This window comes from Bos grunniens, chromosome 1, assembly GCF_055505025.1.
Source record: "Bos grunniens cultivar Pamir isolate PY7600 chromosome 1, Bosgru_T2T1.0, whole genome shotgun sequence".
Taxonomy (NCBI): domain Eukaryota; kingdom Metazoa; phylum Chordata; class Mammalia; order Artiodactyla; family Bovidae; genus Bos; species Bos grunniens.
This window is the reverse complement of record NC_141165.1, coordinates 128500534-128644712: the sequence shown is the minus strand read 5'-3', so window position 1 is coordinate 128644712 and position 144179 is coordinate 128500534. Positions and strand designations below refer to the sequence as shown.

At 37.8% G+C, this 144179-nt stretch overlaps 1 long non-coding RNA gene across 1 annotated transcript; it reads right to left on the bottom strand.

Moving 5' to 3' along the window:
• Positions 1 to 45329: 45329 nt before the first annotated feature.
• On the bottom strand, positions 45330 to 142546 carry LOC147380208 (uncharacterized). Its single transcript, XR_015134992.1, has 3 exons — positions 142357 to 142546; positions 52380 to 52654; positions 45330 to 46752 (listed from the first exon to the last, which is right to left on the bottom strand). It is a non-coding gene; the product is annotated as an uncharacterized LOC147380208 (long non-coding RNA).
• Positions 142547 to 144179: the final 1633 nt, after the last annotated feature.

Sequence of the window (144179 nt, the reverse complement as noted above, 5' to 3'; positions counted from 1 at the left end):
TCAACTCTTCCCATGAGGTGGCCAAAGTGCTGGAGTTTTAGCTTCAGCATCATTCCTTCCAAAGAACACCCAGGACTGATCTCCTTTAGGATGGACTGGTTGGATCTCCTTGAAGTCCAAGGGACTCTCGAGAGTCTTCTCCAACACCACAGTTCAAAAGCATCAATTCCTTGGTGCTCAGCTTTTTCACAGTCCAACTCTCACATCCATATATGACTACTGGAAAAACCATAGCCTTGACTAGACAGACCTTTGTTGGCAAAGTAATGTTTCTGCTTTTGAAGTTATATATATATATATATATATATATATATATATATATCTTCTATTTTTACTGAGAAGAAATCATACTTCCTTACAAGATTTATATATGAATATCCTTAGCAGTTCTTTTTGTAATAACTGAAAATGAGAGAATAAACCAAATGTCTATAATCAGGTATATAAGTAAACAAACTATGGCATAGCCATGCAGTGGAATACAACTTAGCTATAAAATGAAATGAATTGCTATAAACAATATAATGTGAATGAAACTCAAAATAGTTACCCTGAGTTTAAAAGTCAGACAAAAATGTGTATGTGCTGTATGATACTCTTTCTGGAAAACAAGAAAATGCAAACTAACCTAGTGACAGAAAATAAAATATAATGACAGAAAGCAGATCAGCTGCAGCTGGGGTATAGCTAAGTGGAACAAAATGGAATATCTACAGAAGAGTATAGGATAAATTTGATGGCTATAGTATATGTTCACTCTCATGATTACAGTGATGATTTTACAGTTATATACTTATATTCAAACTTATCAACCTGTATACTTTAAGTATGTACAATTTATTGTATGGCAATTATATCTCAATAAAAGCTGTTAAAATTTTATTGTTTTATTTCAATTCCACTATCATCCCAGAGCTGTGGCTGCGCGGGGAGGGCCTAGAGGAGCTATCCCACATTGAAGGTCAGGAAGGGCAGCAGTGAGGAGATACCCCTCATCCAAGGTAAGGAGCAGTGGCTGCACTTTGCTGGAGCTGCCATGAAGAGATACCCCACACCCAAGGTAAGAGAAACCCAAGTAAGACGGTAGGTGTTGCAAGAGGGCATCAGAGGGCAAACACACTGAAACCATACTCACAGAAAACTAGTCAATCTAATCACACTAGGACCAAAGGCTTGTCTAACTCAATGAAACTAAGCCATACCCATGGGGCAACCCAAGATGGGCGGGTCATGGTGGAGAGATTTGACAGAATGTGGTCCACTAGAGAAGGGAATGGCAAACCACTTCAGTATTCTTGCCTTGAGAACCCCATGAACACTATGAAAAGGAAAAATGATAGGATACTGAAAGAGAAACTCCCCAGGTCAGTAGGTGCCCAATATGCTACTGGAGATCAGTGGAGAAATAACTCCAGAAAGAATGAAGGGATGGAGCCAAAGCAAAAACAATACCCAGCAGTGGATGTGACTGGTGATAGAAGCAAGGTCCGATGCTGTAAAGAGCAATACTGCATAGGAACCTGGAATGTCAGGTCCATGAATCAAGGCAAATTGGAAGTGGTCAAACAGGAGATGGCAAGAGTGAATGTCAACATTCTAGGAATCAGTGAACTGAAATGGACTGGAATGGGTGAATTTAACTCAGATGACCATTATATCTACTACTGCAGGCAGGAATCCCTCAGAAGAAATGGAGTGGCCATCATGGTCAACAAAAGAGTCCGAAATGGAGTACTTGGATGCAATCTCAAAAACAACAGAATGATCTCTGTTCATTTCCAAGGCAAACCATTCAATATCACAGTAATCCAAGTCTATGCCCCAACCAGTAACACTGAAGAAGCTGAAGTTGAACAGTTCTATGAAGACCTACTAGACCTTTTAGAACTAACACCCGAAAAAGATGCCCTTTTCATTATACGGGACTGGAATGCAAAAGTAGAAAGTCAAGAAACACCTGGAGTAACAGGCAAATCTGGCCTTGGAATACTAATAGAGTTTTGCCAAGAAAATGCACTGGTCATAACAAATACCCTCTTCCAACAACACAAGAGAAGATTCTATACATGGACACCACCAGATGGTCAACACCGAAATCAGATTGATTATATTCTTTGCAGCCAAAGATGGAGAAGCTCTATACAGTCAGCAAAAACAAGACCAGGAGCTGATTGTGGCTCAGACCATGAACCCCTTATTGCCAAATTCAGACTTAAATTGAAGAAAGTAGGGAAAACCACTAGACCATTCAGGTATGACCTAAATCAAATCCCTTATGATTATACAGTGGAAGTGAGAAATAGATTTAAGGGCCTAGATCTGATAGATAGAGTGCCTGATGAACTATGGAATGAGGTTTGTGACATTGTACAGGAGACAGGGATCAAGACCATTCCCATAGAAAAGAAATGCAGAAAAGCAAAATGGCTGTCTGGGGAAGCCTTACAAATAGCTGTGAAAAGAAGAGAAGCGAAAAGCAAAGGAGAAAAGGAAAGATATAAACATCTGAATGCAGAGTTCCAAAAAATAGCAAGAAGAGATAAGAAAGCCTTCTTCAGGGATCAATGCAAAGAAATAGAGGAAAACAACAGAATGGGAAAGACTATGGATCTCTTCAAGAAAATCAGAGATACCAAAGGAACACTTCATGCAAAGATGAGCTCGATAAAGGACAGAAATGGTATGGACCTAAAAGAAGCAGAAGATGTTAAGAAGAGATGGCAAGAATACACAGAAGAACTGTACAAAAAAGATATTCGGGACCCAGATAATCACGATGGTGTGATCACTGACCTAGAGCCAGACATCCTGGAATGTGAAGTCAAGTGGACCTTAGAAAGCATCACTACGAACAAAGCTAATGGAAGTGATGGAATTCCAGTTGAGCTATTCCAAATCCTAAAAGATGATGCTGTGAAAGTGCTGCACTCAATATGCCAGCAAATTTGGAAAACTCAGCAGTGGCCACAGGACTGGAAAAGGTCAGTTTTCATTCTAATCCCAAAGAAAGGCAATGCCAAAGAATGCTCAATCTACTGCACAGTTGCACTCATCTCACATGCTAGTAAAGTAATGCTCAAAATTCTCCAAGCCAGGCTTCAGCAATATGTGAACCGTAAACTTCCTGATGTTCAAGCTGGTTTTAGAAAAGGCAGAGGAACCAGAGATCAAATTGCCAACATCTGCTGGATCATCGAAAAAGCAAGAGAGTTCCAGAAAAACATCTATTTCTGCTTTATTGACTATGCCAAAGCCTTTGACTGTATGGATCACAATAAACTGTGGAAAATCCTTAAAGAGATGGAAATACCAGACCACCTGATCTGCCTCTTGAGAAATTTGTATGCAGGTCAGGAAGCAACAGTTAGAACTGAACATGGAACAACAGACTGGTTCCAAATAGGAAAAGGAGTTCATCAAGGCTGTATATTGTCACCCTATTTATTTAACTTATATGCAGAGTACATCATGAGAAACGCTGGACTGGAAGAAACACAAGCTGGAATCAAGATTGTCGGGAGAAATATCAATAACCTCAGATATGCAGATGATACCACCCTTATGGCAGAAAGTGAAGAGGAACTCAAAAGTCTCTTGATGAAAGTGAAAGAGGAGAGTGAAAAAGTTGGCTTAAAGCTCAACATTCAGAAAACGAAGATCATGGCATCCGGTCCCACCACTTCATGGGAAATAGATGGGGAAACTGTGGAAACAGTGTCAGACTTTATTTTTCTGGGCTCCAAAATCACTACAGATGGTGACTGCAGCCATGAAATTAAAAGACGCTTACTCCTTGGAAGGAAAGTTATAATCAACCTAGATGGCATATTCAAAAGCAGAGACATTACTTTGCCAACAAAGGTCCATCTAGTCAAGGCTCTGGTTTTTCCTGTGGTCATGTATGGATGTGAGAGTTGGACTATGAAGAAGGCTGAGTGCCGAAGAATTGATGCCTTTGAACTGTGGTGTTGGAGAAGACTCTTGAGAGTCCTTTGGACTGCAAGGAGATCCAACTAGTCCATTCTGAAGGAGATCAGCCCTGGGATTTCTTTGGAAGGAATGATGCTAAAGCTGAAACTCCAGTACTTTGGCCACCTCAATAGTTGACTCATTGGAAAAGACTCTGATGCTGGGAGGGATTGGGGGCAGGAGAAGAAGGGGACGACAGAGGATGAGATGGCTGGATGGCATCACTGACTCAATGGACGTGAGTCTGAGTGAACTCCAGGAGTGGTGAGGGACAGGGAGGCCTGGTGTGTTGCTATTCATGGGGTCGCAAAGAATCAGACACAACTGAGTGACTGATCTGATCTGATCATCCTGTAAAGTAGTATTTTTGTTTTATGATTATTTAAAATGCTATTTATAAAAGTTGTATTATTTTTCCATGATTATGCTCTAAGTATCTATCATATAAGGATTTCAATATTTTAATAGTTTGTTAATATTTTATCTGTTGGATATTCCTTCTATATCCATATTTTTCCTACAGAAGAGCATGGTGGACTTAGCACAATCTTTATCATACTCAAGAATCTTCGTGACTAAATCTGAATATGTGTCTTATACTGTAATAGGTGTGGAGTAGGCATATAGCCATGGGCACGAGGCCATTGCCCAGTGACCAGTGTGGGGAGACCAGTAGTGCAGGCTCCTAGCAAGGCAGTTAGAGGTTCTACTTGGTTAAATGTAGGTCAGGTGGGTAGTGGTCCTTGCAGTGGAGAGTGCAATGAGAGGAGTGGTCATGGTGTTCTCCCTGGGGCTTTCTAGGCCTTCCAGCCTTGGGCCAGCAGTTGATCTGGGGGGCCTAAGGAATAGGCTGGGGGCTATGTCCTGAAGGGTTCCAGAGAAGCTCTCTGCTACCCCCACCTCACAACCTAGTGTTGGGGGCAGTGTGCCTGAGTTCATTCTGTAGGACCCAGCAACCTGTCCCTCCATTCTGGTGGCTTGAAGGACTCCATTGCGTCCTAGGTCCCTGGCTCCCTCAGCAATGATAGCTGGTCAGGGACTGGGGACCTGGACCTGATGGAGTGACCAGCTAAGATCTGCCTCTTCAGCCTGCCTGGGCACTGGCAGGAAGACCCAGACTGGGTGATGGGCAAATGCTCCCAGAGAGGGTAATTGGCCACAAAAGGGATCACTTCCTCTTAGCCTGAACCTGGACCTTGGAAGGTGTAATAATTGGATTGCAGCGAGAAGAAAGAGAAAATTTAGAGATTTTAAAGAGGTAAAACAGGAAAGAATGAAAAGAAATATGGAAGAAGTGAGTAAAAATAAATGGACAAAATTCAGATCAACTGAAACGAATGTAAGTGAATATACCATTTTAGTATGTCATACTAGCTAAAGATACTTTATAAAATGTTTCCATGGAATGCGGACACAGGAAGTTATCTATGATATTGAGAATGTTTGTATTTTCCTTGAAGACCTTTGAGGTCAAGTGAGATGAGGTCCCATGAGAAAGCTTTTAATGATCAAATATACTTCATCTCAGAACTTTCCTTAAAGGGCAAATGCAGGTGACCAAGAAACAATGTCTGAAAATTGATTGAAAGAGCCAAGAGAATTATTTTTAAAATTAGTCATCAAAGAACAATTAACTTCTCTTTTTCTATACTAAAATTTATAATACAACCATAATAAATAAAATTATGTCATATAAGCACTCACACACGCGCACACACACACACACACAAATTCCAGACTGAACAGTGTAGAAAATAGTAAGAAAAGAATGAGACAGATAGAAATATATAAAAGAACACAAAACTAATGGTGATGCACAAACTCACTGAGAGAGAATGGATTGATTACTAAATAGTATTTGGAAAATAAGGCATATTAGGGAGAAATCCAATAAAATATTAATTTTACACCAGTGATTTACAAACTTTTGGCATTTATGGAACATGGTCAACAAAGCAGAAGTAGATGCTTTTCTGGAATTCCCTTGCTTTTTCTATGATCCAGTGGGTGTTGACAGTTTGATCTCTGATCCAGCTTGTACACTCCTACATCTGGACGTTCTCAATTCACATACTGTTGAAGCCTAGCTTGAAGGATTTTGAGCATTACCTTGCTAGCATGTGAAATGAATACAATTGTTTGGTAGTTGAAACATTCTTTGGCATTGCCCTTCTTTGGGATTGTAATGAAAGCTGACCTTTTCCAGGCCTGTGGCCAATGCTGAGTTTTTCAAATTTGCTGGCATATTGAGTGCAGCACTTTAAACAGCACTATCTTTTAGGATTTGAAATACATCACCTGGAATTCCATCACCTCCTAGCTTTGTTCATAGTAAATGCTTCCTGAGGCCCATTTTACTTCAAGGAAAGAAGAAAATTGTTAAATTTAGTGATAAAAGTTGATATAGAGATTTAAATGGTGTTTTAAAGAATCTTTTACTTCTACCAGAAAATACTAACCATGTGCTAAATGAAGTGAAAGTGAAAGTCACTCAGTCATGCTCAACTCTTTGCAATCCATGGACTGTAGCCTGCCATGCTTGTCTTTCATGGTTTCTCCAGACCAGGATACTGGAGTGGGTAGTCAGTTCCCTTCTCCGGGGGATCTTCCCAATCCAGGGATTGAACCCAGGTCTCCCACCTTGCAGGTGGATTCTTTACTGTCTGAGCCACCAACATGGTATTAAAATAATAGCAATTTATTAGTCTACTCTTGTTGCTTTGCCCCATTTGCAGAAAATAATCTTATTTTAAACCAGTTAGAAAACAGTGAGACTCTTTTCTTCATGGAGACACAATTATTTGACTGTAAAATTACCAAAGGTACATATAGCATGGAGTTTTTCACTTCAAATTCACAAATTACATTGTTTGTACTATGGTGGAAATAAATGATTTGTTGAAATGATTGGAGATTCATTTTTAATAAATGTGAGAAATAAATTACAACATATTTATAATTTTGAAGTCTCTTAAATTAATTCTTCTTGGAGTTTTGTGAATGAAACTCAATTCCTCTAACTTTGGGTAAGTGAAAAAAGGCTTCACTAATTTGCCAGAAGAGGGCAAGATCATAATAATTAGAACTTAGCCATTCTCTAATTAAGACCAGGATAATAAAAGGTTTTATTATCAGAATTACTAAGATATTATATTACCAAGGTATTTAGGAAACATTTGTTCAACAACACGCATTTTGAAAGAGAATTTTGTTCAGTCCTATCATTAGAAGAAGCAATTACATTATTTAGTCACTTAAGAAAATTTGTGAATGATAGATGTGATTTGATCATGATAGAATCTTTGTGATTTCATGCCACATTGGACTTTCTCCTTTCCATTGCATCAAGAATATCATTTCATATTGATGGAAACAGGACAGAGATCATTACAGGTCACATTTCAATAGCACAAGTTGAAAATCTAATTGACATTTTATTGGATCCCATCTATAAATTACTTTACTATAAATGACAAATTCCCAAGCAATCTCTTGGAACAATCATTTAAATTGAAATATCTCAGGGATCAAGTTCACCCAACATGGCATCTTCTGTTTATTTAACTTTATTGTTCATTGCCATAGTTAAAAACTCACTACCACATCATATTTTGATATACTTCAGATAGAAAGTCTAGTAGGAATACTAATTTCATGGAAAAAGGAAACTTTTAAATTTTATTTCAAAGAAAACCACTGTCAAATTGTAAACATCCAAAAAGTACCAACAGCTTTGTGGCCAGGATGGCACAGTGAGAAAAATATAAATTCATCTCCTTTCATAAATATGTTTGCTCCTTGTGAGAAAAGCTATGACAAATCTAGATATTGTATGAAAAAGCAGAGACATCACTTTGCTGACAAAGGTCCATATATTCAAAGCTATGATTTTTCCAGTAGTCATGTACAATTGTGAAATTTGGACCACAAAGAAGGCTGAGCACCAAAGAATTAATGCTTTTGAACTGTGGTGTCAGAGAAGACACTTGAGAGTCCCTTGGACTACAAGGAGATCAAACCAGCCAATCCTAAAGGAAATCAGTCCTGAATATTCATTGGAAAGACTGATGCTGAAGCTCCAATAATTTGGCCACCTGATGCAAAGAACTGACTCATTGGGAAAGTCCCTGATTCTGGGAAAAATTGAGATCAAGAAGAGAAGGGGATGACAGAGGATGAGATGGTTGGATGGCATCACCAACTCAATGGACAAGTTTGAGCAAACTTCAGGAGATGGTGAATGACAAGGAAACCTGGCATACTGCAGTTCATGGGGTCACAAAGAGTTGGATACAACTTAGCAAATGAGTAACTAAGAAACTATTGATGAGAAAAAGTAGAAAAGTAGCAAAGATCTTCTACAATTAAAGATATAAAGAGAAAACAACAATGAGGCAAAGATGAGAGGCAGAAGCACAGTATAGTCAAGACTCATACTCCTGGGTGCTGCTGCTGCTGCTGCTGCGTCGCTTCAGTCGTGTCCGACTCTGTGCGACCCCATAGACGGCAGCCAACCAGGCTTCCCCTCCCTGGGATTCTCCAGGCAAGAACACTGGAGTGGGTTGCCATTTCCTTCTCCAATGCATGAAAGTGAAAAGTGAAAGTGAGGTCACTCAGTCGTGTCCGACTCTAGCGACCCCATGAACCGCAGCCTACCAGGCTCCTCCGTCCATGGGATTTTCCAGGCAAAAGTACTGGAGTGGGGTGCCATTGCCTTCTCCGATACTCCTGGGTGGGTGATCACCAAACGGGAGGATAATTATAACTGCAGAAGTTCTCCCCATGTAGCAAGGGGAGAACCCCATGTTCAAGCCCCACATCAGGCTCCCCACCAAGGATTCCTACACTGGGAAAATGAGCCCACTTAATATTTGGCTTTGAACATCAGTTGAGCTTATTTACAGCCGAGCTGGAAGGCTGTAAGAGACAGAGATTCCATTGTTAATGGGTGTACACAAAATCTCAGCCATTCCAAGACTCAGGGCAGAAGTAATAATTTGAAAGGAGTTTGGATCAGACTCACATGATGATCTTGTAGATCCTCCCAGAGAGGTAGAAAGCATCTGGGCCTCACCTTTGGGAAATGGAGACTTTTTGTATGAAGCTTGTTTTACTACATGGACACTGTTGGTTGGAAGCACTATTTTGGAACTCTCTCTCTAGTTTATTTGTAGCAGGACCCAAGCCAATATACCAGCCTGTTAGCACCCATACTGAAACATCTCAGGCCAAACAATAAGTCAGGTAGAAATACAACCCCACTGACCAGCAGATTTGCTGATATAAGACACTCAGACCACAGCTCAGAATGAGACTCCACCCTGCCCAAAGGGCTTTCCTGGTGGCTCGGATGGTAAAGAATCTACCTGAAATGTGGGAGACCTGGGTTTGATCCCTGGGTTGGGAAGATCCTGGAGGAGGGCATGGCAACCCATTCCAGTATTCTTGCCTGGAGAATCTCCATGGACAGTGGAGTCTGGTGGGCTGCAGTCTGGCCTACAGTCCATGGGGTCACAGAGTCAGACACAACTGAGTGACTAAGCACACTGCCTACAGAGGGCCTAGGGTACATCCCCACATATCAGTGCACCAGTCTTGGCCCCAGGACCCCCAAGGCCCTGCAGCCAGAGACCCGGGGGCCTGAGTCTGTCCACAGCAGGCCAACACCAGAATGAGAACATGCCAGACTTCACAGCCAACTATGTCAAGAGCTGGTGTCTTCCACTTGTAAGCCAGTATTAGCCAGTGGATCACAGCCACCTACCAGCACCCAAACAACAGCCTGAGACCTACCCAGACCCCAACTGCAGTCACTTGGATCCCTAAAGACAATAATCTCATGCCCCAGCCTTACCCACCAGTGGCTGACAGCCTCTGTACAACACAGGATATGGCAACCAGCTAGACTGGAAGCCAGCCCACCTTATCAGACCATCCACAGTAGTCAGGCACCAAAACAAAAGGATGTGCACAGCCCAAATAAGGAGCAACCCTAGAGCAAATACCTCTGGTAACCTGAAAGGAACATATGGCTGAGAACATATGATGTCTCCTACAAAAGGACATTTCTCCATTGTTCAGAAACATGACCAACCCACCAAATACATAGAAATAAAAACAGCAAATCAGGCAAAATGATGCAACAGAGAAATAAATACCAAATGAAGGAACAAGGTAAAACCCCAGAAGAACGAGTTGAAATGGAAATTGGCACAACTTTAAGAGACTAGAAATCAACTATTGAAAAAGAAATACTACCAAAACACAAGTATATGGAGGCTAAACAGTATGCGACTAAAAACCCAATGGTTAACTAAAGAAGTCAAAGAGGAAACAAAAAAATATCAGAAGGCAAATGAAAATGAAAAGACAATGATCCAAAATCCATGAGATGAAACAAAAGCAATTTCCAAGAGCAAAGTTTATAGCAATAGAAACTTAACTTAGGAACAAGAACAATCAGCCAAAACTAATAAATAAACAACCTAAAGTGCCATTTAAAGGAAGTAGAAAAAAAGTACAAACACAATATTAGTAGAAGAAAAGAAATCATAAAGATTAGAGAAGAAATAACTGAAATTGAAACTAAAAAAACAATAGAAAATATTAATGAAACTGAGTTGGTTCACTGAAAATTGATAAATGTTTAGCCAAACTGATCAAGAGAAAAAAAGAGAGAACCCAAAGCAATAAAATTTCATTTTTCAGAAATGAAAAAGAAGTTAAAAATCAACAGCATAGAAATACAAAGGACCTTAAGAGTTTACTGATGACAATTATATGACAACAAAATGGAAAAGCTAAATGAAATGGACAAATTCCTAGTAGTGTATAATCCCTCAAAACTGAATCACAAAGAAAGAAAATATGAACAGATGCATTTTCAATAATTATCAGGGAGTCTTTATGTTGGCAGAAGTTTATATTTATTTTTTAAAAAAACTAGTGGCAAGACTAATTTTAATTTGCACTTCTGCTTAAGAAATAATGTGCTTGTGATAAAGTACTTTTAAAATAACTAATGCAAAAAAGATTCAGCTTATTGCTTAAGTATCACTAGGAATATAAAGAACTTTTTAACTTAACTAACAGAAGAGACTAAGGAAATACTAAGCAATAACCAAATGCAGGTATAAGAAAGATTTAGATTTTATGACAAGGACAGAAATACTATGTTATCTAGGATTTTTTTCACCTTTTAATCAATATTTGTATACTACTGACCTATAGTTTTACTCTTCAGATATTAGATGATTTTTGAGTGAGAAATGAGAAAGATCATATCAGCCACATATTTTGATTAGTTGCTTTCAATACAGATTGGAGATAGGAGAGTAACAGAGACCAAATTTTTCTGTTTGTTAAGGGAATTTCCTAAAAACTAATGCTAAGTCAATGGGCATAGGTATATGATGGATAGATAGAGAGAAAGATAATGTACTTCAATTTTTTAAAAAGTGTATTGTTTAGAGAACACTCTTCTGGGTTGCTAAGTCTGATTATACAGGAGCTCTATGCCTTCCGTTGCCTTTCAGCTATTTTACAACTCTGTAAGTTGTAAATAACTGATAGCAATGCAAAATAATTCCGGTCTACAGACAGGCAAATAAATTCTGTTAGGCAAAGGTTCAATTGATTTTCCTCCCTCATAGTGGAAAAAGTCAGTTCTCTGTCATTTGCTCATTCATTTCAATATTCCTGATTTATAAATATGTCTGTTCTCTGGAGTTTGCCTTGAATCAACTGTTACATCTGCTTGATTCACTCGTTAATAATTAGTTCAACAAAATGCCTAGCCTATGTTTATTTTTTAACTGTGTGAAAAGAGATTTTACCTTTTTAAAAATAATTATCAATGACAGAGAAAGAAAGAAAGAGGGAGGATGAATTTGGATTTACCAAACTATCTCTTCGTTAATTTTCTCAAAAACTGATATCTGAAAAGAAGTCAACGTAAAAAAAAAAAAAAAAAGAGTTTCACTTCTTATTTTTGTTCTGGCATTTCTCCTCCATTATCGTCTTTCAAATACTAAAAGATATCCATATTTTGGTACTAAACACAACAGAGATTGACAGAGAAAGAGAAGAGACAAAGACATACAATAGAATGGTAAATTGTTCCATCTCTTTTCTTCTTAACTGTTTCTGTAACCTAGTTTTCATGCCATATTTTTCTGCCTCTATTCATGATTCTTATATGATAACAGTATTTATCAACACTTTAGACTAAAATTAGGGAAAGAAAGGAAAAGATTAGCTAAATATTTGTTTACTTTTGTAATAGATAATTCTCAGTGAAATTCTTCAATTAACCCCAATCTGAGCTTCAGATCACTAATGTCTGATTCACTGTGACTGATTCATGTTGATATTTGGTTGAAACCAATACAATACTGTAAAGCAATTGTCCTTCAATTAAAAATAAATAAATTTTTAAAAAATTACTAGGTGATCTATAAGTTCACTTCCATTTTTAAAATCTCCATGACATAGAATTACCGAGCAAAGGCCAGTGTGTAAAAGCCACATATTATATAATCATTTAATATCATATCTCTGTTGTATTTCACTGTTTTAATTATTTTACAGTTTCTTATAAGAAAACGTACCCAACAGGTCAATTTTTAAAAGCATAAGACCTAGTATTCCTGTTCTTCCCACCAAGTTTGTTTCATTCTCATGCCATCATCTTTTCCCATCTACACCAATCAACAGTGAGTGGAGTATCACAAGATCTCAATGTATATTTTTTCCAACCTTGCAGTCTAAACTGCATGGCCAGCACCGTTTAAACCAGTGAAAGCAGCTCAATCATGTCTGACTCTTTGTGACCCCATGGACTGTCCATGGAATCCTCTAGGCCAGAATACTGGAGTGGGTAGCCTTTCCCTTTTCCAGGGGAACTTCCTGACCCAGGAATCGAACCGGGGTCTCCTGCATTCCAGGCAGATTCTTTACCAACTGAGCTATCAGGGAAGCCCTTTAAAATGTATATGTTTAAAGTTAGAACATGTCATTTCTGTATTTAAATCTCTTCACAGATATCCCATTTCACCCACAATAAAAGCTAATGCGTTTATTATATGACTAGAACAGGATCTACCAGGCCGTAGAAACTAGGCCACCAGCTGGTACTATTTTCCCCCTCATTGGCTCTCCTTGAACACTGTTGTTTTGAGTCCCCTGCATTGGCTGCTCCCCTAGAAATACACATGGCTAATCTCTTCATTTCCTTTAAAGCTTTACTCAATCTTCACCTAATTCCTGACAACTTACTTTAAATTTTAACTTCCTCTGCACCCCTACCAAATTCCCAGTTCTCCTTACCCTTCTTTAGACTGTTTCTCCATAGCACTCATCATGATATGAAGTATTTTACAGTGTACTTTTTTTGAGGTTGCTTATTGTCTGCTACATCCCACTAAAATATAAGCTATACAAAGGAAAGGGATTTTTGTCAATTTAGTTCACTAATGCATCTCAAACACTTGAAGAGTGCCTAGCAAAAGATAGATGGTCAACAATATTTGTTGAATAAATTTAAAAAGCAAAATAAATTATGGAATTGATAAATCATCCTCATTTACTTTTACTGTGTCCCAAATAAACTATTTAACTGTGTCCAATTTAATACAGCTATAGATGATAGCAAGGGAAAAAAATGTACACAGGAGATGTTGTGAACTGAATGGTTGTTTCTATCCAATTCATATATTGAAATCCTAACTGTCAATGTGATGGTATTAAGAGATAGGCTTTTGGGAAGTAATTAGGTCATGAGAGTGGATCAGTGTTCTGATATAAAGAGACCCCAGGAAGATCTCTCATCCCTTCCACCATGTGAGAACACAGGAAATAGCTGTCTAGAAAACAGATCTTCCCTGGTGGCTCAGACAGTAATGGCTCCGCCTCAGTGCAGGAGACCCGGGTTTGATCCCTGGCTTGGGAACATCTTCTGGAGAAGGAAATGGCTAAACATTCCAACATTCTTGCCTGGAGAATCCCATGGACAGAGGAGCCTGGCAGTCTCAAGTCCATATGATTACAAAGAATCAGAGATGACTGAGTGACTAACACTTTCACTTTTCACTTTAGGAAGCAGGACATAAATTCTTACCAGACACCAAATCTGCCAAAACCTTGATCTTAAACTTTCCAGTGCCCCGAACTGTGAGAAATATATGTGTTTTGTTTATAAGCTGTCTGGTTTATGGCATTCTGTTAAGGCAGTGCAAATGAACTAAGACAGGAGGTCTTTTTTTTTTTTTAAAGCATCCCTAAATCATCAACATACATGTTAGAATCAACTTATTCAATAAAAGTATTTTAAAAACACAAAATGTCTTTGTGCAATACTTGTGTTAGACACTGAAGACGACAAAAGAAAGACCTGTTCCTGTCCTCGAAGATTCTAAACATTTTGATCAAACAGGTAAGTCAAAAAATACTAAAGAGGACATGAAGAAACAAATAAAAATTAAGAAAAGATTGAAATTGATCCCATCAAGCCTTTAGATCCTGAATAGAATGTTGATGCTGTAGAGTGGGCCTCTTTTAAACTCCATTGGCAGTAAACATTTTCATTTCCAGTAAGTATGGGGGCAGAAGAGCACATTATATGGAAGAAATTTTATTAGCCCTAATATCTCAGGGAAATGTTTCACAGTGTTTTATTGTAAGAATAGCCCTTGTTCAGAACTTAGAAATCCCTTTACTATAAAAAGCAATTATTTATCTTGTATAATGGAGTGCTGATATCTTATATTCACCTTTACCTTCTCCAGTCACCAGTTAACGTGTGTCTCCAGTTGCATGCCTCCTTCTCCGTTTTCACTTTAAATAGCACTTATGAAGATCTTGCTATTACTTTACAAAACTTTCTGCATAACTCTTTGTTTCCTCAATCATTTACAGTTAACTCTCTCAGGTTTTAATCAAAGGAAAACTCTCTCATTGAGCTCTTCCGGAAGTTTAAAGCAGTTATTCCACTAACATTTTAAAGCGCTTGTGCTGCTTTCACTGTCGTAATGGGTACTGTTATGACTTCTAGATTATGTTAATAGGGAAACTCTCCAAAACTGAACACTCACAAAGCTCACCATTGTTCCACCTGCAGTAACCCATGCATTTACTCATGGCAGTAAATTCAATCACATTACTTCAGTTATGGCAGATTTATACTCACTTGCTATCAGTCAGTACATTGACTTTAAAATTTGGCTCAGAGTTTTTCATTACCTCTGTGGAACTTCCCTTTCACTCCTATCAGAACTGGCCTCCATTTATACATACCTTCAGTCCTTACTTTCTAATAATAAATCTCAAATTCATCAACCCCTTGTCAGGTCTCTCATCCTTGGGCAACAGAGCATTCACCTGTTATGCCCCCAAGCTATGGAATTCCCTGAATAGAACACTCCTCTCCAAATCCCTTGAGCTTTATAAATCCCTTTTTGAGTCTCACTTATTAAAATTTGCTTTTACTATTTGATCCGCCACTGACAAATGCTGTAGGCTTGGCAGTTATAAATATATATATATATAAGGAGATGAAAAGAGTTTTTATTTTCCTCACTATTTGTGAAAAGAACTAAAATGGCCTCTCTTCTGCTGGTGTTTTATATTTTTCATCATTTTTTTCCCTTTATTCCTTTCATTATTAGCAGAACAATCACCCTTTGGCTCCTGGCTTTGGTCACTAGCCAGGGTTTAGAGTTAAAGATTTCATGTATTGTGAGATTATAAATAAACTGGTGGCAAAATTGTTAATTATCTGGCACCCTAGTGATTGGTATAGATTATTTTAGGAGACAACATGGGCTTTGGAGAAAAACAACTCTTTCCTTGTATTAGATTGGTACAAATGTAATTGTGGTTCTGGACTGAATTTTAAATCATTATTGCGAATCTGAATGAAGTTTGATATTGGAATATATTCTTAAATAAATACAAAATATTTAATATTTTATATTAAATATATATTCTTAACATATTTAAGAATATATTCCAATATCAAACTGCAAAATTCAACAATGCAAAACCGCAATTACTTTTGCACCAACTATTAGCTACCCTCCTCCATTGCCTGTCCTACATAGCAGCTTTCTCTTGTATTTTTAATTCATAAACATTCACACTTAATGTCACTCTCGTCAAAAGAAAAGCACATTTAGTGGCATTAAAAAGGACATATGATTTTTGTACTGTGATGGTGATATTAACAATAACATCAGACTCTGTGGGTATAGATAGCCCTGTTCCAAAGCAGTCTGTTCCCAGGATTAGCTCATATTAAAAGAATATTATTTATATTTGCACTTTCCTTGACACATAACTGAGAACTATGCATACAGTGGGCATTTAAAAAATGTTTGTAGAACATTGAATCAATTATTTTTATCTCAGTTCTGTAATTTTTATTTCCATCTCCGTTTGAAAAGGATCCGTTTTCTGTCTGTTTCCCTACTCATTAGAGTACATAGTTTTTCAGTCACACTTGTCCCTTCTACAGCTGTTGATCAGCCTATTGATTAGGAGCCAGAGGCTAGCTGACAGCAAGGAAAGGGCATCATATTCTGGCACAATTTCCCTCTAAGTGCTTAATGTTCTTTAAACCCCTCATTCAATTAGATGGCACAAGCTATTACACACAAGTGCCCCAACACAGAAAATTACAAGCTCATATCTGAGAGATACGGAGAAAGGAAGGCAAAGAGTAAGTTAATAGGACATTGTCTGTATGTTTGGTAAATCCTGTGGAGTTTAGGGCTCAAGGTTAATATCAGAGTGCCAGGCTATGGAATTTAAACAGCAGGTAGATTTCAATAGCACAGAATATGAGAGAGAACAGAGTATAGCTTGATATATTATTCTGTTATTTGAAATGGGTACTGTGTAAAATTCAGCATTTTCTCTGAAACATTTTGAAGACAATTTAGGCCATTGAAAATAATAGCAAAGTTAAAACTTTTTAAGTTTGAAGTAACGTTATGAAAGTAGGTGACCTGATTGAATGTCACTAATGGGTGGAATTTCAAGAGTTCTGATATGCTTACAGACAGAAAAAAGAAAGCAATCCTTTTTCTTTGTGGGAAGGATGACAGAATTAATCTCATAAACTGTAAAGCTTAATATATGAAGACTATTAGTTGTTATACATGTAGGAAGACACTGAATTTTACTTGCGAATGAATCCTATGGTGCTTCTGCTAGCTATTGGGAGCCCTTTCACCGGGATAGCACATGGCTGGTAAAATACAGTGAAGGTTTGTTTTAGCCACTATTCACCCCTATCTCTGACGCCTTTGTATTTGCAACAGAGCACAAGAGTATCTGACCACGGGATAAATGCTTTTACAGTGGATATGAATACATAAGCAGAATAGAATCAGTTTAATCATCTATTCTGGATAATTTTGAAGTTTCTAACTATGATACAACCTTTAACTTACATAAAGTGAAGTCACTCAGTCGTGTCCAACTCTTTGAGACCCCATGGACTGTAGCCCACCAGGCTCCTCAGTCCATGGAATTTTCCAGGCAAGAGTACTGGAGTGGGTTGCCATTTCCTTCTCCAGGGAATCTTCCCAGGGATCGAACCTGGGTCTCCCACACTGCAGGCAGACACTACCATCTGAGCTACCAGGGAAGCCCTTAACTTACATAACAATAGCTCATATTTAAAGCAAAATCAATAAATGGCTACTACAGCTATGCCTGGTCTCAATTTTCAAACAAACTAGCTTTAGGAGATAGGTAAATGTACTTTCTTCATTTTATAACAAAAAACTTAAAATGAGACAATAAACAGTTTGATATGGCATACAGTTAGGAAACAGAGATAGGATGGGAAATCAGACAGTATGATATCAGAAGTTTTAGTCACAAAACAAACTATCAGTCTAAAACATATCATAGTATTTGTTTTATTCTTAAATAAAGGATCTGCTGTTTTTAAACATTTGGAATCAATAAACCTGGAGAAGAAAATTCAAATTGCCTGTAATATCATTACAAAGGAAACTACTGTAAATATTTTGGAGAATATATATTTCAAATTGTCTTGAATAATTTATAATGGATATATATATAATGGATAAATTATACCTTGCTTATAACCAGCTTTTTTCAGCTACCAACTTTTCCACAAAAATAAAATTTCTATGACATATATTACAAGCATATATACAACTTCTCAGTTGAGTTCAGTTCAGTCGCTCAGTCGTGTCCGACTCTTTGCAACCCCATGAATCACAGGACACCAGGCCTCCCTTTTCATCACCATTCCCCAGAGTTAACTCAAACTCACATCCATCGAGTCAGTGATGCCATCCAGCCATCTCATCCTCTGCCATCCCCTTTTCCTCCTGCCTCCAATACCTCCCAACATCAGAGTATTTTCCAATGAGTCAATCTTCACATGAGGTGGCCAAAGTACTGGAGTTTCAGCTTTAGCATCATTCCTTCCAAAGAACATCCAGGGCTGATCTCCTTCAGAATGGACTGGTTGGATCTCCTTGCAGTCCAAAGGACTCTCAAGAGTCTTCTCCAGCACCACAGTTCAAAAGCATCAATTCTTCGGTGCTCAGCTTTCTTCATAGTCCAACTCTCATCCATACATGACCACTGGAAAAACGATAGCCTTGACTAGACGGACCTTTTGTTGGCAAAGTAATGTGTCTGCTTTTGAATATGCTATCTAGGTTGGTCATAACTTTTCTTCAAAGGAGTAAGCGTCTTTTAATTTCATGGATGCAATCACCAACTTCAGTGATTTTGGAGCCCAAAAAAAGAAAGTCTGACACTGTTCCCACTTTTTTCCCATCTATTTCCCATGAAGTGGTGGGGCCGGATGCCATGATCTTCGTTTTCTGAATGTTGAGCTTTAAGCCAACTCTCTCACTCTCCTCTTTCACTTTCATCAAGAAGCTTTTTATTTCCTCTTCACTTTCTGCCATAAAGGTGGTGTCATCTGCATATCTGAGGTTATTGATATTTCTCCCGGCAATCTTGATTCCAGCTTGTGCTTTTTCCAGCCCAGAGTTTCTCATGATGTACTCTGCATATAAGTTAAATAAGCAGGGTACAGCCTTGACATACTCCTTTTCCTATTTGGAACCAGTCTGTTGTTCCATGTCCAGTTCTAACTGTTGCTTCCTGACATGCATATAGGTTTCTCAAGAGGCAGATCAGGTGGTCTGTATTCCCATCTCTTTCAGAATTTTCCACAGTTTCTTATGATCCACACAGTCAAAGGCTTTGGCATAGTCAATAAAGCAGAAATAGATATTTCTCTGGAACTCTCTTGCTTTTTCGATGATCCAGCGGATGTTGGCAATTTGATCTCTGGTTCCTCTGCCTTTTCTAAAACCAGCTTGAACATCAGGAAGTTCATGGTTCACGTATTGCTGAAGCCTGGCTTGGAGAATTTTGAGCATTACTTTACTAACATATGAGATGAGTGCAACTGTGCGGTAGTTTGAGCATTCTTTGGCATTGCCTTTCTTTGGGATTGAAATGAAAACTGAACTTTTCCAGTCCTGTGGCCCTGCTGAGTTTTCCAAGTTTGCTGGCATATTGAGTGCAGCACTTTCACAGCATCACCTTTCAGGATTTGGAATAGCTCAACTGGAATTCCATCACCTCCAGTAGCTTTGTTCGTAGTGATGCTTTCTAAGACCCACTTGACTTCACATTCCAGCATGTCTGGCTGTAGGTGAGTGATCATACCATCGTGATTATCTGGGTTGTGAAGATCTTTTTTGTACAGTTCTTCTATGTATTCTTGCCACCTCTTCTTAATATCTTCTGCTTCTGTTAGGTCCATAAAATTTCTGTCCTTTATCGAGCCCATCTTTGCATGAAATGTTCCCTTGGTATCTCTAATTTTCTTGAAGAGATCTCTAGTCTTTCCCATTCTGTTGTTTTCCTCTATTTCTTTGCATTGATTGCTGAGGAAGGCTTTCTTATCTCTTCTTGCTATTCTTTGGAACTCTGCATTCAGATGCTTATATCTTTCCTTCTCTCCTTTGCTTTTCACTTCTCTTCTTTTCACAGCTATTTGTAAGGCCTCCTCAGACAGCCATTTTGCTTTTTTGCATTTCTTTTCCATGGGGATGGTCTTGATCCCTGTCTCCTGTACAATGTCACAAACCTCATTCCATAGTTCATCAGGCACTCTATCAGATCTAGTCCCTTAAATCTATTTCTCACTTCCACTGTATAATCACCTTCTATGTACCATAATTTACCCAATAAATCACATAATTTTAATTGTTTCCAATTGCATATTTTGTTGTAGTTAAAACCTTTTTATGAGTATCTTTATTATTAAATGCTTAGATTCATGCTTAGAAGCATACTTGGTTATTATCCTAGAAAATTATACCAATTTATACTAACAATACATAACAGTACTCATTTATGCCCACACTAAGCAAAAGTGTCATCTTTTAGTCCAGTTTTACTGAGATATAATTGACATACAGTATTGTATAAGTTTGGGCTTTCCTGATGGCTCAGACAGTAAAGAAACTACTTGCATTGCAGGAGATCCGGGTAAAATCTCTGGGTTGGGAAGATTCCCTGGAGAAAGGAATGGCAACCCACTCAAGTACTCTTGCCTGGAAAATCAAGGACAGAGGTGCCTGACAAGCTACAGTTCATGGGGTGGCAAAGAGTCAGACACGACTGAGATATAAACACTGTATAAGTTTAAGGTGTATTAGCATAATAATCGGAGAAGGCAATGGCAACCCACTCCAGTACTCTTGCCTAGAAAATGGACAGAGGAAATGAAAATGCTCCTCCTGCCATGGACGGAGGAGCCTGGTAGGCTGCAGTCCATGGGGTCGCTAAGAGTCAAACACGACTGAGCGACTTCACTTTCACTTTTCACTTTCATGCATTGGAGGAGGAAATGGCAACCCACTCCAGTGTTCTTGCCTGGAGAATTCCAGGGACAGGGGAGCCTGGTGGGCTGCCATCTATAGGGTCGCACAGAGTTGGACATGACTGAAGCGACTTAGCAGCAGTAGCAGCAGCAGCATAATAATCTGACTTTGATACATCACTGAAATATTTACCACAATAAGTTTAGCAACTATCATCTCATATAGACATAAAATAAGAAAAAAAAAAGTATTTTCCTTGTCATGAAAACTCAAGATTTACTCTATTAACAACTTTCATATATAACATATAGCAGTATTTATCATATTGGTCATATATTACATCCTTAGAACTTATATATCTTACAACTGTAAGTTTGTACATTTTCACCACCTTCATCAAATTCCATCTTCCCAAACATTCCACTGCTGGCAACCACAAATATTGATGCAAACTCTTTTTCTGTGAGTATATTTCTTGTTTGTTTGAATTATAATTGACCCACAATGCTATGTTAGTTCCTGGGTTCTATGTGTGCAACATAATGATTAGATATTTCTGTTCACTAAAAAATGATTAGTATGGTAAATATAGTTATCATCTGTCATTACACAGACATTACATTATTATTAATCATATTCCCTACACTGTACATTTCAGCCTCCCTTCTGGCACCCACCTGTTTGTTCTTTACATCTAAGTTTCTGTTTCTATATTGTTGCATCTGTTTATTTGTTTTTTTTAAGATCCCACATAGAAGTGATATTATACAGTATTTGTTTTCCTCTGGCTCATTTCACTTAGCATAATGCTGTCCAAGTCCGTCCATGTTGTATTCATCAGTTTATAGACACTTATGTTGCTTTTATATCTTGGCTATTCTGAATAATGCTGCAATGAGCCTAAGGATGCATATATCTTTTGGAATTATTATTCTGGGTTTCTTTGGAAAAATACACAGGAAAGGAATTGCTGGATCACGTGATAGTTCTACTCTTAATTAAATTTTTTTAAAAACTTCCAAACTGTTTTCCATCATAACTGCACCAGTTTATATTCCCATCAAAATGCAAGAGAGTTTCCTTTTTTCCACATCCTCACCAACAGTTGTTATTTGTTATCTTTTTGATCATAGCCATTATGATATGTGTGAAATGACATCACATTGTGGTTTCAATTTGCATTCCTCTGATGTTTAGAGATACTGAGCCTGTTTTCATGTGCTCCTGGCCATCTGTATGTCTTCTTCAAAAAAATGTCTATTCAGGGACTCTGTCCATTTTTTAATCAGATTGTTTGTCTTTGGATGTTGAGTCATATGAGTTCTCATGTATTTTGCATATGAATCCCTTATCAAATTTGTCATTTGCAATACCTTCTCCTATTTGGTAGGCTGTCTTTTTCATCTTGTTGATAATTTTCTTTACTATGTGAAAGCTTTTTATTGTGATGTAGTGCCATTTGTTTATTTTTGCTTTTGATTCCTGTGCCTGAGGATACATATCCAAAAACTTATTGCTAAGATTGGTTTCAAAGAATATATTGACTGTGTTTTCTTTTACAAGTTTTATGGTTTCCGATCCTACATTTAAGTCTCTAATTCAATTTTGAATTTATTTTTGTATATGATGTGACAAAGTCCAGTTTGATTTTTTTGTATATAAGCTGTTTAGTTTTCCCAAAACCATTTACTGGAGAGGCTTGTCTTTTTCCAATTGTATATTCTTGCCTCCATTGTAAATTAATTGACCACATGAGTATGGGTTCATTTCTGAACTATCTATTGTGTTTCATCAATTGACATGCCCATTTTTGTGCTAGTTACATACTGTTTTGATTAATGTAGCTTTATGTACAGTTTAAAAACAGAAAGTGTGGTACCTTTATCTCTGTTCTTCTTTCTCAAGATTGCCTTGTCTATTTGGATCTTTTGTGGTTCTACACAAATTTAAAGAGTAATTGTCCTAGTTCAGTGAGAATACTATTAGAATTTTTATAGCGATTGAATTCAATATGCAGATTGTCTTAGGTAGTATGGTCATTTTAACAATATTATTTATTCTAACTTATGAACATAATATATCTTTCCATTATTCATGTCATCTTCAACTCCCTTCATAAGGGTCCTTAGTTTTCTAAGTACAAGACTTTTACTTCTTTATAGTTACTCCTAGGCAATTTATTCTTTTTGATGAAACTTTAAATGGGATTGTTTTCAGAATTTCTCATTTTAATAGTTTGTTGTTAGTGTATATAAATGCAGCAGATTTCTTTGTATTAATTTTGTGTCCTGCAATTTTCCTGAATTCATTTACTAGCTCTAATAGTTTTTTTTAGTATCTTCTTCAAGATTTTCTGTATATACTATCATGCCATCTACAAACAGTGACAATTTTATGTCTTCCTTTCCAATTTAGGTTCATTTTTCTTACATTTTCTTGTCTGACTGCTGTGGCTAGAACTTCTGATACTATATTGAATAAAATGGCAAGAGTGGACATCCTTGTTTTGTTTCTGATCTTAGACAAAATACTTTCAGTTTTCAACTTTGAATATAATGTTAACTTTGGACTAGTCATATATGGCCTTTACTGTATTCAAGTATTTTCCCTCTATACTCACTTGGTGAGTTTTTACCTAAATATATGTTGAATTTTTTCAAATCTTTTTCTGTATTTGTTGTGATGATTTTTATTTTTCAATGTGTTATGTGATGTATAATTTGACAGATTCAGATACAGATCCATCTTCATATCCCAAGTATAATTTTCATCTGATCATGGTATAACATTCTTTTAATGTATTATTCAGTTTGGTTCTCTAACAGTTGATTGAGGGCTTTTTCATATATGGTCATCAATGGTATTGGTCTGTAATTTTCCTTTTTTGTATTGTCCTTGTCTGGTTTTGATATCAGGAAGATCCTAGCCTGGTAGAGTTAGTTTGGAAGAGCTCATTTTTCTTCAATTTTTGGAATAGTTTGAGAAGGATAGGTGTCAATTCTTCTTTAAATATTTGGTAGAACTCACCTTGTGAAGCTGTCTGGGCCAAGATTTTAGTTGTTGGAATTTTTTTTTTTTTTAGCAATTAAGTGAGATGCTCTAAGACCCAGCCCAGCCTATCAGTGGGATGGTCTCAGCCCACAGGATCCCTGAAGTCCCACAACCAGATGAGCTGGGACCCAGCCCCATACACCAGTGGGCCAGCAACAGTGCCGGGACACCTGGGACCTGCAACAAGCTGCCCCAGAAACTGATCCCACTCGCTAGGGGCCAGCACTAGACTTAGGTATACAGACAATCATGCGGGAACCCAGCCCTCAACCACCAGCAGCTGGCAGCCTCCATACTAAACAGGGCCTGCCAGCCAGCTAGGCTGGGGACCAGCCCAGACTACCCACACACCCACAGTAGTTAGGCCCACCACAAGAGAAGGACACACGTTGTCTACATAGCGGCCAGAGAATATAGCTCTGGCAACAGTTGGGTAGCACGCTGCTGGGTCCCATAAGGCATCTCCTAAACAAGGCCACTTCTCCAAGATCAAGAAATGCAATAAACTACCTAATATGTACAAATAAACACAGAGAACTAGACAAAATCAGGCAGCAAAGGAATATGTTCCAAATGAAGGAACAGGATAAAGCCTCAGAAGAAGAACTAAGTAAAGTGAGGATAAGAATATACCAATAAAGAGTTCAAGGTAATAATTATAAAGATGCACAGTTAATTCCAGAGATGATCTGATGAACACATTAGGAGGGTTAACAAACAAAAGTAGCAATATCATCTATATCCTCAATACACAAAAGAATGTAAAATATGATCTCAAAAACTGTAATCATAGAGGAGAGTGAAAATGCATGGTTGTAAAAGATCAATGACTAAGAGATCATTGAAAAAGAATGGACATATATATATAACTGACTTACTTTGCTGTACACCTAAAATTAACATAACATTGTCAATGTTATGCTCCAATAAAAGTAAATAAATATTTCTAAAGAAATTAAAGAAAAGGAAATTAAAAGATCAACAAATTAAATAATCATAGATTTAGATATATAGTTTTCTATATATAAACCTTAAGGCAACCACAAACCAAAGTCTATAATAGATATGCACACACAAAAGAAAAAGGAATTACAACATAACACTAAAGATATTAATCAAATCACAAGATAAGAGAGCAAAAGAAGAAAAAGACTTAAAAAGAACTATAAAAATAACCAGAAAGCAATTAACAAAGTGGTAATAAGTACAACCTATCAGTTATGTAAATGAACTAAACATAAATTTAAATGTAAATGAACTAAATGCTCCAATAAAAAGACACAGAGAGGCTCATGCTTGTGCTCAGTCACTCAATCATGTCCAACTCTTTGCAACGCCATGGACCCACAAGGCTCCTCTGTCCATGGGATTTTCCAGGCAAGAATACTGGAGAGGGTTCTCATTTCCTCCTCCAAGGGATCTTCCTGACCCAGGGATTGAACCCGCCCCTGTATCTTGTGTATTGGCAGGTGGATTCTTTACCACTGAGCCACCTAAGAAGCCCCATAGGGTGGCTGCTGCTTCTGCTGCTAAGTTGCTTCAGTCGTGTCCGACTCTGTGTGACCCCATAGACAGCAGCCCACCAGGCTCCCCCATCCCTGGGATTCTCTAGGCAAGAATACTGGAGTGGGTTGCCATTTCCATCGATTTAAAAAATAAGGTGACATGTAAGCTACAGAATTCAAAAGGTAACTTCAATTTTGGAATTTTTAAAGTATTTTTAAAAAATAAAACCAATGATAGTTGGATCTATTGTTTGGATAATCATACTTTAGTACTTTTTAAAAAGTGCTTAGCATGATTAAATAATGTAAAACTTATCCTGGAGACATGGTTAGGAATAATCTATGCAGGATATAGAAAATATAAGAAACATTTTATTAAAGCCACTGTGCTACTACTACCTCTAAAACTAGGTGGATTACTGGCAGCATTGAGTAAAGAAATGTAATGTAATCAGACAAATGTAATCAGACCCACTTTGAGAAAATTAATTGACAATGGAACTCAAAGTTTTGAGACGTTTCTAAAGTAGTAAAATTTTAATTGACATTAAAGGTACAATATAAATATTCACTTAAAAGCCATATTCTAGCATATCCTGTTTGTTTGCTTTTTTAATATAAAACTTTTATAACAGAAGCAGTTATTTAAGTGATTAACTTAACAATGCAGTACTGGTATGGGGAGGTTGGGAGGGAGGAGGGTTCAGGATGGGGAGCATGTGATTTTTTTAAAATTAATAAAAAAAAAAAAAAATGCAGTACTGGAAACGATTCCCCAAGAGGTTCACATTGTCTATTAGAGAATACATTCTCTTTGGCTCTCCCAGAAAATGCAGCTCCATAGTAAATGACATTTGTTCATTAGAAATGATGTATTTCTCTCATTATCCACTTGAGAAGTGGTAAAGATATTATAAAGTTTTGCCAAGGTTAAACACGATACTATCAGAGTTGTTCTAGGAAAAGCAAAAAGACAAAGAGAATGCTCATTTTCAAGTATCCCTTATTTTGCAGCCACTTGAGAAATAGAATGCCTTCTGCACCAAAAGTTTTTCCCACCTGCTAAAGTTGTGAGACAGAGATTAGTCAGCCAGCTTAGATTTCACAAGACAAGTCTGGAGTAAATAAGCCATTCTATTTAGCTTTGAAAAAAAATCTATTGGAAGTGACAGAGTGGTTAATGAATAGAGATTATTTTGAAGTGTACTGCAAAAATTGGCCTTAGTACAGGACTCTTTTTAAAGGACTTTCTTCCGTTTTGTTGCTAGAATGGGGAAAATTGTGCAATTTTCCCATAACCACTTGATTCTTTTCCTCTGTTATGGAGATGGAATTTTGCAAGGAGGGAACTGCCCCAGTGTGAGCTAAAGCAAGGAAAGAAAAGGCAGTTGATCCCCAGGAAAAATAGTATATTCTTCACTCTTTCACTCATAAAAAGGAATCTATGGTTCCATTCCTGACTTAAGAAGATGCCATTTACAGATGTGGCAAATGCATGCTTCAAGATAAAGTGCTGAGATCTCTGCCCTAAAGAGAGGTTTACATTTCACTGATTACTTCAGGGAAAACAGCTAATTCACCAAGACCACCCATATTCCTTTTCTTTAGGGTAGAATGATGATAATTAAACTAGCAGTAATATTTAAAAACTTTATATAATATTAGTACATACCAGGCCCCATTCTAAAAACTTAATACACATTAACATATTTAATTCCCATAAAAGCCTATAAGGCAATGCAGGTATTAGAGGTGCTGACCCTCCATGCAGTTGAAAATCTATGTACAACTCTTCACTCCTCCCCAAAATTACTACTTATAGCCTAGTGTTGACTAGTAAGTTACCAATAATAAAAACAGTTGATTAACACACATTTTATATGTTTTGTACATTATATTCTTACAATAAACAAAAATAGATAAAATAAAATGGTATTAAAATCATAAGGAACAGAAAATATATTCACAGTACTGTACTGTATTTAGTAATACCATAAGCTTACATCATCTGTTTGCAAGATAAATTGTCTGTCAGTCAATGCCAACATCAATATTGATGACTGTACAGCTCTGTGAATATACTAAAATTCATTGTACCATATACTTAAATGTGTATAATCTGTGAAGTGAAGTATTAGTCACTCAGTGATTTTCGACTCTTTGTGACCCCATGGGCTATAACCGGCCAAGCTCCTCTGTCTATGAAATTCTCCAGGCAAGAATATTGGAGTGGGTTGCCATTTCCTTCTCCAGGGGAGACCAGGATCAAAGACAAGGGATCGAACTCACCAGGTGTCCTGCACTGCAGGCAGATTCTTTACCATCTGTGCTGCCAGTGAAGCCTACCTATAAAGTATACACCTAGGAAAATTTTATGGTATGTAAATTATATCTCAATAAAACTTTTAGGTCAGCATATTCATCCTAACTACTCTACAAGAAAAGGTAATGCTATAGTTCCCCAATAATGATGACAATATTCTTGAAAAATCTCATCACACAGGAAATCAAAGAGGAAAAATTTTATGTTTAATTGGAGTAAAGAAAGTTGCAAAGGGCTTGCCTGGTAGCTCAGTGGTAAAAAATCCTCCTGCCAGTTCAGGAGACATGGGTTCGATCCCTGATCTGGATAAATCCCACATACCCCTGGGCAACTAAACCCATGCACCACAACTATTGAGCCTCCACTCTAGAGCCTGGGAGCCATACTTACTGCAGTCCACAGACCCTAGAGCCAGTGCTCCACAGCAAGAGAAGCCACCAAAAGGAGAAGCCCAGGCACCACAACTAGAGAGCAGCCCCTGCTCACTGCAAATAGAGAAAAGCCCGCACAGCAATGAAAGCAAATAAGTAAATAAAATTATTTTAAAAACAGAAAGTTGCAGAGAAGAAAGTATGACTATGATGCAAAGATCTCATTACTATTTTATATTGCATGTGTTAACAAATTGGAAAGCATGCCCGAAACAGAAAAATGTGGTGCTTGTGTACATGAAAGAAAATGTCAGTGCCTTCATCTAGCCCATTTTGAGAACCATTAATAACAGATCAGATCAGATCAGTCGCTCAGGCGTGTCCAACTCTTTGCGACCCCATGAATCGCAGCACGCCAGGCCTCCCTGTCCATCACCAACTCCCGGAGTTCACTCAGACTCACGTCCATTGAGTCAGTGATGCCATCCAGTCATCTCGTCCTCTATCGTACCCTTCTCCTCCTGTCCCCAATCCCTCCAGCATCTGAGTCTTTTCCAATGAGTCAACTCTTCACATGAGGTGGCCAAAGTACTGGAGTTTCAGCTTGAGCATCATTCCTTCCAAAGAAATCCCAGGGCTGATCTCCTTCAGAATGGACTGGTTGGATCTCCTTGCAATCCAAGGGACTCTCAAGAGTCTTCTCCAACACCACAGTTCAAAAGCATCAATTCTTTGGTGCTCAGCCTTCTTCACAGTCCAACTCTCACATCCATACATGACCACAGGAAAAACCATAGCCTTGACTAGACGAACCTTTGTTGGCAAGTAATGTCTCTGCCTTTGAATATGCTATCTAGGTTGGTCATAACTTTCCTTCCAAGAAGTAAGCGTCTTTTAATGTCATGGCTGCAATCACCATCTGCAGTGATTTTGGAGCCCAGAAAAATAAAGTCTGACACTGTTTCCACTGTTTCCCCATCTATTTGTATTTACCTTTTTCTTAGCAATATCCTTCACCCAATTTCTACATGAATTTATAAATATATTTTGTAGAGCCTTAGATAATATGCAAATCAAAACATCTTTCCTGTGTGTGGTTCTTCCTCTAATTGTTCCAGCTCAGGTAGCCAGTTAGTGATCCAAAATTCTAAATGTTTAAGGTCAGGAGTGATTGAACAAAACCACCATAACATTGAAAGGATAGCCATATGACCAATACAATGATTAAAAGGTAATATAAACAATCCTTTCTTAACAAATTTATTTATGTCATATCATAGCAGTGAAAATTTCTTTAGCATTTTTGCCAGCCACAGAATCATGATTTTAAGGATGCGGAGAGTCATGAGTCTTCCTTCATCTTACTTTTGGAAACAATCCACTGTCCTCCTTCTCTGATCTATTGTGTGAAACCAGTACTTCCTGCATTATCAGTAGTTTACCTCTTAGAGAATTTAAGGGTTTAACTCTTCAAGAAGATTTTTATTTTAATCCTGTTTAACTAGAATTCCAAAGGAATCTGCCTCCCCAGAAAATTTAAAATTAAGCAACTTTTTGTATATTGTGCCAACTCCTATATTAACTTCAGTTAGGTTCACATCGAAGGCATCCAATAAATGAGAAATTTATCTCCCGTTCTGTTTTTCCAGGATTTTACTACTTAGTTCAGTAAATCATTCAAGAATCAAAAATCTTTGTGATTATTTTACAACTAAATTAGCCCAACGAAAATAAATCCAATGAAGATACTAAGGGGTTTTAAAAGACCAGAGAGCTGAAAGTGAAGAACATAGCAGATGTCCCATAGCACTAATATAGAAACTAGGACTCCATCTAAGGGAGCAAGAATAGCATCGCACTTAGGAACACAGAGGTCTTCCATGGTGGCTCAGATGGCAAAGAATCTGCCTGCAATGCAGGAGACCTGGGTTCAGTCCCTGGGTTGGGAAGATCCCCTGGAGAAGCAAATGGCAATCCACCCCGGTATTCTTGCCTGGAGAATCCCAAAGACAGAGGATCCTGGTGGGCTACAGTCTATGGGGTCACAAAGAGTTGGGCATGACTGAGTCGCTAACACTAGGAGCGTAGACCTGGGATCCAGAATATCTCCAATTTGTTTCATGCTTCTGCTACTAACGAGTTTTATCATCTTGGAGAAATTACTTATCCTTACTGTGCCTCAGTTTATCCATCTGTAAAATAGACATACATAGAATACCCATATTATGTTTAGTCACTCAGTCGTATCTGACTCTTTGTGACCCCATGGACTGTAGCCTGACAGGCTCCTCTGTCCATGGAGATTCTTGAAGAATACTGGAGTGGGTTGCCATGCCCTCCTCCAGAGGATCTTCCCAACCCAGGGACCAAACCCAGGTGTCCCACATTGCAGGCAGATTCTTTACCACCTGAGCTTCCACCAGGGAAGCTCTACAAGTACCGATACCATAAAATATTTGTCAGCATTAAATGGGTAAACACACATACAACATTTCAAATATTGTCTGAGATAAGTGTTGAATATTACTGTCTTATAGACCATTGATTCTCAATCCAGGAAGGAAGGCACATGTCTGAATCACCTGGCAAGGTTTCTACTTATTCCATTTACCCTTTCCCACTCCCAAGGACTATACTGTGTGTTAGGGAGCCTCAAATATTTTTATTCAGGGAAGTGACATGATATCTGCTCATTACAAAAGTCTTTCTGGGGGCACTATACAGAGAGAGAGGAAAGAAAGATCTCAAAGCCCTCTGCAGATGTTCAGATAATGATCTGAAAGCCATAGGAACAGAAAAGGACAAAATGGCTACAAGATATGTTTACCAAAGTAAAAGTGATAGAGCCTAGTCACCTGGTGAGTGTAGGATGCCATCCGTGTTTCTGCTTTAGGGTCTGCAATGGACAGAGCTAGCACATCTAAGAAGGAATTAGAATAAAAAGCATTTATCTTCTTCACAACTAGTAAACTAGTAAATCTGCACTCAGCAGTACACTCATTAGGAGTAACTGCAAAGCAGACTCAACAAGAGTCTATTTATTACTTTTGCCTCTCTAAAGAAAATTTGCATCTCTTCTTTAAAGCACGCAAAATCTACCAGTTGCTCCTCTTCTCCAAGATCATAGGTATCTTTCCTGTGTCTCTTATTAATACCAAAACCTTGGCGTTAGTAATTCTACTGGCAACAGACTCCTAAGGATGTTGACATAGTGTTCAAGTCATCCAGCTACTAGTTAATACTTCTGAGTTAACATTCTTAACTGCTCTTCAAAACTGAAACTTAAGAGACAGAACATGATGGAGGATGACACTGGGAATATGCCCTCAGCCTGCACATCCAGACCCACTTTGTCCATGACAGCAAGCTTTGATGGAGAAGTCATCTTGCACAAACCAAATGATCAGTCCTCTTCCAGTGTAAAGATATGATCCCATAAGGATATTACGGGATGAAAGAAGAATCACAAGTAAGTAAGCAAAACTGGGAAAACTAGGTCATCTCAGGGCTTGAGTTGAGAAAGAGTCAAGAAACAATGTATTTCAATAGTTCAGGTGCCATCCCACAATGTGCTAGAACAATTCGTATAGCAGGGTAACAAGATCTGAAATTCCAAATCAGTCCAGGGGGCACCGGTGCCTAGAAATTGTACATGATTCTTAGAGAAAATTGATGTAATGTGCCACATTGATGGAAGAGCCAACAAGGTTTTTATTTTAATGATCGAACTGAATTCTGAAATTAAGCACAGCAGGTAGGAAATGGATCTAGCACAGATGTCAAAAGCTATCATTGGCTTTTTGTAATAAAATACTTTCTCCCCTCCTATAGCCCAGGCCAGTGGTCTATGTAGGTCACTGATGTTGAACACAGAGAAAAACAAAATTACAAGTGTGAGTGTTTTTCTGAGGAAAATTTGAAAAATTACTGATATTCAAAGATCCTTTTATTTTAGCATATCTTTCATTACTACATAATAATAGCAAAGGTACCATATTTTCCAGTGATCATATTATTGCATCACAGGCAAAATATAAAAAAATAAACAGTTGAAATATGCACCAGATAAAAGAAAAAAATAAATGGTGCCAGAATTCTATCCGGCACCTGACCATTCAGCAAACTTTGAATGGCAATGACTACAGCCCTAACCTGGGGCTAATTCTTATTTTCACACAATTTAGATAATCTTTTCTCTGATACATAAGTTTTTCCTCCAAAAATGGCTTTTTCCTTCCCATTTTCCAGCTTTCTACATAAGAAGGTCTAGAATAATTTTGTAGGTGATTTTTTAACTGATTTCTTATGGAATTATTTGCTCATCTTAGTCACTGCTATCTATATTGAACACAGAATGGCAAATTTTTCTGACATTTATCATTATTTCTAAAGATAAGATCAACAAAGAAGAAGTTTGATCTTTTAATCAAAATTATTTTCAATCACAGAAAACCCATGAACCATTTCTATTTTTATTAAACACACCTGATTCTTTATTACTAGTGAAAACATTTACCTATGTGGTATAATTCAAAGGACACCAGTAAGCCTTTGTTGCACTCAAGTCTTCCAAATCATCAGTAAAACACTAAGCCATTTCACAACTAAATGTTCAGATTAGATTCAGATTAGTTGCTCAGTCATGTCTGACTCTTTGCGACCCCATGAATCGCAGCACGCCAGGCCTCCCTGTCCATCACTAACTCCCGGAGTTCACTCAGACTCACATCCATCAAGTCAGTGATGCCATCCAGCCATCTCATCCTCTGTTGTCCCCTTCTCCTCTTGCCCTCAATCCCTCCCAGCATCAGAGTCTTTTCCAATGAGTCAACTCTTCACATGAGGTGGCCAAAGTACTGGAGTTTCAGCTTCAGCATCATTCCTTCCAAAGAAATCCCAGGGCTGATCTCCTTCAGAACGCACTGGTTGGATCTCCTTGCAGTCCAAGGGACTCTCAAGGGTCTTCTCCAACACCACAGTTCAAAAGCATCAATTCTTCGGTGCTCAGCCTTCTTCACAGTCCAACTCTCACATCCATACACGACCACAGGAAAAACCATAGCCTTGACTAGACGAACCTTTGTTGGTAAAGTAATGTCTCTGCTTTTGAATATGCTATCTAGGTTGGTCATAACTTTCCTGTTAGGTACTTTAAATCTTTACATGGGCTTCTCCTTTAAATGCAATCTGTTAAATATAAATAACTCTGGGAAAGGCAGTGTTTCAAGGTAATTAATTTTTCATAGTTTTAATAAGTCATTGAAACTGACCTTTGGAATATAGAGAAGTTCAATGAAATCATAAGCAAAATGAAAAGACAACCAACAGAATTAGAGAAAATACAAATGATGTGACTGTCAAGAGCTTAATTTCCAAAATATACAGATAGTTCATACAACTTGACAACAACAACAACAAGAAAAACAGTTGAAAAATTGGCACAAGATGTAAACAGACGTTTCTCCACAGAAGAAACACAGATGGCCAATAAGCATGCGAAAAGGTGCTCAACACTGCTAATCATTAGAGAAATGCAAATCAAAACTATATTGAGGTACCAATAAAGGACCATCATTAAAAAGTCTAAAAATTTCAAATGCTGGAGAGGCTATGGAGAAAAGAGAACCTTCCTACAATATTGGTAGGAATGTAAGTTGGTGCAGCCACTGTAGAACACAGCACACAGGTTCCTCAGAAAACTAAAACTAGAATTACTATATGATCCGGCAATCCCACTCCTGGGCATATAACCAGACAAAACAGTAATCCAAAAAGATATGTGCACCCCTATGTTCATAGCAGCACATTCACAATAATCCAGACATGGAAACAACCTAAATGTCCAGGGAAAAGATGAATGGATACAGAAGATGTGGTACATATACACTGTGGAATACTACTCAGCCATAACAAAGACCAAAATAATGTCATTTGCAACATGGATGTAACTTGAGATTATTATCCTAAGTGAAGTTAGCCAGAAAGAGAAAGAAAAATATTATAGGATATCACTTACATGTGGAATCTAAAATATGACACAAGTGAACATATCTATGAAACAGAAACAGAATCATGGACATAGAGAACAGATTGGTGTTTGCCAAGGGGGAGAGGGATGGGGAGGGAGGAAGTGGGAGATTGGGTTAACCAGATGCAAACTGGTACATACAGAATGTATAAACCACAAGGCCCCACTGTATAGCAGAGGGAGCTATATTTAATATCCTATGATAAACCATAGTGGAAAAGAATAAGAAAAAGAATCTGTACATTTATTATTTATATATATATAGCTGAGTCACTTTGCTGTACAATAATAATTAACACAACATTGTAATTCAATTACACTTCAATAAAATAGTAAAAAAAAAAAGAAAGAAAGAAAAACCTCAGTGTATAAATAAGGTGAAGCAAATGGGATTAGAACCTTGTCCATATTTCTTTCCTCAAATCTACATGTCCCCTGAGGTACCTCTATGAAATTTCAATGATTCTTGACAACAAATTTGAATACTCTTACAATTGAGAAAGGAGTATGTCAAGGCTATATATTGTCACCCTGTTTATTTAACTTATATGCAGAATAAGTCATGCAAAATGCGAGGTTGGATGGCTCACAAGCTGGAATAAAGAGTGCTGGGAGCAATATCAACAATCTAAGATATGCAGATAATACCACCTTATGGCAGAAAGGAAAGAAAAGAGGAACTAAAGAGCCTCTTGATGAAGGTGAAAGAGGAGGTTGAAAGTGATGGCTTAAAACTCAACATTCAAAACACTAAGATCATGGAATCTGGTCCATCATTTCATGACAAATAGATAGGGGAAAAGTAGAAACAGTGACAGACTTTCTTGGGCTCAAAAATCAATGTGGATAGTGACTCCAGTCACACAATTAAAAGACCCTGCTCCTTGGAAGAAAAACTATGACAAACCTAGCCAGCATATTAAAAAGCAGAGACAGCCCTTTGCTGACAAAGGTCCATATACTCAAAGCTATGGTGTTTCCAGTAGTTATGTATGGATGTGAGAGCTGGACCATAAAGAAGGCTGGAAGCTGAAGAACTGATGCTTTTGAACCGTGATACTGGAGAAGACTCTTGAGAGTCTCTTGGACAGCAAGAAGATCAAACCAGTAGTTCTAAAATGAAATCAACCCTGAATATTCATTAGCAGGACTGATGCTGAAGCTACAGCTCCAATACTTAGACCACATAATGCAAAGAACTGACTCATTTGAAAAGAACAGGATGCTGGGAAAGACTGAAAGCAGAAGGAGAAGGGGATGACAGAGGACAAGATGGTTGGATGGCATCGCTGACCCAATGAACATGAATTTGAGCAAATTCCATGAGACACAGAAAGACAGGGAAGCCTGGCATGCTGCCATTCATGGGGATGCAAAAGTTGAACATGACTTAGTGATTGCACAACAGCAACAATGCAAAAAAAAAGCACTTTGAGGAATACCAAAAACTATGTCAAAATGGATCATAGATTTCAATTTGAAACTTAAAATTATAAATCTTCTAGAAGAAAACAGAACTTTTTTTAATCTTTTAGGAAAAGAATTTTAAACATAACATTGAAACCTCCTTTCATTAAAAAAAATAATTGACGGGACTCACACAAAATGCAGAACTTCTGCTCTTTTAAAGGGCTTCCCTTGTAGCTCAGTTGGTAAAGAATCTGCCTGCAATGCAGGAGACCTGGGTTCGATCCCCATGTTGGAAGATCCCCTGAAGAAGGGAATGGCAATCCACTCCAGTATTCTTACCTGGAGAATCCCATGGACAGAGGAGCCTGGCTGGCTACAGTCTATAGGGTCGCAAGAGTCTGACACAACTTAATGACTAAACCACCACCATCAAAAATACTTTTAAAAGAATAAAATACTATTTGCAGCCTGGTTGAAATATTTGCAAATCATATCAGATAAAGGATGTACATCCAGAACAGATAATTCTCAAAAACCAATAATAACAAAATAAAAATTGGACAATATCCTTTAATAAACACTTCATCAAAATGCAAGGATAGTAACTAAGCAAATCTGACAGCAGCTCAATGTGTTTGGTCATTAGGCATTTAATATAAATTAAATCAATGAGATACCTTTAGCTGCATGCATCCTAAGTTGCTGCAGTCATGTCCAACTCATTACAATCCACTGGACTGCAGGCTCCTCTGTCCATGAGATTCTCCAGGCCAGAATGCTGGAGTGGATTGCTGTGTCCTCCTCCAGGGGATCTTCCCAACCCAGGGACTGAACCAGCATCTCCTGTCTCCTGCATTGGCAGGCAGGTTCTTTACCACTAGCACCATTTCAGGAGCCTGAGATACCTTTGCACAAATGTCTAAAAAGACTGACTAATTAGATCAATTGAAAAGTGGAGCAACAAAAAATCTCATAATCTGCTGGTCGGAATGAAAATTGATAAAACCACTTTCAAAAACAATGTGGCTATTTCATTTTTTTTAAGTTAAATATATAACTCCTTGTTGGAGGAGATCCAACCAGTCCATCCTAAAGGAAATCAGTCCTGGGTGTCCATTGGAAGGACTGATGTTGAAGCTGAAACTCCAATATTTTGGCCACCTGATGCGAAGAGCTGACTCATTTGAAAAGATCCTGATGCTGGGAAAGATTGAGGGCAGGAGGAGAAGGGGACAACAGAGGATGAGATGGTTGGATGGCATCACCGACTCAAGGGACATGGGTTTGGGTGGACTCTGGGAGTTGGTGATGGACAAGGAGGCCTGGTGTGCTGCAGTTCATGGGGTCGCAAAGAATTGGACATGACTGAGCAACTGAACTGAACTGATTGCATCCCTAAATGACAACCCACTTAGTATTATTATTCTTGCCTCAAAAATTCCATAAACAGAGGAGCCTGCCAGGGTACAATCCATGAGGTCACAAAAGAGTCAGACTCAATTGAGCAACTGAGTATGCATGCACACATTATCCAGTCATTCAAATCTTAGACATTCAGCCAAAAGAAATAAAAACATATGGCATAAAGTCACAATTATGCAAGATACCATTCTAGAGATCATCTGTATAACATTGTCCTTATACTTATATTTTATTATACACAAAAATTTGTCATGAGGGTTCATATCATGCTAAACATTCATATCACAACTATATCTATCTATATATTTAAAGTTCACACATTGTTTATTAGCGGCTTTATATTTGAATAGCATATTTGTAAACAACAATCAGGTAAATGGCTAAATAAACTGCTATTTCATACATTAGACTATTACTTTGAAGTATAAATAAACTATTAATTCACATAATATTATCAATAAATGTAAGATAATCAGATGGAATGAAGCCAGAAAAATAAATACATATGACCCCATTACTATAACATTCTATAAATTGAAAGCAAAACTGAAAAAAAAAAAACTGATCAAGGGCTTCCTGGGTTAGAAGGAAAGAGCAGAAGAAAGTGTACAAAAAGTACAGGGATCTTTTGGGATGATAGATATGTTAATAATCTTGATTGAGATGATGGATTCATGAGTGTATATGTATGTCAAACAGCACCTTTTGTTTTCAAAATGTGTGCAACTTACTGTATTGGGTTGGTACAAGCATAACTGTGCTTCCCTTGTGCCTCAGCTGATAAAGTATCCACCTGCAATGTGGGAGACCTGAGTTCGATCCCTGGGTTGGGAAGAAACCCTGGAGAAGGGAACAGCTACCCACTAGAGTATTCTGGCCTGGAGAATTCCATGGACTTTATGGTCCATGGGGTTGCAAAGAGTTGGACACGACTGAGTAGCTTTCACTTTCACTTTCAAACATATCTGTAGTTTCAGAACATGAATTTTAATTCATTATAACTAGGATCAAACACATTTATTAATCAAAATAGGAACCATTATAATCAACACATTTTTGCCAACAAGAAATAAGTTGGTTTATTCCTGCAGCATAAAAATCCATGCTTTGGGATTCAACAAACTCTTGGAAAGCATCTTCTGCCTCCTGCTGATTGTGGAAGCATTTTCCCTGCAAAGAGTTGTCAAGATGCTTGAAGAAGTGGTAAGCATTTGGCGAAGTGTCAGGTGAACATGGCGGAATATGGAAGCAACCTAGATGTCCATCAGCAGATGAGTGGATAAGAAAGCTATGGTACATATATACAATGGAGTATTACTCAGCCATTAAAAAGAATACATTTGAATCAGTTCTAATGAGGTGGATGAAACTGGAACCTATTATACAGAGTGAAGTAAGCCAGAAAGAAAAACACCAATACAGTATACTAACACATATATATGGAATTTAGAAAGATGGTAACAATAACCCTGTGTACGAGACAGCAAAAGAGACACTGATATATAGAACAGTCTTATGGACTCTGTGGGAGAGGGAGAGGGTGGGGAGATTTGGGAGAATGGCATTGAAACATGTATAATATCATGTATGAAATGAGTCGCCAGTCCAGGTTCGATGCACGATACTGGATGCTTGGGGCTGGTGCACTGGGATGACCCAGAGGGAGGGTATGGGGAGGGAGGAGGGAGGAGGGTTCAGGATGGGGAATGCGGGTATACCTGTGGTGGATTCATTTCGATGTTTGGCAAAACTAATACAATACTGTAAAATTTTAAAATAAAATAAAATTAAAAAAAAAACTTTGTAGCACAATTCATTTAACATTTGAAGTGTTGATTGTGAGACCTGCAGTTGGACATTGTCATGAAGAAGAATTGGGCTGTATCTGTTGACCAATGCCAGCTGCAGGCATTGCAGTTTTTGGTGCATCTAATTGATTTGTTGAGCATACTTCTCAGGTGTAATGGTTTCACCAGGATTCAGAAAGCTGTATTGGTTCAGACGGGCAGCAGACTAACAAGCAGTGACCACGACCTTTTATTTTTTGGTGCAAGTTTGGCTTTGGGAAGTGCTTTGGAGCATCTTCTGGCTATAATCACTGAGCTGGTCATCACTGGCTGTCATATAAAATCTACCTTTCATTGCATGTCACAATCTGATCAAGAAAAGGTTTGTTGTTGTTGCAAGATGACACTACAGAATGATGTTTTTGTTTTGTTTTGTTTTGTGGTCAGCTCATGTGGCATCACTTATTGAGTTTTTCACCTTTCCAATTTGCTTCAAATGTCAATTGCCCATAGCGTGGTTGACATTGAATTCTTTGGCAACTTCTTATTTAGTTGTAAGAAGATCAGCTTAGATGATGGCTCTCAGTTGGTCATTGTCAACTTCTGATGACCGGGCACTATGTTCTTCATCTTCAAGTCTCTGGTCTCCTTTGCAAATCTTCTTGAACCACCACTGCACTGTAAGTTCAGCAGCAGTTTCTGGGCCAAATGCATTGCTGATGTGTGTTGTCTCCACAGCTTTATGACTCATCTTGAACTCGAATAAGGAAATTACTCAAATTTGTTTTTTGTCTAACATCATTTCCATAGTTTAAAATAAATATAAAATACACAGCAAGTAATAAGTCATGAACAAAAATATAAAGTGAGAATTGGGCATTAAAATAATGTTTAACCTAACCACATTTATTTAAGAAAGTATTCCAATATCAAACAGCAAATTTCAACAATGCAAAACCGCAGTTATTTTTGTACCTGCCTAATAATCACCACAGATGGTGATTGCAGCCATGAAATTAAAAGACGCTTACTCCTTAGAAGGAAAGTTATGACCAACCTAGATAGCATATTCAAAAGCACATACATTACTTTGCCAACAAAGGTCTGTGTAGTCAAGTCTATGGTTTTTCCAGTGGTCATGTATGGATGTAAGAGTTGGGCTACAAAGAAAGCTGAGCATCAAAGAATGGATGCTTCTGAACTGCGGTGTTGGAGAAGACTCTTGAGAGTCCCTTGGACTGCAAGGAGATCCAACCAGTCCATCCTAAAGGAGATCAGTCCTGGGTGTTCATTGGAAGGGCTGATGTTGAAGCTGAAACTTCAATACTTTGGCCACCTGATGCGAAGAGCTGACTCATTTGAAAAGACCCTTGATGCCGGGAAAGATTGAGGGCAAGAGAAGGGGACAACAGAGGATGAGATGGTTGGATGGCATCATCAACTCGATGGGCATGGGTTTGGGTGGACTCCGGGAGTTGGTGATGGGCAGGAAGGCCTGGCGTGCTGAGGTTCATGGGGTCACAAAAAGTCGGACAGGACTGAGATGGAACTGAATTGAATATGTCTCTTAAACCTCAATAAAGCTGTTAGAAACAAATTCTGAATGTATCAAAAATATAAAGAAGAAAATTTAAAGCAAAAGGAAGAATTATATATTATGGAGGTAAGTGTTGAGCATATGTGACTACATAGAGGTGACCTGCACCCATTCTTGTGGGGACATGGAAGAATATTTTAGCTAGGCCAAGTGTGAACATTCTAGGCTGAGAAAGTAACATGTTCTCATAGAGTAGAGGCTCCAGTTGAACTAATAGAGCAAAGCTAGCAAATTATGACAAATAAATAGTGATCAAAAACTTAAGTGTTATCCTGCGCATTATCCTTCTCTGACATGCCACAGCCCAATTTCTAGAACAACTAGTAGCCCGTGAGGAGGGAAAAATATAATCTCTAGTGATTTGATAAAAAAAAAAAATAACAAGCTCCATAGAAAAGAGGAAATGCTCATTGGCTGTATCAACACAAATCTATTGACAAAAACTATTTCACCCCATCATCAACCTTGCTTTTTCACTATTTATATACTAATCTCATTTGAACAGGGAAAATGGAACAGGGTGGAGTAAATAGAGGAAAATAATAGAATGGGAAAGACTAAAGATCTCTTCAAGAGAATTAGAGATACCAAGGGAACATTTCATGCAAACATGTGCACAATACAGGACAGAAATGGTATGGACCTGACAGAAGCAGAAGATATTCAGAAAAGGTAGCAAGAATACACAGAAGAAATATACAAAAAAGATCTTCACTGCCCAAATAATCACAATGGTGTGATCACTCACCTAGAGCCAGACATCCTGGAATGCGAAGTCAAGTGGGCCTTAGGAAGCAGCACTACAAACAAAGCTAGTGGAGGTGATGGAATTCCAGTTGAGTTATTGCAAATCCTAAAAGATGATGCTGTGAAAGTGCTGTACTCAATATGCCAGCAAATTTGGAAAACTCAGCAGTGGCCACAGGACTGGAAAAGGTCAGTTTTCATTCCAATCCCAAAGAAGGGCAATGCCAAAGAATGCTCAAACTACTGCACAATTGTATTCACTCCACATGCTAGTAAAGTAATGCACAAAATCTTCCAAACCAGGCTTCAATAGTACATAACCATGAACTTCCCGATGTTCAAGCTGGATTTAGAAAAAGCAGAGAAACCAGAGATCAAATTGCCAACATCCGTTGGATCATCAAAAAAGTGAGAGAGTTCCAGAAAAATATCTACTTCTGCTTTATTGACTATGTCAAGGCCTTTGACTATGTGGATCACAATAAACTGTGGGAAATTACTATAGAGATGGTAATAGCAAACCACCTGACCTGCATCCTGAAAAATCTGTATGCAGGTCAAGCAGCAACAGTTAGAATTGAACTTGGAACAATAGACTTGTTTCAAATTAGGAAAGGAGTACATCAAAGCTATATATTGTCATCCTGCTTATTTAACTTATATGCAGAATACATCATGAGAAATGCTGGACTGGATGAAGCACAAGTTGGAATCAAGATTTCCAGGAGAAATATCAATAACCTCAAATATGCAGATGACACCACACTTATGGCAGAAAACAAAGAAGAACTAAAGAGCTTCTTGATGCAAGTGAAAGAGAAGAGTGAGAGATGGCTTAAAACTCAACATTCAGGAAACTAAGATCATGGCATCTGGTCCCATCACTTCATGGCAAAAAGATGGAGAAACAATGGAAACAGTGGCAGACTTTATTTTGGGGGCTCCAAAATCACTGCAGATAGTGACTGCAGCCATGAAATTAAAAGATGCTTGCTCCTTGGAAGAAAAGTTATGACCAACTTAGACAGCATTTTACAAAGCAGAGACATTACTTTGCCAACAAAGGTCCATCTAGTCAAAGCTTTGGTTTTTCTAGTAGTCATGTAGATGTGAGAGTTGGACTATAAAGAAAGCTGAGTGCCAAAGAATGGATGCTTCTGAACTGTGGTGTTGGAGAAGACTCCTGAGAGTCCCTTGGACTGCAAAGAGATCCAACCAGTCCATCCTAAAGGAAATCAGTCCTGAATATTCATTGGAAGGACTGATGCTGAAGCTGAAACTCCAATAATTTGGCCACCTGTTGTGAACAACGGACTCATTGGAAAAGACCTTGATGCTGTGAAAAATTGAAGGCAGGAGGAGAAGGGGATGACAGAGGATGAGATGGTTGGATGGCATCCCCGACTTGATGGACATGAGTTTGAGTAATCTTCGGGTGTTGGTGATGGACAGGGAAGCCTGGCATGCTGCAGTCCATGGAGTCGCAAAGAGTTGGAGATGACTGAGCAACTGAACTGAACTGGGTAGAAAATACCTAAACTGGGTTGAGCTTTCTAACAGAGGCCATTATGGTGCTGAGACACCAGAAAGTTCCCCTAATATTGTGTGGGGTGCACACAAATTCAGCATAGAGGCTTCCGTTTGGTGTTTGTAAGTCTTCTCCAGATAGAGAATCTTGCAAACGATAGATTGCAAGGAAAGAAGATTGCTGAGATCGTGGATGGCCAAAGTTTTTCTTTTTCTAATTTGATGTATCCATCAGTTAAAAAAATGATTAACTCCACCCCAAAATCTATTTAGTTTTTTTAAATAAATTACATAAATGCAACAGTGTCAGAATATATTATATTATTTAAACCCAACACAAGGTGCCAATGAACAATGATAAAATGTATAAATATATATACCATACACATATAAGCTATATAAAGCTGCATAGCCATATAAATTCTGATCTTTCTTCTGGGGTCAGCCTCTCTGTGGCAAATATGCCTCATTTTGGATGACCTGGCTCTAGATTGAAAGTGAAGTCACTCAGTCGAGTCTGACTCTTTGCGACCCCATGGACTGTAGCCTACCAGGCTCCTCCCTCCATGGGATTCTCCAGGCAAGAGTACTGGAGTGGTTGGTATTTCCTTCTCCAGGGGATCTTCCCGATCCAGGGATCGAACCCGGGTCTCCTGCATTCCAGGCAGACGCTTTAACCTCTGAGCCACCAGGGAAGCCACCAGGAAGGCTCTAGATTAGTTTGTGCCAAATTGAGATCACCTGAGTTTGCCAGAAATATGAGAAGTGCTGATTGAGGCCTCAGCCCTGGACTTCAGTAATAATATTTTATTCTTGCCTTTAAAAATGAAACCATTTCCAATTCATGTGATTTTTATTCATAAATAAAAAGGAGGGGTAGGGAACGTGGAGGAAGGAATCTTTGTTCAAGATTCCAAATGCAGCTTGACCTCTGTTTTTAAAAATTCAGATGGCAACCAAATTGGGCCTCTTGGGAACATAGATGATCAGGTGAGAACTTAATTTCTTAGAGAAACTTAACCAGCTCCCCAGAATGTCATACTGGATTATTAGGAGGTGAGGAGAAACAGGTGGGTCTTACCAAATGTGAAGCCCAAGTAAAATACATGATGGCAGTTACCAAAATCATAATGCATCTCACTGTTACTGCCCACAAATCCTTGTACATATGCAAACACCCATTGCTAACTCTTTAGAAGAGCAAATATTTGCAAAGCAAGGCTTATGCAAACCAGAAACTAATTACCAATGTTTGTTTCCAGCCAATTTTTGCAAATTAAAATTCTAGCCCAGCCAAGAAAGTGTCTTTTAAAATAAGCTGGATTATCAATATTTATAAGTGATTAATCATTAGAAATGATATTACATACTTAAACTGTGGCCCATCTAACTTTTTTCCCATTGTATGAAATGTATATTCTTTATGAGATAGTCTAGCAAAATAGCCACAAATTTCTTTAACTCTATAAGCATCCCTAACTCTCATAAATCAACATATATTTAAATATTTAACATATGCCAAAAATATAAAATATGGGTTTTTTTATTTAAGTCTATATCACCAGGGCAATTTTCATCAATTGAAGCCACAGTAATTACCATTTATTACCACTAGAATAATGTATAATCCCTCACTTTCTGTTTTCAAAGCATGTGGTTGGTTAAAGATACGGTTGAAATAAAATTCATGGCAGTATACTTGGAGATAATTCTATGCTCTCTTATGAAATGGATTTTACAGAAGTAAGTAAAGGTAAAGGAAAGGAAAATGTAGGAGATGCTAAGCAAATAATTGCCCATTTAGTTTATTAAGTGTCCTAGTTTGCATTTAATGAAGGAAAGTAGAATTTAATGATTGCCATCAAATGCCTAATATTATCAAACTAGTTCACATTTTCTAATTTAGTTTTTAAAACAATACATGTATAGAACAGTCTTTTGGACTCTGTGGGAGAGGGAGAGGGTGGGATGATTTGGGAGAATGGTATTGAAATATGTATAATATCATATATGAAACGAGTCGCCAGTCCAGGTTCGATGCACGATACTGGATGCTTGGGGCTGGTGCACTGGGATGACCCAGAGGGATGGTATGGGGAGGGAGGAGGGAGGAGGGTTCAGGATGGGGGACACATGTATACCTGTGGTGGATTCATTTCGATATTTGGCAAAACCAATACAATATTGTAAAGTTCAAAAATAAAATTAAAAAAAAAATGACAGAAAGCATAAAACGATGATGAGGAAAGGAGAGGGGAGGTCTGAAGTTTGTTCAAGATCACAAAGATGCCCTCCATGCCAGTGTTTGAAATCTCTCTTTTAATTTAAAACCTGTCATTTTTCCCTCTCTTCTTTTTGCCATCATATAAAATTTAAGCTTTAACTTATTTCTTTATATCAATGTCCAACCCTAAAATTTCAAAAATGCTTCTTTGGCTTTAAAGAAACTAATTAGAACCTGTTAGAGAGTCTAAGAAAACATAAGATTGCTATATGCAAATAATGAAATCCGAAGAATTTATTTTAACCTTCAAGAAAAACCAGACTGCATTCTTCGTAAAGTTTGTTCAACATAAAGTAGATGCTATTTAAAAAGTTTAATGCAGACCACGGTAGAAAAATGCCCATTGCCAAGTCCTTCACGGCTCACCATAAATGTGAACAGCAAAGTGCTATCCATTTTAAAATCAATCAAGGTGATGCAATGCTTAAAATGCAATTGATTTTGGCTAATTTGCAAGTAGAAAGGTTTAGAACTTGAATAATTTCTTTTCCACTTTAGCTAGTTCAACAGCCTAGTCAATGTGTTGCCTAATTATTAGCCTTGTTTATTTATTTATTTACTTTAGATAATTCCTGAGTGAGACAACTTTTGATTTATTTTCAACTGCCCTTGTAGAGATGAAAGAGACCACAAACCAAAATTTAAAAAAAAAAACTCATCGGGTGAGCAACATGAAGAAAAACCTCAAATGCAAGAACTACAATTTCCAAGCTGTGTGTTTAGAATTAAAAAAAAAAAAATACTGAAAACAATTAAGAGACTCCATTTCAGCCTCCTATTACTGATTAGGCTGAAAAACAAAGAGAAGAAATAGGAAGAAAACCACTGCAAATTCCATTAGGGACAGATTAGAAGGATGTTAAATTACTCTTTCGTCTGCCTTCTCTGGTCAGGCAGTCTGAAAATCTTATTACCTTTCTAAGGAACAAACGTCACCTCAGTGTCCTTTTAAATAGCATTAATAACCTTTAAAAAGAGCTTTTATAAACATGTTGTTGTATTTGAGTGATACGATAAGGAGCCTGCATGCCCCCAGCATGTGGGAGCCCTTTTGCACATTTCCCCAAAATGAACCCTGCAAGAGGGAAAGAAGAAACATTCTAAAATCTGACAAAAATAATCAACTGGGGAAAATATTTCCATATACTCAACCAAAGTATGTCACATCCTACATATGCATACCTGTGTGTGTAGATATGAATAATAATATAATTATATAAATAAGACTATATGCATACATGCACACTGATAAACATTTGCAGATTCCAATAACTATTTCAGTTAGGCAAGTGAGAACTCTGTACAACTTATTGGGCAGAACAAGCAGTTCAAAATATCCACTGTTTTCCCAAATATCTAATTAATTGGGTGTCTTTTTTCCTAAATTGCACATTATGCAAAGTAATTTCCCTACATTCCTTTGATAAAAATTATTGGTTTACCTAAATACAGTTAATTTAAAATCTTCTTGGGTTGGGGAGTTTGCAACTTACTTTTCAAAATAATGAAATTTTACTGAATACTCGCACAATTATTAAAATATTTTTGTTTAATTGTACTTAGTGCTATTATAGCTAAAGTTATAGCTGCATTTAAATGTTTTTCTTATAGAAATTTTAAAACCTGGTTAATTGTTCATAATTTCCATGCTGAAAAACAGTCTGTTAAACAGAAATAGCAACACAATACAAGCTATTTTGTGACTCAGTTCTTGATTGCAGACAGCTGAGATTCAATAGCTGAAGGGGGAATTAAGGACACCATCCAGACGTCTGTAATAATTCCTCTACTCTTTTCCTCTCAGCTTGAATGCTGCATCAGTGAGTCTATTTCTTGTCTCTATAATTATAAACAGGACAACAGCATTGATACATATCTTGATCATAAAAAACTTATTCATTCACTAAAAGACTAATGAACATGTCAGCAGAGTTATCTGGCCTAGAAACCTTGCTTATTATGATTCCTGGGACCCTGGTTCTGACATTTACAGAAGACTCACTGCAACTGATCATGATAATGTCAAAGTTATGTTGGTGACATGGATCATCCTCACTGGGAGGGCAGATGAAGGGAATATCAAAATCAGTGGAGCCTTCTCCATAGCCTGGATTTCTCTGAGATAAACCCTAGTTACAAATAAATGCACTAACACACATATGCACATACATTTATTCATACATTTATGCAGATGTAATTCTTCGAGATGAATCGAGTAATTATACTTCAATATAGTGGCCCATTTCTGTAGCACTAAGCTATGTTTTCTGAAAGATAAATAGACTAAACGGCACAGTTTGCAATATAGCTGAATTCACAGTAGACTAAGGAATTACAGGATTATCCTGGGCCTTAAAACAGTTACCAGTCACCCAAATACATATATGTACCCCAAATACCACACACCTGCCAACACATGAAGGTATGCTGCCAACACTCCAGTTTTATCCACAGCAATCACCTTGGCACACCAAATCATACTCAGTTTCCATTCTGATCAACACTGCACACAATTGATTTGTGACTCAGGACTCTCAAGCTGGCATTTGATTAGGTCATTTTAGCATTCCAGCCAAGGTTAAGTTTTCTTTGTCCATCTGGCTTTCAGTGCCCAGAGCAATCTCCTTTTCCAAGCATCCCAACCCCCTTCTAAGCCCCTTACTCTTGGAGAGAACACAGATAACAGGTATTTCATGTAATTTTTGGGTTCAACTGCGGACAAAAATTCTGAGGCTTCTATGAGACCCTCCTAGTTCCTCTTGTGGTCTGTCTTCCAGTTTGTTCCACTTCCTTGTTCTCTTCACTAACCTTTTCCAAGCTCTCATTGAGCACATTGTATTATTCATTCTGGAGAAGGCAATGGCCCTCCACTCCAGTACTCTTGCCTGGAAAATCCCATGGACGGAGGAGCCTGGTGGGCTATAGTCCATGGGGTTGCTAAGAGTCGGACACGACTGAGCGACTTCACTTTCACTTCTCACTTTCATGCATTGGAGAAGGAAATGGCAACCCACTCCAGTGTTCTTGCCTGGAGAATTCCAGGGACGTGGGAGCCTGTTGGGCTGCTGTCTATGGGGTCGCACAGAGTCGGACACGACTGCCGTGACTTAGCAGCATGTCCAACTCTTTGCGACCCCATGGACTGTAGCCTGCCAGGCTCCTCTGTCCATGGAATTCTAAAGGCAAGAATACTGGAATGGATGGCCATTTCCTTCTCCAGGGGATCTTCCTGACCCAGGGATCGAACCTGGGTCTCCTGCATTGCAGGAAGATTCTTTACCATCTCCAATAGGGGATTGAGTACGTTAGTAGAATTTGAATTCCCTGCACTTAAAGCCAAATCCTATTGCCTAACCTGTGTAGGGCACACAGAAGCAAGCACTCACAGCCTCATATCTGTGAAATTTATACTGATTGGTTTATTTGTAAAACCTAGATAAAATGATTACTGACTAGTAACTATGCAATCATATTACACAATTTTGTCATGTTTCGATAGCTCCAATACCCTGCCCAGTTGAAGATTTTCCATCAACACCATCAGCCACAATTAATGGAATACCTGGTAAAGAATTACAAGTCAATCCCCAGCAGTAGACAGAGTTTGAGCCCACTTTAGCACTTGGACAACTTAGGGTATAGACTAGATGAATTTCTAGACCATGTAAATAATCAAATGGAATAGAACTTAACTAGGCTTCATTCTTCTCACACTTAGGCATTCAGTTCAGTTTAGTTCAGTCGCTCAGTCATGTCTGACTCTTTACGACCCCATGAATCACAGCACACCAGGCCTCCCTGTCCATCACCAACTCCTGGAGTTCACTCAGACTCATGTCCATTGAGTCAGTGACGCCATCCAGCCATCTCATCCTCTGTCGTCCCCTTCTCCTCCTGCCCCCAATCTCTCCCAGCATCAGAGTCTTTTCCAATGAGTCAACTCTTCGCATGAGGTGGCCAAAGTACTGGAGTTTCAGCTTGAGCATCATTCCTTCCAAAGAAATCCCAGGGCTGATCTCCTTCAGAATGGACTGGCTGGATCTCCTTGCAGTCCAAGGGACTCTCAAGAGTCTTCTCCAACACCACAGTTCAAAAGCATCAATTCTTTGGTGCTCAGCTTTCTTCACAGTTCAACTCTCACATCCATACATGACCACTGGAAAAACCATAGCCTTGACTAGACGGACCTTTGTTGGCAAAGTAATGTCTCTGCTTTTCAATATGCTATCTAGGTTGGTCAAGCATTAGATGATGGCATCTACTGACCCAAATAGAAATACCTACTATGAACATCATGATGTCTCAGAATTCCAACAAAGTTGACCCATAGTGTACCAGTATCAAAAAACAATCCCATTGGAAAGCATACAACTTTACTTCCACTGACTGGTCAGTGTCTCTAACCACAGAATTTCCTGACTATATTATAAATTCTATTACTGATATTCCACCAATACTGATGACCAAAGCCACATGGACCATTCATTCTTTATTCAAGGGACAGCGATACAGCAACAAACAAAGCAGAACACATTTCCTCTCATAGGATTGCACATGTTTTGAGAAGGAAGGCATTAAAATAAAATTTTAGAAAATTAAATATGTAAGATCATATGGGCTTACCAGGTGGAACTAGTGGTAAAGAACCCACTTGCCAATGTGGGAGGCATAAGAGACACAGGTTTCATCCCTGGGTAAGGAAGATCCTCTAGAGAAGAGCAGGGCAACCCACTCTAGTATTCTTGCCTGGAGAATCCCATGGGCAGAGGAGCCTGGAGGGCTATAGTCCATAGGGTTGCAAAGAGTTGGACAGGACTGAAGCAATTTAGCATGCATGCATGCATGAAGCAACTTAGCATGCATAAGATCATGTGGTGATGAATGTTATGAGGAAATATAAAGTTGGATAAGGAAAGAGGACATGAGCACACTATTTGAATTTACTTCCTGGAGCTGTGACATTTGAGCTCAGGCTTGAGTGGAATGAGGGCTGCAAATATCTGGAAAGTTGTTCCGAAATAATAAGTCTGCAAGGACAAAGGCCTAGAGACATTTGGGCCACATGGGAGCGGTGCTATCAGAAATTACTCTCATTCCTGGGTCCTTATTCCACTTAGACAAATCGCAAACAACTGGTTTGAACAAAATTTCCTAGAAAACCTTTTCTTAAAAAAATTGTATTTCTTTCTTTAACAATGTCATTCTCTTAGTTTAGTTCTTCAAAACATCTTGCCCAACTGCATTTCTAGGGTTCATAAATAGACTCCAAAATCCCCAGTGTCTCTTCAATCCATTCTATCCTATTGCTGTCAAAATTATCTTAGAAAAACAAAGATGATGTTTGTTGAAAAACAGGACTCTCCTTCCAGAACTCAATGTGATTTGAGTCAAATCTTTGAAACCCTCTTCAATTTGGCACTTGCCTCCCTTTGCAGGTTAACTTAACAAAGTGCACTTTACTATGTTAGTTGCCTTGGCTGTGATGAATCTTTCCAAGAATATCCATCTCTGTGTGCTTTTACTTTAATGTTTGCCACAAGAGAAATCTGTGTATGATTTGAATGGCAGTTATTGCTCTCCAAAGATCACTGCATTAGGTTACGTGAAGAGTCAGACACAGAAGTGTTGGGAAGTTCCAGCTCATTCTTGATTCTCTGCCCTGTGTGTAGTTCCTCCTAACAAACCTTTCTGCTGATGGAACCTCAGCTTCCTTGCCATCTGCAGAGGCAACAGATCTCAGAAGCTCTCCTCCCTCTTCCCACTCCATCAGCTTGAGGGACCAGTCTTTCCAGATCACTCTACAAGTTTCATTTGTCTTTTGACATTAATGCTTCAGAAGTCCTGGGTCTGATTTTCTTTGATTTTCTACAACCTGCTTTTTTTTTTTTAAACACTTACTTCCCCAGTGTCTTGGATTATGTAAGGTCCTATTCCTATAATAGGATTTCCTTGGTGGCTCAGATGGTGAAGAATCTGCCTGCAATGGAGGCGACCCAGGTTTGATCCCTAAGGTTGAGAAGATCCCCTGGAGAACGAAATGGTAACCCACTCTAGTATTCTTGCCTGGAGAATTTCAGGGACAGAGGAGCCTGGTGGGCTACAGTCCATGAGGTCACAAAGAGTTTGACGTGACTGAGTGACTAACACTTACTTATTCCTATAATAAATCCTTTATTCCACAAAACCCATAGTGATTCTGTCTCCTTTTGAACTGACTCACTTCCTCTCTCTCTCTCAACACACACACATTTACTTACCAAGCATTTTTATGTGTAACTCTATTAAATAAATAATAATAACATAATAAATAAAATAAATGATAAAATATTCCACTGTAATTGAGGAAGAAATAACTTTACTATCTTTTGACTACTTTGCTCTTCCTTCTTGAAAATGTGGAAATTTGTGGACACGAGAAGATTGCAATTCTAATACCACTTCCCTATTGTGCAAATATAGTCTGTTCTGCTCCTTCATGTATGTGTCTCTAACACCAGTTCCCTTAAACGTAATCCATACTTAGGAAAACATGGAAGTTTGTATGTACCTTTTTCTAGGAAAAGGGAGCCAGAGTAGAATCAGAATTTTCATCAGCAAAGGAAAACATGCTCAGTTCAGCTGCTTCACTGGTAGAAGCCCTTTTAGTTCTACTTTCAGAAAAGTAAAACTAAGTGCCTACATGTGGGGCCTTTCCCTGGAGAGGCAGCCTGCCAGCTTTGCCCAGCTCTCGACTCTTGGCATGTTTCTCTTCTTCCCGTGATCCCTAAATGGCAGCCCCTCTGGCCCAGAGCTTAAGCTGGTCTGCATCATCTTAGTGCCCACAGGCCAGCATTTCCAGTCTACTGTTCTGGTGTTTTTTTTTTTTTTTTTTTTTTTTTAATTATCCCCTGAGGCCAACTCTGAGCTGCCTGCCTCTGCTGTTTGTGTTATATTTCCAGATACCAATTAATATTTTAGTTAGTGCTCTAATTAAAAAGTTAAGTCAGCTTTTCATCTTTGCCCAAATCTTTTTTCCAATACATTGTCATTTTCAGCATAAAATTTTGCAGAACAAAATTATCCAAGAATATGTATGTTGAGTATGGCAAAAATACCCATATATGCTGTATAAGTTGTAAATGCAATTATCTCTATATATATCCTCTATCAGATACTAATATTGATACATACTAAACTGATTATATGTAGTTCATATGTTCATGTATATCTTGAATATTGATTTAAAAACTTTCAATGTTTAAGAAACTTTGCTTTTATTTTAATATTGTTAGAAACAGTATTAAGTTATAGTAACAAAATTCATGATTTCTTAAAGCTTTTTGTTTGTGAAAAAAGAAATAAATGATTATAAAATTAAATAAATTTCATGCATATGCTAGTAGAAGTTCAAGACTTTTTGGAAAGCTGATATTAGGGAGCCTAATTTGGTCTAATAACCAAGAAGATTCTCTGAAGATGGTGCTTACCTTAAATCTGAAAGATGAAAAGGTATTCAAAAGATAAAAAATATATGTGAAGGTGGTGAGATAAGAAAAAAAAGGTGAAAAAAAAATCTGAACTCTGAAAGAAATCAGGCTTCCCTGGTGGGTCAGATAGTAAAGAATTCATCTTCATTGCAGGAGATCTGGATTCAATCCCTGGGTCCGGAAGTGCCCCTGGAGAAGGGAGTGGCTAACCACTCTAGTATTCTTGCTTGGAGAATTCCATGGACAAAGAGTTGGACACGACTGAGAAACTACCACTGAAAGAAATCAGAATTTGAAGCATTGAGTTTAAGGTGAAACATTCTCAGAGACAGGGTGAGAAGACATGGGTAGGACAAAGGCCCTAAAGAGTCTTACTAGCTACCCATACCTGAGGGATCTTAAGGATGACATTATTTGAATCAGATTTGTGTTTCAAAAAGATCATTCTAGCTTCACAGTAGGTTAATCACAGATATAGAATACAATAAACTATAGTAAATGAGACAGGATGCTATTGAAGGAATTAAAAAAAAAATGTCCTACTCAAAAGCAGCAGAAATAGGGCTTACCTTTTAGATGGTAAATGAATAGGCCTTACCAATTAATTGATTGTTGTTAGCAGTTAAGGAGTTAAAGCCAGCAATAGAATCATCCAGTACCCTAAGTATTTTTGTCACAGTCATTTCATTGGAAAGATGAAGCAATTTAATAAAATAGGAAATAATAGAAAAGGAATAAAAAGAGGGTGAAAAGATGAATTCAAGTCCTAGGTATACTCTGTAAGAAGATCAAAAGGAGATCTGGCCTGCAAATATATATTTAGGTATCATTAGTATTGTGATGGTAACTAAATCTTGAGTGTAGATGTAATTGCCCTGAATGCATAGAGTGAGACAAGAAGAAATCCTACATTGAGTTTCCAATAATTAGAATGTAACTAAGGGAAAAGAGGCTGCAAAGAAAACCAAAAGAGTGTGACACCGTGAAAGATGAGTAAAGTATTTCAAAAGGGAAAGCTGTTAATGTGGTCAAGAAAATTATGTATATACAGAATCCATTGTGTGTAGATTCACTGTCTACATTAGCACACTGGTGATTTTAATGAGATCACTAATTGGAGAGGTGTGGTAGAAGCCACACTAAGGACTCTAAGGATTAAGCAGAAAGCCAAAATTGCCTCAGGGATAGATGGCAACAGTGCAAGGGAGGCCTAGACACAGGGAAGATTTTACAGACATTTACAATGTTCGCATTTGCATGTGTCTATGTTAGCTTTTGGCATAGAAAGTGAAGAGGAACTAAAAAGCCTCTTGATGAAAGCGAAAGTGGAGAGTGAAAAAGCTGGCTTAAAGCTCAACATTCAGAAAACGAAGATCATGGCATCTGGTCCAATCACTTCATGGGAAATAGATGGGGAAACAGTGGAAACAGTGTCAGACTTCGTTTTGGGGGGCTCCAAAATCACTGCAGATGGTGATTGCAGCCATGAAATTGAAAGACACTTACTCCTTGGAAGGAAAGTTATGACCAACCTAGATAGCATATTCAAAAGCAGAGACATTACTTTGCCAACAAAGGTCGTCTAGTCAAGGCCTTGGTTTTTCCAGTGGTCATGTATGGATGTGAGAGTTGGACTGTGAAGAAAGCTGAGTGCTGAAGAATTGATGCTTTTGAACTGTGGTATTGGAGAAGACTCTTGAGAGTCCCTTGGACTGCAAGGAGATCCAACCAGTCCATCCTAAAGGATATCAGTCCTGGGTGTTCACTGAAAGGACTGATGCTGAAGCTGATACTCCAATACTTTGGCCACCTCATGCAAAGAGTTGACTCATTGGAAAAGAGTCTGATGCTAGGAGGGATTGGGGACAGGAGGAGAAGGGGACAACAGAGGATGAGATGGCTAGATGGCATCACTGATTCAATGGACATGAGTTTGAGTGAACTCCAGGAGTTGGTGATGGACAGGGAGGCCTGGCATGCTGTGATTCATGGTCGCAAAGAGTCAGACACGACTGAGTGACTGAACTGAACAGAACTGATGCTAGCTTTGCCGCTCATGACATTTCTTCTAAAATGAGCAATATTAAGCTACTGACACATCAAGTCTTCTCTCCCAAGTTCCTTTCCTTCTGTGATTTGAGACCTCAACAGCCTCTGAAATTATTTTCTCTGCTCCAGTGCTGCTTGGATTTGCCCCTAAGTAGTTCCAAGCCTATTTCCTAAGTTTCCTCTTGTACCATTGGTGTTGCCTTACCAAACGATATCTACAGAAATTCTTGAGGCTTTTTGTTATCTCTTTTTTGCCTTTTCTACTACTAGCAGGACTATCATAAGGACAAATCTTTTAGTGGCCCCAACACATAAATATAGCTTTCAAGTTTGTCATTCAGTTCAGTGGCTCAGTCATGTCCGACTCTTTGCAACCCCATGGACTGCCGCACTCCCTGTCCATCATCAGCTCCCGGAGTTTACTCAAACTTATGTCCATTGAGTCGAGGATGCAATCCATCTCATCTGTCATTCCCTTCTCCACCTGCCTTCAATCTTTCCCAGTATCAGGGTCTTTTCCAATGAGTCAGTTCTTCCCATCAGGTGGCCAAAGTATTGGAGTTTCAACTTCAACATCAGTCCTTCCGATGAATATTCAGGACTGATTTCCTTTAGGATGGACTGGTTGGATCTCCTTGCAGTCCAAGGGACTCTAAAGAGTCTTCTCCAACACCACAATTCAAAAGGAACAATTCTTTGGTGCTCAGCTTTCTTTATAGTCCAACTCTCACATCCAAACCATAGCTTTGACTAGATGGACCTTTGTTGGCAAATTAATAGCTCTGCTTTTTAATATGCTATCTCAGTCGGTCATAACTTTTCTTCCAAGAAGCGTCTTTTAATTTCATGGCTGCAGTCACCATCTGCATTAATTTTGGAGCCCAATAAAATAAAGTCTCTCACTGTTTCCCTATCTATTTCCCATGAAGTGATGGGACCGAATGCCATGATCTTAGTTTTCTGAATGTTGAACTGTAAGCCAACTTTTTCATTCTCCTCTTTCACTTTCATCAAGAGGCACTAAAGTTGTTCTTCACTTTTTGCCATAAGGGTTGTGTCATCTGTATATCTGAAGTGGTTGATATTTCTCCTGGCAATTTTCATTCCAGCTTGTACTTCATCCAGTGCAGTGTTTCTCATGATGTACTCTGCATATAAGTTAAATAAGCAGGGTGACAATATACAGCCTTGATGTACTCCTTTCCCTATTTGGAACCAGTCTGTTGTTCCAAGTCCAGTTCTAACACTGCTTCTTGACCTGCATACAGATTTCTCAAGAGGCAGATCAGGTGGTCTGGTATTCCCATCTCTTTAAGAATTTTCCAGACTTTGTTGTGGCCCACACAGTCAAAGGCTTTGGCATAGTCAAAAAGCAGAAGTAGATGTTTTTTGGATATCTTTTGCTTTTTCGATGATCCGACAGAGGTTGGCAATTTGATCTCTGATTCCTCTGCCTTTTCTAAAACCAGCTTGAACATCTGGAAGTTCACCATTCACATATTTTTGAAGCCTGGCTTAGAGAATTTTGAGCGTTCCTTTACTAGTGTGTGAGACAAGTGCAATCATGCAGTACTTTGAGCATTCTTTGGCGTCGCCTTTCTTCGGGATTGGAATGAAAACTGACCTTTCCAGTCCTATGGCCACTGCTGAGTTTTCCATATTTGCTGGCATATTGAGTGCAGCACTTTCACAGTATTGTCTTTAATGATTTGAAATAGCTCAACTGGAATTACATCACCTCCACTAGCTTGCTTTGTCATGCTGCTTCCTAAGGCCTACTGGACTTTGAATTCCAGGATGTCTGGCTCTAGGTTGATGATCACATCATCATGATTATCTGGGTCATGAAGATCTTTTTTGTACAGTTCTTCTGTGTATTCTTGCCTCCTTTACTTAATATCTTCTGCTTCTGTTAGGTCCATACCATTTCTGTCCTTTATTGTGCCCATATTTGCATGAAATATTCCCTTGGTATCTCTAATTTTCTTGAAGAGATCTCTAGACTTTCCCATTCTATTGTTTCCTCTATGTCTTTTTTTTTTTTTTTATAGTTTAGAAAAAATTTTTTTAATTCTGTAAGTTTCACTTCTAAGAGTTCTTTCCCAGGAACTTTGTATAGTTTATGAAATATCACTGGAAACACAGTAAAAATCAGGATTAAAAGTTACAGGATTTTCTTTTTTTTTTTAATCTGTCTATCTTTGGCTATCTTTTTATTTGTTTTGTTTTTTTTTTATTTAATTTTATTTTTAAACTTTACAATATTGTATTAGTTTTGCCAAATATCGAAATGAATCCACCACAGGTATACCCGCATTCCCCATCCTGAACCCTCCACCCTCCTCCCTCCCCTCCCCTCCCTCTGGGTCGTCCCAGTGCACCAGCCCCAAGCATCCAGTACCGTGCATCGAACCTGGACTGGTGACTCGTTTCATACACGATATTATACATGTTTCAATGCTATTTTCCCAAATCTCCCCACCCTCTCCCTCTCCCACAGAGTCCATAAGACTGTTCTATACATCAGTGTCTCTCTTGCTGTCTTGTACACAGGGTTATTGTTTCCATCTTTCTAAATTCCATATATATGCATTAGTATACTGTATTGGTGTTTTTCTTTCTGGCTTACTTCACTCTGTATAATAGGTTCCAGTTTCATCCATCTCATTAGAACTGATTCAAATGTATTCTTTTTAATGGCTGAGTAATACTCCATTGTGTATATGTACCACTGCTTTCTTATCCATTCATCTGCTGATGGGCATCTAGGTTGCTTCCATGTCCTGGCTATTATAAACAGTGCTGCGATGAACATTGGTGTACACGTGTCTCTTTCCCTTCTAGTTTCCTCAGTGTGTATGCCCAGCAGTGGGATTGCTCGATCATAAGGCAGTTCTATTTCCAGTTTTTTAAGGAATCTCCACACTGTTCTCCATAGTGGCTGTACTAGTTTGCATTCCCACCAACAGTGCAAGAGAGTTCCCTTCTCTCCATACCCTCTCTAGCATTTATTGCTTGTAGACTTATGGATTGCAGCCATTCTGACTGGTGTGAAATGGTACCTCATAGTGGTTTTGATTTGCATTTCTCTGATAATGAGTGATGTTGAGCATCTTTTCATGTGTTTGTTAGCCATCTGTATGTCTTCTTTGGAGAAATGTCTATTTAGTTCTTTGGCCCATTTTTTGATTGGGTCATTTATTTTTCTGGAGTTGAGCTGTAGGAGTTGCTTGTATATTTTTGAGATTAGTTGTTTGTCAGTTGCTTCATTTGCTATTATTTTCTCCCATTCTGAAGGCTGCCTTTTCACCTTGCTAATAGTTGCCTTTGATGTGCAGAAGCTTTTAAGTTTAATTAGGTCCCATTTGTTTATTTTTGCTTTTATTTCCAATATTCTGGGAGGTGGGTCATAGAGGATCCTGCTGTGATGTATGTCGGAGAGTGTTTTGCCTATGTTCTCCTTAAGAGTTTTATAGTTTCTGGTCTTACATTGAGATCTTTAATCCATTTTGAGTTTATGTATGGTGTTAGAAAGTGGTCTAGTTTCATTCTTTTACAAGACCAGTTGGAAAACTGGTTGACCAGTTTTCCCAGCACCACTTGTTAAAGAGGTTGTCTTTAATCCATTGTATATTCTTGCCTCCTTTGTCAAAGATAAGATGTCCATATGTGCGTGGATTTATCTCTGGGCTTTCTATTTTATTCCATTGATCAATATTTCTGTCTTTGCATTTTTTCTGACCACAATGCAGTAAGATTAGATCTCAATTACAGGAGAAAAACTATTAAAAATTCCAACATATGGAGGATGAACAACATCCTCTATGTCTTTGCACTGATCACTGAGGAAGGCTTTCTTGTCTCTCCTTTCTAGTCCATGGAATTCCACATTCAGATGGGTATATCTTTACTTTTCTCCTTTGCCTTTTGCTTTCTTCTATTCATAGCTATTTGTAATGCCTCCTCAGACAACCATTTTGCTTTTTTGAAATTCTTTTCCTTGGGGATTGTCTTGATCACTGCCTCCTGTACAATGTCACAAACCTCCATCCATTGTTCTTCAGGCACCCTGTCTATCAGATCTAATCCCTTGAATCTATTTCTCACATAAGGGATTTGATTTAGGTTATAGCTGAATGGTCTAGTGGTTTTCCCTGCTTTGTTCAATTGAAGTTTGAATTTAGCAATAAGGAGTTCATGTTCTGTGCCACAGTCAGTTTCCAGTCTTGTTTTTGCTGACTGTATAGAACTTCTTCATCTTTGGCTGCAAAGAATATGATCAATCTGATTCCGGTGTTGGCCATCTGATGATGTCCATGTGTAAAGTCTTCTCTTGTGTCGTTGGAAGAGGGTGTTTGCTATGTCCAGTGCGTTCTCTTGGCAAAACTCTATTAGCCTTTTCCCTGCTTCATTCCGTATTCCAAGGCCAAGTTTGCCTGTTACTCCAGGTATTTCTTGACTTCCTACTTTTCCATTCCAGTCCCCTATAATGAAAAGGACATCTTTGTTGGGTGTTATTTCTAGAAGTTATTGTAGGTCTTCATAGAACCATTCAAAGTTTCTTATAGAAGCTTCTGTTTTGAAACTTGAAATGTTGATGTGTATTACCCAGTGTTACGTTGAAAATTACTGATGCATAGAAAACATGAGCTTGAATTGCAGCACATGTTTCACTATCTTAACATTCTTCTATCTTAGGATGATTTCTGTTGTTCTATAGAGAAACCTATCTCATCAAACCCACCCTAACTTAGGAGAACCATTTGCCTCATCCTCATAGCTTAAAACCTCTTGACTCTTATTCCCATAATGCCTAGTGGGTTTGGTGGCACCTGTGTGCACAAGGAAGGAATGGAAATTAAGTATCATTATCCTGACTAATCCCTGCTCATTCCTGCCTAACAGATGAAAGACATGTTGTTGATATTCTTACCCAAGTTTAACTGCCCTTGAATCTTGAAATCTGCTTTAAAAAAATAGTAAACATCACTTGAAAAAAAGCAACAGAAAATGTGCCCTGTATTTCTAAACATCTCTTCATAGCAAAAAATAATCATCAAAGAGAAATCAGTCAAGGTTAAAAGCAGCACTGAAAAGTGATTCACTTGGTAAACAAGAGTAGGTGTAATTATCACAAAAGCAAACTTTGCTAAGGGGATAACTGTCAGAGCTCTTACGGTAAAAGGTCTCTTTACCATTTTAATCCGACAGGCTGAGAGTTCCCTAGTGGAAACAACTCTCAATAAAATAAAAAATGTAACTACAGTATCCTTTTAAACTTTCATTTCAGCCATGGCTTCCGAAACAAGCTTAATATTTATAATTCAAATGACATTGGTAGATGGACTGATAATATGGATTACAAAAATCTTTTAGCACTGTATTTTTATGTCCTGAACCAAATACTCTATCAGCAGTGACACTTAAAAGAGTTTCGTTTATTTGCTTTTTGGAAGCCAAACAGGCCTGTCCCCTGAAAGAAACCAAAGTCAAATTCAGTTTGAGAAGCAATTACACATTCAGAAGCTTTTAACATAAAATAGATAAGCAATAAAGATTTACTGTATAGCACAGGGGTAACTAATACCATATAATAACCAATAATGATATATAATCTGCCAAAAAAAAACTGAATCACTATGTTGTTGTACACTTAAAACTAACACAATATTGCAAATTAACTATATTTCAACAAATAAATTAATTTAATTAAAGTACAGTTTCCAGAGATTCCAGATGACTCTCAACTCTGTTTCGTAACGAAACTTTATAGCGCACATGCATGTGTGCTAAGTCATTTCAGTATTGTCTGACTCGCTGCAACCCCATGGACAGTAACCTGCCAGACTCCTCTGTCCATGGGATTTTCCAGGCAAGAATAGTGGAGTGGGCTGCCATGGCCTCCTCATAGTATACATGTGTCATTGCCGAACAAGCCTTGTGGGTTTTCAAACAACCTCCTCGTTTTAAAAAGTATACAAATAACTTGTTCCAGGTCATACAACATAGTGATTCAAACTGTGATCTCTTAACACTCAGGCCACTGGTTTTTGTTTGTTTGTTTTCACCTTGGGACATCTTGCCCAATAAAACTTTCTGTGATGACTATAATAATCTACCTGTGCACTATCCCATACATATCTACAGGCCAGGTATAGTTTTCAGTGCCCAAAACTGACTAGTGTGACTTCTAAAATTTGAATCACTAATGCTATCTAGGAAATGGCAACCCACTCTAGTATTCTTGCCTGGAGAATTCCATGGACAGCGGAACCTGGTGGGCTACAGTTTATAGGGTCACAAAGGGTCGGACATGACTGAAACGACTTAGCACACAAAGATATTTAATCCTCATTAATTTAAATTTAAGTAGCCATATATGGCTAGAAGCTACCTTAAGTGTGTTTATGCATGTGCTAAGTTGCTTCAGTTGTGTCCAACTCTTTGCAACCCCATGGACTGTGTAGCCCTCCAGGCTCCTCTGTCCATGGGATTCCCCAGGCATGAATACTGGAATCGGATGCCATTTCCTTCTCCAGGGCATCTTCCCAACCCAGGAATCAAACCCGCGTCTCTTATGTCTCCTGCATTGGCAGGCGGTTTATTTACCACTAGTGCCACCTGGAAAAGCCCCAAAGAGCAAGCAGAAATCAGCTCACTAAGAAATGTCCAGGGTACTCTCTGTCTCCACCAGCTCCTAGTTAAACTACATAGGAAGGGAAAGGGTATGAGATTTGCTGTCTCTTTGAAATAAGGGCAGTGATGTTTATGTCCTTCTATTTCTCACATTCCAACACCTTATTTTATACAGAGTAGGCAAAAAAATTTTTAATCTGTTGATGCTTTAAGTATTCATTTGCCTTAACAAATACTAGGGGCAGAAAAGAACAGCTTAAAAATCTGTTCACAAAAATTAGCCTACTTGCACCTTCCTGCAATTAGAGAAACCCATTCCTTCCTTAAAGTAGACTGAACTTCTTCCAGGAGAGGGCCCCTCCATATACACAGTTATCTAATCAAGGCTCAGCTTACAAGGGATACACTGTAGTGATGTTCAACCCAGAGGGTAGGACAACACAATGCAATTACCCCTGAGCACTTTATGGCCTCCAGTGTCTACATCATAGCAAGTGCATCTCCTCTTTATAATGCAAAACCATTCACCTCTGCCCAGAGAGGAAATTTGGTAAGATCAATTCACTTTTTTAAATGGAAAAAATAATTGAAAATAGCATTGATTTTACTTTTCAGATGGCCATTTAAATGGCAAATGTAAGCTTTCTTTGATTAACAACAGGCAGAAAATTGGTAGAAATGTTAGAAACAGAATGAACCATAGGGTAACCTTCAATTATTACTTTTTTCTATGATAAACACTTTAATTCTTCCAAACTCTTATGTAATTCTCCCCTGAAGGCCCCTGAAACACAAATAAAATTAACTGTTGCTGCAGCATAATAGTCTTCTCTAGCTTCTTTTATTTATTTGTTTGTTCATTTGATTTGTTTCTAGAGAGCAGGGCTACTGCTACTCTTTGTGATCAAATTAAGTACCTTTTCCCAGGGCATGTATTTTCTTTCCTTTCTTTTAGTTTCTCTTTTTTTAATGAATAAAAGCATTCTTAAAGATATAAGGAAATGGATGGCTTAGAACAACTACCATCAGTCAAAAACTCTTGTTGAATATATCTCAAGGGAGCTACTTTACAAATCCTGCAATCCATGTCAAATTCCATTGACTTCTTAAGAGGCCAAAAGGTCTTTTGACAGGGTCTCAGAATTGTTTCATCTTCTTAAGCTGTCCTCTTTGAAGCAAACAGTTTTGATGCTCTGAAAACCAGCATTTATATCTATTGCTCCCAGTCCCCAAGGATCATAATTTCTTTGAACTAAAGAATCAGTGATGTTACCTAGGTGGTTTATTTAAAGACAATTTTTTGTTATTTCTATGTAATTTTAGTGCCATATCAGGAATTCCTCTTTTAAATCAAAAGCCCATTTAACTGTATATATATAGTTATATATATATATAGTTATATATATATAGTTATATATATATATATAGTTATATATATATAGTTATATATATATATAGTTATATATATATATAGTTATATTTTTTTTACCAAGTCTATTCTAAAGTACTGGAAAGTAGTTCATTTTTAGCTGGAATTTGTCTTTAACAGTTGAACTCTGTGCTATACACAATCAGCAATGGACTCTGAATAATTTTATTATTGCCAAGGAAACATATCCTCATACACCTAGCATAAGAGAATTGTGTGGCCATTGCAAATATTTATAATAGACATTATCTTGGGATACTGAGCAATAATTTAATTAATAAACTTTGAATAGAAAAATATAGGTTTGTAGCTATTATCTTCTGTGTTTCTAGGCTACACTGTTGCTAGTTGCAACAGCAATGAACTTCACAATGTTGCATTTGGAGATGGTCCTAAATCACTGTGGCAATTACTGAGATTTTTTTTTTTGAGTCTGTAGTCAGCAGTACCATAATTTTCACTTAATAGGCTTAAGAAATGGCCTGTCATTCATCCTTCAGAGCCTTCAATTGAATGATATAAGCCCAAGATACCATCCTTTAGATCTCAGGAACAGCCATGAAGAGAATATATATATACACCAAGATTTGGGGGATTCTAAGCTTATGCTTAGCACAGTTTCTAAAAAGAACTAACCCTACTGAGCTTTCCAAATCCCTAAGGCCCAATTATATTTCTTTGCTTCAGCATCACTTTTCAGATGTTTTTACCACTGCTGGTGAACACAGATAACATTTGGGGTCACTGATGTAATTTTTAAAAAGCAGGTTATTAAATATTAAGTTAATTGTGATTTATTAGTGATCACAATTGTTTCATGAAGAGGTTAGTATTGTTCACACAATCATGTAATCTCAGAATTGACAGTTCCTCAGATATAAAATAGTCTAAACCATTTGCTAAAGTTTAATTTTCTTTCCATACTGAAGTTCATCAACTATTTTAAGACAGCTATCATACCTACCCCTAGAGTTTTCTCTCTTCCAAACCAAATAACCTTAGCTCCTTTCTGCTGTTCTTAACATACGGTTCTTCCCCCTCCCTCCTGCTCTAACCTCAGTCTCATCTCAAAACTAATAGAACCTTCAGACACACTAGATTTTAGAGTCAGGCATAGCACACTTGATTCATATTGAGCTTACAATCAAAGTGAAAATCCTGAGTTTTTTGGCATGTGGTTCCACTATAGTTTCTTCTATCTTATTCTATTCAGTAAGACTTTTTGACTAAAGAGCAGTTTTCATAGTTGTCATAAAATTCAGTAGACTGTTGTTTTGTTTAGATGTTATCTTTTTCTATCTTGATTTGACTACATAATTTCAGAAAGATGTTTAATGTGGATTAAGGTGACAAAAACAAATGCAAGAAGTGAGATAAAATTATGGAAGAGGGGGAAGGAAAAATAAGACCAACTACCTTCCCTTACCCTTCTTTCCTCTGTAGGTTAATAGAGATTTATGGATCACAATAAATAAAGTTATGTGGTCAAAAGCTCTATTATGTAATGATATATTCAAGCTGAAGTTTCTACTGACTACTGATATATATAAGTGTATATATATATATATGTGTGTGTGTGTGTGTATGTGTGTATTTATTGTACATATTTCCCAAAGATTGTGTCTAACTAAAATGATTACATATTCAAAGTCACTATATATACCTGTTAAAATAATGCATATATTAAGCAATTGAAGTGCGTAAAAATTATTTTCCAATTTAATATTATGAAAAACATATAACTATTTTAACTGGCGGGCATTTTTAATAAAAATGCAGCCATGCTTTTGGATGTGAATTAGAGCTAACTCCAGAAGATAGTGGAGGAGGATGGAGGAGCCTGGTGTGCTATAGTCCACAGGATCTCAAAGAGTCAGACACAACTTAGCGATTGAACAACAAAACAAAGCACAAGTAAAAAAGGCAAACATTAAGATAATGTTTATGGTTGAATTTATATTGTAGATATTTCAAAGTCAGAGGGATTTTAATGTAATTTTATTGAATACTACTTTACCTCTTAATATCTAAAGATAATCTTTTAAGCTTTAAATCTAAAGTTAGTTCATTTCTTAAATGTATGTTTCACTTTACTATTTGTTATCAGAAGCTTCAGTCATCATTGCTTAATTTACTTACCCACTAACTCAAAAGTATGCTGATATGTCACTAAAATTCCAGTGGATAAATGACTTTGATTTCCCTATGGAAATATGATCCATGAGGAATAGGTCCAAATTTTGCAAATTAACATATGTTTTGAGGGCGTGTATAATGTTTTGTCAAACAGCAACACTTCCTTTGAAAAGCCAATGATAGTTGTTCTTCCTACTCATTTCAAATCTGCTCTATTCAAGTTTATATAATTTATGCAATGCTATTTGCAATATCCAGCTGCCTTGTAGTTCCATATACTTAAGCAATATAAGGAAATTTTCAGCAACATTTTCACTTTTAGAAGTGCTACATTGCACATAAAGACCTGATTTTTCAAAGTATTATAAATTACTAAACAGCCCTCCTATTTGGGTTGCATTTGGAAGCAAGTAATATTCTTAATGCACAAACTATTTTCAGATACAATCTTTTATAATGCTTACACTTGAAAATAAGCAGGCTTAAGCAAAACAATTCCTTCTAATCATTCTAAGTGATGTGATAAAGCATTTTATATGAGCTGGTAGTTCATTTGAAAGCAAAGGGTTTGCAAATCATGTAGTTAGGCTTACATGCCCAAATAGTGTAGAAAAAGATGTGGTCATACAGAGCTGAGTAAGTTGGTACAAATCTAATCTGTCCTCTCTTTTCAGGGGCCACTTAGAATCTGCTATATTGCTAGCAAAGTCCACAAAATCAACAATGTCATATGTTGTTCAGCTCTTTCCTATTCAATGCATGTGTGTGCTCAGTCAGTCAGTCATGTCCAACTCTTTAGAACCCCATGGACTGTAGCCAGAAAGGATCCTTTGCCCCTGGGATTTTCCAGGCAAGAATATTGGAGCACGTTGTCATTTCCTTCTTCTTTTTCCTATTCAATGGGTCATAATGATTTCCATATTTTTTAAGATCTAGAATTGCCCAAAACAAACACCTCTGAGAATCCTAGAATTGTTCATCATCAGTCAATGTACATGTAAGTATACATGAGTATATACATGTTTCATGTAAGTATATACATGAACTATTTTTAAAGTCAAGATTAAAAATTTATGAATATTATATCTATATTAGTTTGGACTGCTTTTACAAAATACCATAGACTAGGTCGCTTATAAATGACAGAAATCCATTCCTCATAGTAATGGAGGCTAAAAGTCCTAGATCAGATGGCTAGCATGGTCAGGTTCTGGTAAGGACCGCTTCCAGGGTCCTGATTTTCAACTTTCCTTGTGTCCTCACATAATGAAAAGCATGAGATAGCACTCTGGGGTTTCTTCTATAATAGCACTAATCTCTTTTATGATGGCTCCATTCCCATAATTAATCACTTTCCAAAACCACTATCTCCTACTTCCCTCACATTGGGATTAAATTTTTAACATGAATTTTGGAAGGACACAAACCTTCTGTCCATAATGATATCTAAGTCAAAGGGGTATTTTTATACAAACCACAAAGTTTTAACTAGAAACACTGCAACAGCTCTACTCATGTAGAGTTTTCCTTTGTATTTTTCCTTCTAACCCTTCTCACCCCTCATCCTACCCACAGAGTACTGCCCAGGTTTAAGCATAACAGCTAAGATTTATTTTTTTAATTTATTTATTTTAATTAGAGGCTAATTACTTTACAATATTGTATTGGTTTTGCCATACATCAACATGAATCCACCACGAGTGTACACATGTTCCAAATCCTAACCCCCCTCCCACCTCCCTCCCCAACAGCTAAGATTTATTGAGTGCTTCCTGTATGCCAAGCATGGTGCTGAATCTGTATGTGCATTAATTCATTGGATGTGTAGAATTTTCCAAGGATTTGGGTAGTTTCTAAATATGGTCATATCACATTGAGACCCAGCCTGAACCCCTTTAAAAGTTTAAACAATATGGTACATTTCCAGACCCAGATGTTTGAACTTTGGCACCTAGCACCCAGTGTCACAAAACCACATGCCTAGTTCTTATTATCAAAATTTATAATTTGCATGATTTGGTTATCTTGCAGAACACAAGTCAATCTGTAGATTAAATAATGACTTCAATTAGAATAGTTTTAGTTCAGGTTAAAAAACAACATCTTATTGTACTTTCAAAAATATATATGTGTATATATGTGTAATTAAACATGATTATTTTTGATTTGGGAGACTCATAGATGATTCTTGGGCCTCATAAAAATTAAAAAAAGATTTTATTTCTGTATTTTCTATAGTCCCTAGTCACACATTGCAATAAAAAATAAATAAAAGTATCACTGAACTCAGTAATGTAATAAGAATAACCCTTACAACATATCCGTAGTGAAGGCACTAAAGCTAAATAACAAAGTTCTGTATTTTCTTTGCCTACTTTTCTATAGCAGCTGATAAATTTTTGTGAAATGTTAAATTGCAACATAAAAGATTTCCCTTCTATGTGTTCTTATGCATAGAAATGCAGTGAGGAATTAGAGCTTATGTGATGTGTTATGAAAAATAAAACGATTTTTGACTACAGAATTTACCTGTCATGTAACATGACACTCAAGCTGCACAGCAACAATAAAACTGTCTTTAAATAAACTATCCAGGTAACATCATTGATTCTTCAAGTCCCTAGAGACCAAGAGCAGTAGATAGAAGTATTGGTGTTCAAAGCGTCTAAAGTATTTGCTTCAGGAATGACAGCTTCTACAGATGAAACAATTCTGAGTTCCTGCCAAAGACCCTTGGCTTCTTAGGAAGTCAGAGGATATTTGACATGCATCATAGGGTTTTTTGAAAAGTGGTTCTCTCAAGCGATGTATAAATGAACCTTTTGCTAGATTTCTCCTGAGAGGTTGTGGACGTGGCAGCTGGGATATGAGATCAGAGTCCTATACTGAAAAGAGGACTCGGTCATAGAGGGTATGAGACAGAGTGAAACTAAGCTCGTTGGCAATGCACAGCCTTGGGACACAGAAACATTAGAGCCAGTAATGACTGCCAAGGGACAAGGCACTAAAGGAACATTCTAAAGACAAGTCATCAAAATTCTTTATTATTTCTTAAAAATTACACAGACCTTAGACTCGGGAAATGTTTCTCATTTCAACGTGAACACTTTATAGCCCAGAGGAGTTGACCATTTGTTATTGTATTCAGTTGAATCATAATTTTCTCTTATTTAAGTAGCATTTGTTGTTTGTGAAATACCTTTTTATCAGTATTAGAGCATTAACATGAGAGGAGTTTCAGCATTCCCAACAGATGAAATCTCTCCTGAGACAATCTTCACAAGGTCTTGATCTACCAGTCTTAGGTCAGGTCCTGAATACAGACTACAGATCTTTTTCCACCCCCATGTTAAGCTGGAAAATGCACTTAATACACCTAACCTATCTAACAAGAGCTTCCCTGGTAGCTCAGATGGTAAAGAATCCACCTGCAATGCAGGAGACCTGGGTTCCGTCCCTGAGATTAGAAGATCCCCTGGAGGGTGCATGTCAACCCACTCCAGTATTCTTGCCTGGAGAATTTCATGGAGAGGGGAGCCTGGCGGGTTACACTTCATGGAGTTGCAAAGAGTCAGAGATGACTGAGCAACTAACACTCCTCCATTGTAAGGGGTCACACTAGAACCTATCTAACATCATAGCTTAGCCTAGCCTACCTTAAACGTGTTTAGAACATTTAGCCTACAGTTGGCCAGAATCATCTAACACCAAGACTGTTTTATAAAAAACAACGGGTTGACTATCTCATGCAATTTATTGAATTCTGTACTGGAAGTGAAACATACGTGATTGTAAGTGTATCTATGGGTTGTCTGCCTCGTGATCAACTGGCAGACTGGGAGCTAAGACCCACTGCTGCTACCCAACATCATAAAAGAGTATTGTACTGCATATCACTGGCCAGAAAAAGATCAAAATCCAAAATCTGAAGTACACTTTCTACTGAATGTATATTGATTTTGCACCTCTATAAAGTGGGAAAATCTTAAGGCAAGGGACCAGATGTATAGATCCAGGCACAAACATTTGGAAACAGTGAAACAATCACTCTCTCCCCCACAGTTCTGAATATCCAATAATAGAAACCTCACTGGTTAGTGTGGGCTGTGCTCATTGTGTCTGATTCTTTGGGACCTTGTGGACTGTAGCCCACCAGGCTCCTTTGTCCATGGGATTCTCCAGGCAAGAATACTGGACTGGGCTGGCATTTCCTCCTCCAGGGTTTCTTCTCGACCCACGATAGAACCTGAGTCTCTTGCATCTCCTGCATTGCAGGTGAATTGTTTACCACTAGCATTACCTGGGAAACTTAGCATTGGCTTAGCTTGAGCCATATGCTTGCCCCAGTCCAGTCACCGAGGGATGAGGGATGCTGCGTGAAAGAGGCAGACATAAAATCGCAGGGGTCCTACCATGGGTGGATGAACAAAATAAGGTGTCCACCACAACCTCAGAGCAGACCAGAGAAGTCAGTCAGTCTTATTGCCCTCATCTTATATTTCAGGCAACTGTAGCCCTAATTTGTCCAAGGGCACGGAGGTATTAAATGGAATCAAAACAATTGCCTCTGATTCCACGTCCCAGGTCTGTCAACTTTACCATCTGGTAAGTGATATATTGTTTCATCTTCAAATATTTTTAACTGAATTGAAGAATTAACCTTCAAAATTCAAACATAGATGAAACTGAGGATTATTTTAGAGAGATATATTTCATTCATTGAATTTATGAAGCTTATATTCTTTTAGCAGAATTTAAGTTGTGTAAAATGCAGATTTCTCCCTGAAGCTCCATGTTGTGAACTGCCACATTACATGTGAGGACAGCTCATTTTCAAAATGCACTGAGACTCTATCTTTGGGAAAATGTTAAAACATGAGTTTTAAACTCATCTAGGTTAAACTAGATATTCTTTCTTCTTTACTCCTAGGACACTAGCAAAGGAAAAACAGTAGGGAGCCCCCATTACTGTCTCCTTTCTATTTATTATTGGAAGTCAGTGGCTTTTCTTTCATTTAATTTATATTCAGTTCTATGGGGAAAAGTTATCATTAGTTACTGGAGAGAGAAATAACGGTACTAGTGGAAGTCACCTTGATAATTCCAGTTAAACTCATTTACTTTCAAAACAACTGTGATTTTATAAAAGCCCATGGAATTTTTTTCAGGATTGTGATAGTTTTTCAAAGAAAAAAATACAACTTAAAAATACATAAATAATGTTTTTGTTTTGTTTTACTAGATGTCAGATGGAAAATATCAGAATATTTTTAGTATCCTGGTTATAATACTGACCTTAGCATATGCACAAATTTTCTAATTTAAAGATTTCTAAAATGTGTTCTTGTATAATTTTCATGTTGTGCCATTAATTAAAGAATGAAGGCATAGTATGCCTATAACAAAACAAACTTGGTAAATCTAGCATACACTACACAAAAGTATAGGTATTAACCAGTCGTTTACAGAGTGCATGAGTCAGTATTCTATCTAATAAAGAATTAAAGGTAAAGAGATACAACAGGGACTTCCCTGGTGGTCCAGTGGTCAAGACTTTGCCTTCCAACACATGGGAAGTGGGTCCAATCCTAGGTCTGGAGGCTAAGATCCTACATCCCTCCTGGCCAAAAAAAAAAAAAAATCAGAACAAAATATAAAACAGAAGCATTACTGTGGACTTTTAAAAAACAGGTATAACAGAAGCTCCTTTAATCTGATTTCCTTTTTGGAAAAGTCATGGGAAAGTCATTCTACATTCTGGAAGCACCCCAGATGGCCCCTAATCCATGGTCAGTGAAGCAAATATCCTCCATGTCACCTTTCTCTATTGTCTTCTCTTTCTTTTCAAGTATTCTTATGTCATCAATGTCTAGTACTTTGGACCTTTCTGTCATTTATAATCAACACCTTTTGATCCTGTCCATATGAATTCTGTGCTAGATGGAAAGAGATGAGGCTGCAGAGTAAGGGCTAAAAGAGAATAAGAGTGTCAAAAACCTATGGGGTGGGTTTAGACATGAAAAGAGCATATCCACAAGTTATTTCACACTATTATGGCACATCTTAGACTTTCTCTTTGTTCTACTTAATCTCTAACCTAATTTTCAAAACACTCACATACAAAATCAGATGAGGGATAGCACCTCAAACTAGTCACTCTACTAAATGAAATGTCTGCTCCCCAGTGTTCAAAAACAAGATGGGCAGTTTTTGCATAGAAATCCACAACCCTGACATTCGTCCCCACTCCCAACTCACTTTCTCACTGCTGCTTTCTGTCTGGAACTTGTTCTTTCCCTCCGAGACCATTACAATTCAGCACAGTCAACTAGCTGTACATAGTTAAACACACACATACCCCAGCCACCAAGTACTCAGACATCTGTGAATATTAGCTTTGTACAGCTGAGAAAAATTATCTACACAGTCTATGCTATTTAATCAACTTAATGTCTCTAGGCAAATTTTATATTCCCACGTTGTAATGGGTGAGAGATCCTGTATAAAAATACAAAGTGAACTCTTCTAAGAACTCAAAGAATTTAGAACTGGAAGACAATCAGAACTGGTTTAACCATCTCCTTTTATATATATATAAACTGAGGCTGTGAGAGGTGAAATGATTATTCCTATATCTCCTAACCCTGTAGTATGTGTTGAAGGTTAGGAGATTTGATTACAAGCTCAAAGTGAGTCAAAAGCAAATTTTAAAAATAGACTTCATGACATATAAGGATTTACTGTATAAACTACATTCAATATCTTGTAATGAACTATAATGGAAAAGAATCAGAAAAAAAGAGCGGTAGTGCTAAGTCACTTCAGTTATGTTCAACTCTTTGCAGCCCTATGGACTATAGCCCACCAGGCAACTCTGTCCATGGGATTCTCCAGGCAAGAAAACTGGAGTGTGTTGCCATGCCCTCTGCAGGGGATCTTCCCAACCCAGGGATCAAACCTGTGTCTCTTACATCTCCTGCATTGGCAGGCAGGTTCTTTACCTCTAGTGCCACCTGAGAAAGGGCTCAGGAAAAAAAAAAAGAGTATATATATATATATATATATATATATACATATATGTACACACACACACACACACATATATATGAATATATAAAACTATCAGTTTGCTGTATACCTGAACTGACACAATAATGTAAGCCAACTGTGTGTGTGTGCTAAGTAATTTCAGTCATGTCCAACTCTTTGTGACCCCATGGACTGTAGCACACCACTGTCCTCTGTCCAGGGAATTCTCCAGGCAAGAGTACTGGAGTGGGTTGCTGTGCCCTCCTCCAGGGGATCTTCCCAACCCAGAGGTGAAACCTGCAATTCTGACATTTCCTCAGTTGGCAGGCACGTTCATTACCACTAGTGCCGCTTGGGAAGCCCAAGTCAACTATACTTCAATTTTATAAAATCATAGACTGCATGAATTAACAAAGGTTCTCTTATTACATCTTAAGTGGGTATATATGAACCTGGAAGGGTAACAACAAGGACAAAGTGAGGGTGGGATATGTTGGGATCTATATTTCAATATCTCACTCTACTAGAAACCTTTGAAGCATTTAGATGAATTTCAGATCCTTCTCTTCCTCTCTCACTTGGCAGAGAAAGAGTGGGGTATAAAATTATTCCATCATTCCAACTCACACTTACCTACCTGAGGTATCTCCCTGGCCATGATGAGGTTATTCAAAGTAGTCATTTGCCTGCAAGCTTCTGAAGGAGAATAGTGCCTCTTGGAGATGGTAAGCAATGAGTGGTTTAAAAAAAAATTTTTTTAAGCAAATATATGCATATATACTTGAAGTTATTGACATATAAGAAATCTGTTTAAAAATGGATTCCTCTAGAGACTTGAATTGGTTGATAGTGTTGGAAGGTTACTTATTTTTATATTGTGCTCTTTGACTTTTTACCACAGTCAATGAATTACTTTGACTGAAGAAATAAGTGATAACTTTAAACTTTCTAGTTGGGATACCTCTGGAAGATGGCAACAGTACTGACTGTTTTACTCTTCACCAACTGATATGATTCCCAAGTAATCAATTCTTAATATTTATCTTTTGGTCAAAGCAGATCTTTAAAAAAATTAAAACCTATTAAAAGAAAAAGATTCTTCTAGATCCCAAACACAAATTATGTCCTGAAAGATTGTAGTCACTGGACACTACCTGGGTATAACAATTACAAGATTCATCTCTACATATGCTGAGAGTTAGATAATCCAGTTCTAGTTCTAAATCACAAAATGTGATTTAATACAGGTGTTTGTATGTTTTCTTGTTTGTTCTAGGGTATATCAGATAAGCAGCCTGTGTGTGAAATATTTTCAATTGAATGTGTTCCTTTTTGTATGAATGTCTTCCACAATATTGGGTCAGAGGAGTCATCTAATACCTAAGAACTATATACCTTGCTCATGCTTCATTGCTCATTTGCATCTGACTCCTTGCAACCCAATGGACTGTAGCCTGCCAGGCTCCTCTGTGCATAGGGATTCTCCAGGCAAGAATACTGGAGTGGGTTGCCATGCCCTTTTTCAGGGGATCTTCCCAACATAGGGATCAAACCTAGGTCTCCCGCATTGCAGGCAGATTCTTCACCAGCTGAGCCACCAAGGAAGCCTCTATATACCCTGCTTACCCACATTTATTCCCCTAAGATACCATGCAACATTCCCAACACAATGGGTGCTCCCCCACTCTTCCATCTCCCCTCACCCTTCCCCTTCTCTGTCCATCTCTCTCTATGTATCTACATCTGTATCTTATACACATGCTTCAATAGTGAGAGTTTTATCCTCCCAAGATTGTATATCTTATTCTATAGGAAAAGTCTTTAAACAAGATTTTAAACAATCTCACTTCTCAACACCATGGTTTACAGTTCTGAATTTTCTTACCATGGATCACCTTCTCTCATCTGTAGCATGGTAGGGTTAGGGATGGCTTAGGGTTAAATAATTCACAACTTCCACACCCCACACCCAAGACCTCAACCATTTTCTTCTCCTAAGTAGCCTTAGCATACTTGCCAGAGATGGTACTAGAGATCAGAGATTAACATCAAAGCAGCATAGCTTTGGAACCTTTGTGCCAAGCTAAGGTTGATAATATATTCTGTAATTAGAGACTACAGGGCTCTTTCCCAGCTATGCCTCACAGAACTTATCACTGTTTGTTGTCACCAAGTTGTGTCCCTTGTGGGCTTCCCTTGTCGCTCAGCTGGTAAAGAGTGCATTGGGAAGATCCCCTGGAGAAGGGAAAGGCTACCAACTCCAGTATTCTGGCCTGGGGAATGCCATGGACTGTATAGTCCATGGGGTCGCAGAATTGGACACAACTGAGTGACTTAGATGGCATCACCGACTCGATGGACATGAGTTTGGGTGAACTCCAGGAGTTGGTAATGGACAGGGAGGCCTGATGTGCTGCGATGCATGGGGTTGCAAAGAGTCGGACACGACTGAGCGACTTTCACTTTCGCTTTCTTTCACGTTCACTTTCAAGTCATGTCCAACTCTGCCATCCCATGGACTGAAGCACACTAGGCTCCCCTGTCCTCCACTATCTCACGGAGTTTGCTCAAACTCATTTCCACCAAGTTGGTGATACTATCTAATCATCTCATCCTGTGGTAAGAACACTAAATGGTTGTTATCACTCAACACCCCAAAGTATCTTTTTGCTCTTATTCAACTTTGCTGATGTTAGAATTGAAATAACAAGTGTGTTATATCTTACCTGGCCAATGAATAAGCTCATATTAGTGAAGTGTGCATGTGTATGTGTGTACTCAGTCATGTCTGACTCTTGATTACCCCAGGTATTGTAGCCTGCCAGGCTCCTCTGCCCATGGAATTGTCCAGGCAAGAATACTGGAGCAGGTAGCCATTTCCTACTCCAGGGGATCTTCCTGACCCAAGGATCAAAACCATGTCTCTTGTATCTCCTGCATTATTAGCAGGTGGATTTGTTAACACCGTACCACTTGGCAAGCCCTTGTATTAGTGAAGGGCACAACATTAAAGTTTCAGAAGTTACCTACAAGCCCTATAAACATATGCATGTGTTCACACACACACACACACACACACACATGCACAATTACAAGCTAGCATCAGTGCATTTTAAAAAAAAGCCCCCTGGAGTCTGGAAAAGTCATTACAGTCAATTCACTTTTTTGGTTGTTGTTGCTACAGAGGCATGAGTTTTTTCTACCTCACTCTAAATGCTTCTGAGAAACAGCAGCTCTGCCCTTCCTTAGTGCCTGTGGTAGCAGAATAATTCTCCAGAAGTACTTTGAAGCCTTAGGATCATTTTAATCACGTGGCTCTTGCTGTTCTTGATATTTCCAATAAAAGAAAAATCCTAGCAAGAATATTTATGTGCTGATTCCCAAGTAACTGTGCTTCATCTATAGGTCAAATTCTGTTATGACAGAAACTACTTAAATAAAATTTTCCATGTAACAAAAATACCCTGCTGATTACCCTTTATTTCAGAAAATATTTCATCAAAATTATTGTATAAGACCGCAGCCAGACTTATGTAGAATTCACTGTAATGGGCTCTGATTTATTGTGAGTCTGTAAATACTCTCATTCGCATAAGCTATTCATAGGCAATCCTCTGTTTTTTTGTATTGATTGTTTCTCTATTAGGGATAGATGACATCAAAATTATTATTCTCCTTGTGCAGTTCCGAAGCACATAAAATTCATTGTTTTTAATCAAGTCATTTCACTTTCCAATTCACAGACTCTTATTTGCTGTGAGTCCTGTTAGTCATTAGTATAAATTAGGATGGGTCTACAATTGTAATGATGCATGCCTTATTAACCTCCTCCCTTTATCAAGCACTGTGATTTAAGAGATATCAGTTCAGCCTACACAGTCTGCAAAATTAACATTAGTCACTCTGGAAATAATCATGAAAGAAAGCGCTTTAACAACATAGAAATTCTGAGCCATATAGGACCATCAGTCATTTGTAAACTCAAAACTTATGGAAAGATTAAAGAGTAGAGACCCATACGCAAATATGTGTGCATCTAACCAGGAATATACGACTTCACTTGTATTGGATTTAGTTACCCCATATACACTGAATTCTAAGCATGTAAAGTAAAGGTCTGGTAATAGGTTTTAAATGGAGGTAGCATGGCTTAATGGAGTAAGCTCTAAGACTTAATGGAATCAACGAGTGAATTTTAAAACCTGCTCTAACACTAAAAGGTTATATAAACTTTAGGAGTCACTTAAATTTTTAGTACTTTCAGGTTCATTACTTCCAGTCAGTAACATCTGAAATACTGTCTGCCAAAATACACCTTGTTATCAGCTAACAATATACCAGTAGATGTTTCTGGCTTTATATGTGTCCATTTACTTATATTTTCATATTGATAGTTTCTCTGTGTCTACATGCGTAAAGGACATAACTGTTAAATGATAGTTTACTTTTTACTCCTAATGCCTTTTACATAGGACTTTTGTAAATCTGTGGTTGTTGATGAGTGATAATAACCTGCTTTTCTTCACTTAGACAATGGTAAACAGTAAATCACTTAGATATTTACACTGAAAATAGTACATAAAAGTAGATGTGGTCTATCTCTTCAAGAAAATTCTGTTTTGACATTCATTCAATCACACTTCCTGGTGTGCTAATAATAATAAAAGGGAGACCACTGAGAAATGAACATAATCCTTACCCAAGTTCTAATCATCCTGTTTCTAGATAACCATTTTTATTCATATGATTCCTCACATTCTTTGTCCCTTGGATTTACGCTAATGAGTCAGACACGACTGAGCGACTGATCTGATCTGATCTGATCTGAAGTCATTTAAGCCAGTGCTCCAACCAGTAGGTCTCCTAGACCAAAATAATAAAAAGTAAAAAGTATACAGTGTGAATATAAACACCATTAATGAGACACCTCCTTCTTTGTTTATCTATAAGTAATTCTCCAAAATGGTCCTCCAATACAGTTCTAGCATCGCTTCTTACATTGTAACTGTCTCCTGGAATATGCCATTCCAATGGAGCGGTTAGGCTCTGGTTTAAACAATTTCTCTGTTATTCACTCCATCATTTATTCTGCTAGTCTGGTGATAAAGAGGTGACAAGAACAGGAGGAAATCCTCATCTATATGGGGAAATAGACACATGATCAGATTACTTTCAAAGATCCAGGTGCTTTGTTGAGTACTTTAAATGCTTTGCAAGGGTCATCACAGTTTATCCTCATGACAACCCTATTGGGAAAGACACTTGGCAGATTAGGAAACAGGCAGAGAATAAGGTATTTGTCTAAAATTATATGCTAGAAAATAGATGGATTTTAAAAATCCATTTAAAACCATGGATTTAAACACATGTAATCCAGTCAAAAGTAAGATTGGGGAACCCAAATTGAAGCCTGCCAATTGGAACAATGATGCTGAGACTGTAATAAACCACATTTATTCTCAGAGAAACAAGTCTTTGCATTTCAAATGCCTCCTTAGTTCTGATGTAGGTCTAAATCAGTCTTCTACAAAACTCATCTTGCCCGGGCAGTATTATCTTTTGGATCAATTCTCTATCAATGTAAACAAATCCATATCCTATGTAGAGGGAGAAGATTTGAGGAAAAACAAGGAGAAGATGGCTAATATTTATTGTGTGCTTATTCAGAAGGCATTAGGGAGCTATGTCAGCAAACACTTAAAACAATTAACATATAGGGATTGTCAGTTTCATTTTACTGATGAAGAATCTAAATCGTCAAGGGGTTAATTAACTCCTAAAGATTATTTTGGCTGTAGTCCAAGCCTAGATATTTAAAACTTGAAAATATTCATGTTTTTTTTTTCTACCACATAAATAAAAACCCTGGACCCAACGACATGTCTTTCCCATTTCCACCCCCAACATACAGAGTTAAAGCTATTTTTTCATTTTAGACTCAAGTTTTGTTTCACTTTATAGGTTCAATAGAATTGTTCTGAAGGAAAACTTTCACTGCTTAAGATGTAGTGTCTCAAATCTCTAGTTATAAAATAGACTAAGATGAGGGTTGGGGATCAAAAAGAGTTCATTTGACCGTATAATCCCTGTTATCTATTAAAACAGATTACATAAATTGCACTCAATAAGACAAAGCTTTACCATTATTTGATTTGCAACAACACACGTTCACCCTGCAAAACACAAAAAGATGGTATAGGCTTTGGCAGAATTATGTGCACATACCATAGCTAATCCCTTGAAAGAAATCCAAAATGATCACAAAGTCTTTTAGAAGACCATAGCAAATAAAGAAAAGAAAAAAACAGCAATGTCAAGGGAGATGAGAAATACACATGCTGAACAAATTAGTCTTGGAATCCAGTACTTGGTTGATAAAACAGATTTACTGTAGAGACTCTCAGGAAATAAATGAATAACAAGGGTTAATATAAATGTAACCCCTACTAACAGAAAAGAACACTTCCAGCCCTCAAGGTGGTGGATGTTTCAACTGTATTTGAGTAAGGCTATCCTTCTAAGTCCATGCCGTTAATAACACTGTACAGTTTTCCTACGTCCGTCCTGTGCTTAATGAGAACAAACTGGGAACTGGCTTTCTAACTGCCAACTCCTGGAATTTCAGAGTGACATCAGCCTTAGACCAGATAGCTGGAAATGAAACCTTAACTGAGTTTTGCACTGGTGACCATGAATCAAAGACACTGTCTTTGGTAGAGTGGGAAGCATAAGCATCGCCTTGAGTGCCCTAGTATCGACATCCTGAAAATACAAGAACTCTTTTGCTTTGTTAAAGCTGGCTAACCAAAAGGCTGGCTGAAACCTCATTTTTATCTGGCCCATAAGCAGAAATTCCTCAAATCCCAAACAATCCTTATGTAAAGTTAGAAAAACCAGTCAGGTCCCTAGAAACTGGGCAAATCCATAATCTATGCATAAAGTCGAAGGTGGCAAGATAAGCCCCACTTGAGATCAAAATCAGAAATCATACAATCTGTAGCCTAAAACACCCCTATACATTCCAGAGAGATGCAGGAATGTTGGCAGCAGGTACATCAAACTAGAGTTGATGTATGTGCCAAAGGCTCCCAGGTGACAATATGGGACAATGTCCTTGGGATATATTGAGGGAATATAGATTGTGGCAACTGGTGATTTAATGCATCCTTGCCTTTTTGTTCTGATAAAGCTACTTTCTGGTAAACATCACTCAACATATTTTCAAGCAAAAGGCACCAGGCCACTCAGTGCAGAGAACTTCCCAGGATAAATGTCTTTGTTCTGTTGCTAACTTGTGTCCAACTCTTTGCAACCCCATGGACTGCCACACACCAGGCTTCCCTGTCCTTCACTACTCCCAGAGGTTGCTCACGCTTATGCCCGTTGAGCCATCCAACTATCTCATCCTCTATTGCCCGCTTCGCCTCCTGCCCTCAATCTTTCCCAACACCAGGGTCTTTTCCAATGATTTGGCTCCTCACATCAGATGGCCAAGGTATTTGAATTTCAGCTTCAGCATCAGTCTTCCAGTTAATGTTCAAGGTTGATTTCCTTTAGGATTAACTGGTTTGATCTTCTTGCTGTCCCAAGATAATCATAATATCACAAAAAATAAGTTGCCCTTTCTTTCTAAGGATAATGGTATCGTAGTCAACATGTGTGGCTGAAAGCATACTGATAGCAGACATCTAAGAGTCATACTTGAACCCACAACAAATTAACAAATTTCATCATCAGTAACTGACATCAGTGGTGTTAAATGATTGTATTCATGTAACCTTTCAGGAAACAAGCATTACAAAAAATAAGCACACATATGCACAGAAGTACACACATATTATATATATATATATATGGTATATACATATCTTACATACATAAACATACATACACACAAATATTAACATATGGGAATTCTTACTTGGAGGAAGTAAAGATAAAGGGGCCTTCTCTCACATACCCCTCTAGAGTTAGTCTCTGCTGCTGCTAAGTCGCTTCAGTCGTGTCCGACTCTGTGCGACCCCGCAGACGGCAGCCCCCCAGGATCCCCCATCCCTGGGATTCTCCAGGCAAGAACACTGGAGTGGGTCGCCATCTCCTTCTCCAATGCATGAAAGTGAAAAGTGAAAGTGAAGTCACTCAGTCGTGTCCGACTCCTAGCGACCCTGTGGACTGCAGCCTACCAGGTTCTCCATCCATGGGATTCTCCAGACAAGAGTACTGGAGTGGGTTGCCATTGCCTTCTCCTCTAAAACCCATCTAAAGATCCTTCTGCTGCTGCTGCTAAGTCGCTTCAGTTGTGTCCCACTCTGTGAGACCCCATAGACAGCAGCCCACCAGGCTCCGCCATCCCTAGGAATCTCCAGGCAAGAACACTGAAGTGGGTTACCATTTCCTTCTCCAATGCATGAAAGTGAAAAGTGAAAGTGAAGTCACTCAGTCGTGTCCGACTCTTAGCGACCCCATGGACTGCAGTCTACCAGGCTCCTCTGTCCACAGGATTTTCCAAGCAAGAATACTGGAGTGGGGTCCCATTGCCTTCTCCTCTAAAGATCCTAAGTTAGCTAAAAGCTATTGGAAGCTACCAAGATTGTTTTCAAATGTGTTATCATAAGACTGGGTTTTTTAACAGTAAGAAACCAACCATTTCTTTACATTTGACTTTGATATCCCAACTACAGTGTGTTTCAGAAGTATTTTCTTGAAAATAGTGTGGGAAAATCTCTGAACCCCTTAAGATATTTTAATTCCATTACTTTCAGGTTTGTTAGAGGAATTAAAATTTCTCTGATTTAAAAGAGAAAAATGAGTAGAAACACATACTAATTGAGACATAACTCTGAATAGGAGTGAATTAGATGCAGGACTCAATCTTTATGAAAAGGAGAAGAATTAAGAGAAAGTAGTAAAATCAGCTTTAAAAGAAAAGAATAAAGTACTTGTTGATAATGTGAACTCTTCTAAGAGAAGCAAAGTCAAGTCTAATCCTCTCTTGGGAAAATCACCTCAGGTTGGGGAGGCTGCTTGTAGCATTTCATAAGTGAGTCAATGAGTTTCTAGCAAGGATAAATCCCTTCACCTGACATTGGAGACCTGTATCTCACCTGTGCAAATAGACTGACTCAGAGAGTTACATGAAAGGTTGTAAAAACATGAAAATGATTGTGGTGTTCTCTATTTTCAAATAATTCAAGAAAATGAATTATCACAGAGTTCATTACAGAAAGTTAAAAAGATAATATTCCTTTTGCAATATTGGGGACTGCAAAGGGAAGAGTTATGAAAGATCCACTGTCTATTATATACAAAGAAGAGAAATCATGTGGCTGACCTAGGAGTGTGAAACCCAAGAAATGAAAATGACATAACAGTAAACACAGGAACAGGATAAATCCGGACCATCTGAGAAGAGTAACTACACTATAATGGGCAATTTATGAAATTAGAGAAGGCAAAGATGCCAATTTAGAATAATTTCCTTAGCAAAAGGTAACTAATCCCCAAAGAAATATGTCAATTATACCCTTGGTTCTGTCAGATTTGGGGCAAACTGAAATGGAGTAAATAATATTTTCAAATTATTTGAGCTAACTTTCAACCTTTGCCTAGGTGTTGATCTTCTCATTAAACTAGCAAAGTCTTTTTTTTTTTTTTTTTTTTGAGTGCCCAGAGGAAGTTTATTACTATTTTTGGTATGTGAAAATCTATGTCTTAATACCAATATTAAGACACATGCCTTAATATTACCAGTTCATTAATTTATCCTCATCACTGTCATTCCCATTTTGTGTGTGAGCAAACTAAGAGATGAAGGTGTCAGTTCATACAGCATGGTTTAATACAGCATATGTATATGTGATGTCAAAAGAAAAGCATTCCAAAAACAAAAAGGAAGCAGACTCACAGATACAGAGAACAAACTAGTAACCAGCGGGGAGAGAGAAGGGGGAGGGGCAATATAAGGGTAGGAGGAAAAGAAAGGGTTATCCACTCCAGTACTCTTGCCTGGAAAATCCCATGGATGTAGGAGCCTGGTAGGCTGCAGTTCACGGGGTTGCAAAGAGTCGGACACAACTGAGTGACTTCACTTTCACTTTTCACTTTCATGCATTGGAGAAGGAACTGGCTACCCACTCCAGTGTTCTTGCCTGGAGAATCCCAGGGACGGGGGAGCCTGGTGGGCTGCCGTCTATGGGGTCTCACAGAGTCGGACACGTCTGAAGTGACTTAGCAGCAGCAGCAGCATACAATTATAGGAAATTATGTGTATAAAGCTTTTGAAAATTATGAAGCACTACAAAATTTAGAGAATCTTTCATTCAATTAAAAAAATAAAAAAAGCATTCCAGAGAAAGTAAAACATGAATTGCATATGGGAAAACATGGAGGAGGTAGCCTAGACAAAGAGGTAGGGGATGAGAAAGACGTTCCCAGCACATGGAGCTGCTTCTGGACACCGAGGGACAGAGAGAGAATGATACATTTCAGAGACTGACTGCTGTTGGAGAACAAATGGGAAGGTGTAGCAACAGAAGGTGCAGGGAGTCAGGCTGGTTCTGTGTCATGGAGTGCCTTGCAGGTCATGCTTGGAGTTGTATACTTTTCCCATACACCACTGAGGAAACACCAAAGGATTTTCAGCAAGGATGTCCACATTTCCAAATAATCTTTCTGGGAAAATGTCAATAATAATTTGGAAGGTAACAATTACGAAATTAGCGCATTCCATCATAGGAATCTTTCCTTTTTTTTTTCTAGCTCCATTGAGATATAATTGACATATGATATATATTTAAGGGACACAAAGGATGACGTGACACATCTCCATCACCTCACATAATTACATTGTGTGTTTGTGTGTGTGTGTGTGTTTAGTGAGAACATTTAAGATTTATTCTCTTAGCAGGTTTCAAGTACATAATGCTGCTGCTTCTGCTGCTAAGTCACATAATAGGTTATTGTTGACTGCACTCACCATACTGTAAGTAGATCTCCATGACATATTCATCTTATAATTGGAAGGTCACACCCAATAACCAACATCTTCGTATTTCTCCTCAGCCCCTGAAAACCACCATTTGATTCTGTTTCTGAGTTCAGCTTTTTAAAATTCCACATATACAAAAGATTATACATTATATGTCTTTCTCTGACTTTTTTCACCTAACATAATATCCTCAAGATCCAACCATGTTCTTGCAAATGACAGTATTTACTCTTTTCTAATGGCAACCCACTCCAGTGTTCTTGCCTGGAGAATCCCATGGACAGAGGATGGGCTGCCGTCTATGGGGTCGCACAAAGTCGGACTCGACTGAAGTGACTTAGCAGCAGCAGCAGCAATGATTAAGTTAAAGCCTGGAGGGCTGCAGTCCATGGGGTCACAAAGAGTTGGACACGATGACTTAGCAACTGAATAATAATGTTGCATATTATTCCATTACATATACACACATATATATAGAAACACAAACACCATTTTCTTCATCCATCCATCTGCTGCTGAACACTTTGGTTGTTTCCAGTATTTTGGCTATTGTAAATAAGGCAGGTGCACAGCTGGAGGGGTTAGTCCCAAGCACATGGATAGCAATGGGTTTCAGCTGTGGGGGATCTAGGCTAGCATCTTGTACTCACATAGCAGTCTATTGCTACTGCGTGGATGATACTGGTAGCCCCTGCCTTCTTCCTTGTCTCAAGCATCTCTACATGTTTCAGCATTACTAGTATCTGGGTATGGTGAAACTGAAGTGGGTCCTTCCTGCACTACCTTGAAAGGCTGGGAAGCTGGTTGTTCACAACACACTCCCATTTCCAGAGGAACTCTCTTCCAACAGAGGAGTTCCTTCTTGGTACTGCCCAATGCCAATAATGGAAATGGAATGATACAGGTAAAATAAAGATGCTTTTTCTTACCATTTTGGGCAGTTATTCTCAGGTTTTTTGTTCTACGATATTGCTGAAGTTTCTTAAAGGGACTCCTAAGCTGTTTTAGAGCTACAATCATTTGTAGATAGCTATCTAATTATTTTTGCCATAAGGGTGGTGTCATCTGCATATCTGAGGTTACTGATATTTCTCCCGGCAATCTTGATTCCAGTTTGTGTTTCTTCCAGTCCAGCATTTCTCATGATGTACTCTGCATATAAGTTAAATAAACAGGGTGACAATATACAGACTTGATGAACTCCTTTTCCTATTTGGAACCAGTCTGTTGTTCTATGTCCAGTTCTAACTGTTGCTTTCTGACCTGCATTCAAATTTCTCAAGAGGCAGATCAGGTGGTCTGGTATTCCCATCTCTTTCAGAATTTTCCACAGTTGATTGTGATCCACACAGTCAAAGGCTTTGGCATAGTCAATAAAGCAGAAATAGACGTTTTTCTGGAACTCTCTTGCTTTTTCGATGATCCAGCGGATGTTGGCAATTTGATCTCTGGTTCCTCTGCCTTTTCTAAAACCAGCTTGAACATCTAGAAGTTCACGGTTCACATATTGCTGAAGCCTGGCTTGGAGAATTTTGAGCATATTCAAAAGCAGAGACATTACTTTGCCAACAAAGGTTCGTCTAGTCAAGGCTATGGTTTTTCCTGTGGTTATGTATCGATGTGAGAGTTAGACTGTGAAGAAGGCTGAGGGCCGAAGAATTGATGCTTTTGAACTGTGGTGTTGGAGAAGACTCTTAAGAGTCCCTTGGACTGCAAGGAGATCCAACCAGTCCATTCTGAAGGAGATCAGCCCTGGAATTTCTTTGGAAGGAATGATGCTAAAGCTGAAACTCCAGTACTTTGGCCACCTCATGCGAAGAGTTGACTCATTGGAAAAGACTCTGATGCTGGGGGGGGATTGGGGGCAGGAGGAGAAGGGGACGACAGAGGATGAGATGGCTGGATGGCATCACTGACTCGATGGACGTGAGTCTGAGTGAACTCTGGGAGATGGTGATGGACAGGGAGGCCTGGTGTGCTGCGAGTCATGGGGTCGCAAAGAGTCAGACACAACTGGGCAACTGATCTGATCTGATCTGATCTAATTATTGATCTTTGTAGCTGGATGGAGTCTGTGGTCTCATGGTTCTCCATTTTGGTGACATCATTCTATATCACATTTACTTATCCACATACGTTAAATAATCCTTGCATCCCAGTAACAAACCCCACTTGATCATGGATTATAATCCTTTAAATGTGCTGCTGAATTCAGTTTGCTAGTATTATGTTGACAATTTTGCAATTATATTCATCAGGGATATGGGCCTGTAGTTTTCTGATAGTATCCTTAACCTGACTTTAGTAATAGGATAATGCTGCACTCATAAAATTTGGGAGTGTCCCTTCCTCTTCAATACTTTGGAGGAGTTAGGTTTGGAGTTAACTCTTTTTCAAACATTTAGTGGAATTTAACCTAGAAAATATTTGGTCTTGGGCTTTTCTTTGTTAAAAAATTTTTTAATAATTGATTCAATCTTCCTATTCATTGTTCTGTATAGGTTTATTATTTCTTCATGATTTGGACTTGGTAAATTATATGTTTTCTGAAATGTATCAGTTTCTTCTCAGTTATGCAATTTTTTGACATAAAACTTTTCAGAGTAGTTTCTTTTGATTCTTTATATTTATATGGTTTCATTTGCAATGTTTACTATTTCATTTCACTTTTTTCTTCCTTTTTCCTTACTTAGCTAAAGTCTTTTTTCAATAGTGTTTATTTTTTCCAAAAACCAGGTCTTAGTTTCATTGATCTTTTTTTGGTTTCTATTTCATTTATCTATTTTCTGATCTTATTTCCTTCTATCTGCTAACTTTGAACTTAGTGCTTTCTTCATTTGGATTTTTTTTTCTTTTTTTATGTTAACATTTATTGTTATAAGCTTTCCTTTTAGAACTGCTTTTACTGAATCCTATAAGTTTTGGAATGTTATGTTTCCAATTTGGTTTTTTTGTTTTTTGTTTTTTTGCCTTGTTTTAAGGTATTTTTTGAAAGTTCTCTTTTTACTTTTTCTTTAACTCACAAGTTGTTCAAGAGTAGAAGGCTCTTTTCATAATCCAGGTATTAACAATTCCTGATTCAGGGCAGATGCAGACAATGTTAACAGATATGAAATATATGGAGCACATGAAATCATTAGGATTTTGTAACCATTTGCCATGGGTAAGAGGGATAGGGCTTCCCTCATAGCTCCATTGGTAAATGATCTGCCTGCAGTGCAGAAGACCCCAGTTCAATTCCTGGGTTGGGAGGATCTGCTGGAGAACGAATATAATAACCACTCCAGTATTCTTGAACTTCCCTTTTGGCTAAGCTGGTAAAGAATCTGCCTGCAATACAGGAGACCTGACTTTGATTCCTGGGTTGGGAAGATCCCCTGGAGATGGAAAAGGCTACTGACTCCAGTATTTTGGCCTGCAGAATTCCACTGACTATTGGAGAAGGCAATGGCACCCCACTCCAGTACTCTTGCCTGGAAAATCCCATGGGTGGAGGAGCCTGGTAGGCTGCAGTCCATGGGGTCGCTAGGAGTTGGGCACGACTGAGCAACTTCACTTTCACTTTTCATTTTCATGCATTGGAGAAGGAGATGGCAACCCACTCCAGTGTTCTTGCCTGGAGAATCCCAGGGACGGGGGAGCCTGGTGGGCTGCCGTCTATGGGGTGGCACAGAGTCGGACATGACTGAAGTGACTTAGCAGCATATAGTCCATGGGGTCCCAAAGAGTCAGACACGACTGAGCCACTTACAAGAGGGAATATGCCAGCAAATTTGGAAAACTCAGCAGTGGCCACAGTACTGGAAAAGGTCAGTTTTCATTCCAATCCCAAAGAAAGGCAATGCCAAAGAATGCTCAAACTACCGCACAATTGCACTCATTTCACATGCTAGTAAAGAAATGCTCAAAATTCTCCAAGCCAGGCTTCAGCAATACGTGAACCATGAACTTCCTGATGTTCAAGCTGGTTTTAGAAAAGGCAGACAACCAGAGATCAAATTGCCAACATCCACTAGATCGAAAAAGCAAGAGAGTTCCAGAAAAACATCTACTTCTGCTTTATTGACTATGCCAAAACCTTTGACTGTGTGGATCACAATAAACTGGAAAATTCTTCAAGAGATGGGAATACCAGACCACCTGATCTGCCTCTTGAGAAATCTGTATGCAGATCAGGAAGCAACAGTTAGAACTGGACATGGAACAACAGACTGGTTCCAAATAGGAAAAGGAGTATGTCAAGGCTGTATATTATCACCCTGCTTGTTTAACTTATATGCAGAATACATCATGAGAAATGCTAGACTGGAAGAAACACAAGCTGGAATCAAGATTGCCAGGAGAAATATCAATAACCTCAGATATGCAGATGACACCACCCTTATGGCAGAAAGTGAAGAGGAACTAAAAAGCCTCCTGATGAAAGTGAAGGTGGAGAGTGAAAAAGTTGGCTTAAAGCTCAACATTCAGAAAACAAAGATCATGGCATCCGGTCCCATCACTTCATGGGAAATAGATGGAGAAACAGTGGAAACAGTGTCAGACTTTACTTTTTTGGGCTCCAAAATCACTGCAGGTGGTGACTGCAGCCATGAAATTAAAAGACACTTACTCCTTGGAAGGAAAGTTATGACCAACCTAGATAGAATATTCAAAAGCAGAGACATTACTTTGCCAACAAAGGTTCGTCTAGTCAAGACTATGGTTTTTCCTGTGGTTATGTATGGATGTGAGAGTTTGACTGTGAAGAAGGCTGAGGGCCGAAGAATTGATGCTTTTGAACTATGGTGTTGGAGAAGACTCTTGAGAGTCCCTTGGACTGCAAGGAGATCCAACCAGTCCATTCTGAAGGAGATCAGCCCTGGAATTTCTTTGGAGGGAATGATGCTGAAGCTGAAACTCCAGTACTTTGGCCACCTCATGCGAAGAGTTGACTCATTGGAAAAGACTCTGATGCTGGGAGGGATTGGGGCCAGGAGGAGAAGAGGATGACAGAGGATGAGATGGCTGGATGGCATCACTGACTCGATGGACATGAGTCTGAGTGAACTCTGGGAGTTGGTGATGGACAGGGAGGCCTGGCATGCTGCAATTCATGGGGTCTCGAAGAGTCGGACATGACTGAGCAACTGAACTGAACTGAACTGAAGCCAAATATGGTTACTAAGAATATTGTTTCTCTTACTAAGAAAAAGAGTAAACTGAAAGAACACAAGGAGGGTTTAGATAGAGTATGGAAAAAATGGTAAAGCATCTGCCTGCAATGCAGGAGACCTGGGTTCGATCCCTGGGTTGGGAAGATCCCCTGGAGAAGGAAATAGCAACCCACTCCAGTATTCTTGCCTGGAGAATCCCATGGACGAAGGAGCCTGATGGGCCGCAAAGAGTCGGACACGACTGAGCGACTTCACTTTCTTTCTTTCAGATTTTAAGCATATGAGTTTGATTAGCCTTACTGGTCTGACAGAAGGCTTGCTGTTATTTTGTCAGCCTGTAAAACTGATCAGGGAATTCAGGGTGTGGAGATGGTTGACCATGCTGATGAGATATTTCCTTTGATCCCAACAGGGCACTTTAAAATGGTAAGAGAAAAACATGATGAGTAACTACATTAAATGACTGTTGTGTTCTTCAAGATGTCTCTACTCTGCATGTCCAAAACTGTGGTCTCTCCCATTACTGTTCAACTAACAGAACTTTTGTTTGGCTCACAGACCCTAATAACTTTTCTCTTCCAGGCCTCTTAGAATCTTGAAATGTGCCTGACCATTCAGAGTTCATTCGAAAATTGGATGTGTCCTGTGCTTGATTCTCGACTAGTCTCTGTGATACCTTGCCCTGAAAACTCTAAGTACCTCCGCTGCCTAAACTGAACTATGTTTTCTCCCTTCCAGAGAGACTGCCGACTTCTACTTGGGCTCCCCTTCCTGGACCAAAGTTTAAAAAGTACCTCCAGACAAAATCAGAGTAAAGTGGAGCTTATTTTCTGAGTTCCTTTCCTCTTAAGGATTACAATCCTATGAGAAACCTTGTCCAATATCTAAAACAGTTCCTTTCTATATTTCGTACAGTTTCATAGTTCTTTAAGGAAGAAGGTAAACCTGTTGTTTGGTCATTTTCAGAATCCTACATTATGAAAAATTGCTTTCATCTTTTCCCCTCCATTTTATTTTTTAAATTATAAAAATATAACACATTTAGAGGAGACTTGGAAAATACAAAACAAAGTTACATTTAGTTCCACTAAATATTACAATTGTTTTTTAAGCAGATAAATTAAGATTTTTAGTTGGAGTTTAAATATCAAAGTTTAAATCAAAATTTAATAGAATGAATATGCAGAGAAGCAAAAGGATATAGTAGACCTGAAAAGCACTATGAGCCAGTTCAACATAATTAAGGTTTATACAATTTTCACACAACAGGAAGATACAAAATACATTCAAGTTCTCTTCGACTATAAACTAGGAGGCACTAGAACAGTCATTTCAGAATTTTACAATATAAAAATTTTAGCAGACACTACTTAATTGCCTTCCTCTAAAGGGAGTCAAATAATTCAAATAATCCAAGGCTATATAAATTTTAAAGTTCAAGAAAACACTGAAAGGGCTTTTACATAAAAAAGTGTAACTGAATAATTATTTCATATTGATATGTGTTATTATTTTAAAGTATTAATATTCATTATTAATTCTCTAAAACATTTACTTGCATTTGTTGAAATGCTACAGGATAGATACATAAAGGAGGTATAGTGCAAGTACTTCTCTAATATATACACGGTCTGTTTGGAAAGGACACACCCACAAGGATAAGGAAGTGATTATAGAGGGTAGGATATGAATTAATATGTGGTTGCTGATGAAGGAAGGCATGAGATTAAGCTTCAAAATAGAACGTGATGTTTACACGTAGTGGGATTAATTTTCCATCACGCCTCATTGCCATTGGCAGGATGTTTTCTTCAAACTAGGGATAGGAGAACAGGTTGGATAAAATAAGCTATATATAAACCCTCTCTGTCACTCCTGGGAATGGAAAGCAGAAAAAAAAAATGACACCAGCATTTCACAAAGCCTGGTTTACAAAAAAAAAATGCATGATGCTTTTTCATGGAAAAGTTTTTAGATATTCACAGAGTTCTTAATCTTGAAGACAATGAGAAATTGTATAATAAAAAGTCCTGCTTAATTTATTTTAATGCAGCATTTCACAAAATTGTTTAATGACACAAAAAGTCATTCAGTAATACCAATTAACATTCTCTATAGTGTCATCTGATTATTATGCCATTTCCTTCTCCAATTATGACATTAATATGAATAATATTTGGAATACCCTCTGAGAAATTCTGAATTCGATTGTTTAGAAGTGCTGAAAGGGACCTTTTAAAGAGGACATGAAAGCCAATGGACAACATCATGCAGTTTTTCCTGAGTCAAACTAATCAGTGGGATTACTGAACAACCCTCCATGAAGTGGTCTTTAAGACTAGAAAAATAATAAAGCTGTTGACCCTGTAAACCATACATCTCAAGAGGAGACAATGGGAAATATGTTTAGGCAGATGGAAACAGTGGACATGGAGCAACTTAGAAGTGATACATACATGAGAAGCTGAAGTCAGGGTATATTATTCTGGTGTTCAAAATACAAAGGTCAACAGACAAAAAGACAAATTACAGTATCTGGATGAGACAAAGCAACCTGTCTCTTACTCGACAGTGTTTCAGAAGGTATATCTGTACTAATGGAAAAGTCAAAAACAGGATGCTGAAAAGAGCAATGGAGTAGCAATGTCAGCAGCACAGTTAGGCCTTTGTATTAAAAAAAAAAAAGGAAAAGAGACTTAAGGGAATACAGAAAGATTGTGATGAAATCCAACGTTGTGCTGAAGAAAATGTTTCATAGCACACATTACGAACATCAGACACATTTCTACTAGCAGGAGGGGATGGCCTGCCTGAAGAATACTAAGCGAATGAAAATAGAAAAAGGTTTTTTCCTCTTGAGAATCTATAGCTCAAAGAGTTTATCCATTAGTCATGAAAGAACTAGTGATTAAATAGGTGTCAATCAGTGCTAGTCACTCACAGGAGTAAAGTATATGCAAACCGGTATTGTTTAGCTACTAACCGATATTATTTGCTCATTGGTTCACAATTTGTTATTATTTATAGACCAATAATATGTACTTCTAATGTAATTAAAATTTGTTTGTGTGTGTGTGTATGTATGTTAGTCACTCAGTCCTGTCCGACTCTTTGGGAACCCATGGACTATAGCCTGCCAGGCTCCTCTGTCCATGGAATTCTCCAGGCAAGACTATTGGGGTAGGTAGCCATTCCCTTCTCCAGGGGATCTTACTGACCTGGGGATCAAACCCAGGCCTCTTTCATTGCAGAAGAATTCTTTACCATCTGAGCCACCAGGGAAGCCACTTAGGTTGTGTTTTAAATGGGAACGTTTGAAATTGGGTGAAGTCAAGTGGGCTTCCCAGGTGGCACTAGTGGTAAAGAACCCACCTGTCAACGCAAGAGACATAAGAGATGTGGGTTTGCTCCCTGGTCAGGAAGGTCCCCTGGAGGAGGGCATGACAACTCACTCCATTATTCTTGCTTGGAGAATCCCATGGACAGAGGAGTTTGGCCAACCTCAGTCCATAGGGTTGCAAAGAGTTGGATAAGACTGAAGTGACTGAGCACACCCACAGTCATGATCTTGGTGCCTGGATAAAACCTAATCTTCACTATATCTAAGAGATGAGAGTTAACCTAGTAATAAGATGGTGTGTACTCTCTTACCTGCCGTGTATTTGCGTTTCATATTTTGCCTTCAGACAAACAGATGACAGTGTTGGTTCATCTTCACTTAAGGATGGGTTTAGAGGTGTCTGGGCTTCCTTGATGGATCAGCCTGTAAGGAATTCACTTGCAATGCAGAAGACCTAGGTTTAACCCCGGGGTCAGTAAACTCCCCTGGAGAAGGGGATGGTGACCCACTCCAGTACTCTTGCCTGGAAAATTCCATGGACAGAGGAGCTTGGTGGGCTACAGTCCATAGCGTCGCACAGAGTAGGACACAACAGAGTGACTAACACTTCACTTCACTTAACGGTATTTACAAGGTGCTTTCTTTGTGCTGAGTTTTGGTTTTGTATGTGTGGAATATCATATATATGAAATCTACCTATACCATTAAAAAAAAGCAGAGTTATGTCCTAATTATTAGTACAGTACTCTAAAACAACCATGGACCAATATGAGAGCTGTCCTTAAAGAAAGAAAGAGCTACACTTTCTAGGAAACATTTGTTGATCTTTTGTTTTTCTTTGAATTTTTTTTTTTTTAGTTACACCTGTTATGAAATGGGGAAGGAAATGTTATGCTTGCATTTTTAAAAATTCAATCTGGCTAAATGTATTTAAAATATTCATAAAATTAAGCTTTTTCAGGATCAAAAAAAACCACATGGTTTCCTAAACTGTTTATGAGAGTGACTCTAAGCCGATGGAGATATTTTGAGCACAAGGTGCAGCAGAATTTTAAATAACTTCCTCTCACTCCTCATCAGTGTCTATATGATTCCTAATCATTCCTCTACACATCAGCTGTGATGAGAATGAATCCAGGTGTGATGAACATGATGTTCTTGTTATTCTGAAGGACGTTTATTTTTATTTATGCCATTGTGTTGAGTCTTCTCTAGCAATATTTAGAATAAATAGGCATACAAAGCTTCTAAGTTACACCTTCTGTTAGCTCCGTTTCTGGAGTGGGGGAAGAACCTCTTCCTGTTTGGATAAATGTTTCCAGTTGAAATAGGCTGAGTGAGGCCAGGACACTAATTCCCCAATTGTGCTGAGTCGGCTGTGGAGTAAGGGAGTTATTTTGTAAGTAGTAGTTTCATCTGAAGTTCTAAAACTCTCCAGAAAAACTGAAAAGAAGAAAATACATATTTCCCAACGTCAACTTCTGTTCATAGAAAACTTTTCAAGCACAGATGTCGATCCATAGATAGAGTTGTTATGGCAAGAGGAACGTTCCATAATTATAGGTAATCATGCAAACCCCTTGGAACACAGATTCCACTTCATTTTTTGTTCTTGAGATTACAGAGTCTTGGGAAAGGGGATATTTTAACTTACTGAGCTAAAAGCAGTTCTGAAAGCTTAGTGTAAGGTTTTTTTATTAGGCATATATTAATATTTACTGACTAAACAAGTGATTCTTGTTTATTTTCACAGGATGATAATCTTGAAGTTCAATTCATCCACATGTCTAATGCTTCACATTTGTTGCTGTGCAAATAGGAAAATAAACAAGAGCTAACTAAAGAAACAAAGCTTAATGTTAGAAGCCCAGTTGATCATACCCAGGAAATGGTTATATTTGGTTGATTCTATGAAAGGTGCATATTTAAGTCTATTAAGATGCATTTCATTACCTCTGCCAAATGCAAATAGGCTTTCAACCTTTCCAGAGCAGCAGGATTTATTGTACAGTTCAAAGAATGATTCTATCTGCCTTCTGGGCTTTGTGTAGTCTAATTTCATAATATATACACAAATAGGATTTGTTCTCGGAGTAACATTGGGACAGTTTCTGAACTGTAAGCCAGGTGCTTGATGAGCTCCTGAAAATATTTGTTTAGTATTCTGAATAATACATATAATTTACAGTGTTATCCTGAGATAACAAGAAAACGTTATTTCAAATAACAGCTTACTTAGTAAACACGAGTTCCAGTGGAGATACTACCCAGCTATCACAAGACAACATACATTCATTTTAGGGAGGCTCATATCTATAACTCATGTCCCAAGAAAATTATGAATATTGCTGTGAATTGGCTGACATTCTGTTCAAATAAGATTTCTCTAGCAGCTACAAAATTGTAAATGGATTAATGCAACTTAATTGCTATGAAAGTACTTCATTGTATTGATAAAAATTACATTTCTATTGAAGTGAAGCCAGGGGAAAAATAATTCTTAAAGGCCACCAGCAAAGTGTAATCAAAATACATTCAAAATAATTATAATGTAAAGCTTTAATAATATTTACACTTTCATCAGAAAAGTGAAAGTGTTAGCCACTCAGTTGTGTCTCACTCTGCGATTCCATGGACTGTAGCCTGCCAGGCTCCTCTGTCCATGGAATTCTCCAGGCAAGAATACTGGAGTAGGTGGACATTCCCTTCTCCAGGGGATCTGCCTGACCAAGGGATCAAACCTGGGTCTCCTGCATTGCAGGCTGATTCTTTACCATCTGAACTACCAGAGAAGCCATCATCAGAAGTTACCATAAAATGTTGCTTTCACATATCAATATTCACTTGAATTTTTAAACTTCATCTGTAAAAAAGATTTCATTTACACTCTCCCAAGAAAAATAAGGTACACTTAAATGTTTTGGTATACTTCATTTCAACAATTAACTTTGAAATTTAAGCAGTTGGATTTAGTTCTCCTATCATTAAAAGTACATTAATTATCAATTCTGAATTTGCTAATTTTTCTGTTCATCCAAGTTTTTATGAACTTCTACCATTTCAGAATACAATTCCAATTAACTGTTTATCTCTTTGCTTCTGAGATACTTCTTACCAAGAGGGTAAAACATGCAAACATATTATTTCTTTCCCTCTATTTCTCTCTAACATGCATATAACACACGCACATATATATATATATATATATTTTTTTTTTTTTTTAAATAAATATAAAGAAAGTGAAGTCACTCAGTCATGTCTGTTTCTTTGCAAGCCCATGGACTATACCCTGACAGGCTCCTCTGTCCATGGGATTCTCCAGGCAAAAATACTGGAATGTGTTGCCATTTCCTTCTCCAGGGGACCTTCCCAACCCAGTGATCAACCCTGGGTCTCCTGCTTTGCAGGCAGACTCTTTACTATCTAAGGAACTAGGGAATCCAAAAATATATACTATACATACTAGTTATAATAATCACAATAAATATAGGGTTTTTATAGCCTACATATCAATCTTAGAGCAATGTGTGATGGAGTCATGTAGAATTGAGAAATAAGACATAATCCATACATTATTAGTTTTATATTCCCTTATCATTGTTTTAGTATATCATTTTTTCCTGACTAATCTTGCAATGGGAGATTGGCATAAAAGTTTAGATATAATAAAATTAATCTAGGTAACCAAAAGGAAAACAGAAAGCTAAAAACTTTCAGGAAATGCATCCTGTTAAGGCAGAATTCTAAATCAATGATTTTTAGATATAATTTATTGTTAATACAAGTATTAAATACATTCAAACACATTGAATTCCCCCAACGATTAAAGCTCTATTTTTCCATTTCAAGTTCTGGGCCTACATCAATTTTTTATTTCATACAAAACACAAAATGTATTCCAGGTTTTGGGTTTTGTCCTTTGTATATATGTCAACATTAAATAAAATATATTTCAAAGAAATACTGAAAACCAATGAGCAAATTTTATTCTGAATAAAGAATATGAAAAACATAAATTGAGGTCATTCATCACAAATTATGCAGGGCTTGGAATATAGGTAGAAATGGAAAAGACCATCCCTAGAATAGAATGAGGGTGAAACATTATACATAGATGGTGGTTTCATGGACATTAACCCTGGAGTATAACCTTCTGCTGATAAATTAATACCCCCACCCCCCCAAAAAAAAGCAGTTTTATATTGCCCTGTTACTTGATAATTTAGACTCAAAAGCAACTCAGAAGCAACTTCACTGCCATGCAAAAATCATGAAAAATTAAACTTGGCCTTATTCTAGATTATTCAGATATATAAAGTGTTTCAAGGGTGTGCTTTGTTATCTTCTCTTTGTTTATGCTTTTTACTTGAGGAATCCTTCTATTTAATTAGTAAGGATAAGATACAGGTAAGCATTTTCCAAATATTTCAAAATATGACCCTTGTTAAGATTGTTTTGAATTATAAACCGATTGAGCTATACTTGAAAAAACAAGAGGGGATATTAAAGAGTAACAAGTGTCTCCACAATCACAATGATCTTAAAGAAGGGTAGCAAGTGACTGTGAGTGATTTAAATCCATTCCCAAGGAAACACTGACAGAACCTGTGGTCACACTTCCTGATCTTTTCTCGTTTGTCTTTATCGTTCAAACAAATTTGGCAAAGTAGATTATTCTTGCACAGAAACACACTTCAAATCAATCTCAGTAGTTTTTCTTCTTAGTTTTCTTATTTGAATCACTGTTAAATTGTAAAACAAGGTGAAAATTAGTATTTTCTTGAAAAGCCACTATGTTTCCATATAAGCTCTAAGGTGCAAAGTGTAAACACTGAAGTGGACAATAATAAACAAAACCAGGCAGGTCCTTGCTCTATCAGAAAACTTGCACTAAAAAGTCCACTAACAAACATAACTGAGAGTATTAAACATTACAAAATATGTGATAAATGTACCTATACCTTAACAGATACTGAAAATCTGCATCTATTATGTCACCTAGTGGATAAAAAGAAAATGGCAAGACTACTGCTTGTATATTTGGGGGCAGCAATCTCATTTTTGAGTGTATCCTGTACCCTACTAGAAATTTTGTAGAAGCAACTGGACAATGAATACAAGGACTTCGTGTATTCAGGCGAAGGAGGTCAATATTCAAATATAAAGTTATCTATAGTATTGAGATAGAGGAAAAATTGAAAATCAGGTGATTTGTCTTAAACACGTTTTTGTGTTTCATAAAAGCCAATTCAAGGCATATCCATATAGAAATGTGGTATTGATATTAATAGAAGATATGATGTCCAAGATGCTGCTAATTTTATTTCTACATGAGTTGACAAGGAGAATATCATTTTTACTTTCAACAAATAAAGTTATCATTCTCTAAGAAATGAGGAAGTAAAGCCAAATCTTAATATAGCAAAATCATGCACAGACATGTGTTTTAGAGATTTCGAAACCCAGCCTGTAAGGAAATTTTTAGATTATTCAAAAATCCAATTATTCCCATGGACAAATGCAATTGAAATACTTTGCCATAGAGAAAAGAAGGTACCTGATCAATGTCAAATATAAGCTTAATTGATATCCATAATTTTAAACCTCAAGACTGAACAATCAGTTAAGGATTTACATTCATATTGAGTATATTATTAAAAATTGAAGTGGAATTGACTACAACATTGTATTAGTTTCAACTGTATGATATAATGATTTGGCATTTGTATATATTGCAAAATAATCACCATTATAATTTTATTTAATGTCTGTCACCATACATAGTTATAAAATTTTTCTTGTGATGAGAACTTTGAGCACATTTGTAACAGCACTTGACTCTATAAATTTTCAACCCTATGCTTTTCAACAGAAGCATGGCAACCCAGATTTGGAGTTTATAACTTTGTAGCACAAACCTTAGATTGTGATAGATAAATCATGTAGTTTTATGTTTCCTTTTAAATAATAATAATAAAAGATTAGTTGTTGTTAGAGGAGAGTTTTACTTGAGCAATAACCACAAATTAAAGAAAAAAACAGAATAAAAGATCATATATTCCTATAGTATCAAGAGACAAAAGAAGTGCATATTCTAATCAATCTGCATGAATTTTCTCTTCACCGTAGTGATGAATAGTTATGCAGCAGAAAAGGAAACATGAAATCTGTCAACAGTTTTAACATGATTAGTTAAGCAGGACTGCTGCTAGTTCTCCTTACACTGATCTGAAGCATTAACATACTTAGCCTGAGCAAACTTGTCAACCAGGTCATCTGCCTGAGGCATGAACCTGGCATGCAGCATTTTTGATAATCCTTTCTCGATTCCAACTGTCAAGCGACTCTAATGCTGTTTTTCCCAAGTGTCATTGTAATTGCCCCTGACTGAAAAGTGACTTAGTTTCTTGGTGTTCCACATATCTGTAGCTTCTTACCCAAGGAACTTGTCCCAGACTTCACTCATGTCATGTCCCATTAGCTATGGTTAACTAGGAGTAGCTCACATAGCCTATTTTTTCTACAAATCGAAAAAGTGAAAGAATTGAAATTTCAATTAGTAATAAGGATTTTTCATGTAGGTGTGAGCAGTTTTGTACTCATAAATGGGACCTGTTGTTCCTCCCTCAATCTTCACTGATAAAAACTGGCAAATAGTATTGATAAGCACTTCCATATTATCATGAGCCCAGGATCTCCAGAAGGCCAGCAACAAGACTTCTGATTTTTCTATATCAAATAAATACTAGCAGATACTGCTATAAATATGAATATTGAGGAAATAATCTGGAAGCATTGCAATATTAAATTTATGCAGATTTAATCATGGCATTTTTAATAGTAGAGAATGGGAAATAATTATAAAATTATTAAATGTTAATTTAAATATTAAATATTTAAATAATCAGTTAAATATTTAAAATATCAGAAAGGTCTAAAGTTATATAATTATAAAATATTTGTAATATATTATTAAATTAAAAGCAAGTATTAAAAAACAAGTACAATATGATTTTGTTTGGAGAAGGAAGGCTAAATATTCATAAATGGATTTATAAACATGGAAAACTCTCTCAAGGATATGCTCCAAAATTATACTAGTTATTTCTCAATAATAGGATTTTAGATACATTTTCTTTATTACTTGTTACATTGATAACATTGTGGTATGTCTATACAATGAAATACTACTTAAAAGTAAAAAGAAACTAATAATAAATGAAAAAGCATGAATTCATCTCAAAATAAGAATGCTGATCACTACAGTAGTTAGCCTAGTTTACCAACCTGCAAATCAGTAACCAAAGGTATGCCTAAAAGCTGAGTCATAGAGGAGTATTGTTGTACTTGTTTAATTACTAAATCGTGTCTGATTCTTTTGCAACCTCATGGACTGTAGCCCGCCAGGCTCCTCTGCCCATGGGATTTCCCAGACAAGAAAACTGGACTGGGTTTCCATTTCCTTCTCCAGAGGATCTTCCCAATCCAGGGATTGAACCTGCATCTCCTGTATTGCCAGGAGGATTCTTTATTAATGAGATACCAGGGAAGCCCAGAAGTATTAGTGAGGGTGAAAATTATTAGTTTCCTTTCTATTTGCAACATTTTTCTCATGGAAACAAGATGATACATATTCCTGAGCTAGACTGGGAAAATCTGTAACAAAATTAACATTCCTTTACAGTCAACAGGAATACTGCTATTAGCTGTGAACTTCCAAAATCCCTTCAAAAATGTGATGTTCTGATGGCCAGAAAGCACAGGAAAAGATGCTGAAATTACAATCAGAGAAACACAAATCAAAACTATAATGAGGTATCACTTCACACTGGTCAGAACTGCTATCATCAAAAAGTCTATAAACAATAAATTCTGGAGAGGGCATGGAGAAAAGGGAACTCAAACTGTTGGTGGGAATGTAAATTGGTACAACCATTGTGGAGAACAGTATGGAGGTTCCTTAAAAAGTTAAAAACAGAATTACCATATGATCCAGCAATCTCACTCTGAGAAATCATAAGCTGAAAGGAAATATAAACCCTGATATTCATTGCAGCACTATTTACAATAACCAAGACATGGAAGCAACCTAAACATCCATTGACAGAGGAATGAATAAAGAAGACATGATACATACATACAATGGAATATTACTCAACCATAAAAATGAATGCAATAATGCCATTTACAGTAACCTGGATGGACCTAGAGATTATCGTATTAAATGAAATAAGTCACACAGAGAAAGACAAATATCATATGATATCACTCATAAGTGGAATCTAATATTTTTTAAAGATAAAATAAATTTACAAAACAGAGATAGAGTGTTAAAGATATTGAAAAGAAAATTACAGTTACCAAAGGGGAAAGGTTCAGTTCAGCTCAGTTGCTCAGTCGTGTCCGACTCTTTTCGACCCCATGAATCACAGCACGCCAGGCCTTCTTGTTCATCACCAACTCCTGGAGTTTACTCAAACTCATGTCCATCGAGTTGGTGATCCCATCCAGCCATCTCATCCTCTATCGTCCCTTTCTCCTCCTGCCCTCAAGCCCTCCCAGCATCAGTCTTTTCCAATGAATCAACTCTTCGCTTGAGGTGGCCAAAGTATTGGATTTTCAGCTTCAGCATCAGTCCTTCCAGTGAACACCAGGACTGATCTCCTTTAGAATGGACTGGTTGAATCTCTTTGCAGTCCAAGGGACTCTCAAGAGTCTTATCCAACACCACAGTTCAAAAGTTACCAAAGGGGAAAGGTAAGGGGGAATAAATCAGGAGCTTGAGATGAACACACACTCTACTACACATAAGATAGATAGTTAACAAGGCCCTTCTATATAGCACAGGGAGCTCTACTCAATATTCTATGACAACCTATATGAGAAAAGAATCTAGAAAGAATGAATATATGTATATGTGAATTGAATCACTTTACTGTACACCTGAAACTAATACATTATAAATCAATTATACTTCAATAATATTAAAATATTTAAAATGTTTGTATACTATGGTTCAATGCTCCCTGCTTTCAAACAACACTATAAAGCTACATTAATCAAAAGAGTACAGCACTGGACAATAACACAGAACATAGGCACATAAATCAATGGAGCAAAATAGAGAACCTAGAAATAAACCCACACTTAACTTGTACAATTAATCTACAACAAAGAAGGCAAGAACAAACAATGGGGAAAGACAGCCTCTCCAATAAATAGTGTTGGGAAAACTAGACAGCTACATGCAAAAGAAGCAAACTGGAAAACTACCTCACATCATTTAAAAAATAAACTCAAAATGGAATTAAAGACCTAAACATTAGACCTAACACCATGAGAGTCCTAGAAGAAAACATAAGCAGCATGCTCTTTGATAATGGTCTTAGCAATATGTTTTTGGATATGTCTCCTCAGGCAAGGGAAACAAAAGCAAAAATAAAGAGGATTACACCAAACTAAAAAGCTTTTACATAGTAATGAAAACTATCAACAAAACAAAATAACCAGGCTGCCTATTGAATTGGAAAAGATATTTTCAAATGATATATTAGATAAGGGTTAATACTCAAAATGTATCAAAAACTCATAAAAGTCAATATTAAAAACAAAAATCCAGTGGGTAAAAGACCTAAATAGACAATTTTCCAAAGAAGATGTACAGATGCCAATAGACACAGGGAAAGTGCTCCGCACACTAACCATCAGGGACATACAAATGAAACCTACAATGATGTGTATCAATAACCTCACACCTCGCAGAATGGCTGGCATCAACAAGAGACAACAGGTGCTGGTGAGGATTGGAAAACAAGAAACACTGCGCACTGTTAATGGAAATGTGCACTGGCGCAGCCACTATGGAAACCATTTGGAGGTTCCTCAAAAAATTAGAACTACCATATGATCTAGCATTTCTGCTTTTGGATATTTTTCCAAAAAAGGGAAATAGAAATATATGTGCCCTATGTTTGTGTGCACACATGCTAAATCACTTCAGTTGTGTCTGACTCTTTGCAACACTATAGGCTATAGCCTGCGGCTCCTCTGTCCGTGGGATTCTCCAGGCAACAACACTGGAGTAGATGGCCATGTCTTCCTCCAGGGGCTCTTCCGGACCCAGAGATTGAACCTGCATCTCTTACCCATGCTGCATTGGCAGGAGGGTTCTCTACCACTAGCACCACTTGATGCAGCACTATTCGCAAAAGTCAATACATAGAAGATGATGATGTGATATTATTTTATAAATATATATATATGAATATTAGCCAGCCATAAAATGAATAACATCTTGCCATTTATAACATCATGGATGGGCCTAGAAGCTATTATGCCAAGTGAAATAAGTCAGAGAGAAAGACTTATTTTCTTAATTTAGAGAGTGGATAAAGGAAAAGTGAAGTAGTTGAAAGATACGAACTTCCAATTATAAGATTAATAAGTACGAAACATGTAATAAGAGAAGGCAATGGCACCCCACTCCAGTACTCTTGCCTGGAAAATCCCATGGATGGAGGAGCCTGGTAGGCTGCAGTCCATGGGGTCACTAAGAGTCGGATATGACTGAGCGACTTCACTTTCACTTTCCTGCATTGGAGAAGGAAATGGCAACCCACTCCAGTGTTCTTGCCTGGAGAATCCCAGGGACAGGGGAGCCTGGTGGGCTGCCGTCTAGGGGGTTGCACAGAGTCGGACACTGAAGCGACTTAGCAGTAGCAGTAGCAGACATGTAATAAACAACATGATAAATATAACTATGTTATATTTATGTATGTTATCTATGGAAATTCTTAGAAGACTAAACCCTAAGAGTTCTCATCCCAAAGAAAAAAAATATTTTTTTCTTTCTTTTTTATTTTACATCTATATGAGGTGATGGGTGCTCACTAAACTTATTGTGGTAATTATTTTATGATGTACGCAAGTCAAATTATTTATGCTATACATCCTTAAAGTTATATAATACTGTATGTCAATTTTATCACACAAAGCTGGGAGAATAAATAAATACAATTTTTAAAAATATGAAAACCATTGCGGTGAAGAGACTCTGTGGGAGAGGGAGAGGGTGGGAAGATTTGGGAGAATGGCATTGAAACATGTGAAATGTCATGTATGAAACGAGATGCCAGTCCAGGTTCAATGCACGATGCTGGATGCTTGGGGCTGGTGCACTGGGACGACCCAGAGGGATGGTATGGGGAGGGAGGAGGGAGGAGGGTTCAGGATGGGGAACACATGTATAATTTTTTTTAATTAAAATTTAAAAAAAAAAAATTTAAAAGCAAAAAAAAAAGCACCAGGAAACATGGACAAAGGGGAAGAAAACTATATTAGTAATATTTTATGCTTTTAAGTTGGAAGTAGGAACATGGGTATTTAACTTACTAATCATATTCCAGTTAGCTTACATATAAACATCTATATGTATACTGATATAATTTTGGGAATCTGAAATATAATAATGAAAACAGCAAAATTAACAATAAAAATCAAAATCTGGGTAGGAACTCTTAAAAGGATACTTACTGCAAGTTAGAAGATACTGCGAGTTAAAAATCAAAGCATTAAAAATAATAGTAAAAATATTCAAGCAGGATACTGGCAGAAAAAAAACAGAATTAATGAATAGTGTTCTATTCATTATTCTAGTATTTAAAGAATGATTTACTAATTTTCTGTAAGATCATACAGTCCAGTTACTGACATACATTTGAACATTGAATTAGTTTTATTTTCTATATTAAGTGCAATACATGCAAAAATAAAACTACTGTTAGTTTTATGATTTTAATAATTGGATTATGGCATGCAAGCTATTAACATTAGGGGAAGTTATGTGAATTCCGTATTTTGCAACTTTTCTGCAAGTCTAAAATGATTCAAAATAAAACAAAAACTTAATGTAATAATTATGATAAGCAAAAGAAGCCAAATAAAACAGTCATGTTACTTAATTTTATTAGCAACAAGAAGCAGATAAGTGATCACCTAGCACTGGGTGGGAGCAGTGATTGAATGTAAAGGGGCATATAGAAGCTTTTTAGAGGTGATACAACCATTCTAATAGTATATTTTCATAATCTTTGCATGACTGTATACATTATTAAAACATTGAACTGTGTACTTAGTATGGTGCATTTTATGAAATATATATTATATTCAATAAAGATACTAAGAAAAGAAATGTATGTATATTCACACATCTATGCCAAGAAGTGTATACAAGGAACTTCATGGCAGAATTGGTCATAAGAGAGAAAGAAAAAGAAATACCTTGAGGGCACCAAAATATCCTAAAAGCAAGAAGCTGAATAAGTTATGGTTCATTCATATAATTGGACCTGTACAGTTTCCCAGGTGGCGCTAGAGGTAAAGAATCTGCCTGCCAATGCAGGAGACTAAAGAGACCGGTTTGATCCCTGGGTTGGGGAGATTCCCTGGAGAAGGGCATAGCAACCCACTTCAGTATTCTTGCCTGGAGAATCCCATTGACAGAGGACACCGGTGGGCTATGGTTCATAGGATCCCAAAGAGGTGCACATGAATAAGATGACTTAGCAGGCAGCAGGCAGACAGCTATTAAAGAAAGGAAAAAACATGCATATATGCATGTGCTGATACAGAAATATTTTTAAGATCCAGTATGTAACAAAACATACGTACAGTAAAATACACTTTAGGAAAAGGGGGGAAATACTATAATCTGTGTATTTTTTCCATGAATATTTTAGAGAAGGAGAAGGCACTGGCACCCGACTCCAGTACTCTTTTCCTGGAAAATCCCATGGACGGAGGAGCCTGGTGAGCTGTGGTCCATGGGGTCGCTAAGAGTCAGACACGACTGAGCGACTTCACTTTCACTTTTCGCTTTCATGCATTGGAGAAGGAAATGGCAACCCACTCCAGTGTTCTTGCCTGGAGAATCCCAGGGACGGCGGTGCCTGGTGGACTGCCATCTATGGGGTCGCACAGAGTCGGACACGACCGAAGCGACTTAGCAGTAGCAGCAAAGTCCCTTAGGTTCTGTAGCTTGGTCTATGAATTAAACTAACATAAGACAGGGACTGCCCTGGTGTTCCAGTGGTTAAAACTCCATGCTTCCAATGCAAGGGGCATGGGTTTGATCCCTAATTGGGGAACTAAGATCCCACATGCCCTGAAATGAGGTCAAAAAAGTGTTTTTAAAAAACTAACATAAGACACATTAATAGGATAAATAGGATAAAAAATATATCTTATTTAATATTTGTACATGCACATAAAAGTCTTAAGAAAAATAAAGACTCAAAGCAGTTATCAGGCCCAAAACCTCACATACTTTTTGAAGCAAAGAATGATAAATTATGGAAATGTGACAAGACAAAGTGGTTTGGGGCAGAGGCAATAAATTATGGGAGAGTGACTAGGAAAGAAACAGGGAAAGTAATGGAAAACAAGGGTTATTTCAGTGGGTTTGTCTGTACAGATCTCTTTTGGTGTCACCTCCCAGTCTGGTGATAACAACTTTTCTTCCTGGTACAGAGAGGGGATCTTTCTCATGGGAAATTATATGACCTGCTTATAGGTAGAAAGAGAGAGGTCAGAGAGCTCTTTCTGTACCTGCTCTTTCTCAAGTGCCTTCAGCTCAAAATCAATATGTCAAAGGGGTTGACATGTTTCAGACCCCTGTAGGATAAAAATATCTGAAAAGCATACAAAAAATTAGCAGCAGGATTTGGAAAGGATATTTTTTTTTCAGTTGAAACTCATATTTAAATTCCATTTATTTATATTTTAAGTTTTTTTTTTTTTTTAATGTGGACCATTTACAAAGCCTTTATGGACTTTGTTACAATATCACTTTTGTTTTATGTTTTGGTTTTCTGGCCACAAGGCATGTGTGATCCTAGCTCCCCGAAGAGGGATTGAACCAGTATCCCCCGAATTAGAAAGCAAAGTCTTAACCACTGGATCACTAGAGAAGTCCTCTTGTACTTAATTTTAATTACACACACATGCAGTAAAAACTAATTATTATTCTCCAGTATTTACTTTCTTCCTGCTCCTTTACCTAGTTCTAAGGAGGTGAAGAACTCCTTAGAGTTCTTCTCCTGAAGACTCACAGGAGGCTGAGTGGGGACTATATTTTTCGGCCTGTCTTGAGACTAATCAGGATCATATGACTAAGTTTTTGCAAGGAAACGTAAGCAGAATCAGGTATGCCATTGCCTGGGCATTTTCTTATAACAAAATTGTTTTGTATCCTGATCTTTTCCCCTTCCAGCAGGTGGTGGGGTGGACTTTAGCCAGCTTTGGCTTTGCAGTGAGGATAGCACCAAGGTGACTGCATTGTGAAGCTAGGCATCTGCTTTTATCTTTTTCAAGTCAGTTGGAACTGTTGTTCCCTGAGAAAGAAAGAAATATCTGTCTTTTGTGAGCTCTTTTTATTTTGAAATCTTTTTACAGCATCTTGCCTCTCTCCAAGCAAAAACAGCCAGCATATAGTGTTTTGTAAATATAGCCTAATTTTAAAAGTTCAAGAACAATGGAATACGTTTATTTTAAATGAAGATAAAGGGTCATTATTATTTACCCAGTGTGTATATTTCAGTAATATTTGAAACTTCCATTTTAGAATGGCATAGTAACTTTGTTCATTTGTGTAACTCCTATAGTTTAATTCCCAACTGTTCCTAATTTAATCATGTAAAAAAACCGACCCAAGGTATGTCCGAAGGAAAAGCCAGTTCTTTTCATTTTATTTCAGAGGTTTGCCTTGATATTCACTTTCCTTCATTTTCCTAGACAAGCTCTCACAGGACTATGTTTCATTTTGACAGCTATGATATCGTCACTTGTTTACTTCTCATCAGATAATGGACTTAGGTATCTGATTAGCTTTACTCTATTCTTGAAAGAAAAATGTCATCCTCAGGCTAACATATCTTATTGATAGCTGTCAGTAAAATAACCTTTGGCACCTTCTCATTTTTTCCTGAGAGTATTTACATAAAAAATACTGGTCTAACAACTTCCACAAAATGTACTGCAAACAAGGCTAGCTGGATTCAAAAGTAGCATTCATAATTTGAATTAAAGGCTCTCAATAACTATGGTCTACAAATCTATGATAGTCTTAATTCATAGGAAATGTACATGGATTGTGAATCAACTTAATGATCAGGCAGTACAAAAGTTTTCACATTTTGTGTCACTATCAAAATGATTAGTATAGCATCTTTACTTGCATCTAATTTTTGTAAAGCATGAAATATTTTCTATCCTGAAACTTCTATACAGCAATTTCAGAGTTTTTAACATCAACATGTAGAAACAGAGAATTGACTGTTTTTCAAACTCAATATTCTGGAAACAATTAGACTATTGCCATGAATATTCTTATATTCATAAGCGTGAGGAACTCCACCCATGGCAATAATATATGTACTTATTATGGGGGATTAAACATCTCAAAGTAAAATTTTTCCTGGGAGTATTTACATAAAACACTCTACCCTTATTTTTGTCAATTTTACTATAACTTAACATAATTGTGAGAAATCTCATATCAAAGGGCTGGTATACAAGATTTCCTTAAGAACACCATGAACAGTATGAAAGGCAAAAAGATGTGACACTGAAAGATGAACTCACCAGGTTGATAGGTACGCAATATGCTACTGGAGAAGAATGGAGAAATAACTCCAGAAAGAATGAAGAGGCAGAGCCAAAGCAAAAACAATGCCCAATTATGGATACGATTAGTGATGGAAGTAGAGTCCTATGCTGTAGAGAACAACATTGCATAGGAACGTGAAATGTTAGATTCATGAATCAAGGTAAATTGGAAGTGGTCAAACAGGAGATGGCAAGAGTGAACATCAAAATTTTAGGAATCAGTGAAATAAAATGTACTGGAATGGGCAAATTTAACTCAGACTATCATTATATCTGCTACTGTAGGCAAGAATCCCTTAAAAGAAATGGAGTAGCCATCATAGTCAACATAAGAGTCCAAAATGCAGTACTTGGGTGCAAGTTCAAAAACAGTAGACTGATCTCTGTTCCTTTCTAAGAAAAACCATTCAATATCACAGTAATCCAAGTTTTATGCCCCAATGAGTAATGCTGAAGAAACTGAAGTTGAGTGATTCTATGAAGACTTACAAGACCTTCTAGAACTAACACCCCCCAAAAAAGATGCCTTTTCATTACAAGGGACTGAAATGCAATAGTAGGAAGTCAAGAGATATCTGGAGTAACAGGCAAATTTGGCTGCGGAATGCAAAATGAGTAGGGCAAAGGCTAACAGAGTTTTGCCAAGAGAACGTACTGGTCATAGCAAACACCCTCTTGCAACAAAACAAGAGAAGACTCTACACATGGGTATCACCAGATGGTCAGTATCGAATAAGATTGATTATATTCTTTGCAGCTGGACATTGAGAAGCGCTAGACAGCAAAAACAAGGCCAGGAGCTGACTGTGGCTCAGATCATGAACTCCTAATTGCCAAATTCAGACTTAAACTGAAGAAAGTAGGGAAATCCACTAGACCATTCAGGTGTGACATAAATCAATCCCTTATGATTATACAGTGGAAATGACAAATAGATTCAAGGGATTCGATCTTACAGACAGAATGCCTGAAGAACTATGGACGGAGGTTCATGACATTGTACAGGAGGCAGGGATCAAGACCATCCCCAAGAAAAAGAAATGTGAAAAGGCCAAATTGTTGTCTGAGGAGGCCTTAAAAATAGCTAAGAAAAGAAGAGAAGCTAAAGGCAAAGGAGAAAAGAAAAGATATACCCATCTGAATGTGGAGTTCCAAAGAATGCCAAGGAGAGATACGAAATCCTTTCTCAGTGATCAGTGCAAAGGAATAGAGAAAAACAATAAAGACTAGAGATGTCTTCAAGAAAACTAGAGATACCAAGGGAACATTTCATGCAAAGATGGGCACAATAAAAGAAAGAAATGTTATGGACCTAAAAGAAGCAGCAGATATTAAAAAGAGGTGGTAAGAATACAAGAAAAACTCTACAAAAAAGATATTCATGACCAAGATAGCCACGAGGGGGTGATCACTCCCCTAGAGCCAGACATCCTGGAATGCCAACTCAAGTGGGCCTTAGGAAGCATCACTACAAACAAAGCTAGTGGAGTGATGGAATTCCAGTTGAACTATTTCAAATCCTAAAAGATGATGCTCTTAAAGTGCTGCACTCAATATGTCAGCAAATTTGGACAACTCAGCAGTGGCCACAGGACTGGAAAAGGTCAGTTTTCATTTCAATCCCTAAGAAGATCAATGCCAAAGAATGTTCAAACTACTGCACAATTGCACTCATCTCACATGCTAGTCGGAGAAGGCAATGGCACCCCACTCCAGTACTCTTGCCTGGAAAATCCCATGGATGGAGGAGCCTGGTGGGCTGCAGTCCACGGGGTCGCTAAGAGTCAGACATGACTGAGCGACTTCACTTTCACTTTTCGCTTGCATGCATTGGAGAAGGAAATGGCAACCCACTCCAGTGTTCTTGCCTGGAGAATCCCAGGGACAGGGGAGCCTGGTGGGCTGCCGTCTATGGGGTCACGCAGAGTCAGACACGACTGAAGTGACTTAGCAGCAGCAGCAGCACATGCTAGTAAAGTAATGCTCAAAAATCTCCAAGTCAAGCTTCAACAGTACATGAACTGTGAACTTCCAGATGTTCAAGCTGGTTTTAGAAAAGGCAGACAACCAGAGATCAAATTGCCAACATCCGCTGGATCATGGAAAAAGCAAGAGAGTTCCAGAAAAACATCTATTTCTGCTTTACTGACTATGTCAAAGCCTTTGACTATATGGATCACAACAAACTGTGGAAAATTCTTCAAGAGATGGGCATACCAGACCATCTGATCTGCCTCCTGTAAATCTGTATGCAGGTTGGGAAGCAACAGTTAGCACTGGACATGGAACAACAGACTGGTTCCAAATAGGGAAAGGAGTATGTCAAGCCTGTATATTGTCACCCTGATTTTTTAACTTTTATGCAGAGTACATCATGAGAAATGCTGGAGTGGATGAAGCACAAGCTAGAATCACGATTGCCTGGAGAAATATCAATAACCTCAGATATGAAGATAACACCACCCTTATGGCAGATAGCAAAAAAGAACAAAAGAGCCACTTGATGAACGTAAAAGAGGAGAGTGAAAAAGTTGGCTCAAACTCAACATTCAGAAAACTAAGATCATGGCATCTGGTCCCATCACTTCATGGCAAATAGATGGGGAAACAATGGAAACAGAGATAGACTTTGGGGGGAGGGGCTCAAAAATCACTGTAGATGGTTACTGCAGACTTGAAATTAAAAGATGCTTGCTCCTTGGAAGAAAAGCTAGGACCAACCTAGACAACATGCTTAAAAGCAGAGACACTACTTTGCCAACAAAGTTCCATCTAGTTAAAGCTACCATTTTTCCAGTAGTCATGTATGGATGTGAGAGTTGGACCATAACAAAAGCTGAATGCCAAAGAATGGATGCTTTTGAACTATGGAGTTGAAGAAGACTCTTAAGAGTTCCTTGGACTGTAAGGAGATAAACCCAGTGAATCCTAAAGGAAATCAGTGCTGAATATTCATTGGAAGGACTGATGCTGAAGCTGAAACTCCAATACTTTGGCCACCTGATGTGAAGAACTGACTTACTGGAAAAGACCCTGATGCTGGGAAAGACTGAAGGCAGGAGGAACAGGCAACAACAGAGGATGAGATGGTTGGATGGCATCACCTACTCAATGGACATGAGTTTGAGCAAGCTCTGGGAGTTGGTGATGGACAGGGAGGCCTGGCATGCTGCAGTCCATGGGGTCACAAAGAGTCAGACACAACTGAGCAACTCAACTGAACTGAACTGATAAAGAAGATTGAGTTCTTTTATGCTTAGATGATCCTGCCAGGTCCCAACAATTCCTTTTGACCTTTTTGGTGTTATTGGTGTTGAGTTTATTTTGGAACTCTTGTAAGTAATTTTTTTTTTCAGTTGACAAGAAAAGATCCTCCAAAGACATGCAAAGCTTTGTTTGTTTTTTAGTCGTTAGGTTGTGTCCAACTCTTTTGCAACCCCATGGACTGTAGCCCTCCATGCTCCTCTGGCCATGGGATTTCCCAGGCAAGAATATTGGGATACTTTGCCGTTTCTTTCTCCAGGGGATCTTCCAGACCCAGGAATTGAATATGGCTCCTGCCATGTTTCCTGCATTTCAGGATGATTCTTTACCACTAAGCAACCAGGCAAAGTTTAGTATGTGCTACATAGTAATAAAGCATCAGTTCAGTTCAGTTCAGTTGCTCAGTCGTGTCCGACTCTTTTCGACCCCATGAATCGAAGCACATCAGGCCTCCCTGTCCATCACCAACTCCCAGAGTTCACTCAGACTCACGTCCATCGAGTCAGTGATGCCATCCAGCCATCTCATTCTCTGTCGTCCCCTTCTCCTCCTGCCCCCAATCCCTCCCAGCATCAGAGTCTTTTCCAATGAGACAACTCTTTGCATGAGGTGGCCAAAGTACTGGAGTTTCAGCTTCAGCATCATTCTTTCCAAAGAAATCCCAGGGCTGATCTCCTTCAGAATGAACTGGTTGGATATCCTTGCAGTCCAAGGGACTCTCAAGAGTCTTCTCCAACACCACAGTTCAAAAGCATCAATTCTTCGGCACTCAGCTTTCTTCACACTCCAACTTTCATATCCATACATGACCACTGGAAAAACCATAGCCTTGACCAGATGGACCTTTGTTGGCAAAGTAATGTCTCTGCTTTTGAATATGCTATCTAGGTTGATCATAACTTTCCTTCCAAGGAGTAAGCGTCTTTTAATTTCATGGCTGCAGTCCCAATCTGCAGTGATTTTGGAGCCCAGAAAAATAAAGTCTGACACTGTTTCCACTGTTTCCCCACCTATTTCCCATGAAGTGATGGGACTGGATGCCATGATCTTCGTTTTCTGAATGTTGAGCTTTAAGCCAACTTTTTCACTCTCCACTTTCACTTTCATCAAGAGGCTTTTGAGTTCCTCTTCACTTTCTGCCATAAGGGTGGTGTCATCTGCATATCTGAGGTTATTGATATTTCTCCCGGCAATCTTGATTCCAGCTTGTGTTCCTCCCAGCCCAGCGTTTCTCATGATGTACTCTGCATAGAAGTTAAATAAGCAAGGTGACAATATACAGCCTTGATGTACTCCTTTTCCTATTTGGAACCAGTCTGTTGTTCCCGGTCCAGTTCTAACTGTTGCTTCCTGACCTTCATACAAATTTCTCAAGAGGCAGGTCAGGTGGTCTGTGATTCCCATCTCTTTCAGAATTTTCCACAGTTTATCGTGATCCACACAGTCAAAGGCTTTGGCATAGTCAGTAAAGCAGAAACAGATGTTTTGCTGGAACTCTCTTGTTTTTTCCATGATCCAGCGAATGTTGGCAATTTGATCTCTGGTTGTCTGCCTTTTCTAAAACCAGCTTGAACATCTGGAAGTTCACAGTTCACATATTGCTGAAGCCTGGCTTGGAGAATTTTGAGCACTACTTTACTAGCATGTGAGATGAGTGCAATTGTGCGGTAGTTTGAGCATTCTTTGGCATTGCCTTTCTTAGGGATTGGAATGAAAACTGACCTTTTCCAGTCCTGTGGCCACTGCTGAGGTTTCCAAATTTGCTGGCATATTTAGTTCAGCACTTTCACAGCATCATCTTTCAGGATTTGAAATAGCTCAACTGGAATTCCATCACCTCCACTAGCTTTGTTCGTAGTGATGCTTTCTAAGGCCCACTTGACTTCACATTCCAGGATATCTGGCTCTAGGTGAGTGATCACACCATCATGATTATCTGAGTCATGAAGATCTTTTTTGTACAGTTCTTCTGTGTATTCTTGCCACCTCTTCTTGATATCTTCTGCTTCTGTTAGGTCCATACCATTTCTGTCCTTTATCGAGCTCATCTTTGCATGAAATGTTCCCTTGGTATCTCTAATTCTAAGCATAGATGAAGGCTATTGCACAATTCTAAGTTAAGATGATGGCCATAACTAACATACAGTCAATGAGGATGAAAGGGAAGGTGCAGATGTGATGGGAGAATCACTGAGAAATGAAACCCATAATGATGGATAATTAATTGAATATGGGAAATGAGATTAAGTGGGCTTCTTCAGCAGCTCAGTGGTAAAGAGTACACCTGCACCCCTGGGTCAGGATAATCTCCTGGAGGAGGGCATGGCAACCCGCTCCAGTATTCTTGCCTGGAGAATCCCATGGACAGAGGAACCTGGCGGGCTACAGTCCATATGGTCACAAAGAGTTGAACATGACTAAAGTAACTGACCATGCATGCACACAATGAGATTAACAACAGGTCAAGGAAGGCTATGAGGCCTTAAGTTTGGCAAACTTAAGTAATGGAAGAGATGTAAAATAAGCATTTGATGAATGAAAGTAAAACCTTTTTTACCTTGGTTTAAAGTAAAATGGGCAAGCACAGCAGGACTATTGCAGGAGTTCAATAAATTCGGGAGTATTGTCAATCCTAATATTGGCCAAAAGTTTCATTTGAGTTTTTCTGTAAGACGTTATGGAGAAACCAGCGTGAGCCTTTTATCTAACCCAATAGATATTCAAATTCTGATGTTTAATTTACTTGGAACCATGCTTGTAGAAGGCACTTCAAAGACTGCAACTTTGAGGTATCCCTTTCTTTTTGTTATAATTAATTGCTGCAGAAAAAAATAAGATGGGAGGAGAGAAAAAAATAAGCATTTAACATCAAGTCTGAAAGTCTATTTCCAACAAGAGATTTAAGGAAATTGCAATCCAACAAATATTTGCTTGAACATTAACTCTGGAGTTTGGGCTGGAGTTGCCCTCGAGGGGAAATAATCATTATTGAAGAACTCTAAAAGAACAAAGATTAAGTCAATTATTATAGAAGAAGTAACAACATTGAACTGTTGCTTTCAAATAAAATTTAGGTCACTTTTATTTAGACATACACAGAAAAACAATTGGATCAGATAGCATTTGTGAGGCAAATATTGCTCTGCACTTTACTCAATAGAGGGCTACTGTCTTGAGTCATTGAAATGTTTGCTACTGATCTATGCAGATATAAATACAGAGGTTCAAAGAGTTTAGAAACTTTTACAACCATTTGAAAGTATGTTTTAAACATAAAAACAATGAATTTATTAATATAAGCTTTTCATATCTATTTTGTATTTCTAGCAATTTATGTTTTTATATTGCAATGTTGGACTATGACTGAATAGAAACTTCCCAAAAAACTGGCCCTTCATCACAGAGAGGTTGAGAAGCACTGTGTTAGAGGATGGATAACATTACTACAGAAACATAAAGGAGAGCATTCCATGGTTTTCACAAAGCAGTATATTTCACGTGTTCTAGGATCAGAAAGTAGCCTAGTTTTACTGAAGTATAGTGTGCCAAAAAAGGTTTAGGGTTAGAGCCCACCTGCAATGCAGGAGAGCCTGATTCGATCCCTGAGTCAGGAAGATCCCCTGGAGAAAGAAACAGCAACCCATGCCAGTGTTCTTGCCTGGATGATGCCATGGAAGGAGGAGCCTGCCAGGCTACATATAGTCCATGGGGTCACAAAGAGTTGGACACAACTGAGCAATTTTTGGAGAAGGCAATGGCACCCCACTCCAGTACTCTTGCCTGGAAAATCCCATGGACGGAGGAGCCTGGTAGGCTGCAGTCCATGGGGTGGCTAAGAGTCAGACATGACTAAGCGACTTCACTTTCACTTTTCATGCATTGGAGAAGGAAATGGCAACCCACTCCAGTGTTCTTGCCTGGAGAATCTCAGGGATGGCAGAGCCTGATGGGCTGCCGTCTATGGGGTCGCACAGAGTCAGACACAACTGAAGTGACTTAGCAGAGCAACTTTCACTTCATTTCACTTCAACTTAGGGTTATAACTTAGGAAGTCTTGACTGCTATAATTTATTATAATTAAAGAGAACTTACCAAGATTTCATTTACTGTAGGCTCATTTGATTAAGCATTCAGTTCAGTTCAGTTCAGTTCAGTCCAGTCGCTCAGTCGTGTCCGACTCTTTGCGACCCCATGAATCACAGCATGCCAGGCCTCCCTGTCCATCACCAACACCCGGAGTTCACTCAGACTCACGTCCATCAAGTCAGTGATGCCATCCAGCCATCTCATCCTCTGTCGTCCCCTTCTCCTCCTGCCCCCAATCCCTCCCAGCATCAGAGTCTTCTCCAATGAGTCAACTCTTCGCATGAGATGGCCAATGATCAGGCTAAAGCTAAACACAAGACATGTCATTTTTCTATTTAAGTCACCTGGATAGTTTGGTTTCATTAATGAGCATGTGTTATTTTCAAGTCACTCTCCAAATTTATCCCGTGTTCATTTTCTTCTGTTGGCTGGAATACCTAAGATTTCTTTTGGAGAACAGCACTTTAAACCACAAGGTCTTCCTAGTGTTAATTGAAAAAAAAAAAAAAAAGAATCTCCTGAATTAATGTTGATAAATTCCCTGGTAGCTCAGTTGGTAAAGAATCTGCCTGCAGTGCAAGAGACCTGAGTTCAATCCCTGGTCAGCAAGATCCCCTGGAGAAGGAAATGGCAACCCACTCTAGTATTCTTGCTTGGAAAATCCCACTCACAGAGGAGCCTGGCAGGCTGCAGTCCATGGGGTCACAAGAGTCGGACATATCTTAACAACTAAACCACAAAAGATATATATATATTTAAGTTAGTATCATAACTTGCGTAGAAATAAAAAATGAACATATGCCACATATTATATTTACCTCATTAATTAATGAGGGAATCAATAAAATGTCACAACTGGTTCAAAGGAGAATTCAAATAACTCACATATAAAGACAATCAAGAATGCTAAAATAAATTTGCAAATATATGTAAATCTGATGAATATCCATGAGATAATAATCAGTTGCATTCTACTGGACAAAATTCACTTTCATCTCTAAGGATAAGAATTATTTGCATTACTAAATAGCTCAAAGAGGATGAAAGGATCAGAGCCACATAGAATCAGCTATCTAGGAAAGGTGCTCTATCCAGAACACTAAGTAACTTTTGGTTTTTGTCCATGTCAATGCCTCTGGCAATTTTCCACTAAAATTCTATCAACTGAAACCTTCTATCTTTGCATGCTGTGTTCCATTGTTATTATTTTCTCCATTTACCCTTAAGTAAGAAGAGGAGACATATAGTCTAGCTTCCTTAACAAATTATTGACCAGGGGATTTTTGCAGAAACTAATGCCTGTGGCTGGAGATTTGTATGTAAGCAAACATTGAAACACTCTGGTTAATAATGTTTGCATAACAAAAATATATTAATAAGTCTCTGGTCAATAAGTTATTAAAACTGGGGTTTCAAATCAACTGTTTTTCAAACAGTTTAGCTGTCATGCATTTGAGAAAGGGTTGCATTAGGTCACCATATTTTCTATGTCTAATACCTTTTGGTGGCACTTATAAGTAGCCATGTGCTGTATATATAGATTTCTTCCAATTCTCCATATAGAAAATTCATTTGTTTTTAATCCACCACCGTTTACTGAAACCTAAAAGATCATGTTTACATCTGAAATTCTGCTTGACAGCCTGTGGTTTACAAGAAAAATTGCATAGATGTTCTGTTATAACATGGCAGGAGACTATAGCGTGAGCACGTAGCATTTCAGATTAATACATGGTAATGTGAGCAAGCAGTGGAATGTTTAAGCAACACACGGCTCCTGTGGAGGAGGCTCACACCTTTCTATGTCTACTCCACCTTACACTGTTGATTTAAAGCCAGACAGAACACAGCCCCGGGTTGATCTGTACCCTCTGAATAGGAGCTCGTGGTTTCCAAAAAGGCCCTATTAGGCAGGCATCAGTGCTTCCTGGAAACCTGAAAGAGATACCACAAGGCTGAGGGGCTTTCCAGTTCACGCCTCTGAGACTGTTGGTTGATTAAGTTTGAGGGTCTTATGTGAAGTGCGTTGGGGGAATCCACACTGTGACACTGGCAACACAATGCTTCTTTTTCTGATTAACCTCCCCAGGGTTCTCAGCTCAAAACCCTGCTCTTGTACTCACTTCACTTAAAATTTTACAAAAGCTGGAACCCCCAAGGTCTCATTGGCTCCTATAGAAATCTGTCTTTGCTGCCAAAAATTTATTTTCTTTAAGAGAGGGCTATGTCCTCCCACCTACCTCCCCTTTGGCATATTGTCCAGCTGTGTATCAGACCTCATCCACTATCCTCCTGATAACTAAGATGAATCTGACTCTGTGCGTACAATCATTCTGATTCTGATAATTGCATGCTTGGCTTAGTAGTGGGTGCCAGCCACAAATGTGATAATTTCTTCTTCCCACAGCCTCACACAAAGAGATAATTTGTTCCATGCCCCCAGCAACAGGTGAATGGCACAAAGCATGAGCAATGCCTGCATGCAAAGAAAGGCACGTTTTGCAGATAAAATGGGTGACAGAGAAATGATCTATATGCACAATTACTAAATTTGCATTAATCATTTTGGGATGGATGCTCTCATTGTATGGGTCTTGAGAAATTTGGCAGAGGAAAGCTGTTGCCTAGGGGATAAAAATAGCTTTATTCTTGCCATCATAAGCCTCAGCTCTGGGGCATTCAATTCCCTTGCCAACTTTTTGAAACTCCAGCCCAAGGCACTAGAGTCACTTAAAGCCTTCCACTTCTCAATCAAATTCCAAGTTTTTCTTTTTCCGATACTTAGGTTTTATTTGTTCTCAAACAACAGTATCAACTCAGCTTGCATTCTCATGGCAATTATGTGCTGTTCCCATACTAGTATGAGAAGAAAATGTTAAAAAGTATCCCACAGGTAAATCTATAGAAGGTGAAACACAGCTATTAGTATAAAAAGAAAGATTTTAGGCTTCTTACAAACCATTCATCCTGCTTCATAAATTGTCAGGAAGAAATGGTCACTCATTTGAGTGCCACTGAAACCCATGTTTAAGCCACAAGTGAAAATGAAAGGAAACCTGTGCCAGGAAGGTTGTACAAAGAAAACTATACATGTCCAGCTGCACTACAACTACAGATGAACATTGAAAGGTCTGGAGGAAAGCAAAACATAATAGATGGTGATTTAGGAAAGCAATTAGTATGTATATATTCCTATGAATGGAGGTTATATGGTTAACTCTGTTCAATCCCCTGCCCACAGATTCAGACTGTCCCTCTTGAAGAGCTGCTGTCCACTACTCCCACAAACACAAAAAGCCTCTTCATGCCTCATTATGACCACCTACCACACACATACTCTTTTAAGACTTCTCTGGTCTATATCGTCTATGTCTGCTCATACCATCTTTGTGACCACAGCTATAAAACTTTTCTGCTGAACTCTGTTCTTGTTCCAGGGACATGCTCTTGAAGCAAACATTTTAAATTAATATTTTTTGCTAGTGAGGCCACTCTCACTTGCAAAAGTGACTTTGTTTCTCCTCTGTGCTGTCGGTAGATGTCATCTGGAGCAAGCCAAGGGAAAGTGGAGTGCACTTTTATCTGTTACCTCTTTCAACCCCAATGACTTCTGTCTGAGCATTCCCATCTTTCAGAATGTTTTTTTTTTTTTTTTCCTCTCCATAAAACTAGGCAAGAAAAGCAGCATGTCCTGGTGGCCAGAGTTTGGAGGTAGGGGTAATACCAGCATTTTACAGAAAATAGTGGACTGCTAGCCATCTGGGGTAGGCAGAATAATGGCCCCATGTCAACCTAATTGTCAAAGCCGAGACCCACAGATGAGGGAGCCCCACTGGAAGCAGCAAATCCACCTACCTAGTTGGGAAGAGACAGGTAGACAGGTAGGTGACAGGGCCCAGGCAAAACCAGACCAGCTAAGCCTCACCCGAATCGTCAGGCTGTAAAATCATGATCTAAATGCATATTTTTTCAAGAAACTAAATATTAGGGTGATTTTTACATAACAATAACTAATTCCACACAAAGCAGAGACATTACTTTGCCAACAAAGGTTCGTCTAGTCAAGGCTATGGTTTTTCCTGTGGTCATGTATGGATGTGAGAGTTGGACTGTGAAGAACGCTGAGCGCCAAAGAATTGATGCTTTTGAACTGTGGTGTTGGAGAAGACTCTCGAGAGTTCCTTGGACTGCAAGGAGATCCAACCAGTCCATTCTGAAGGAGATCAGTCCTGGGTGTTCTTTGGAAGGAATGATGCTAAAGCTGAAACTCCAGTACTTTGGCCACCTCATGCGAAGAGTTGACTCATTGGAAAAGACTCTGATGCTGGGAGGGATCGGGGGCAGGAGGAGAAGGGGACGACAGAGGATGAGATGGCTGGATGGCATCACTGACTCGATGGACGTAAGTCTGAGTGAACTCTGGGAGTTGGTGATGGACAAGGAAGCCTGGCATGCTGCGATTCACGGGGTCGCAAAGAGTCAGACATGACTGAGCAACTGAACTGAACTGAACTGAACCTCCACCGTGCCTGGATATTTGTATGCCTAGATTCTTACATACACGGAACCTGTCACAAGAGAGCTCAGTGACCTTTGTCAACTCATTTAGCTCCCAAACTTTTCATCTGTAAAATGAGAAGTTGCTACCATGTGATATACAATACCACATTTAGCTTTATGAATCCATCAAGGATAAAAAGGGGAAAAGATTTCAAAATATTCCTCCCATTAAGACAAACAAAGGGCATGACTGGCATGTCATCCACAGATTACCATTCGTATTTGACTGGAAGGATGAATTTTAGCAATGCTGAAATCAAAATTAAGCCCTGAGTTGAATATATACATTATATATACAATATATGCATTCATTTCACATCTGCTCTTTTCATTTATTTAAGATCACAGTAGAAGAAACTGAAGGATATAGCCCAGTAACAATAAAAATAAATAGTAAGTAATAGACAGAAAAGAGTATTTGAATTACTAAGCAATATACCCCATTATTGGATCCTAGGCAAATAATAACACACTGCTCTCTGTTTCTATATAACTTAGTGACTTGGTTTTTGTACTGGGAAAAATAAATCCAGAAAATAGCTGTATGTCTTCTAAAATAAAGCCAGTCAACACACAAAATTGAATATTTACTTTATTCAATTTGTATAAAGTACAAATTTAAAGTACAAATCGCATGTGTGCATGTGTGTTATCAAGTTATTTCCCCCCAATTCCAAATGCACACTCCTTAACTCTTCCTTGTGATGTCAAAGTTGAATTCTACAATTTTCCCCATACCGGCTGGGCACAACATCAGGCTTTGTCAACAGAGGGCGCTGAAGGGATGCAGCAAGATCAGAACAGATTCAGGAGATTCTTAATGTTGCAGCTTTCAGTAGATGGGTATGGAGGCGACCCAGGAGCAATGACTCTGACAACCTCCTCAGCCACAGTGGACTGTTCCTGCGGACCAGCTCCGTCCACAGGCAATTCAGCCAGTTTCTCTGCCTGCTGCTGCCTGCCTTCCATGGATGGACTCAAGCTCTTAATATTTGTGTTAACTAAGGTACATGAAATAACTTGTGCATAATGTTATTTTGATCCTTTTTGACTAGCAGTCAAATGTCATTATATTAAAAAATTATCATATAAAAGTTCATGAAAGCTAACAATTCATCCATCATTTCTAAAGAACTGTCCCAAACTGGGGTGAGGGAGCTGGGCTGTCCTACTTCAATAAGACTGGTCACTAGCGAAGAGTCTGCTAGAGGCAAGTACCCTTCCAGTCAGTCTGGGTTCTCTGCCCAAGCAGTCAGCTCAGTTCAGTTCAGATCAGTTCAGCTGCCCAATCGTGTATGACTCTTTGTGACCCCATGGACTGCAGCACGCCAGGCCTCCCTGTCCATCACCAACTCCCAGAATTTACTCAAACTCATGTCCATTGAGTTGGTGATGCCATCCAACCATCTCATCCTCTGTCATCCCCTTCTCCTCCTGCCTTCAATCTTTCCCAGCAACAGGGTCTTTTCAAACAAGTCAGCTCTTCACATCAGGTGGCCAAAGTATTGGAGTTTCAGCTTCAACATCAGTTCTTCCAATGAATGTTCAGGACTGATTTCGTTTAGGATGGACTGGTTGCAGTCCGAGGGACACTCAAGAGTCTTCTCCTACACCACAGTTCAAAAGCATCAATTCTTCGGTGCTCAACTTTCTATTTTTTTTTTTTTTCAACTTTCTTTATAGTCCAACTCTTACATCCATATATGACTACTGGAAAACCATAGCCTTCACTAGATGGACCTTTGTTGGCAAAGTAATGTCTCTGCTTTTGAATATGCTCTCTAGGTTGGTCATAACTTTGCTTCTAAGCAGTAAGCGTCTTTTTATTTCATGGCTGAAGTCACCATCTACAGTGATTTTGGAACCCCCCAAAATAAAGTCTGCCACTGTTTCCACAATTTCTCCATCTATTTTCTATGAGAGGTGGGACCAGATGCCACGATCTTAGTTTTCTGAATGTTGAGCTTTAAGCCAAATTTTCACTCTCCTCTTTCACTTTCATCAAGAGACTCTTTAGTTCTTCTTCACATTTTGCCCTAAGGGTGGTGTCACCTGCATATCTGAGGTTATTGATATTTCTCCTGGCAGTCTTGATTTCAGCTTATGCTTCATCCAGCCCAGCGTTTCTCATGATGTACTCTGCATATAAGTTAAATAAGCAGGGTGACAATATACAGCCTTGACGTACTCCTTTTCCTATTTGGAACCAGTCTGTTGTCCCATGTCCAGTTCTAACTCTTGCTTCCTGACTTGCATACAGGTTTTTCAAGAGGCAGGTCAGGGGGTCTGGTATTCCCATCTCTTTCAGAATTTTCCACCGTTTATTGTGATCCACACAGGCAAAGGCTTTGACATAGTTAATAAAGCAGGAATAGATGTTTTTCTGGAACTCTCTTGCTTTTCTGATGATCCAGCAAATGTTGGCAATTTGATCTCTAGTTCCTCTGCCTTTTCTAAAACCAGCTGGAACATCTGGAAGATCACGGTTCACATATTGCTGAAGCCTGGCTTGAAGAATTTTGAGCATTACTTTGCTAGCGTATGAGGTAGTTTGAGCATTCTTTGGCATTGCCTTTCTTAGGGATTGGAATGAAAACTGACCTTTTCCAGTCCTGTGGCCACTGCTGAGTTTTCCAAATTTGCTGGCATATTGAGTGGAGCACTTTCAGCATCATCTTTTAGGATTTGAAATAGCTCAACTGGAATTCCATCACCTCCACTAGCTTTGTTTGTAGTGATGCTCTTAAGGCCCACTTGACTTCACATTCCAGGATGTCTGGCTCTAGATGAGTGAGCACACCATCGTGATTATCTGGGTCGTGAAGATCTCTTTTGTACACTTCTTCTGTGTATGCTTGCCACCTCTTCTTAATATCTTCTGCTTCTGTTAGGTCCTTACCATTTCAGTCCTTTATTGATCCATCATTGCATGAAATGTTCCCTTGGTATCTCTAATATTTGAAGACATCTCTAGTCTTTCCCATCCACTCCAGTGTTCTTGCCTGGAGAATCCCAGGGACGGGGGAGCCTGTTTGGTTGCCGTCTATGGAGTCGCACAGAGTCGGACACAACTGAAGCAACTTAGCAGTAGCTAGTCTTTCCCATTCTATTGTTTTCCTCTATTTCTTTGCACTGATCACTGAGAAAGGCTTTCATATCTCTCCTTGCTATTCTTTGGAACTCTGTCTTCAAATTGGTATATCTTTCCTTTTGTCCTTAGCTTTTGGCTTCTCTTCTGTTCACAGCTATTTGTAAGGCCTCCTCAGACAGCCATTTTGCTTTTTTGAATTTCTTTTTCTTGGGGATCGTCTTGATCCCTGTCTCCTGTACAATGTTACGAACCTCCATCCATAGTTCATCAGGCACTCCATCTATCAGATCTAGTCCCTTAAATGTATTTCTCACTTGCACTGTATAATCATTACGGATTTGATTTAGGTCATAGCTGAATGGTCTAGTGGTTTTCCCTACTTTCTTCAATGTAAGTCTGAATTTGGCAATAAAGAGTTCATGATCTGAGCCATAGTCAGCTCCCGGTCTTGTTTTTGCTGACTGTATAGAACTTCTTCATCTTTGGCTGTAAAGAATATAATCAATCTGATTTCGGTGTTGGCCATATGGTGATGTCCATGTGTAGAGTCTTCTTTTGTGTTGTTAGAAGAGGGTGTTTGCTATGACCAGTGCATTCTCCTGGAAGAACTCTCTTAACCTTTGCCCTGCTTCATTCTGTATTCCAAGGTATACAAAATGGTACTGTTACTCCAGGTATTTCTTGACTTTCAACTTTTGCATTCCAGTCCCCTATAATGAAAAGGACATCTTTTGGGGGTGTTAATTCTAGACGGTATTGTAGGTCTTCATAAAACCGTTCAACTTCAGCTTCTTCAGCATTACTGGTTGGGGCATAGACTTGGATTTCCATGATATTGAATGGTTTGCCTTGGAAACAAACAGAGATCATTCTGTCGATTTTTGAGATTGCATCCAAGTACTGCATTTCAGACTCTTTTTTTGACTATAATGGCTACTCCATTTCTTCTAAGGGATTCTTGGCCATAGTAGTAGATATAATGGTCATCTGAATTAAATTCATCTGTTCCAGTCCATTTCAGTTCCATGATTCTTAAAATATCAATGTTCACTCTTGCCATCTCCTGTTTGATCACTTCCAATTTGCCTTGATTCATAGACCTAACATTCCAGGTTCCTATGCAATATTGCTACAGCACTGGACAGCCCAAGCAATCACAGTAGCTCTATTCAATGGAGGGTTGACCTCTGTAGATAACAACAAAAAAAAAAGCACACCAGAGCAGGGGGATGCAAGAGTGGATGGAATCAAGGGTGAATCCCAGGCATCTAGGCAGAACAACAAGAGCACCTGATACTTCATGAAAGAATTCTCCACTTTTTAGTGTTTTTATTTCAGATGATTGTCAGAACTATCCTGAGTGATTCAAAAGAGAAAAGATCTAGAATCAAAGATTTTACCAAAAGATCAGGTATGGTGTCAAATAGTGGTAGCTGGAGATGGATTTAGTAATCCTATGTTAGTCACTAAGTCCAGACTCTTCTGCAAAATAAACAGAAATGGTCTAAGAAAATATATGAAATTTAAAGATGACACGAAGTTCTGTTTAAATACGGTCATGGGAAGATGTAGAGGTGGAGGTATTTCTCCAGGGATCTCTAGGGTTTCTTTCTTAACAGTGTCACCTCATGTACTTGTTTGAGACTCCAAGCGGAACCCAAAGATTTAGACATGCTTTCGAGTTTGGGTTCAGACTATTTGTCTTTGCTTCTGTGAAACCTGAATCTGAATCATGCACATCTTCTGGCCATGTATGAATACTGAAAGTAAAAGAGATGAGAGAAAACTGCTAAGCCAGAATACAAAGAATGTAGGGGAAACATGAATTTCTAGAGGCTGCAACTAAAAATAATTTGGTAACTGACAAAATTATTACATGAAAAATTTCAATCCCATCCTCATGGAAAAAATACAAGGACAAGCAAGGTATCTTCAGCATTGTTTCATTGACTAAGGAAGGGTGCTCTTGGATCAGAGAACACCCGAATTCATATTTATGCCAGGTTATGATATATCACTCATAGCCAGGAAGTACATTTATCTGAAAATAAATCTTAGCTCTCAATGACATTCTAACAGGGCAGGATACACAACAAATGCCAGAACTGATGTGTTACATTGTCAAATGGTTCTGCTTCTGGCAGATTTCCTCCCCACATTAGGCAGAGATGTCTGGCTTCAATCTTTAGCAAAGAATGAAAAATACACACCAGATTCAACTCCTTTTCAAGAGAAATAAGGATATAACACCATTAATCATTTAGTCAAATAATCAGGAAAACTCATCCTAAAATTAACAATCCTAAAATTAAACAAAATCAGTATCCTAAAAAACAAAGGAGGTCGGAATAAGAAGAGATTTTGTTGTTGTTCAGTTGCTAAATTTTGTCCAACTCAAATAGACACTTATGCTGATCTCAGCATCTATTTGTTCCTTCTTTCTCTCTCTCTCCCTTCCTCTTTTTTCCTTCCTCTACTACCACTTCTCTTTCTTTTTTGTTATGAGGAATAAACATATGATAAAGCATACTAATCTTCAGCATACTGCTTAATGATGGACTTCACACACACACACACACACACACACACACACACACGTACACGCACACACACACATATAGGGGTCATTTCCAGAAAGTCCAAATTAAATCCAGTAGCATATTCTAATCTCTGTAATCACACATAAATTTTTATACTACGTATTTTTCTTGAACTTATTATAACATTTTGCCTATGTTGTTGCATTTATCAGAAGTTTATTCTTTTTTATTGTTGTGTAAGTTACATTGCATGAATAGCCTATCTTTTTACCACCCTTTCTATTATGAAGGAAACTGTAGCTTTTTTCTTTGGAAGAGCTATTATGAATGCTGCAGCAGAATGCATGTTGACTGGTGAACATTAAGACACATTTCTGTTCAGTATGTGCTCCAGAGTAGAATTGCTAGAACACAGGGGAAAATGTTTGGCTTTATAGATACAGGCAAACAGTTTCTAAAGAGGCTGTTCCAACTTCTATTTCCATTAGCCCTGTATATTTAATATAATTCCCTAAAATGTTGAACATCTTTTCCTATGCCTATTGGCCATCTGTATGTCATCTTTGGAGAAATGTTTATTTAGGTCTTCAAAATTCCTATGCAGCAGGACCCTGTTGTTTATCCATCTATACATAAAAGCTTACATGCATCTGCTAACCCCAGCCTCCAATTCATGCCTCCTCCAAAGCACTCCTCATTGGCAAACACAAGTCTGTTCTCCCTGTCAGTGAGTCTGTTTCTGTTTCGTAGATAGGTTATTTGTGTCATATTTTAAATTCTACATATAAGTGATACTATATGGTATTTTTCTTTCTCTTTCTGACTTATTTAACTTAGTATGAATATCTCTAGTTGCTTCCATATTGTTCCAAATAATATTGTTTGGCTCCTTTATTTGACTAAGTCAGTTCAGTTCAGTTGCTCTGTCATGTCTGACTCTTTGCAACCACATGAACCGCAGCATGCCAGGACTCCCTGTCGATCACCAATTCCTGGAGTCTACGCAAACCCATGTCCATTGAGTCAGTGATGCCATCCAACCATCTCATCCACTGTCATCCCCTTCTCCTCCTGCCTTCAATCTTTCCCAGCATCAGGGTCTTTCCCAATGAGTCAACTCTTCACATCAGGTGGCCAAAGTATTGGAGTTTCAGCTTCAGCATCAGTCCTACCAATGAACACCGAGGACTGGTCTCCTTTAGGATGGACTGGTTGGATCTCCTTGCAGTCCAAGGGACTCTCAAGAGTCTTCTCCAACACCATAGTTCAAAACCATCAATTCTTCGGGCTCAGCTTTCTTTATAGTCCAACTCTGACATCCATACATGACCACTGGAAAAACCATAGCCTTGACTAGACAGACATTTGTTGGCAAAGTAATGTCTCTGCTTTTTAATATGCTATCTAGGTTGGTCATAACTTTCCTTCCAAGGAGTAAGCGTCTTTTAATTTCATGGCTGTAATCACCATCTGCAGTGATTTTGGAGCCCCCAAAAATAAAGTCAGCCACTTTTCCCCATCTGCCATGAAGTGGTGGTACCAGATGCCATGATCTTAGTTTTCTGAATGTTGAGCTTTAAGCCAACTTTTTGCTTCTCCTCTTTCACTTTCATCAAGAGGGTCTTTAGTTCTTCTTCACTTTCTGTCATAAGGGTGGTGTCATCTGCATATCTGAGGTTACTGAGATTTCTCCTGGCAATCTTGATTCCAGCTTGTGCTTCCTCCAGCCCAGCATTTCTCATAATGTACTCAGTATAAAAGTTAAATATGCAGAGTGACAATATACAGCCTTGAGGTATTCCTTTTCCTATCTGGAACCAGTCTGTTTTTCCATGTCCAATGCTAACTGTTGCTTCCTGAACTGCATACAGGCTTCTCAAGTGGCAGGTCAGGTGGTCTGGTATTCCCATCTCTTTCAGAATTTTCCACAGCTTATTGAGATCCACACAGTCAAAGGCTTTGGCATAGTCAGTAAAGCAGAAACAGATGTTTTTCTGAAACTCTCTTGCTTTTTCGATGATCCATCGGATGTTGGCAATTTGATCTATGGTTCCTCTGCCTTTCCTAAAACCAACTTGAACATCTGGAAGTTCACATTATGTATTGCTGAAGCCTGGCTTGGAGAATTTTGAGCATTACTTTACTAGTGTATGAGGTAGTTTGAGCATTCTCTGGCATTGCCTTTCTTAGGGATTGGAATGAAAACTGACCTTTTCCAGTCCTGTGGCCACTGCTGAGTTTTCCAAATTTGCTGGCATATTGAGTGCAGCACTTTCACAGCATCATCTTTCAGGATTTGAAATAGCTCAACTGGAATTCCATCACCTCCACTAGCTTTGTTTGTAGTGATGCTCTTAAGGCCCACTTGACTTCACATTTCAGGATGTCTGGCTCTAGATGAGTGATCACACCATGATGATTATCTGGGTCATGAAGATCTTTTTGGTACACTTCTTCTGTGTATTCTTGCCACCTCTTCTTAATATCTTCTGCTTCTGTTAGGTCCCTACCATATCTGTCCTATATTGAGCCCATCTTTGCATGAAATGTTCCCTTGGTATCTCTAATTTTCTTGAAGACATCTCTAGTCTTTCCCATTCTATTGTTTTCCTCTATTTCTTTGCACTGATCACTGATCACTTTCATATCTCTCCTTGCTATTCTTTGGAACTCTGCCTTGAAATGGGTATATCTTTCCTTTGTCCTTAGCTTTTGGCTTCTCTTCTGGTCACAGCTATTTGTAAGTCCTCCTCAGACAGCCATTTTGCTTTTTTGCATTTCTTTTTCTTGGGGATGGTCTCAATTCCTGTCTCCTGTACATGCAGCCACCACACTCCTGCGCCATCACAGCTGATGCTTTTGACTGAGTATTATTCCAGTATATATATGTACCACACCTTATTTATTCATTCATCTGTTGATGGATATTCAAGTTTCTCCCATGTCTTGGCTATTGTAAATAGTGCTGCTATGAATATAAGGGTGCATTTATCTTTTTGAGTTACAAATTTACCTAGATATATGTCCAGGATTGGGATTGCTGGGTCACATAGTAATTTTATTTTTGATTTTCTGAGGAACTTCCATGTGTTTTCCATAGTGGCTGTACCAATTTACATTACCAACAGTGTAGGAGGGTTCATTTTCACACACCCTCTCCAGCAATTTTTGTAGACTTTAATGATGGGCATTCTGACCAGTGTGAGGAAGTACCTCATTGTAATTTTGATTATAATTTCTCTAATAATTAGCAATGTTGAGCATTTTTTCATATGCCTATTGGTCATCTGCATGTCTTCTTTGGAGAAATATCTATTTAGGTCTGCAAAATACAACATCTGTTTATGATAAAAACTCTTACCAAAGTGGGCATAGAGAGAACATATCTCAGTATAATAACTATTTATGACAAATCCACAGCCAATATAATACTCAACAGTGAAAAGCTAAAAGACTTCCTGATAAAATATGGAACAAGACAAGGGTGCCCACTCTTACCTCTTATATTCAGTGTATTATTGGAAGTCCTAGCCACAACAATCAGATAATAAAAAGAAATTAAAGGCATTCAACTTGGAAAGGAAGAGGTAAAATTGTCACTATAAGCAGATGACATACTAAAGACTCCACAGAAAAACTACTAGAATTAATAAATGAATTCAGCAAGGTAGCAGGATACAATATTAACATACAGAAATCGGTTGCATTTCTTTACTCTCACAAATGAAATGCCAGAAAACAAATGCAAAAAGACAAGAGCTTTTAAAATCACATCTCCAAAAAAAATAAAAAGTACTAAAGTACTTAGGAATAAACCTGACCAAGGAGGCAAAAGACTTATCTGCTGAGAATTACCAAACATTAATAAGGAAACTGAAGCTGGTGCAAGGAAATGGATGCTATGCTCTTGGACTGGAAGAATTAATATTGTTAAGATGGCCATACTACCCAAAACAATCTATAGATTTAATGTGATCACTATCAAGTTACCCATGACATTTTTCACAGACCTAGAACAAATAATCCTAAAATTTATATAAAACCATGAAAGACCAGAATTGCTAAAGAAATCCTGAAGAAAATGAATAAAGCAGGAGACATAACCCTCCCAGACTTCAGGCAATACTACAAAGCTACAGTAATCAAAATGGTGTGGTATTTTCACAAAGCAGACATATGGGTCAATGGAATATAACAGAGAGCCCAGAAATAAACCTACACACCTATAGTCAATTAATATTCAACAAAAGAAACAAGAATATATAATGGGGAAAAGACAGACTCTTCAGCAAGTGGTGTTAGGAAAGTTAGACAGCCACATGTAAATTAGTGAAGTTAGAACACAGCCTCTCCCCAGACACAAAAATAAACTCCAAATGGCTTAAAGACATAAGCATAAGACATGATACCATAAAACTCCTGGAAGAAATCAGAGGCAAAATACTCTCTGACAAAGATCCTACCAATGTTTCCTTAGGTCAGTCTTCCAGGGCAACAGAAATAAAAACAAAAATTAAAAAACGGCACCTAATCAAACTGATAAGCTTTTGCACAGCAAAGGAAATCATAAACAAAAATGAAAACACAACCTACAGACTGGGAGAAAATATTTGCAAATTTGCAAATGATGTGGCTACTAATAGAGATGGTGTGTGCTTTTCAAATGTCATTGGAATGATAATCTGTATGTAAATATGATTGATTTATAAATATCAACTTTGTATCTAGCAACATTTCTAAATTTCTAGAATAAATGAATTCAGCATAGTTTTCTTCTTTTCCCAATTCATTCTCTTTCTTTATTAATATACACCCCTTCATGTGAAGAAATAATTTATTTTGTAGAATTATTCAATGCTAGCTACATATTTTTATAGGACTTTTTCCATAGCTCTGTGATGATAATCAAAGATAAATTATTTAGACTTATGTTAACTGCTAAAATAAGACCATATTAAGGTATTATTTGGAATATTTCCATCTCTCTGAAAAGTTAGTTTTTTCTAGAAAAATATGAGAGAGTAAAGGAGTCTTCTAAAAATGTTGCCATCAGTGTATAGAGAATAGAGATAAGAATGAAGGCTGGAAGAAGCACAAGCTGGAATCAAGATTGCGGGGAGAAATATCAATAACCTCAGATATGCAGATGACACCACCCTTATGACAGAAAGTGAAGAGGAACTCAAAAGCCTCTTGATGAAAGTGAAAGAAGAGAGTGAAAAAGTTGGCTTAAAGCTCAACATTCAGAAAATGAAGATCATGGCATCTGGTCCCATCACTTCATGGCAAATAGATGGGGAATAGTGTCAGACTTTATTTTTGGGAGCTTCAAAATCACTGCAGATGGTGACTACAGCCATGAAATTAAAAGACGCTTACTCCTTGGAAGGAAAGTTATGACCAACCTAGATAGCATATTCAAAAGCAGAGACATTACTTTGCCAACAAAGGTCTGTCTAGTCAAGGCTATGGTTTTTTCAGTAGTCACATATGGATGTGAGAGTTGGACTGTGAAGAAAGCTGAGCGCCAAAGAATTGATGCTTTTGAACTGTGGTGTTGGAGAAGACTCTTGAGAGTCCTTTGGACTGCAAGGAGATCCAACCAGTCCATTCTGAAGGAGATCAGCCCTGGGATTTCTTTGGAGGGAATGATGCTGAAGCTGAAACTCCAGTACTTTGGCCACCTCATGTGAAGAGTTGACTCTTTGGAAAAGACTCTGATGCTGGGAGGGATTGGGGGCAGGAGGAGAAGGGGACGACAGAGGATGAGATGGCTGGATGGCATCACTGACTCGATGGACATGAGTCTGAGTGAACTCCAGGAGTTGGGGATGGACAGGGAGGCCTGGAGTGCAGCGATTCATGGGGTCGCAAAGAGTCGGACAGGACTGAGCAACTGAACTGAACTGAACTATAAACAAATCAGTATCCACACACAATGCCAAGAATAGGACTGAGGTAATATGTGGATTATTTAGATAATGAAAACTTTAATCCATTTTTTTCTCCTTTGTATATGGACCAAATTTTCTAGTGAGGACTATATATGTATTCAAATTTAGTATGTAAGTGTATTCTTTAATTTGACAAATATTTATTATTCAAATTTAGTATGTAAGTGTATTCTTTAATTTGACAAATATTTATCATACACCTACTAAGTACCAAGTACAATGAATAAGGAAGGTTTTTTTCAGTCTAGTTAGAGATATACAACTATTAAGGCAATAAAATTTGGTGACTGTTTTCTCAATAGGAAGAAAGGAATCAATGCTTCTCAGTTTTGGAGGTATAAATGAAAAGGAAGTGAAGCGTAAATGTTGTCTTAGCCTGAGGCATGAGAAAAAAAAAAAAAAAACAGTAGTTCTATCCAGGAAAAAAGAAAGATACATTTAGCAGAAGAATGAGTAATATTTGAAATTGATAAATAACAAGTATTAGCTCTCTCTGAACAATTTTCCCTGATTGACTTTTTTTTTTTTCCTGATTGACTTTTAAATGTAATTGCTGTCCCCCTGCTGCACTGCCCATGGATGACTTCTGTCCTCCTTTTTCTCTCTTCCATCCTCTACTATAGAACATGTTGGAGGATTTTTTTCCCCCTTGAGAATGAGATATAGAACCATATGACCTTTAGTTTCTTAGCACCAACGACAAAAATCCAGGACCATTTTCTTAGAAGAAGAATAGCTTTACTTATAGTAATGGAATGCATATGGAATTAGAACACAAAATTGGATTTCTCTTCTCTTTCATTTTGTTCCTTTTCAATCCTTTGTTTTACCACTAGAAAGTGACGATTTCCATTTTACCTTCAACATACAGTAAATTTCATGTAAAGAACTGGGCTACTACACTTCAAAGAGAGGCTTAAAGCATCTAAGAACTATTTTTTTTTTTAGTTTCTTAGTTTTTTTTATTTTAATTATTAAAATATAATGATTTTAAAAGCATATTGAATGATTTGGGGGATATAATATTATAATATCTAAATGTATATGTGGACTTGACAGGTAGTGCAGTGGTAAAGAATCCGCCTGCCCATGCAGGAGTTGCAAGAGAAGCAAGTTCAATCCCTGGGTCAGGAAGATCCCCTGGAGCAGGAAATGGCAACCTACTCTAGTATACTTGCCTGGAGAATCCCATGAACAGAGGAGACTAGAGGGCTACAGTCCATGGGATCTCAAAGAGTTGGACATGACTGAATGCACACACAGGCACAGAAATGTATATGTATTATTCAAGAGAAACAATATGATATGCTATTTTACTCTGTTGTTCAGACTTTTAAGAATCTAAAGACAAACTATTACACACTCAAACACAACATACAAAAACATGCATTTTCCTCTACTAAATATAGGAGCAAAAATCATTCAGATAAAATATTGATATAATCTGAAAACAGAATTTCAGAATATATCAATGAGGATTATGCTGGTAATGTTAAACTGGGTCCTTAATAACAGGAGAATGACTTCATGCTTTTATATATATATATATATATATGCTATATTATAGCTAACTTACTTACATCTATTATTTTTAGTCAAAAGATAAAAAGGAATAATAGCACTAGTCAAAGCCATCTTCTGTTTGATGACTTCTCATAGGAAAGAAAAACACAAAAGAAAAAGATTATTTACAATTGTGTACTTGTGTGTGTGCTGTTATAACAATAATCTAACCCTTACCTACTGAGCTAATAAAATCAAACATTAAACTCTGCTTGGGGACTTAAGGTTCTATCCTTCATCTTTTCTAAGCTTGGTTAAATTTTTTTTTTCTTTTGACTTCCATGGGTGAGGGGTGGCCTTCTTACTAATCTCCATGTGTGCTTATGAATTAATTGAAACCTGGAAAAATCTTTCACTTTAAAGAACGAAGTGGTTATGTTAGAGGCTTTGAAGGTACTGACCTGTCTCTACTGCTACTGCTTGCTAAGTCGCTTCAGTCATGTCCAACTCTGTGCGACCCCATAGACGGCAGCCCACCAGGCTCCCCTGTCCCTGTGATTCTCCAGGCAAGAACACTGGAGTGGGTTGCCATTTCCTTCTCCAATGCATGAAAGTGAAAAGGGAAAGTGAAGTCGCTCAGTCGTGTCTGACTCTTAGCGACCTCATGGACTGCAGCCTACCAGGCTCCTCCGTCCATGGGATTTTCCAGGCAAGAGTACTGGAGTGGGGTGCCTGTCTCTACAAGTTATTTATTCTCAGGAAGAGGACATCACAACTTCTCCCAATTCTTTTCAGAAAAAGTGCTTATTTCATGTGTCTTATTTGTAGAAACAACGTGACAAAATAACTTTAATCTTCTGAATCATTTTTAAAAACAATTTTAAAATTTTAATTCTAAAATAATATCTTTGAAAAAAAATAAGGATGGGATGGCAAATTAGTTGAAGCTTCAGTTAGGACAATCAGGGAAAGAAGAAAAACTGCACAACTCAAATTTTATTGACCCAACTGACATTTAGGATTTTTTATTTAACCTTTCCATCAGTTTACAAATTTTCACTGAATTATGAATATATCCAGAGAACTGAAACAAGATTTTGAAAAGTGCAGTCAATTGAAATTCATATTTAGGGAAATTTCTGACTCTGGGGTAGTTACTTTCCAGTATGAGTTAATTTTTTTTGCCCTCTGAATGATACAAAATTTTCTAAGTTTTAAACTGTGAAAAAAATTACTACTTCTGTTTTATGCTAAGTATAACAAAAAGATAACTATTTTCTACTTCAACATTAGATGTTTCCTTGTAGTTATGTCAAGTGTTTTGAGCAGTAAATCCGTTCTCCTTCTGAAAATGAAAAGTACTACCATCTCCTGGGTGTTCACGAAAATTACATAAATGATTACAGTGTTAGTTGCAACAGCTCCTAATATGTTCACTACAAACTTGATGATTCCTCTGCTGGGAGCTCTCATTCGAGGCAGTAAAGAGGCAAAATTCAAAATCTTTATTGAGACTTTTCCAACTTTCTTAATCAGCCCCTAAAGTAAAGTAAAATGATTTCACAAGTTCCAACTAAACAAACACATCCAAGCAAATCAGAGTATAAAAGGATCATTTTTAATCCTGAGACATTTTCAGGTCATGTAAAAATTGTTTGTCAAATATAATTGTTCTCTGCCCCTTTTTAAACATCATGATGTTTGGCTTTTGAAATGTATTTGACTATAGTAAAATTGACAGCACACAGCAATTTATATGTAGATTCTAAACTGGTGAGTACAAAGACTCAGAACCTCAAAGAAAGCCTGCAAAATATAATTATAAACTTGAACAGAAAGAATCCTCAGTTTCTGTAATCTACTTAGAGATATTACTAGTAGAAATATAGTATAGAATATTGTAAATATTCCCATAACTACTCTCAGCAATTCACTAATATTTCTAAGCCTCCTATCCCCACTGGGAAAGAAATAATTGTTCTTCAGGCATAAATTATTTACAGAAAAATAATACTCTTTTATTTTATATGTTGTTTAAAATCTTACAAAGCACTTGAATATGTATTTAAATGTTAAACTAAATATTTATATATACATATGTAAATACATATATAATACATCATAGGTGTGTATACATATAAAATTTAGAACTCAGAACAAAAGTATGTCATCAAGTTCGCATGCTCATAATAACGAGATTGATATTATTAACCACCTCTTTTTATGAGGACCCTAAGGCTTACAATAATAAATTATCCAAAGTTACATAAGTAGCAAATGGTAGACCTGGATGCAAAGTAAGTTTTTTCTAGAGTTGAAGTCCTGTGAATTTTCTGGGCACAAGGGAAGGAAAAGTATTCTAGAATTATTATTTTAAAAGGCAGCATAGACTCTAAATATTGAACACTAGAATGCAATACTTTGGGTTTCCTATTGCTGAAATGTTCCTGTGAGGGTCAGTTCTTTTTCCACATCCTTACCAGTCATGGCTCCAGCCTAAGTGATAAGTCAGAAAGGTAAATGAGATAAATTAATCCTTAAAACAAACCACCAGGTGAAGCTGCATAAGTGACTACTTTCAGAGGTTAATTATCTCTCCTGAGCAAAGACTAGAATCCCAGAAGGAATTTGGACACGCTAATATATCATGGATTAAGCTCATGCCTTTGAAATTGCACTGATTTACTCTACCCAAAGATAAGCTAAATAGAAGAATACCAGAGGAAGCAAAAATAGAAATTGGATTTACCATTTTTTTTTCCCCTAAATGAAAGGATTTGTTCAGCAAGCTTTTTACTTAATCATCACCCATTGAAGAATCAAAATCTCCTAAGTACTGCAATGGGAGTAGTCATCTTCAAAGAACTCCAAACATGTCCTGGTTTCAAGGCATACCATTAATTTTACATTATTCATCATCTTCACTGTCAAAAGTTGTATTCTCATCTATTAAATCATCAGCTAGATGACAATTATTACTCAGCCATTATTCACTTTAGAATACTTACAAATATCTTTCCTAGCTGGCCAAAAAGAAATCTAAGAGATCTGAAAGAAATGCTGGAGCAGCAATGTATTTGAAAATGTACCAACAGTTCGAGAATTCATAAAGTGTGAAATGATTGTAGTAATGGCCAATATGAAGCATAACCTATAGCTTGCAATGGTAATACCTAAAACTCTGGAGAAAATATGAAGAGAAACTGGGAAAGACTCTCAAAATAAACAGTAACAGACAGATTGAGGATGGAAGTCAAAATGCGAAAAGAATCCAGGATAGTGGTGAGTTAATAGCTTCCTCCTCCCCCTCCCCCACCTCCTTTTTTTCTCTCTTATTTGATCTGAGAGTGAGCCAGACCTCATAGCTGAATAGAAGCTATAGATGGGAAAATCTCCCAGAGAAGACCCATTAAAAATGGACTGGAAAAAGGAAGTTCTTCAGGTAGAGAATGTAAGGGGAATCCCTGATCAGATTTTGCTGTTGTTGACTTGTTTTTGGTTTGTTTTTTGTTTCTTTCCTGGACCCGCTCCGAAGTCAACCAATATTAACTGGTTATAGCAGCAGAGAAACCTAAAACTATAAAGGAAATTGATCATTCATACATTGCTGGTGGGAATGTAAAATGGTGCAACCATTCTGGAAATCAGTATGGTAGTTTCTAACAAAATTAAACCTGTACATACCATATCACTCAGCGTTTGCACTCGAGTAATTATCACAGAGAAATGAATACTTATGTTCATATAAAACCTTCTAGAGGAATATTCAAGCAGCTATATTCATAACAACCAGAAACTGGAAAAAATCCAACTCTTCAATGACTGAATAATCTGTGGTATATCCTTATCAAGAATACTACTCAGTAATAAAAAGGGGGAAAGTAATGATAATGGTAATAACTTGAATGGAACTCAAGGGGATTATGCTGGGTGCTAAAGTCAATCTCAAATAGTCATACCCTGTATGATTCTATTTATGCAATATTTCTTAAATGACAAATTATAGAAATGGAAAATAGATTAGTGATTGATAAAAGTTAGAAAACAGGTCAGTAGGGGGACCAAAGAAAGTGACTATGATTATAAAAGGAGTAGATGACAGATCCTTGTAATAAAACTGTCCTATATCTTGAGTACTATGGTAGTATACAAATTGACATATGTGATAAAATTGCATAGAACTAAACTCACAAATTAATGCAATATAGTGAAAATGAGTATACTACTCAAAGCAATTTATAGATTCAATGCAATCCCTATCAAGCTACCAACCGTATTCTTCACAGAGCTAGAACAAATAATTTCACAATTTGTATGGAAATATAAAAAACCTCGAATAGCCAAAGCGATCTTGAGAAAGAAGAATGGAACTGGAGGAATCAACCTACCTGACTTCAGGCTCTACTACAAAGCCACAGTTATCAAGACAGTATGGTACTGGCACAAAGACAGAAATATAGATCAATGGAACAAAATAGAAAGCCCAGAGATATATCCATGCACATATGGACACCTTATCTTTGACAAAGAAGGCAAGAATATACAATGGATTAAAGACAATCTCTATAACAAGTGGTGCTGGGAAATCTGGTCAACCACTTGTAAAAGAATGAAACTAGAGCACTTTCTAACACCATACACAAAAATAAACTCAAAATGGATTAAAGATCTCAATGTAAGACCAGAAACTATAAAACTCCTAGAGGAGAACATAGGCAAAACACTCTCTGACATACATCACAGCAGGATCCTCTATGACCCACCTCCCAGAATATTGGAAATAAAAGCAAAAATAAACAAATGGGACCTAATTAACCTTAAAAGCTTCTGCACATCAAAGGAAACTATTAGCAAGGTGAAAAGGCAGCCTTCAGAATGGGAGAAAATAATAGCAAATGAAGCAACTGACAAACAACTAATCTCAAAAATATACAAGCAACTCCTACAGCTCAACTCCAGAAAAATAAACGACCCAATCAAAAAATGGGCCAAAGAACTAAATAGACAGTTCTCCAAAGAAGACATACAGATGGCTAACAAACACATGAAAAGATGCTCAACATCACTCATTATCAGAGAAATGCAAATCAAAACCACTATGAGGTACCATTTCACGCCAGTCAGAATGGCTGCAATCCATAAGTCTACAAGCAATAAATGCTAGAGAGGGTGTGGAGAAAAGGGAACCCTCTTACACTGTTGGTGGGAATGCAAACTAGTACAGCCACTATGGAGAACAGTGTGGAGATTCCTTAAAAAACTGGAAATAGAACTGCCTTATGATCCAGCAATCCCACTGCTGGGCATACACACTGAGGAAACCAGAAGGGAAAGAGACACGTGTACCCCAATGTTCATCGCAGCACTGTTTATAATAGCCAGGACATGGAAGCAACCTAGATGCCCATCAGCAGATGAATGGATAAGAAAGCTGTGGTACATATACACAATGGAGTATTACTCAGCCATTAAAAAGAATTCATTTGAATCAGTTCTAATGAGGTGGATGAAACTGGAGCCTATTATACAGAGTGAAGTAAGCCAGAAAGAAAAACACCAATACAGTATACTAATACATACATATGGAATTTAGAAAGATGGTAACAATAACCCTGTGTACGAGACAGCAAAAGAGACACTGATGTATAGAACAGTCTTATGGACTCTGTGGGAGAGGGAGAGGGTGGGAAGATTTAGGAGAATGGCATTGAAACATGTAAAATATCATGTATGAAATGAGATGCCAGTCCAGGTTCAATGCATGATACTGGATGCTTGGGGCTAGTGCACTGGGACGACCCAGAGGGATGGTATGGGGAGGGGGGAGGGAGGAGGGTTCAGGATGGGGAACACATGTATACCTGTAGTGGATTCATTTTGATATTTGGCAAAGCTAATACAATTATGTAAAGTTTAAAAATAAAATAAAATTAAAAAAAAAAAAAACTAGTAAAATCTTTTTTTTTTTTTTTCCTCAGTAGATTGCATCAATGTCCAAACTGTGAAATTTTACTCTAGTTATACAAAATGTTACTACTGGGGAAAAAAATGAAACATTTTTTTGTATACAACATTTCTCTGTATTACTTCTTATACTTGTATCTGAAAGTACAATTACCTCAAAATAAAAAGTAAAAAACCCAAAAAACACAGAGAAATCCTGTCTAGACAATATAGCTAAATTTATCCATTTAAGCACTGCCTTTGCTGCATCCCATAAAACCTCATTTTTATTCATACTAAAATATTTTCTAATTTTCTTTGTGATTTTTTTCTTTGACCCATTGGTTGTTTTAGAGTGTGTTGTTTAACAGGATCATGGACACAGAGACAAAACTGGTGGTTGCCAAGGGGGAGGAGATTGGGAAGGGATGAATTGGGGGGATTGGGGTTAGTAGATGTAAGCTTTTATATACAGAATGGATAAACAACAGGGTCCCACTGTATAGAACAAAGAACTACATTCAATATCCTATGATAAAACATAATAGAAAAGAATATTTTAAAAAGAATGAATGTATGTATAACAATCACTTTTTGTATAGCAGTGTTTGATGTTACACTGTATTGTAAATCAACTATACTTCAATGAAAAAAAAAACAAACAAAAAATTAAAAGTGTGTTAATGTCCACATATTTTTAAAAATTTTCCTGTTTTTCTTCTGTTACTGATTTCTAGCCCCATTCCATTATAGCCAGAGAAGATACACTGTATAAGTTAAATCTTTCAAAATGTATTAAGATTTGTTTTTTGGCATAATATTTAATCTAATTTTAATATTTTATTTGAAGTGCTTTTCTTGTGACAGCATATATTTAATCCAATGTAACAATCACTGTCTTTTAATTGGTGTGTATTTCATGTACTTACATTTATTATAAGCCAATTTTCTAATTTATGTGGAAACATAAGAGCACCCAGAGAACTGAAACAACTTTTAGAAAGAAGAATAAAGTTAGAGGATTCACACTTCCCATTTCAGAACTCACAATGAAGCTATAATAATCAAACCAGAGCGGTCCCTGCGTAAGGATAGATGTATAAGCCAATAGAATAGAGTTGTATAGAAACTGGTAAAACTAGTATAACCTGAAGAAGGACATGGCAACCCACTCCAGTATTCTTGCCTGGAGAATCCCATGGACAGAGGAGCCTGGCAGGCTATATAGTCCATGGGGTCGCACAGAGTCAAACACGACTGAGTGACTGAGCACGCACAGACACAGTATAACTTTATACAAGTTAATTTTTGACAAAATTGCCAAGTCCATTCAATGGATAAAGAACAGTCAATAGATGATGCTGAGACAGCTACATTTCCACATGCAAAAGAATATATTTGAACCCCTACCTCACAGCATATACAAAATTTAACTAAATTTAATCAATAACCTAAATATAAGAATGAAGACCATAAATTTCTTAGACAAAAACATAGAAGTAAATCCTTGTGACTTTTGATTTGGCAGTGGATTGTTAGATGACATACCAAAAGCATGAATAACAATATAGATAATTTGAAAAGTGTTTAACGCTCAGTCGTGTCCGACTCTTTGCATCTCCATGGACTGTAGTCTGACAGTCTCCTCTGTCCATAGGATTCTCCAGGCAAGAATACTAGAGTGGGTTGCCATTCCTTTCTCCAGGGGGTCTTCCTGATCCAGGGATCCAACCTGGGTCTCTTGCGTTGCATGCAGATTCTTTACCATCTGAGCTACCAGGGAAACCCCTAGATAATTTGAACTTTATCATAATTTAAAGCTTTTGGGTATTGAAAAATATTATCAAAAACAGTAAAAAAAAAAAGACTATATAATGAAAGGGAGAATAGATTTCAAATCATATATATAAAGAAATTCTATAACTCAAGAGCAACAAGTAACCAAATTAAAAAATGGGCAAAGGACTTGCATAGTCATTTTATCAAAGATATACAAGTGGTAAATAAGCACATGAAAAGATACTCAGCATAATTAATCATCAGAGAAATATAAATCAAAAACATGATTAAATATTGCTTTATACCTACTAGGATAGCTATAATGCGAAAAAAAAAAAAAAAGGAAAAGGGTGTTGGTAAGAATGTAGAATGTTCGTGAGAAGGTAGACATTAGAATCCTTCTATATTACTAGTAAGAATGTAAAGAATAGCAACTGTGAAAAGCAACTTGCTGATAAGTACTTCATTCTATAGCAATTTCGTTCCTAGGTATATACCCCATAGAACTGACAGCAGAGACTCATACATATATTTATACACCAATGTCCATTCCAGTACTATTCACAATAGCCAAAAGCTGGAAAAGAGCAAAACATCCATCAAGAGATAAGTAAAATATGGTATCTATATACAATGGAATATTATTCAATCATAAAAGAGAATGAAGTTCTGATAATGCTACAACATGTATGAGCCTTGAAAACATTATACTAAGTGAAATAGGTCATACACAAAAGGACAAATATTGTGTAATTCCACTTATGTAAGCTATCTTAAGCAAATTCCTAGAGACAAAGGGATTAGAGGTTATTTGGAGCTGAGGAGAGAGGGAAATAGAGAGTTATTGCTTAACAGCGAGTTTCTGTTTGGGAGTGATGTAGAAGTTTTGAAAATAAATAGTGGTAATGGTTGCACAGTGTCATAAATATAATTTTATTATATATACATATTTTTTATAGAAAGGAAGGAGAGATCTGTAGCTATTTGGGTTGGGATATGAGATAATGGTGTGCTTACAAAGGGTCAACGTGGAGGACTTCTTTGGGGTAATGGATCTGTTCTGTATATTATTGTGTTGGTGATACACAATTGTATGTTTTGTTATTACTCACAGAATTGTATGCCAAAATATGTGAATTTCATTGTGTGTAAATTTTAAAGTGTAATCTATCCTCCCAAATAAAAATCCCTTAGAAATAGTTTCTAAAAATAGGACACATTTACCCACTAAAATAGCTACTTGATAGGCTCCATTAATTTCCAAAGAACTTCCAATTTTTGTGTGTCTTTTATTTTACTGGGACTATTTCCTTATACTTTAAAAAATATTTCCAAATTATATGGAAAAAAAACTTGTAAATACTTCATTTGTGGGGACATGGGCTATCCACCCAAGTTATAATTTACAGAACATGTACCAGTATAGCATTCATGAAAATTGAACAAGAATATTATTAAGTACCTTATCAAGTAGATGGAATTTCATGATTTTCTGATGGAATGGATTGGCTCAATGTTTAACAACTGGCAGGTCAACCCCATCGTCATATTTAAACCTTTACTTTGCCTCAGGTTCAGCTTTGTTCCTGCTAAAGGACAATGGCCATTGGTCCTCTGAGCCCTGCCATTAATCATTTCTGATGTCATGTCACTAAAATTTTTAGTAATTTTCATAAGACTGAAGAAGTGCTTTTTTTCTCACTAAGATAAAACACTATCTTCTTTATTCTCTTTCTTTCTAAAGATTCATGAATCACATTATGTGTAACTATTTCTGATTTTCCATATTAGAAGTAATCATTTTTCTCCCAATGTATTTTTAATAAGTCCAATAGTGAAGAGTATTATCATTTCAGTTCTTTCAAAATGTCTGAAATGAATAGTAGCTATACTTTTCATAACTGTCACTAAGACTTTGAGTTCTTTACCTATGAGTTCAGTTGCTAGTAACTTCCAAGATACTCCCTTTTATTTTCAGGAAATCATTTAATATATCATCTTTCAATTCCAGTCACTCCCCCTGACTATAACACTAATGAAGAATTCCTCTACAACTGCCACCTTGTATTTGATGTTCCCAAACATACCAAGATGTGTACAAGCTCAGGATCAACGCAACCCATTCTTCATTAACCATGATATCCGATCTCCCAAAACAAAAAATTAAATCATTTTATAACTCACAGAACAGCTCTCAAGCCACAAGTGCCCCCATTCAATGCCATTTGGAAATACCAATTTCATCATTGGTTTCCAAATAACCATTCAAAATGAGATTTGTAGTTGTATGTGTTAACTTGGATGATTCCTAGTAAGTGGGCCATCTTTGTAGAAATCCCATTAGAAAGAAAACTCATGTGTATTCCTCTTCAGTATAAGATTTCTTTTATTGAAACATTTTTCACCAAGCTGCAACTCTGTGCCCTGTGATTTATTGTATTCTACATCTGGATTTTATAGTTATAATCTAATGGTAATAGAGGCAGAGTTATCTACATGCACTAAAAGCCCTGTAATAATTTCCTCTGTCTTCTGAGGCAAGTCCTATTACAATGTATTTACATCTTATATTTGAAGCCTTTTCAGTTATGCATTACATATTCATGGGTTTTAAATTATCCACATCTACTTGAAATAATGTTGACAAATCTTATGTTTCCTCTGGGGTCCTTAATAGAGCTTCTTCCTCCCCACCATCAGGGTTTAAAGAAATGTCTATGGGTAAAACCGATACTTATATTCTTTCTGCATTTGTCATCCATGGACACACATACACCATGGTACTGCAAGGTGCAATTGTAAAATAAGAGAAGGTTTACTGGGAAAACTCACAAGCAGAGATGCAGTGGAGGGCAAGACTCCTCCATGCTCTTGGATCGAGTCGAGAGGCATGTTGGGTAGAGCACAGCTGGAGAGCCTTTAAGCTTTGCCTCTGGTACCCGGCTGTTTTACTATTGAGCTAATTCAAAACTGCTGTGCGAGCAGCCTGCTAAGCTACCAAAAGAAAGTGGGAGTGTGGAGAGGAGGAGAATGGGCTTCAGACTCATCCAAATTTGTCTCTCCTCAGCCCACCCCCTGGCCCTTGGTGGCTCATTAAGTATGAGTCTTTCCATTAACTCTTATGGATTCTGGGTCACACTGATTCTTGCATAATTACCTAGTAGGTCTCCTGCAGCTGAGAAAGATAGCAAACCACTGCTTGAAACAATTGTGAAGGACCATTTTGGCCTTTTCATCCTTATCTAAAACAGGAAAACTACACACACTAAACTTTCTGAGGTCAGAGGTATTGGTATGTGACCAGTGAGGTCTGTTATTCCTCTTTGTTTCCAAGTTAGGCTGTAAATCCACTTTTAATTAAAAATAAGTTCTTTAGAGACTCAGAAATCATGCTTTTGTTATTAAAAGCAACTTCTGGGCATAGAAGAAGGTAGCTGTATAGGTATAAGAGGCAAAACTATTATCCAGAATTATATCACTCCAGGTGTCCTTAATCTTGGCAGTATACACTATTCATTCACTCACCAAGTTCATAAACTGTCATCCAAACACCATTGCCAAAGCAAACACAAATTTTTAAAATATTGAAAATGGCTAACATTCCTTCTCCAACTCTTACTAACTCATGATTCTTCAGTGCACTGTTGCTCAGCCAAGGAAAAGTATGTATAAAGTATACGTACAACTGTTAAAGAGCAGCAGGCAGCCAGTCCCACCAGTCTAGTGGATATAGTTAATGGAGAGGCTAAAGTGAAAGTGTTAGTTGCTCAATCATGTCAACTCTTTGTGACCCCATGGACTGTAGCCCACCAGACTCTAGTCATGGGATTCTCCAGGCAAGAATACTGGAGTGAGTTGCCATTCCCTTCTCCAGGAGATCTTCCTGACCCAGGGATCTAACCCAGGTTTCCTGTCTTGCCGGCAGATTCTTTACCATCTGAGCCACAAGAACAGGGGCAAGTAGAGGATTCTCTGAGTGTCAAAACATTTCCCATTGGACATTCCTGTCAATTATGGTGGTTCTATGCCACTTGTGAAAGCATTGGAGAAATACTTTATTCAAAGGGAGTCATTATAATGGATGTAGGAACCAGTGCAATGGGGTTTTGTAGTGGAGAGAGAAACTAGACTCACCTCCAAGAACAAGGTTCACAAGTAGGAATTTATAGCCAAAGATAAGGGTGCAGGTCAGTGGATACAAAATTACTAAGAGGAAATGTTAGGAGTAAGGAGGGATTCTGGCTAAACAAACTAACAAGATTCTTGTTGAAGGCAGGCCAAGGTGATCAGGCATTACCTGGGGGGTAGTGAAGAATAAGAAACCTCGTTAGTTCTCAAGGGTAATAGGATATGGAAAAAAAATTTTTTTAACCTGTAGAAGTAAGTTTTTAATGGCTGGTTAATTATATCACTGCATTTTCTTTGCAATAGGGTACCAACTTAAGTACTTAAAAATGGAATGTGCACAAGGATTAAATTAAGACACAATAAATTGACTACATATTTGTATTTGTATTAATAAATGTCATAACCATACTGTTGATGTGTATTATATAATACATTATATATTATTATATATTATATAATACATGATATATTGTCCCCTATTATAACAGGACAGTTAAACTCGTGAGTCTATAACAGAACTCATGAGT